The 144,179-nt window shown below is 37.4% G+C and overlaps 3 protein-coding genes across 12 annotated transcripts in view; 2 read left to right on the top strand and 1 right to left on the bottom strand.

Annotated features, from left to right (window-relative positions):
- LOC122138434 overlaps positions 1-967 on the top strand; it is a 4,065-nt gene extending 3,098 nt beyond the window's left edge. The window contains exon 6 of the mRNA XM_042730753.1: positions 1-967. This exon is cut by the window's left edge and continues 1,347 nt beyond it. The gene's annotated coding sequence lies outside the window, so the exon portion shown is untranslated.
- Positions 968-8,122: 7,155 nt separating this feature from the next.
- On the bottom strand, positions 8,123-83,362 carry myo1b (myosin IB). Of its 9 annotated transcripts, none has more exons than XM_042730754.1 (33): positions 83,118-83,362; positions 72,615-72,755; positions 66,936-67,051; positions 43,908-44,002; positions 42,089-42,193; positions 39,945-39,991; positions 37,492-37,555; positions 31,408-31,506; positions 30,654-30,757; positions 27,472-27,619; positions 26,048-26,166; positions 25,481-25,567; positions 25,023-25,088; positions 24,573-24,578; positions 22,837-22,941; positions 21,419-21,481; positions 21,004-21,204; positions 20,267-20,493; positions 19,920-20,120; positions 18,731-18,824; positions 16,790-16,939; positions 16,616-16,684; positions 16,458-16,544; positions 16,141-16,227; positions 14,911-14,997; positions 13,350-13,436; positions 12,206-12,280; positions 11,580-11,714; positions 11,356-11,462; positions 11,131-11,263; positions 10,438-10,590; positions 10,231-10,361; positions 8,123-10,154 (listed from the first exon to the last, which is right to left on the bottom strand). In XM_042730754.1, the coding sequence occupies exons 2-33, from the start codon at positions 72,738-72,740 to the stop codon at positions 10,025-10,027; spliced, it is 3,504 nt and encodes a 1,167-aa protein (XP_042586688.1). In that variant the 5' UTR covers positions 72,741-72,755; positions 83,118-83,362; the 3' UTR covers positions 8,123-10,024. The 9 variants fall into 9 exon arrangements, with proteins under 9 accessions (XP_042586688.1, XP_042586689.1, XP_042586690.1 ...); XM_042730755.1 differs by lacking the exon at positions 83,118-83,362 and adding an exon at positions 82,466-82,596; XM_042730756.1 differs by lacking the exon at positions 24,573-24,578 and having other exon boundaries at positions 83,118-83,361.
- Positions 83,363-108,293: 24,931 nt separating this feature from the next.
- LOC109073371 (uncharacterized protein C3orf38-like) lies at positions 108,294-113,396 on the top strand. 2 transcript variants are annotated; one of them, XM_042730765.1, is made up of 5 exons: positions 108,294-108,554; positions 108,689-108,713; positions 110,423-110,573; positions 112,553-113,006; positions 113,051-113,396. In XM_042730765.1, the coding sequence occupies exons 1-5, from the start codon at positions 108,428-108,430 to the stop codon at positions 113,101-113,103; spliced, it is 810 nt and encodes a 269-aa protein (XP_042586699.1). In that variant the 5' UTR covers positions 108,294-108,427; the 3' UTR covers positions 113,104-113,396. The 2 variants fall into 2 exon arrangements, with proteins under 2 accessions (XP_042586699.1, XP_018945084.1); XM_019089539.2 differs by having other exon boundaries at positions 108,296-108,554; positions 112,553-113,395.
- Positions 113,397-144,179: the final 30,783 nt, after the last annotated feature.

The following is a 144,179-nucleotide window of genomic DNA, read 5'->3' on the forward strand; positions in this document are numbered from 1 at the left end:
CAAGATGTTAAGAAATATGGGATTGATGAAATACTGAAACCCTTAATAAGGGACTTGAAAATATTAGAAACTGTTGGGATTGCTGTTCCATTTGCTGAACAACTTGTATGTGGCACACTTGCTCTCATTACTGGTGATAACTTAGGTATGCATAGCATTCTTGGGTTCTTGGAATCATTTAGTGCAAATTATTTCTGTCGATTTTGCTTAATTGATAAATCTTCAGCTCAGTCAGTTTTCTCAGAGGATGACCCAAGTTTGACTTTAAGATCACCAGTACTAAATGATCAGCATTATGCCAGTTTGGTAGATGATCCAACACTAACCTCTTCTTTTGGCATCAAGAGGAAAAGCATGCTCAATACTTTGCAGTATTTCAATACTGGGGAAAACTATGCTGTCGATATCATGCATGATATTTTGGAAGGGGTTGGTCAATATGAGATAAAACTACTTTTTGAATATCTGATTGAACATTTCATCTCTAAAGAAAGCTTGTTGAACAGGACGTATGCTTTTAATTATAGCTATGTGGAAACTAAAAACAAGCCCACAAATATTAATCTTGACTGCGGAGGACATGGAATAGGCTTAAATGCATCGCAAACACTGTGTTTAGTCACTAACATACCTTTGATATTTGGTGACCTGGTACCAGATGATGATTTGCACTGGCGCTTGTTGCTCTTGTTGTTGAACATCATAAATATTGTGTTCTCTTACTCAATCACTGAGGGGATGACAGTTTATTTAAATCACCTTATTATTGAACATCATAAACTCTTTAAAGAACTGTTCCCATTAAAAAACTTGCTTCCAAAACATAATTTTATGGTCCACTACCCAAGGTGCATTAGAAAGATCGGACCACTCATTCATATCTGGACCATGAGATTTGAAGCGAAACACAAGTTTTTTAAAGATTCTGTGAAGAACTTCAAAAATTTGACAGTTTTGCTTGCAAATAAACACCAGTTTGCAGTAGCATATCACTGGGAATGCTTGTCTTTAAAGACAGTTGAGTCTGGTCCAGTCAAAATGTGTTCACTTGAGACGCTTGAATTTTCAGAAAATATAACTGAATCTCTCCATGTTGATTCACAAGCCACTGTCAATCTCACAAAGTGGGTAAGATGTTGTGGTGTTGAGTATCGTGTTGGACTCTTTGTTTGCACGGGAACTGATGAAAACATGCCAGTTTTCAGCAAAATATCCTCAATCGTTTTACACAATGGTAAAGTGATTTTTGTTTTGATTGAGCATGAAACATTTTTCCATGATCACTTCCATGCTTTTCAAGTGAGTGAAAACCTACCAAGGAAGGTACTGGTTATAGAAAGGGAAAGATTAAGACATTTCAAATCTTTTGATGCCCAAATGTCATATGGGTGTGATTCACAATTTTATGTTGTATCAGAGAGTTGTATTATCTGATTTCTTATTTAAATGAGTTCACTATGAAGTTGTTCCTTGTTACTTCATCTGATGTATAAGTGTCTACCTCAGGTTACACAATCCTGCACTACTTTTTTTTTTATATATATATAATCCTGCTGGCTTGATTTTATATAATGCAGTGATGTGTTGACAATGTTTTATAAAATTTTACTAAGCAGTTTTATTTGGCACTCTGTTAGATGCCTACATGTATTAAATGTAAACATTTTGCTGTTAGATTTTACAGTATTTTAGGACTGTTAATTTCAAGTTAATTTCAAAGTGTGTCCATGCATGGAATTTCTAAAGCTAATGTATGGATTTGCTTAAATAAAAGCAGTTAGTGAGGAGAATGGCATTCAGTGTAGTTATTTTCACATAAAACATTAAATATTAACTCTAAGAAGTGTAAAATTGAATGTTTTTAAGTGTTGATTTTAACACTGGTAAAGGAGTTCATATTTAACTCAATTTCAGAGTTACAGTTACTCACTGTAGGATTAGTATTTTTACTCCAGAAAGTGTTAAATTTTAACTCTAAAAAAGTGTTAAAAATTAAACTCCAAGAGCAGAGTTATTTTAACACTGTGCTGGAGTCTATTTGATGGTCACACATGTACACTCAGATTGAGTTGATTTTAACTACCAGGGAGTTTATTCCAAAGACCAGAATTTGCTGTGCATATGACTCTGATTCATTCTTGCATGTTGTTACTGATTGTTGCATTTTATAGAGCACTGAAACTGCATGTGCAATGTTGTTAAATAAACAGTTGAAATGTGGCTTTGAAGGGTTTTGTTTTACCTTTTTTTAATTCTCAACATTCAACAGTTAAACATTTTACAACAGTGTTTAAAACACTTATTACAGTGTTGTTATTTAACTCTAATAGTGTTAAATGTCAACACCATAATAGTGTTGGCAATATTAACTACTTATTGCAGTGTTGTTATTTATCTCCAATAGTGTTACAATTTAACACCGTATTGGTGTTGAAAGTGTCAACACTTTTGAAAGTGTTACTTTAACACTTGTCTGGTGGTATCCATATATACACTGGCAAAGTGGTAAATTTAACTCTATTGGTGTTAAATTTCTAATTTCAAATTTGTAGTGCGGGGTTAGTTTTTGTGGTTTGAATTTTTCCACACATGCTACCATAACAAAATTTACAGTATTTATTAATTACCATATCAACACTATATAGAAAAAAATGTGTGCCAAAATTCAAAAATCTATTAAAGATATCGCTGAACACCATAGTAAAATTCTGGCTTAAGTAAATCTTTCATCTCAGTTTTTATTATTCATTTAAAATGAGACTAATCTGCTATTATTTTAATCCCCAATCTGTTATTTATCAGTTTAGATCATTTTTTAGTGCTTTGATAACTAGCAGAAGACTATAAAAAATGAAAACAAACAGATGCGCTTTGTGCCGTCTCGTCTTTAACCGGAGTACAAAAATGAACCGAAACTCAGTGAAAACATGCTTCACAGACATAATAAATAAATCTATAGAAAGCTTTAAATGTCTACTTGACGAAATAAAACAAATAAAAAACAAAAACTCTTTCATTATAATCATAATCCGAAAGGATGCACTTCTCTCTTAAGGCGCGTCTAATGAGATGGCGAGTCAGGATCAGCAACTTCATCCTTGCGAGACAGACTCAGAAAACACTAGTTTATTAGTAAATAATTCAAATATCTCCTTGCTATTTCCCCCTGACACATTTATGGTAATTACTTTTGCCGGTGCTTTGCGGCAAGCTTGAGCCTATTGCATGTATTTGAATGGAGAACTGTTCAGCTGCTCTTCTGCTGCGGGACAATAAACACAGTCGAGCCGCTCTTGACAGTCGCGGAAGCACGGTCTCGTGTTGTTTCCACCAGCGCGGCAATTTTGATTTTCCTCACAAATTGATGGATGTCTAAAATATCAAAGTAAGGAGAAGCCTAAAACAGGCAGGAGGCCCAGCCTGCGTCTGAACTATGACGTGAAAATTACCCCGAAGCCCGGCTCGAGGGGCATAAAAAAGTCAGGGGCCCGTCGGACTCGAGCTGAAATGTAGAGCTCTAGTGTCTGTTGTTGAACCATAGGGAGACTTTCAGAGTCGCGGAGACTTTTATTTTTCTTCTCGAATGGCTGGTCGCACTCTAGAGCCCTGTAAATGATTTGCATGAGTTTACACTCTGTGCTTTTGAGCGTGACCTAAAACATGGCGGAATCTAACGCGGCGTGATGTAGATTCCCATTCTCTATTGAGCGTTGCATTTTTCCCCAATCAAAACTATACGATTCATTTCACTGTTTATATGTGTATGCGTGTGTGGGTGTCCATTTTGCTGATATTCTAGAGTCAACCCTTGATTGCTGCACACTTTTTTTTGCCTACAAAATGCTTATTAGCAGCATAAACAAAAAAAACATCTACAGAAAAAAAAAAAAAAATAAAAAAAAAAAAAAAAAAAAAATGGTGTATATATATATATATATATATATATATATATATATATATATATATATATATATATATATATATATATATTTCCCATTAATTTCCTACGTGAAGAAGTCAAGTGTGACTATTTTTTTTAACCCTTTAACATATCCGTATTATGTCCATGAGTTTTTGGGTTCATATTGCTAATGTGACAAGTCACCAAGTGTCACCTCATTCCGATAAAGCTAAGATTTTTTGAATTGCTTCCTTGAAACATTATTGTACTATTAAAAGCTTGCCATATTATGTAGAGTATTATGAGAGAGAGATGGACTGAGTGAGTGTGATTAACGTACCTGCATCTGATACAGCATTCATTCTTCAGATCAGCCTCTTATTAACAATAAAACATTAGTTTGAATGTACGCTGAGGAAAGCGTTATCTTGTTTTATTGTACCGCTAATATCCTTTCATCTGTGGTGATTTCACCGCTCATTGCATTTGTTCCCTGTGTCAGTCTGCCGTTGAAACTAAAAATAACTTCCGTTTGTGTTTATTTTTCAGTATAAAAGTCTTTACCGCTGACTCACTCATAAAAACAGTCTCTTGTCTCCATCTAATGGCGGAATAATGAAACTTACGCCTGTTTCACACAAGTGGCAACCTCCCGCTCTCGCTCTCTGAAGCCAACACGGAAGTGACTAAAACTGTAATTCATCGACTGGCCGCTAGAGGCTGGCTGCAGAAGGGAGTCAGTCCCATAGACTCCCCATGTTAAAATGCCCAACTTCACAGCAGAAAAAAAAAACGTTTACAGCCTGGTTCAAAAAATGGTTTTGGTCTACATAGCTAATTTTGCCCTTCATGATAATTGTACAGCATCACAGCAGCGGCTCTAAAGCTACATATTTCTTTAGAAAGACAACTATAAATTTGTTTTTAGAGGTTGGTCAGTTATAAACTTGAATGTTTTGAAGTCTTTAAAGCTTAACATGGGGATTGGCGAGTAAATGGTAAACAACAAAAACTGCTCCTATCATGTCGTTTCAATCATACTCAAATATAGAAAATGCTGTATAAAAAAGTTATTTTTTTGCTTTTATATATATATATATATATATATATATATATATATATATATATATATATATACTATATATAATAGCCTACATACTTCTACCCATAGGCCCTAACCCAGATATGCAGTATTAACCAAGTTATAGCTCAGTGTGTGTCCATAATCTCCATGTCCATTTCTTATAGAAGCTGTCAATATGCTTTATGTAAATTACTTGTGATTAAGCTCCGTTTTTGTAACTGATTGGGAGAAATGTGAATTATTAGTTGGATTTTAACTAATCGTTAGGCTAAAAATGTTAAAATAGCCTATATTTATGTAGAGCTGAAAAAAAAAAAAAAAAAAGTAGGCGTTTCCTGCTAATCGTAATTTCAATCTTAATATTTTCTTAGAAGCTGTCAATATGTTTTGTACGATTGTTTTGTGTCTGTGTTCGTCTTGTGTCCTTGTTTATAATTTGTGCCTTGTCCATTTTTGTAATTGAAGACCTGGAGCAATAATTATTCATTCTATTTTAGCTAATTGTTAATTGAGAATTGTTTTAATCAATATTGGTTCATAGAGATTTATTTTAAAAATGAAAAGGTGTGTTTCTAATCGAGGTGAACACGCTGAGCGTTCATAATATTTTTATTTGGCCGAATGTTGAAGATGTCAGTATGTTTCATGTGCATTTATTGTGTCTATAGCTCCGTTTCTGTAACTGTGGAACTCAAAATAAATAAAAGGCGTTCTCGTCAATCGTAAGTGAACAAGTGTGCAATATTTACAGAATACAATGTTTACAGAAGCTGTCAATAATGAATGAATAATGAATTTCTTATGTATATTATTCCATTGTAACTTAAGATCCTGAGAAAGATGAATGTTTAAATGTCTTTTAAGTTATAAATTGCTTTAAAAATTACAAACAAGTTAAAATGGGTAATACATAAGTTTGATTCTTCATTTTCTTAACTGACATACTCCAATTTGTGTTAAAACACACTAGACATGATTATTCTGTGCATTTTTATCACGTTTTGTTTGAAATCATGTTTATTTTGTCCATCAAAAGTGTGCTGTTTACTTTAATTGAGCATCAGCAGTGCAGCAAAAACAGACCTGGTGCTGAAACCCCGCTTCACGGCTGCTCACGCGACGCTCCTGCTGCCGGTGTGAATGCACTAACACGCAGCTTGCAGTGTGAAACCTCCGTAAAATCACCATTTCTCAATGCTAAACGCTATTATTAAATACTACTATTTATATAAAATAATAATTATATAAACTATTATTTATTGAATAATAATAGGCCTACTTAATAAACAACAACAACAACAACAGCCATCATAAAAGTTACTAGGCAATTCAGTCAAAAGTACAAAGGCAGTGCTGTGATATACAGCATTGAATTTACAGAACTTCTCTGGAACAAATAATAGATAAATGAGACCAAAGACTGCCAGATTCGAGGACCAGAAATAACTGTTGGATAAATATATAAGATTTAGATCATAAATATAAGATCATCTTTGGAGTGGAAATGGATTCCAGTACACACAGAGACTGTCACCTGAATGTTTATTTATTAAAAAAAAAACCGATATCCTAGGTGATAAGAAAGTAGTCCAAATACCTGTGAATCAAATTCATTCAAAACAGAAGGTTCTTGTTGACATCTTAAAGCTGATAATCAGGGCTGTTGCTGGGAAGGAGTTAATGACATTTATTGGGGCCCCCAGTTGCCCCACGGTAATTTCAGCAGGTTTTCAGAGGCAATATAAAATCATGAATAATTTTTCCAATGCCCAGCGAATGATGCCATGTTTATAGAAGATATACTAAAAGCCCAAACAAAAGATTCACTTTTTATCTGCATTATGGTGTTGCAGCATCTACAACTTAGACACAAGAGGGCGCCAAAGGCCAGTGCAGCTCACATTGATGTTTTTTCATTCACAAACATTACAGTTGAAGCTTCTCTCATTTATTTGTTCAATGCTGAATAAAAACAACAGAACACAGGTGAGCTTAGTCATGTAAATAGTGCAATTACTCTATATCAGCTGTTATTTCAGGTGTAGTCACGGCCATCAACAACATGTGAAAAAATACTATGGGTGGACTTTGGGAGTTGGTAATATTGGGGGCTACTCTTACAAAAAAATATATATTTGGTAAATACTAGAATTAAACAATACCACTGCAGGTTTATTGCATATTGCAATTGTGCACAGCACAATTCAAACACAGGATTTTTAGGGGCTGGGTTGACAAGCTCTTCTGGGTGTGTCTATGGGATGGCCTGTTGCAGGGGGTTGGGCCACCACTGTGTTCCCAGACTGCACAATGGTGGGAACTTTGGGAGGGTAGCTCTGCAGTTGGGTGCTATTTTTAAACACTACATCCACAATCTGTCAAGGCCTACTCCACAGAGACCTGCCACCAGCAGTCTCCTCAAACCACGGAATTCAACCCGGGACAACTCTCCAGATGTGATGGAAAACATCTGGTCTGAGCTGCACATAAGCAAGGGAATCTCTCTCTTTTGCAGTTATTTGTACTTTTATGCTAAAAGATGTGTTTACAGAAACTAAATTTCCTTGTGTTTTAACATCTTATATTGGTTGATAACGAGGTTGTCAACTGGTTAAATGGTTGAACATTTATACTGTTCTTCACCCAAGTTTAAAGTTCAGTCCCAGAGAGAAAGGATCCAGTAAACCAGTAAATTTGGCAAATATGCGTGTCCGACAGGGTCATGTGCCAACTGCATATATACAGTATATTGAGCTAACTTTACTTAATAACTAATTAACTTTCCATTTAAATTTAAACTTAAGTAAAAGGGTAAAAAAAAAAAAAAAAAAAAAAAAAAAAAAACCTTTGCCTAATCCAGGCATACTGCATGGCTACTTTGGTGCATTCATGTGTCTTATTTACTTAGTAACACAGATTATATATTAGGAATTTACAATCAACACAATTTATATTTTACACAATATATCATTTATATTTTATAAAAAATAAGCTAATTGTATGAGCAGCTGTTCACACTGAGAAATGCGAAACGTTTAATACTCATTTACAAACAAAAACATTTTAAACATTCTACATTGATTCACTCATCTTTGTCAGATCAACAAAAATCAACAAATCAAATCAACAAACCACACTGATTATCCAAAGTCATTTATTTATTGCTTTAATTTAATAAAAATGATTACTTGTCATTTATTACACTTAGTATTTAATGAAACATTTCCATGTTTTCATGTCTTTCAGAACAGGTTACACTTAGGCACACAACAACGCATACAATTATTTACCTCTCTTTCAATTCAAACTCCTGACATGGAAGAGGAAAAGAACCAAGAGCTAAATGCATGAAAGACGGACACTATGCAGAATTCTAGATAATAAAGTAATTCAGCTTCCACAAACGTCCTGTACTGAAGATGATGATAATCCACTCCCCTAAACTTGAGTTATGCTTTTACTGTAAAATTACAAAAACATATCAAAAAGCATCATGGAACTAAAGCAGAAGCAGATAAGTTATTTTGGCGGGCCTTGTCTTCAGAAGTTCAGGAGTACAAAATGTCCACTTAAACAACGCGAGAAAATACCACATTAAATACGACTGAAAAAAAAGTATCATCCACGATCTTGGTAAACAACATTTACTTAAGCATGGTGTATTGTTTGCCTTGCGTCCAATGAATGCATGACTGTTTGAACTCTTAAAAAAAAAAAAAACCCTGCATTTATTATTAGCAGATGTGAGCGAGCCAAAAATAAATGTAGCCCACATTCCAGTGGCAAAAAGGCATATACATTTTGCCAAGATACAGCTATAGGACAACAAATATCACCTACTATTATTAGCCTCCTTCCATACAAGGTCCACACAAATTCTACAGCTCATATACATGCAGCTTTAAGTAAAAGGACTGACTGAAGCGGACTCGGCAAACATCGTACCAGCGTTCAGGTTGTTAGCGTCAGTTTTTCTTCTGTGAGGCCTTCTGAAACAAGTGCTCACCAGTTGTCTTGACTACTGGTCTAAGTCAATCCAGATGTGAGAAGATCTTTATAGCATTGGAGAATCCATCATAAATGCAGGGCCATGATTGGAATTTGGGCCCCATGAATTCAAACGATGCCCTGCATGAATATATATGAATGATGCAGGCTTATCGCATTTCAGTGACATGCTAAAACTGGGGAAGTGGTTTTTATATGATAACACCCTGATTTAATGTATGCAATGAATTAAGCAAGCATTTATAAACATAATACATGTGAAAAAGCAGGATTTAAAATGATATTGTTTGGCATTTATCATGAAACTGAAAAGAATCATTATTATTTGGCTTATAAATAAGAAAGTGTCTGCACTATAACGTATACAAGATAATGTCTTTCTCCTGGGGAGGAACATCTAAATGGCACAAGGTTTTGGATCGCAAAATGCTTTATCATTTGGCAAAAGTCAGATGAGTATTTTTTTTTTCTTTTTTCAATAAATGACCATTCTGCACTAGAAACACAAGATGACAATAGAACAGAAAAATAAACACAAACCAACCAACCAGTCTTTCCTGACCATCACCCCTAGTGAAAAAGTGCAATCTTAAATTTTGTAGCTTTTCAGCATCCTTCTAGGAGCTCAACAATACCCTTCAGCATCTCTATTTACAAAGTTTCTCTCAGCAAAAGGCTCATGCAAACACAATGTTTCAGAGACATGGCTATTGCTTAGCAGAGCGTGAAGTGAGATTCACCAAGTGAAACTTCGGCCATTGCTAGCCTCAAAGCATTTCACTGTAATCATAACGGTTATTATTTCAATTAAAGACTAGTTCTTAACAGTCCCACAAATTGGGAAGAGAGAATGATGGACTTCCACCCCACTGTTAAAAGCAGGGAAGCGGTAAAATCTTTAGGTGCCTGCTGATTTGACTATTTAGAATCAGAAATGACAGGATCAACATAATTGCACGATCATTACGGGATTGGGGGAGAGTGAAGAATCTCAGAGATGACACCCCTCAGTGGGCCGAGCTGATCGCTCCTTACGGTGACGGAACAGACACTTCCAGAAGACGGTTGTTTTTACGTTTGCAGGCGACTCCGTTGCCGTTCTTTGGTGTACCCGGGATGAATTTTACACACACTTTGTCCTGCTTGAACTGCACTAAGAACCTGAAAGGGAGAGAGTAAGTTAAGCCACAAGAGTGTTACTGAGGAAACAAGATACACAGAAATGTTGGACACTTACTCATCTGAAATATCGATATTGATCTGGTTTCTTTCAGCTGAAGCAGCACCAATGCGATGAAGTTTGGTGATGATCTCAATCAGTCGATCACTGCTCAGCAGGAAGTCACCTTTGGCTGCAGATGTAGAACCCTAAAGAGAGATCCCGGTTAATAGTGGTCCTGACTCACATGGTGCCCTACATGAGATGAGTTACTGAATGTCATACCTCTTTGAGCTTGAGGGCGAAAAAGCCATCGCTCTGTGTGCTCACAGAAACACTGCTGAGGTCCAGCAGGGGAACGCTGGCCTTCACCTGGCCCGTCTTCTGATCCGCCAGAACCAAGCTCTTCTTGGTCAGGAGGAAAATTCTTGGAGCTCCCTAAAAAATGAAGAAGTTGTCTTTAAAGGTGAAAGATGAAAGGACCGAAATTGACCTTACAATGCAAACATAGACATATTTTGCCTTTGGAAAAACATTCAAAATTCGCAAGTTCATGCCGTCTACTGCAGAGTCTGATCCTGAACTTGTATTTGTCATGATTACTCAGATCCAAATTAAATGTACCATAACAGCCATTTAACTATAACTAGAAAAACAAAAACCTTGTTATGTGTACTGCATTGGGCTAACATGTCATAGCACTTGCATTTTATTACTCTTTTGTTGGTTTTAATTGCTTCGATTGTGCTCATTTGTAAGTCGTTTTGGATTAAAGCACCTGCTAAATGACTAGATGTAAATGTTATGTAATACATTTTTGGGAATTTGTCAAAAAAAAAAGAGGTTTGTATGTTACAGAGAGTTCAGTATGACTGATGGTCAAAATGACGGACAACAACATCATACCAGCAGCTTGGAATGTCCGTCACTAATCTGTCATTCTGTAAATTCTACTGGAACACAGCTAATTGTCCTTACCTTGCCATTGGCACGGTTGATTTTACTGACCACATCTGCAAGCAGAACTTTATCCTCTACCAAGCTGTTGAGCTTCTGGTACTTTGGGTTTTTGGTTATTTCCACATAGTCTCCTTTGAAAGGCTGCCCCACACTGTAAAGCAGAGGATGTGTGTTATAGCAATAAAAAATTGTATATAGTAAACGTACAAAACGGAAGTTAGGTGAACTGTTTTTCGCCCCTACCTGCTAGGATACAAGGCTTTCTTATCTTTGAAGAGTTCACTAGCTGCAAGCTTCTCCTCGTAGGTAGCCTTCTTCTCTTCTGTGAACTGGCTGCGGTATTTCTTACACTAATTGAAGGACACCATAAGGATAGATTCATTTAAAACCAGACATGACAAAGGTCTTAACAGTTAATTTTAGATATATATATATATTTATATACAGATGTGTCTAAAGACACAAACCCTCCACAGATGGAAAATCCTCCTGAGCTCTTGATGCATCCCATCCAGGAAACCGTAGGGGCGAGCTGGCCAGCTCTTGTCAACTGGTGACATCGAAGGCATCGTCTTCTTCAAGCCCATGAAGTACTTCTGCATCTGTACACAAAAACTCACATTAGTCCCTTATGAGAGCATTTTCTTTCTTCTCGGGAGAATGATGAAAGGCAGAGAACATGTCAGAAATCATTTCCTAGTGGTAGCGCCAACTGCTTGGTTTCTTATTGCACTAATCAATGTGTTGTTGGGATACATGAAGTGAACTAGATGTAAAAGACATGACTTCATTTACACTTGTTGTACACATGGACATAGCAGTGTGTCACTAACTTGGTATAATAGGTTGTGGCCAAGCATATTTGAAATGAAAGTGAAAAAGTGAAGCTGGATCTTTGGCTTTACAAAGCATGTAATAAACAAGCCATGCTCTCCATCAAATGGACTTGCCAGAAACTGCAAAGACCAGATGCTGCACAGCTTGTGGTGATTTACATGGTAAACAGTGTCCTACCAACAAGGTAGACTACTTTTCTGGATGAGTAGGTGATTAACAAAAATTAGTAGGCAAATCAGCTACTTAAGTGACTTACAATTCTCTGAATGGTGAAGTCATAGATCTTCTTGCCAGCATTAGCTCTGAAGAACTTCCTATATTCCCGACGGACCTGTGAAAAAGTGGGTTTCATTTGTCACTTTTTGTATTGAAAGAGTTTTGTGATGACAGCAGGAATGGGACAGGACACTGTCAGGACAGATACTTAACACCTAAAGAGCAGCGCACTGGAAAGCAAAGACAAAATAGAACTGATGCTGTGATCAAAACAATGAGAGATCCACAGTCATACAGCACATAGTTATCTTTACAGAACCTGTGAAGGCAGAAGTCACCCCTAAGACCCCTACATGAAAAAACAGTAATGACAGAAAAAACATGTATAAAACAAAAACAACAGTGGAGACAACACAACAAAGACCTTTAATGTCTGTAAAAGCCAACAGAATGTTAGAAGCAGCATGCAGACAGGACAGGCACACAGAAACAGACAGAAAACATGGCTGTACTAGGGTTGGCCTACTAGGGCAAAGTTTTAGTCATTAATAAATTCATGCACTGCTGCACTGTAATTCAGATGTCATCTCAAGGCAGACTTTTTTCATAAAGCCTGGCTTATCCTGTAGCTCATTTTGCAAGTGGCAGCTCACTTAATTCACGTCATAATGGTCTATATATATATAAAACTGTATTGACCAATCAGCATCAATGATCAATCCATTTCATAAATTTAAAGAATGGTCCCATACACATGTGCAAAAACACCCACTGTCCTTAACAACCCCTGACAAACACAGACGTATCATCAGGCAGGCTGCACAGTGTCATGCTAACAGCTATTCTGCCCAGTGCCAGTTTTTAGGAATACAGAAGGAAACGCATCTGACTCCAATCTATCCAGAGGAAGCTTTTCTAAAGCACTGGATTATGAGAACAGATTTGATTCTGCATTATGGAGACACATCCAGTATCTAAAGCATTACTTTAACCCTCGCTTATGACAACACTAACGTGCATCACTGCCTTGGATGCTAATGGACCTGTGGAACTGAACTCTGGGGTTAGATTATATTGTTAGTTCATAGCAGAGAAGCTGGTTACGCGACAGATAGACTGGTTATGTGGACGCTTCCTACTCATTTCCAAAAGACTCAAACGCCTGGAAAATGGTTGGAAGATACCTTTAGTCCCAACCAGTAGGCCCAAATGACAGCGACAGCGTGTTTACGCCTGGCTTCCTCCTTCAAGAGTTTCAGCTCTCTACGTGCCTGTGAAAGAGGGAGGAAGAAGGGGATGAATGCAGAAAGAAGAGTAATGTTTGTAAAAAGCGGAGCGAGATGGAGCAGCATAACACCAGGGCCACAGATAGGCACACATCACACACCATTATGGACATTGTTGAGGTTTTCCTGTGGAGAGCACATTTCTTTTCATGGGGTTAACAAAACATGAGCGAGAAGAAGGGAAAAAGAACAATAAAAAGAAAGTAAGAGTACATCTGCTCTCTTAAATACATACACCACACAAACACACAATAAAACAAGCCACATCAACCTCAACAAGGCAAAGGCCACTCAGATGGGGTGGGAGGAAACAGCAGTGCAGTGCAATCCCAACATGCAAAGAGAAGTTCACATGGGCTTGTGGATGGAATGAGAAGACTTCTCTCATCTATAGGATAAAATCTACATCAGGGATACTCAATGTCCAGCCCACAGGCCAAATCCAGCCTGCCATGAGGTTACTCAGGCAATCAAAATGCTCTCGTTATAATAAACCAAGACGGCAACAGGCAAGTGCATTGATTATTAAGCACTGTAGTGTTTTAATGTCACAGCATTTGTTTTGCAATTCATCAAACCATATTTCCTTTTTTACTAATCAGGATAATTTTCACCACTAACTGGTCCATCATGACACTGGCAGAAACATACAAGGCTCGTCCAAGACTATCTGTAGCTTTTGGTTGCACATTTTAAAACTTTTTTATTTACTGATTCTTAATTACCTTGCTTTTCTACAAAAAAAACACCCAAAAACATACAATTAATTACAACTAAAATAAATGTAAAAATAGTTTTAGTCTACAATACTTTGTAAATGATAAAACTTTAAATGTATTTTTTTTTACAGAGTAACTTTGAAAGTCTAAAATATAAAAGTAAAAAAAAACAAAAAAAAAACAAAAAAAACATGCATTTATTTTAAATCTTAATCTTACAGTTTTCTGTAAAACTAACAAAAACCTTGCTACAATAATTTGCATATCCCTGATTTATGCCCTTACTGAATATTGTAAGATATGACCAAACACATGGGGTCCAGACTCACTCCTAGAGAGTGCTTAATCAAATGGGGCACTTGGTATGGACAGAGGTCGTGCCGGCTGTGATGCCAGCCTGCTGTGTGGGAATCAGCCTGCAGGGTGCCTGTCAGGATGAGCTTTAATCCATCGGCAATCAGAGGAAAGAGGCTTAAAAGACCACATTCAGTTCTGGCCCCAATGCAACACATGCCGACCCTGCTCTCCCGGTTCCCATCCTCTGCCATCCCATTCATCTTATTTTTACAATCGCCTACAATGCAAGTATGATTCATGCTGTGGGACTCTGAATGTGTCAGCATGCACAACAGATGGGATGAGCTCAGGGAACATGGGTCATGATCCACCTCAGGTATATATGGAGGTGTGAGATGCGTTAAATGGAGGATGGGATGCCACACAGACGTAGTGGTGAATACCTTAGTTCCTTGCCAGCAGGCCCAAATGACAGACACGGCCTGTTTACTGCGAGCTTCATGCTTTAAGCGCCGCAGCTCCCTCCGAGCCTGTTCAGTGTGGCATTTTTTTTTTTTTAGGAAAATGAAGAGGATGGTGGAAAGGTATTAAGAACAGACGTTAAAGACAAGACAAGAGTGTTGTAAATCAGGACATTTTCAGAGAAACAATAACTTGTTAAAAGTACTATTCTTGTTAAAATAACTTGTCATTTGTGCTTATCAGCCCTATTAATGTAACATTCAAATGACTAAACTGACCTTCGTCAGGTCTTGTCCTGTAAACAGTTATATAAGCATATAGGCCATGTTTCAATTGTGACACTGAGAATAACCACATAGCCAGCCAGGACAGACATTGGTCACTTTTTAAAAACAAATGGCTTGCTGCCTGCGAGATAATAGTTGGTAGGTGCATTTAACAGAGTTGAGAATGCAGTTCAATTAATGGTGGTGGGCTCTAAATATACCTATTTCCACTTTAATTTCAAATTTTATTTTTATTATGCTGTTACAAGTGGACATTTTTGTGGTACTCTCTCACATAATTTAAATCTGTTGTGATGGTTGTTTATTCTCCCACTGTCTTTCCATGTTTTGTTTTGGCCCTTGTGTCATTTTGTTGGACTTTTTAAATTTTGTTAAGTGACTCAGGTGCACAAATTCCTCAAACTTTTGTTATAAATCACAATTAGGGTGTGGCCAATACCATTCAAATTCAAAACTAATCAGCTCTGACTGAACCTGAGGTTATAAACAGTTAATATAAAATCAAAGATTATGAATGTCATGAAGGTTAAAAAAAGTGCAGTAGAAGTCAGTATAGTATTGAAACTTTAAAACATGAAAGCAGAAACATATCACAGATCTAAAATGCACACAAAAAAAGCATTTCAATATTGTTAAGGGTTATGAAGTAGAAATCGAAATGGGTTAGTTTTAAGAACATAAGATTCAGACATGCACTGAAATTCATACACTTTTTCATATTTAGGTACAGATGTTTCACCACCTGTCACCACTACGTCAGCAAAAGAACAGTATGTTAGTATTTCCCGATTATTTCTCTGATATAATCGCTACCTATCTACAAGGTGATAAAACAGTTAGTCAAAAGCAAACAAAAGGGATGTCATTCACAGCCTGGGTGAGGCGGGATGGGAGATGACTACGATTGGCAGACTCGTTAAATACCTTAGTTCCAAGCCAAGCTGCCCAAATGACAGACACGGCATGTTTATTCCGTGCCTCCTCCTTAAGACGCCGCAGTTCCCAGCGAGCCTGCGGATGTAAGCCGAGGAGGGCCACGTGGAAGCAGAGACAGGATGGCAAAGGTTAAAGTCAGAAATATGTCAAGAAGAGAGCGACTGAAAAGAGTAAGTCACAAAGGCAGAAGTGAAATTAGGATTTAAGGAGAACAACAAAGCAAAAGCAGTGGAGAAGCTCCAGCATTGAAAATCTAACCACACAATTCGCCACTTCCTTTTTCAAGAAGGAACTGTGTTCAGTACCTGAGTTCCATGCCAGTAGGCAGAAATAGTTGTGACGGCCTCTTCGCACCGCTTCTTGTGTTTCAGCTCACGCAGAAGCTTCCGGGCCTGTGAAAAGGACAGTGAGGAAAGCCCTTTGTTTGCTAAAGAAAATGACATGCAGTGCACCTGAAACCTACCTTCCATCCTCGGATGTATGACTGAACCACTAAGGCAGAGGACCTGATGTTCTGGTACTTCTTTTGTTGCTACAAATCAAAAACAACCAGCAATTTTGAGTTTTAAAAAAGTTCTGCCTCTGATCCCAGAAACAATGAATGTTTTCTGTGGCAGGTGTAGTGAATGGTGCTCACCGCAAATCTCCGGTACCAGGCGGCCACCACCACCTGGCTCTTCTTCAACAGGAGAAAGTGAGTGCGGCACTTCCAACCACGGTAGATCTTCTGGATGAGTGTTGCCAGATCCTCTAGGCACTGCCTCCTCTTCTCTTCCAAAAAGAAGAGCTGAAGAAAAAAAAAATCAGTATCAACAACAAAACTGATATAAACCACCCATATCCACATCTCCATTCAGTTTCAAACACAGCATATGCATTAATGTATAAAACTTCCTTTATTGCGGATGCATCTCAGCACCACACTGATACGTCATGGTGAAACATAAAAAAAAGGTTTCCGTCTTCTCTTTCCATACTTTCAGCTGTTGGCATTGTGCTGATGGCTACGCCATTACTTTAGCAGCTGATGCAGATAAACACTGTATGAATGAACGGATCAGATTTCATCACTTGCAAAATGATAGTGCAGACAGTCAGTCGCAGATTTGAACAAGATCGGATTTGAAAAACAAATCAGATTTGTGTGCAGTGTGAGCAAGAAAGATCCATGATCAAATTCCCAAGGATAAGACCGTGAGAGCCACAAATTTGATATAGAGAGCTTTTGTGAGACCACATGATGTCCTTTTTATATGCCACAGGATTCTGATGATGATCTCCAAGACCAGCAAAATAAATTCCAGACATAGTGGGACCAGCATCCTCTGGTATTAAGTAGCTGTTGACAGTGACTTCCAAATTGGTCTGAACAAAATTTATATAGTTATAGAGCTATAGTTTACTCCTTTCCCAACTTCCACACACAAGACCTATCTTGAGTTTTCAGCAGAGAAAGGTGCTTGGCTCTTACCCTTTAAATGCAGCTGGGTTTCTTGAACCAGGTATTGCTAATATCAGAGGCCAACAGCAACAACTCAAAACATAAAACTAAACTAGTTCCCTTACATTGCAATCAATAAACTGGTCTAAATAGGTTCGACAAATGGTTAAAATAAGTTCTCAAATGCAGGAGTAAAGTTGCGGTCACATCACTGTAAGTTGCAAAATTTTGCAGCAAAAAAGGTCCATTGGCAATAGTGTAGTGACATATGAAGCACAGCTGGCACAAAAGCCACTTTGAAATCAAGCAGCTTTTTGCTGGACAACATGGTGAATTAGTGTGAACAGCTTGAACACAAGAAAAATCTGTGTGAGGAGCTTTTCATTGTCAGGATTGTACGGATTACTGTTGAAATGACTGGATTATGCCTGCAAAATTTCACTGAGCAACGATAAATGTGCCCGGACCCTTAGACTCGTATCCAAAGATTGTGATGTGCTGTTCGTCTGTGGCCAGGTTATGTAGAAACAATGTCTATTTACATCATTGAGTTTGTAGATCCCTTGTCCAAGCACCAGCTCTGGCACCAACAACATTTTGGTGGAAAAGAGGTGAAATGACTAGACTACATTAAGGCTGGGCAGAAGTCGTCCACTGTCTTTGAACAAACATCTGGAGATGGTAGATTATGCAGGAGGAATTGACAAGGATAAGATAAATGCTCCACAGTGTTAGATTGGTGACGGACGCCCAGGCTTCAATACAGGGGTTTCATGGGCTCCTCTGGAATTTCTCAGTTGGAGTCTCGTTTCCCATGCAAACTGACAAACAGTGGAGGGGGGGATAAGTGAAACCATGTGTGTGACTGCATGTTTGCATTTCTTTCTTTCATGAGGGCGACTGCTACTAATTATAAAAGAGAAGCCTGAAGGAACATGACTTCCTGCTTGAAAAGCCTTACAAAACCGTTAAGTGACCATACGTAATACTTGCATTGGCCTTTGATTCCTCATATCAAACTTACAAATCCAAGCCATCCGCCATGCTGGAACTGGAAAGGAGCCCAGGAGAGAGCAGTCTTCTGTATAACTGCATCAAGATCCCTCTCAATGATCTTTAGGGCAGTAACTCACTCACCGTTCTTGGGTTCCTGATGAAGATCTTTGAACGTCCATAGGCAAACTCCTCAGCAGGAACCTGCAGATTTTTCAGGAGAACCTCGACCCCCTCCCTGATAAGAAAACAGGCCATAAGTTGTCAGTGAACCATGCAATTTACAATGTTTTTTTTTTTTGTTTTTTTGGTAGGTCCAAAAGTCTGAGACCACTTGTGAAAATGGTTCTAAACAACAACTTGAGTATAAAAAATAAAAACAATTCACCTGATCTTTTGAAAAAGAGGAATTATTTTAAAAAGAGAAACACTTGAGCTGACAAGGGCACCAAAGGTTTTCATTTTTAATATGCTTTTGGAAGATGCTTTTATGCAAAGCAACTTCTAGTTATATATTTTTCTAATATGCTCATTCTCTGGGAATTGAACCCACAACCTTGGCATTGTTAGTGCCACACTCTGACAGATCTAAACATGATCAAGACTGCAAATAGTGCAGAATATTTATTTATATTACCAGGTTAAAAAAAATATATATATTTTCAGTGCAGTTTCAGACTGTGGACTGAATACACCCACATCACTGAACAGACAGCAACAAAATAAGTCAGAGAGGAGACAATAAAATAAAGTGAAGGTGCACTGTATGACTTTGCAAAGAAACATGCACCATGTGAGTGATAACAAACAGTGTCTGAGTGATCTGAATGAAAAGTAAAACATAGTCTAACCACTGTCGGCATAGAGACGATAACAACATTCCAATGCAAGATAACATGATAAGATGAGCAACTCCAAATCTCCATGAACACTAAAGATTCTCCTAAAACTATAACTATTCTCCAAACTATTTAGTGAAATGACTCCAGAAGTGACATAGTTATGGGGCCCAATTCTGTCTTGGCATGTTTGCCATCAGATAGATATAATTTAAAAAAAGGCCTGTTTTCTGTAGCCAAACTGTGTTAAAGAAACCGTTAAACCTAAAAGGAACAAAGGCAGATTTAAGACAAGAAACAGCATGTTTAAATATCTACGAATGAGTATGAAAAAGGTCATGCAGGTGGAGGTACAGTCACTTAAAGAATTGCTTAATCTCAAATGTGATGACAGTATAATGACATCAGCTGAACAACATGTTCAGAAAAACAGTGAAGCCTGAAGAAGAGTTCTTTAAAACAACACAAAAACACAAGATCACTGGTGATCTAACCTGGCTGGGCCCTTCCAGTGGGGCCAGGTCTGCTTGCAGAGCATCTTGTAGCGCTCCAGACAGGGCTCATAGGCCTGGCGGAAAGCATAACCAGCCCTTCTTACGCGTACATTCTCCATCAGACCCAAATAGCGCACCTGGTGACACACTAGTGAGTCTGTGAAAATGTGGGCTGCTTTCTTGTCATTGGGTTTGATGCACCTGAAAAATAAGTTTGGTAAAGTGAAAATATTGTATGTTTCTAAATAAAGTAGACATGTTTATCTATTTTAAGCTTGATGTAATAAATAAATAAATAAATGGTAATGTCATAATGAGGTCAGTGTCAGAAGGTTTGTGATTGTTACCTGATGTAGTTGGGGTTCTTGGTCAGCAGGTTCTTCATGAGCGTTCCCACCGAGGCTCTGAACTGGAATCCAGCTGTGAGGGGCCGCTTGAGGTTCACTTTAGCTGGGTTTCCCTCAGGAAAGAGAATCTTTATCAGGCTGTGATTGGCTTTGTACATGGCCTGGGATAAATCTCTGTAGAGGAGGTCATTGTTTTTGTCCACGAATCCCTCCACCCGATACAGCACCTGTGTATACAGAATATTACATTCAATAACTCTTCTTTACACACTTCTCTGAAAACACACAATTTGGGTTGGAAAGCATTTATACAAGTAAATCTCTCCGATTAGTGTAAGCTGGATCCTTCTGGCTTCTCTCATCATCATTATTATTATAATAATTTTTTTGTAATTTTGAACAGCTGTGACTCGGTTTACAGACTAAGAAAACTCAGCAAATTTTGCATTTACAAAGGGCATGTGGCCTATTATGTTATTGCCATTTTTTGCAGCAAACGAGATTTGGATGCAATGTAAAAAAAAAAAAAAAAAAAAAAAAAAAAAATATCAATGTTGCATGTGGATTATTCTTTAAAGAACTGAGATCATCTCCACAATTAAGCAGAAGAACACAAATGTAATTCATATACAACACTGTATCTAAACGTATTGCGACCACGTGATGCACAGTTTACATGGCAGTGTATCTAAAACTAAAAATGTTGATGGGATGTTAAAAATGCTTTATGGTCTCACCTTGCCAGCGTAGTGCTGGATGCGGAAGCAGTTGTGTGGTAGGCTGTGGTCTGTGAGAAACTTGGAGTTTTTGCTCTGTCTGCTCTCAAAATGCTGGTGTTCAGCACAAACGGTGTTCAACTTGTCCAGGAAAGTCTCATCTGTCACTGTGCCTGGCCTCAAACACTCCTCATCCAACATGGCCAAAATCCCATTCTTGTTCTGAAAACAAGAATTTTAGTAATCAGATCAAACACAACATATTAAAAACCTGAAATTGTAGATTTGTGGGTATTAAACCATATCTGTGAGCTTTGAGGTGATCGCTATGCTTGTCTCATCCTTTAAGCTGAACTTCTAGTAGATATCCCAGTTTAATTCTTATAGTAAATATTAATACCACTATGTTTAAAACTGCTGTCAGAAACACACTCACATTTTCAATGAGGTCACATATGATGGCGTTGTTGAAATACTCAATGTTGGTCCATTCAATACCCTGTAGACAAAAACAGAGGCACATCACAGATTTGTTGTTTACTTTCCACCATTTTTCTCTTTCTAAAGAAGGATATTCCAAGAACACTGTCTTAAGACTAATCTTGTAGATTCAACAGACAAACCTGAGTGGTTTAGGAAAGATGCAGACAAGCTTTACTATACTTGAACAGGTACACAACAGATATCCAATAACGAATAGGAGTAGTCCTGTCACGATTGTTACATAACTGGCTGAGTGCAATGAATTAGGATCACTAAAGATACCAGAATGCAAGTGAACCCAAGGTTATTAAAGCAATACACTGCAATAACAACAACAATATTAACATTGACAAAAACAATGTGAATGAATGACTTTGAATTAAATGCAGTTAATTGTATGACAATTCCCAACCAAACTGCCACACACAACAATAATTTCTATAAATGTATACAGTTCAGTAATGCAGTTGGCTGGATGTCCATGTTGTGACCATTTCATGACCATTTCTATGATATTTAGGGTCTGGAGTGCAGACCAGTTTACGGCCCATTAGAGAAAGATGGAACCCACTGGATTTAAACAACAAATCAGAGCCAATCACGTCAATGAATGTAACAAGCTGGAAAATAGCTGTGGGCTAATTGGACTGTGTGAAAGCTCCTCAAACTAGGAGGTGGATGTACGCAGGAGGAGGGGTCAAAAATGGGGAATGTGGAATGCGGATTGGGGCAGACTGGTCCCTAGACCCCTGCGTCCCTCCTCGGTCTTCAGAGCAGCGGTATTTTCCCATGCACTCTACTGGAGTGAAGCCAGAGAGTGGAATATCACAGTGCAGGGGTCACGGCAGCGTCAGGGCACATACTCAGAGCTCTGAAAGCAAACAGAGCTCCAAGCTCTTCAGGGACAATTGTGTTTACACTGACTGGAGTGAGGGATCGTTTCCGTCCCCACAATCACAGAGCGAAAGGGAAAGGATTGATAGAAGGAAGCAAATAGAAGACAAAGGCTGTTTGGAACAAAACACTAGCTTACTACATACGCCATACTGCACAATAAACTCTGTATATTAAATTTATTTTTAAAAAAAGCAAGTGGATGGATGTATCCGAAACTAGGAATGCTGCCTTTGCACTGGTGACTGTTCATGATATATTCCACAATCCTATGTGTGCAGGATTGTGGTTGACAGAAGTCAAATAATTCATAAATGACCATTATTTTTTATTTTAATTCCATTTTTAGAAAGACATTTCTTTATCATTTATAAAAAAAAGTTCTACAGCAGTAAACGTGATGTTATGTTTCCTGTCCGAAAGCACTTTCCTTCCAAGGTAACTTCATTCAAAATGAATGTACTGGCTGTTGCTTACCTCACGGATATACTCCTCCTGCTCTTCGCGGAGAGTAAGCTCGATGAAGATTTGCTGGAGCTTCTCATTGCAGTAGTTGATAATGAATTGTTCAAAACTGTTGTCCTGCAGGAACAAAGAGATTAATGAGAATCCACAGACCAAATGATAACCGTGATAATTAAAATGTACACTGCAAACTAAAACAGCACTGCAAACAGGCGCACTAATATGGCAACCGTCACTCAACATTATTTACTAAACACCTTTCTCTAGGTAACTCTACAAGCTGGATATATTGGAAATGTTGGTGACTTTGGGGAGGAATGTCAAAAAAAAATCTACTTCAGTAAATATTTGATGTTTTCCCTAATATAACACCATCTCTAAACTAAGTCGTCCCACTGAAGCTCTGCAACAATATATGCTCTTATTTCAGCATGTTTCACATTGGTTTGCTGCCAAAATGGCACTCCGCAATTCGTGATGCAGTTGTTGATTGCTACCCATCTTTCATTCTTAACTGCTGTTTGATGGATGTATGTTTCTGGTGAAAACTGTTGGTGTGACATCCACAACCAAAACAGAATTGTTTAAAATAGTCTTGTGAGGCACCGCCTTAAAGAATTCAGAGCAAATCACTTGTAGTACACATGTAAAACAGCCCTGAACAAAGTCTGCTCTTACAAAACCGGTCTTTATAGCTAAGATTAAATGAAGGCGTAACATGGTACAATATACATCAAGGCTGCATAATCTTATCTGCATCTCATAATGGAGGTGAAGTCTTTAACCTCTTCACCCACAGTAAATGTTTTCAGGTTTACAAACGCAGGGTTAGAAAACTAATCATTTCCCTTTCTTATGCTAAACCCAAATCAACTCCATTGTTGAATTAAAGCAAGAGTAATACTCAATGTTATGCTTATTGGCTTATGATAACAGTTAGGATTGTACTATTTAGCCATGACACTGGGGTTCAGGAATTATTCAATCCTCTTCTTTTTTTAATCTTTATAGCAATCCTACTGCATGACAGTCTCTGCAACTAAAGCCACTGCAATCATCAGTTCCAATGGGCCTGGCTTGAGGAAAAGCCCAAAATCACTTCCAAAAGCCAGCATATGGCATCCTGAAAAGCACCAGCTCACTGTTTTACTTGGCACTGGCAGTTTTATTCTGGCAGCCTTTGCTGAGAGGCCACACTGACATGTCAGCCTGGAGCTGCAGTGTTCTAGAATGAGAGGTAACCCTGTTCAAAGAATAACCTCAACATCTCTTACATTTTCTGAAGCCCCAAAAGCTCAAAAATCACTGCAGAGCTCTGGCTTGTTTCAGTGAAGCTTAAAGTAATACTTCACCCAAAAATTAAAATTGAGTCATGCTAAATCACCCTCAAGCTCCAAAAAACACTATAAAAGAATCATACAAATAGTCTGTATTACTCATGCAATATATTCAAAGTCTTCTGAAGCCATATGATATGGGTTTGGAACAACTTGAGGGTGATAAATAATGACAGAATTGCCCTTTCTGGGTAACTGTTCCTTTAAGGTCTTCCAAGTTTAGGATGAATGGAGCTAATTCTGTAACATCAAGCGTACAGGCTATACTAATACTACTAGGAAAGACTTCAGGGTTTTGCTCTAGCAGTGGCTTATGCTGCGGAGATAAAACGAGCAGAATTAAGACTAGGATTAAGTGCTAAAATCGGAGCATGCACACTGCCTTGGGATTTCCTCCTCAGGTCTACTTACTCCATTCTGTCGTCACGGCCACAACAACATAAACAACAATCAGGAGAGAGTGATACAGTCAGACAGCAGAACACATGCAATGGACAAATGTAAACCAAAATGGTTAAAAGGTGAATTAGTAGGCCTGATAAGTAGTTCTTTGCATTACGGTAAACACTTGTGGGATTTAGTATGACAACCATGATAAAGTCAGCAATATAAAGCATGCAGGTGCAATTCTTTACACAAACATACAAAAAATTCCAAAAGTATTGCATAGTTAATTAAGTAAACCTACCTTCACATGCACTGTGCATCACCAACATCCAAAAACTGTTTATTGTATGGGTGTGTTCACTCTGGAAACCTGCCTTTGCACGCACTGTGCACGCATCTGATATAGATCAACAGGTGGTGATGACATGAATTTGATGAGAAATCGTTTTCAAAATTCCAGACCAAATCGCTCACCTCAAAGATTTCAAAACCATAAATATCCAGGACTCCCATTACTTTCTTGCGTGATTTGGTTTGAGCCTGATCAAAAAAGAAGAATGTGAGTTACAAGGCAAAAACCAACTCGCTCTAAACACAAAAATGTGAAATGGTGCTAGAGTGGTTATAAGCATGTCTTGAGTAGTTTCACAGCATATGATTCAAGCTTATTTACTGTTGTAAGGCAAATTTTCACAGACAAAATCCAGGCAACATTCAATTTTTTTTGAATTTCGCATCAGGGTGAAAGATTTCACCGTACATATTTTGCATCACAAATTTGATGCATTTGAAAATGAATTATGTGTGAGTTGTATTTCATACTTTGCTACACTATTGGCAATAGTCCTTTTTTCTCATAAAAGTGCAAAATTTGTGTTACTGTGACTTTACAGCAAACAACAAAGATTCAGTGAAAATCCAGAGAGACATACCTTGATGCTTTCATTGATTCGGTTCACCAGCCAGCTGAACAGTCGGCTGTAGAGGTTTTTGGCAAGAGCATCACGAGCATAATAGGCCTAAAATAGAAGAAGTCTCAAATTACAATCAATGTCCTGAACATCTGAATTACACATTATCTATACAAGCAAAAATATATTGATTAATCTCTAGTTCCAACTTCCTCCATGTCTCATGGCTGTAACAAAAATATACCACATGCAAAGACAAAATTGTTTTTCGAACTCATCATGTGGCCTGGATCCAAAAGCTCTGAGGCCTGTCATCTATCAAGAGTTAGTGGTTAAACTCTTAACAACATGATGCTACGTCAAGGACACATCATAATGTGCTAACTGGACCCCTCGCTCAGATGTTAGTATTGTAGTGATCAAGTCTTCAGGTTCACATGCATTCCAGCTGCAGACTGAGATTTGGCCTGCAGTATATTTCTATTACTAATTATTATTTTGGCTTGACAACATACTGTTATTGTACAAAGTAACAATAAATGGTTAAATGGAGTTTATCCTGTGAACAAGGAGGGTGTGTGAGCTGACCTGAGCCACGTTGAGTGTGGTGGACACCTTCTCCATCTTGGCCTCCACGGTACGGAAGCTGAACGCTCTTTCTAGCACAGACTGCTCGATGCCCAGCAGCTCACACATCTCTTTCAGGTCTGGGACAGGAAATGCAAAACAAACCCAGGCAGATCAGATTAAAGAATTATTTATGGATAGACTAGACAGTGCGTTATGTAATTTAAACAAATTTGCCAATTGCCAAAGATAAACATAAACCCTCCGACTCTTATGTTGAGAGAAAAAAAATAAATTAAAAAAAATAACTCCATAAAACATCTTTAGTGTCTTTGAAATTAAAACCAACAATCATTCTGATCAAAGGCCTGTCTCTCAGAATCTAGAGGTCAAGGATAAGACTGATGCATGTTAAGCCCCTTTCAAGGAGTTTACGCTGAAGAGTATTTTAAAAGTGCTTCTTCTTTAGGGGTTTTGAGAGGATCTGGACTTCAGGTATTCAACCCCCTCATCCCACAGCAGCTCAATCGGTCTCATTTCAGCCCATAGCTATGAGGTCAAAAGGGCAGAGGAAAGCACATTATTGCTAATGGGTTAAAGCACAGCAGGCAAACCAGACGCTGTAGTATATATATAAATGGAGGTGTTGACATGGACTGTGATGTTTAGTCTGGGCCGGCCACTGCCCTGGCTATAGGAAACCACAAGAACAGGCAGTGATGAGTAACACTCATTTGCATTACATTTAGGTAGTTGACATATAACCTTTTTTTTGCATTAAAATTTTAGGTTGAACTTTTGGTTTCCCATGAAAATGATTTGGAGCCGTTTCAGGCCTGTAAATGTTTTTGCATTATTCTGAATGCCTTTTTTGTTCATTAAACTGTGGTAAACTTAAAGGAGATATAGTTTAAATAATTTTAGATTATTTCTAGCACATAACAGAACACATGTGTCACTTCTTATAATATTATATCCTTTACCGGATAGTCAAGAAGGCATTTATCTGGCTTTGCAAAAACATACACATTTTTTTTTTGTCATTATCTTATGCATTCACGGTACAGGATGCAAGGGTTATCTGGGTAAGTACCAGTGTGGTGTTGATTGACTGTGTACAACCAACTGCAAGCTAATCCTGTAAATGACTCTTGACATATCAATAGATGGCAGTAGTGACCAACCTGGTGAGCAGATGAAGGCACTGTTATATACAAGACCACAGTACCTACTATTTCACAATTCACATTAATTTGGTTTTCAGTGCTTGCAAATGTTTATGTCACTGTATCATTAATACTGTGACACTGTAACATTAATTGTGATGTCTGATCATTCACACTTAAAAGTTTCTTGGGCAGTGTACTTTCCTTTATAAACCAAAAGTTTAAAAAACTAATGTAAGGTTTGCATCAGCAATGTTTTTGAAAGAGCCTAGCACTCACCGTTCTTGTCCTTGATTCGACTCTCATCGAAGCCATTGCAACGAGACTCTGGTTTGAACTCGAGGTTTCCCAGTTTGAGAACAGCAGCCACCAGCTCCAGTACTGACTGAACCTCATCCTCCATGAAGCCCACAATTTGCATGGCATTCTGGGAAAACAGAAGAGAAAATACATTTAGTCAATAGTGGTCTGCTGATGGACATTTAACATGGCAGTACATATGGTGGTGTCTGTAAAGTGACTGACTGGCCCATAACCACACCACTAATGGACAGCCTGAGGGGTGTTGAACAGAAATTTCCATCACACCACAGTCTGACAAAGAGAAAAGATTAAGGATTGCAGCTGGTTTTAAGAATAATTTGCATTCAACAGCTTTAAAAATCAAGGAAATAAATAAGTAATTATTTTTTTTTTTTTTTTTTTGTGGACATGGTCTCATGATTTCAATTCAATCATACATATGGGAAATGCTCTTCACTCAAAACATATATTTTATTTGTTTATTTATATATTTAGATATTGGAGTAAAATACTGTATGACCTGAGATTCACCTTAAATGGATAGTTGACCCAAAAATGGAAAATCTTTCATCATTTACTCACCCCCATGTTGCTGCAAACCCATATGAATTTCTGTTCTGTTGAACACAAAGATATTTTGAAGAATGTTGGTAACCAAACAGTTGCTGGAATCCATCGAGTTCCATAGTACTTTGTTTCTGTACTATTAGTCAAGTCAATGGCTACCAGCGACTGCTTGGTTATCAACCTTGTTTTCAAAATAACTTATTTTGTGTTCAACAGCTGTACAAGTTTGGAACAGCTTTAGGGTAAGCAAATGATGACAATTTAGATTTTTGTATGAACTATTAATTTAATATTGTTAATTAATGGGTGTACAGGGAAATAAGTAACAGATTTTTACATTTTTACAGTAGATTAAGCCAACAGAATCATCAGCAGCTTATGATTTATCATGTTCCGTGTGCTTCCACAATAGCTTGTGTTCATATTTGTTCATATGAAGCCATAAATTACGTTCAAAATGTCATGGAATTGCTGATAATAAACGTGCAAGCGGTACACTGGCAAAGTCAATGGCCTAAAGGCCAGAGATAACAGTGAGTGAGCTGTAAAGGGCTGAAATGTGAGAGCTAAAAGTGAATGACAAACCAATAACTTACTTTATATATGAATAAATGGTAACACAATTTAATCCTTCCAGAGTGTAAACACACACACACATATATATATATATATATATATATATATATATATATATATATATATATATACATATATATACCATATATATATATATACATATATATATATATATATACATACATATATATATATATACATATATATATATACATATATATATATATATATATATATATATATATATATATATATATATATATATATATATTATATATATATATATATATATATATATATATATATATATAGAATAATAATAATAATAATAATAATAATAATAATAATAATAAAATATATATATTTTATTATTATTTTTTTTCTTCATGTTAACAAGACAAGCATTTCGTGTCTGTAATAACGTTTTGCTGAGTTTTGTATATTATTTACAGCCTAGCATAAATAGCAATCATCCTCACTCGTGGAAGTGTTTACTGTCTCCTACACACAGAGCCTTATTTATGCTTAACCTTATAAACTACAAATGTCTACACTGCAAAAAAGGCATGTTTCTAATTAATTAGATTGGACTCCCCCAGGCAAGGGGTTAACAGACAGAGCTAGAGGCCCAGCACATGGTGAGTTTGGGTGTTCTGATGTCAGCACGGAGCTTGGCTTAGGCCTATTGTTCATCAGAACTGCACTGTATTGTCTGATGCGGTGCTGAATTCTGATCAGTTTAATGTGGGCTGTATTGTTTGCTTGGACACAGACATTCTGCACTCATTTCCAGAAGACAAGCAAAGAACAGGGCTCCACAATGAGGATGACCCAAAGGCCCGGGCCCAAACAAAATAAGGTTTTGGGCTAGTTGATGGAAAAGTCACTTGTCTTAACAGGCCAGAAAATAAAAAAAGGCAGCAACACTGTCAAAAATGTAACATTCAAGCACATTATGCATTGCTTTCTGTGTTTTACCAGTGCAAATGCACTACTTTTCAAGTTTGGGGTCAGTGAAATTGCATTAAATTGATCAAAAGTGACGGTAAATACATTTTTAATATTACAAAATCACAACTATTGCAACTGTTTTCAAAATTGATGATAATAAATGTTTCTGAGCTCAAATCAGCATATTAGAATGATTTCTGTAGGATTATGTGACTCTGAATGACGCTCTACATCACATGAATAAATTACATTTCAAATTGTAATATTTTTTCACAATATTACGGTTTTCTGTTTTACTGTATGTTTGATCAAATAAATGCAGCTTTGGTTGAGCATACGAGACTTCTTTCAAAAATATTTAAGAATCTTACCAACTCTTAATCATTTAATTTTGAGTAGTTTGGCCTTCAATACATTCCAGATGCATCTAAATGGCAGTCACCTTGTTTATTTTACAACAGTAACCAACTAACAACTACCCTTTATTTTATCCCTTACATAATTTACAGCTATTACTGTAATATAAGTCAGAAGCAAAATATGTTTCAAAAAATATATAATATTGTAATTTTTTTTGTCTCCAGGCAAGTGAGGCAAGAGTCCAAAGCAAGCAAAACTACTGGCTCAACAAAGCCTTCAGAAATCAATCCTTACTGTTAAACTTTGCAACGACTATCCATCCTCCGCACAACCCGTTTTCACAATGACAATAAGTGTGCATGAGAAAAACAGAAGCACTGATTCTATTTACACAAGTCAGCTGTGAGCAGGTGGAATTCCCCCTTAAATCAACTTCCCTGTCTTCAAGTAGAGGCTTGAATGAAGCTGAAATTACATAATGACAAAAGACAAATTGTTTTGTTCAGATCAAACTTCACCTCAGTGGGTAAAGGGTGATCTTATCCAGTTAAGCAGGGAGATAAGGTCTTTTGCTAACTTCTCATCATACAGGGTGCCATGGATCTGAGCTAATCCCAAGACAGTCTGAAGCAATGACACATGCTATAATGTGTCAGGAACCAGCTGCTGTATGTAGTGTATGGCAGGCCTGAAAGAAAACGTACTCTAACTGTTCTGAAACAGGCAGCATCGTCCAGTCCATTGACTGTTGCCGAATCCAGGCTAAGGTAGTTGTATTTGCTGAAGTCTCGGTCCAGCTTCAGTTTTTCTGAAAGAAAAACACAATTAGAGCATTAAAGGCAATTCACTTGTCAACCATTTTTGATGCAAGTTCCCCAATTTGTTTTTCTATGAGTGGTCACTCTTTGTACTTTCCCTTTATGCCATGGGTGTCCCATCCTACTCCTGGTGGGCCAGCATCCTGCAGAGTTTAGCTCCAACACACTCGCCTGGAAGTTTCTGTTGAGTCTGAAGACCTTGATTAGCTGGTTCAGGTGTGTTTAATTAGGGTTGGAACTAAACTTTACAGGACGTTGGTCCTCCCCGGGAGCAGGATGGGACAACTCTGCTTTATACTCTCCTTAGTTTCGATGAATCGGCCATGCAATAGGACCCAGTTGCTATCCGATTAGGTTACATCTATGTGGTATTCTGTTCAGCTCTCCTCTTGGAAACCTGGAATCGAAGCCTCTTTCTGTGTTCTCTTTCATTAAAAATGTCAAACAACAACTATGGTCTAACTAACAGTATGCAAATAAACCACAAATGAACTTTAAATTCTGTTCCCAGAGTCTTCAACTCAGGTATGTTTCAGTGCAATCCAGCAATCTTTTCCAAACTGTGTTCTGAAAGCCACTGAATGGACTGTGCATTGGGAATGCACATGAAATCATACAGACTCTGTAAGTGGTCTCTTACTGAGTGTGTCATCTGATGCTCCAGAAAGCAGCTGGTAGAAGATGTGGAAATTCCTCTCGCCCCTGGGCTGCTTTACCACACGGGATTTCTCCAAGAGATCTGCGAAAGGAAAATATCAAAGCACAAAACATTTCATGAGCACACACGGCTGACTCAGCTTAAAAAGGGAGCAACAGAAGGGTTTCTGAGGTAAAAATTCCACTCATTTTAGAGAGAAAGTTGAGATAATGTTTAAACTTAAAAGACAGGCCTAACATGAGCTACAAGGCTGTCATACACAGTTTGTTTTCAACTTTATAAATAAATAAATGTTAATTGTGGAATTCCCAGTGAAGAGATAAACACAGACAAAACTGTCTATAGACAATTCTCTACTGATCCTACACTGAACAGCCATTTCAGAGAAAAACAATGGTGTTTTCCTGTTTATATCAGAGTGAATATTTAGGAATCCATGGTGAAGTTTTCATTGTTCATTGTATTCAGATTGAGACAGGAAGTCTCACAGGAGATATTCATCTATGGGGAGAGAAACATGTCATACCACCCACGCTCCATCCAGATGTGTGCCCATTAGAAAACAGCAGCATCGGCCCAAAGCCTTGATTACCATATCATCAACAACATTTATTAGCTTGATATGAGATAAAACATCAAGCATTGTTTATATGAGCAACAAAATTTATGGAGCAGTATTATCTATGTCAAAAAAGGTTTTCTTGGTGCTTTAATTCAGTTCAAACTCACTGAGAGTTGCATTAAAAAAATGCATAGATGATTTTGCTGGTAACATAAAAATAAGCATACATTGTAATTACTGTGACAACCTTAATATGCATCTCATTTGTCTATATTTACACACAAACCCGAATCCAGAAAAGTACAAATTGTGAATAAAAACAGAATGCAATGATGTGGAAGTTTCAAATTTCAATATTTTATTAAGAATACAACATAGATGACACATCTAATGTTTAAACTGAGAAAATGTATAATTTTAAGGGAAAAATAAGTTTATTTTAAATTTCATGGCATCAACATCTCAAAAAAGTTGGAACAAGGCCATGTTTACCACTGTGTGGCATCCCCTCTTCTTTTTATAACAGTCTGCAAACGTCTGGGGACTGAGGAGACAAGTTGATCAAGTTTAGGAATAGGAATGTTGTCCCATTCTTGTCTAATACAGGCTTCTAGTTGCTCAACTGTCTTAGGTCTTCTTTGTCGCATCTTCCTCTTTATGATGCGCCAAATGTTTTCTATGGGTGAAAGATCTGGACTGCAGGCTGGCCATTTCAGTACCCGGATCCTTCTTCTACGCAGCCATGATGTTGTTATTGATGCAGTATGTGGTCTGGCATTGTCATGCTGGAAAATTCAAGGTCTTCCCTGAAAGAGACAACGTCTGGATGGGAGCATATGTTGTTCTAGAACTTGGATATACCTTTAAGCATTGATGGTGCCTTTCCAGATGTGTAAGCTGCCCATGCCACACGCACTCATGCAACCCCATACCATCAGAGATGAGATTCCGAACTGAGCGCTGATAACAACTTGGGTTGTCCTTGTCCTCTTTAGTCCGGATGACATGGCGTCCCAGTTTTCCAAAAAGAACTTCAAATTTTGATTCGTCTGACCACAGAACAGTTTTCCACTTTGCCACAGTCCATTTTAAATGAGCCTTGGCCCAGAGAAAACACCTGCGCTTCTGGATCATGTTTAGATATGGCTTCTTTTTTAACCTATAGTTTTAGCCGGCAACGGCAAATGGCACGGTGGATTGTGTTCACCGACAATGTTTTCTGGAAGTATTCCTGAGCCCATGTTGTGATTTCCATTACAGTAGCATTCCTGTATGTGATGCAATGTCGTCTAAGGGCCTGAAGATCACGGGCATCCAGTATGGTCTTCCGGCCTTGACCCTTACGCACAGAGATTGTTCCAGATTCTCTAAATCTTGATGATATTACGCACTGTAGATGATGATAACTTCAAAACTCTTTGCAATTTTTCTCTGAGAAACTCCTTTCTGATATTGCTCCACTATTTTTCACCGCAGCATTGGGGGAATTGGTGATCCTCTGCCCATCTTGACTTCTGAGAGACACTGCCACTCTGAAAGGCACTTTTTATACCCAATCATGTTGCCAATTGTCCTAATAAGTTGCAAAATGGTCCTCCAGCTGTTCCTTATATGTAAATTTAACTTTTCTGGCCAATTATTGCTACCTGTCCCAACTGTTTTTGGAATGTGTAGCTCTCATGAAATCCAAAATGAGCCAATACATTCCATTACAAATAAAAATTACTAAATTTCAAAATTAGATATGAAATCCAAAAACTATTGAGAATAAAATATACCCCAAACAGATTTGTAAATTATTCCATTCCTTTTTTACTCACAATATGTACATTGTCCCAACTTTTTTGGAATCGGATTTGTGTATATACACACACACACACACACTTATATAACATACATACATACACAAACACACACACATACTGTATATGGTAGTGCATGCATAGAAGTAAATGTTGCTGTTTATTAGTGTGTATTGGTATATTGGCTCATATAAATTAAAATGATTCAACAGTCAACCTTTTAGCATAAATGCATGATGTATTTAAAATATATAATCAAAAGTCTACTGCTATAGTATGAGGCCCTAAAAGACAAATTATCATCAAATAACTCAATTTAACTTCTGTATCGGAGGAAAATAAAATGTCCATGTGACTTTTTTTGGTTCATTTATAAAAGCAAGATTGCAATGAGCAGTTGTCACTTCCTGTTTTATCTGATGCCTGTCACAGCAGTGGCTTAGTGGCTGTGGGCCACAAGCTCATTAATAGTTTATAGCCCTATTAAAGATCCCCTGTTGTGGAATCTACCTCAACAATAATCAAACACTAAGAAGTATCCTTCGTCTCTCTTCTCCCCAATCCTCTTATTTAACTTCCAGAGATAAATCATGCTGTCTGGTGTAAGAGTAGCGTCTGAGGAATGCAGGAAAACTTCAGTCCTGAGGGGACTCCACTCTGACCTTCCACCTTCTGTACACTCGCAGACCTTTGTTATTGCTTTAACACAACTCCAGTAATAGCCAGTGACTTCTGTCTTCCACTCAAAAATTAGAAGCTTTCTGCATTGCTTTGAATTGACTAACTCAAAAAACTGAGCTGCCTTCTAAGTGGCCATTCACGCAGGATGAATTCTTGTATATAAACGTAGTGCAAGATAATTGAACAGAATGTGCCATTATAGGGGATTTTCTCCCATACATTGTTGCAAATATAAACACTAAGTAAGTTTGATATTGAAATACCGAATTAATGATATTAAAATAAGTATTCTCCATCTGGTCTATTGTTTAGTCCACTGTTTTCAATCCAACCTCACTTTGTGACAAAACTGTTCTGAACCCTATAATGCCATCATGTTTGATTCGCAAATTTGCTAAAAACTGAAGACTGTTTGTTCAAATCATCTAAACGGTTTCTAGTGGGGAAAATGATGCTGTATCAGATGACTCTAAGATTGTTTCTTACTTTGGAGGAAAGCCCTCAGGCTTCAAAGCAGTCTGTAGCATCCTGTTATAGCCTGTCTATGGACATGCAACTTAGCTGTTTTGAAGCACTCACAATAGATTCTATTGTGCAGACTACATGAAGCTGTAACAGTTTAAACTAGACTGATTTTAGACAGCAGAGGCCAACTGCCCCAGCTGTGCGCAAGTTTAACTTAGCCTAGTTTTGATGTAAAGGGGAAGTAAGTTACAACTTTTGCACTACTAAATATTTGTGTGTTGTATAACTAAACTTAAATCGCAACTCTACTTATTGACAAAATATTTACAGTTATTTCAACCAGGAGTAACAGCAGATTGACTGAATTGCATCCTGAATAGCTCCTCTTTACCTGACAGACTTCAATACTTTAGACATACATGAAACTGCTGAGGACATTATGTGAATAGATCACTTTGTTAGCAGCTTTAACACAAATTCGACCTAAACAATGCACCTCGGTGTATATCGGTCAGCCTTGTGCATGTCAAACATAACTCGTAACAAATAAAAGTCCATTTTTTGGTGTCAGTATTTACTGACTGGTCCTTTACTTATAAATATACTTTTTTACTCTTTATTATTGTCTAAAGGATTGAAGTCAAGACAAGAGCTTATTGATGCAATTCAGTCAATCTGCTGTTTTATTCAAACTGTTACCCCTGATCGGAGGTTTCTGTAAATATTTAGTTAATATGAAGTTTATTAATTCAAATGAATATTTATACCATTAGTTATGTGAGGCAAAATAAGTTAGTCTGCTATAGTGTCATTAAGGGTAAATGTCATATTATGCAACTATGCATAGCTACGTTCTGTCTTAAGAACAAATTAAGTACAGAGTTACTACTACTTTGTGTTCCAGAACTTACGAACGGCTGGTGCAACTCTACCCAGACTTCAGTAAAAAAACTGTGGGGGAATTGTTTTAACTGTGGGACTGTTAAAAGCTCTTCTAATCACAGTAACATTTTGCTCCCACTTCCTGTGTCTTCTGCTGTATATGTTTGTGGAGTCAAAATAAGAGATAACTGAAAAACAGGTGAAGGTCTTGCTGTCCTCAAGTAAAGTCACTGTGTTCATATACCCGAGCAGAGATGTTTCTATATCTGAGCTGAAGGGGTAACTGTCGAGAAGTTATTCTGCGCTGATCCAAATATCAAAAAAGTCATTATGTTGTCAATTAGATCTAGTGACTCCCCTGCATGTGATGGAATGCTGTAGATAAATCACATCAGCATCATTAAGAGTGGTAGACTGATCGATTCTCACGTGGACAGTGGCACACGATCTGATCGACTAGTTACTCAAACTGCTGTACTATATAGGTTACAAACTCTCCTCAAATCAATGAGCAAATGGACAAACTGTGTTAACTGCTAGAGAAAGCTGCTGTGGGATTAATTATCTCTCAATTATCACTCCATTCCAAATGGTAGCACTTTCGTTTCCATTTATAGATTTTAAGGTCACTTGTCATAGTGGCATAATCACATTTTTGACCAGATAAATGTCTATACAGTTTAGAAATTGCCTGCTATTTTAGTAATTATTTAACAGGTTAGCTGACATGTAAAAAATGCACTCTAGATATCGTCAACATTGTCAATATCATTATTCGATGTTGAAATTTATAGTAATGTATTAGAGATTGTGCATATTTTAAAATCACCATTCCTCATCGTTTCAACTACCGATTAATTCAACACTATACATGAACCAAATGCACGAGGAAACATTTAGCTAAATGGACCACTGGCTTCAACAGTCAAGAGCATGTGTGCCAAGCCAACTAGACTGCTGGTCTGGCTTTAAAATTTGCAGAGAGACAGGCTCAGGGGCATATTACAGGAACCATTGCTATGGTGCTACAAAATAAGCACATGCTCTGGATGGTTTGTGTGTGTATAAATGCAGCAAACCCAAAACCCTCTCTGAGAGCACACAGCTGGGAGCAAGAGTAAAGACACAGCCACTTATATAAAATTCTTAGTTGCCCAAAATGAAGCTTCTATCATCACTTATTCTCCCTTGCATGTTGCCTTTGCACTCACATGACTTTTTCTTCAGATAACACAAAAGGAGAATTTCTAAAGAATGTTCTAAAGAATGCAGTTCTTATCCATAAATAGAAACCGTGATCCATTTTTTTTCTTCTTTACTTTCACTCTTGATCAATTTAAGTTATACTTGAATAATAGTATTCAAAAAAATTACTGACCTCAATTTTTTAACAGTATAGTGTATAAAACAAGTCATTTAGACTACTTTTATAATGGTTGTTTTGTACATTTGGGAGGATGACAGTCACATCACAATGTTATTGTATGGAACAAAAGCTGCATGAACTTTTTTTTATAAAATGCTTCTAAAATGTATTTTAGACATAATTAAACAGCATATGGGCTTGGAACGACATGAGAGTGAACGACAGATTTGGGGTGGACTATTACTTTATTTCTACTTGGGCACTATTACAGGGATACTTCTTGGTTTCCACCTTGTAATTATACTCACAATTACTGATGACTCCACCAAGGGGGTCTCCTTTGAAGTCAAACTCGATATCCATGTACTTCCCCTATAGAAAGAAAAGAAATTGTTAGCACATCCCATAAAAAGTGCATGGGTGTGTTAGTTGATGATATGGCTCTTTATTATTGTTTAACATGGCCTTCCTGTGCAGTCAAAATAAGATATAACTAAGAAGCTAAGGTCTAAGTAGCAATGGTGACATTGCATCAAGGCCTTTGGTACTAATAGCAGGCTTGCTGCGGAGAACCACGTGGCTCTTTTGTGGTTCTTGATGGTAGGAAAAGATGCATGACAACGAGGGCAGCGATCACTGCAAATAGGGATGAAATCTGAGCCTTCCGTGAGGCAAATGGGGGAAGAAGAAAAAATAAAATCCCTCAATTCTCCAAGCACAGGCCTGTTCATAACACACACTGCCAATCATACATAGATTTGCAATGGAGTAATGGACTACTGTGGGAGAAGAGGCTTTTTTTTTACTGCTGTAATGGTAAAATAAACTTTTTTGTCTTTCTGTCCCTGCACACTATTTGGGAAAGGAACAGTAAGCCCAGTGTCTCTGGAGCCAGTTAATTTTTTCCCTCTATTTATATCCAACAGCTCTTCAAAAAGGAAACTGCCTCAGAGGCTGCTGAATAAACTCTTAGAACTCCTACAACACAGGAAGTAACGGCTGAAAATTACTTTGAGAAAAGTCGTAACAGTATAGCAGTTGAAAACTATATGATAAAATGGTGTTTTAGATACAAAACATTATTATGAAATTCCAAATCTCAAGGTGTTAACATGCCATCAACTTAGAAATCAGAGATGGTTCCGTTACAAACCCTGTCAAGCTGGCTTGCTGTCTTCTGCCTACAAAGGTTGCATCCTAACCAAGGTGCTGACTACTGTAAAATGCTCTGCACAGTCCATTATGGTTTATGCCACATAAATTAATAGTATTCACAGTTGATTTCAATACAGCTTGTTATTAGCATGCAGCTATGCAAATAATTTGATACTTTACCTACCCAGGTAATTAAATACTTTAAATGACACCCTTGTGAAAAATTAAAACACATAGTTGATACTCAATGTGTACTAGTAGTTTAATTCATATCTTAAAAGTGTATTTAAAAAAAAAAAAAACACACTGTACTTGCGGTTAATATAACATTAATGAAAAAGTCATTTAATTATACTTTTTATTTTAAGGTGTCCTTGTTACACATTACATAAACTTACTATTATAATAACAATAAATTATGCATAACTACATGCAAGTAACCCTAATCCAAACACTAATCCTAACCATATAAGTACATGTAGTTAATTATTACTCAGTATTTAAAAGTATAATTACATTGTAACAGGGAGACCTTGAAATAAGGTGTGTAACCAATCTTTTCTTGTGCTTTAAAGTATACTTACTTGATGCATTGACTAACATATAATTTAATGTGCAATTACAAATATATTTAAATACACGACATACAAGTTTTAATAGAAATGCCTTTCCAGTCATAGCAATACACTTTATCAATATTTTAAATATTTCTGTAATAAGTGCTGCCTCAAAATGCTACCTATATAGGCTAGGTCACAGAAATAAATGGCTCCTGGCTAAAGATTGTTATGTAACACACTGATGGTCTCATGTGGGTGATGCAAGAGCTAGTAAGAGTGCTCAACAAACTCAATTCTGACCCACAAGTTACTAAAATTTAGATCTGCTAAGTTTCCTGAGGATAAACGTCAACAACAACATTGACTCAGCGCTGTTCTGTTTTTCCTGTTATGTAAACTGAACAGCACCTCCGTTGAACCTCTGAAATCACACGCTGGACAATGCTGTGTGGTCTGACCTCTGTAAGTACACACTCTATAGCTCAGTATGTTTACTTTGTGTGGTCAGGCTGTGACGGACAGCTGGAAGAGGGCCAGACTGTCAAAGAGCAGCGGCATTAAACACATTTGCATAAACAGATATATTTAACTGTGCTAATCTCTGTGCCGAATGGCATTGTGGGAGTCTGTCCTCATGGACAACAGAGAAAAAAGAACCGACTCAAAGGCATCTGGATGTGGTTGCCAGAGAGGTTACACAGAGTTCTGTTTGAATCTTGCTATATGCACAAAGACCAATCACTCTAGTGTTGCTGTGTCAGAATAGGGCCAGATGTGCTCAGGGCCGGTCCGGAAGCAGCAGAACACAAAGCAAACCAGGAATGTTGCAGTATAATTTTTGCAAAATCAAACACCCAAGAAAAGCATTGCATCACTTTAGGGGTGGGTTGACAAAGTAATAGAATCATTTGCCTGTGTTCACATTACGGATCAAAAGTCCATGTTGATCTAATCTAAAGCAAACACACTCTAGAGGGAGGAGCAGCAACAAAACACTTGCAAAATATTCTGTCTGGAAAACAAAAAACAAAAAGAGAGATACTCACAAATCGAGACGAGTTGTCATTCCTCACGGTTTTGGCGTTCCCAAAAGCTGCAGTGGAAAAACATGTTGTAAGTTAGTCAAGCCAGATTCATTCAGCACTACATTTCTACTTTGACTGATGTCATCTTGTGGAAAAACTATCCTGAATCCTCTCAGGTACCTTTCATCATATTCATGGAGCATAAGATACTTAGATGGCCTAAAATTATAAATAAAAACAATTCCACATGTCCTTCAATAATGCATACATTTTAAACATTAATGAGTATCTTAGTTAACTCTAATGGACACTTAATGGAATTTACATTTATAGATTTGGCAGATAAATTTATCCTAAGCAGTTTATTTCGCATTCAAGCTTTACATTTCATCAGCTGAACCCATGACCTTGGCATTGCAAGTTTTTTTTATTGTTGTTTTAAATTTGATGATTAGAGCTTACAATTCATGAAAGTCAAAAATCCAGTATCTCAAAATATTAGAATATTTCCTAAGATCAATAAAAAATAAAAAAAAGGATTTGCAAAAGGATCAGCATCAGTGAGGGTGTGGCATGAAGCGATCAGACTGTGGCTCTGCTGAGGCACTATTGAGCCTTCAGCTCGTCTGTATTGTTGGATCAACTGTTTCTCATCTTTCTCTTGAAAATATCCCGTAGATTCTATATGGGGTTCAGGTCAGGCATGTTGGCTGGCCAATCAAGCACAGTTACAGAAGTGGCTTGGTAGCCCTTTACTTGAAGACGTCTGAGCGTGTAACTCTTGATACACTGACTCCAGCTTCAGTCCACTCCTTGTGAAGCTCTCCCAAGTGTTTGAATCAGCTTTGCTTGACAGTATTCTCAAGTTTGCGGTCATCCCTGTGGCTTGTGCACCTTTTCCAACCCAATTTCTTCCTTTCAGTCAACTTTGCATTTAATATGCTTTGATACAGCACTCTGTGAACAGCCAGCCCTTTCAGTAATGACCTTCTATGACTTACCCTCTTTGTGGAGGGTGTCAATGATCATCTTCTGGACCACTGCCAAGTCAGCAGTCTTTCCCATTATTGTTGTTTTCAAAATTAAAAAATGTTTACTTTACATATAATGAATCTAGAATAAATGAAAGTTTCACTTTTTGAAATAAGTTTAGAATAGTATAGTCTATAGTCTTTTTAGGATTTGTTAAATTTCATGATTTTTTTTTTTTTAAGGGGAATTTTCATGATTTTCTTCAGGAATGTTTTCAATGATCATTTTAGATCCCATTTTGTTCTCCAGCGAAACACTCTTTGTTTCGATTTTTTTTTTTTTTTTTTGGAACAAGGTTCTACTGAAATTACCATTAACCATACTTAAAAATAAAGGTTTTATAATGGGGTTTTCACAGTGATGCCATAGAAGTACTGATTTTGGTGCCCCAAAAGAAACTTTCAGTGAAGAGTGGTTAAAAGAACCATATATCTTTTTTACGAGTGATGATTAAAATATATAAAGAACCTTTTTCCATTATAAAGAACCTTCTGTGCAATGACAAGTTTGTAAAAGGTTCTTCATGGAACCAAAAACTACAATAAAGAATCTTTATTATTCATTATTACAACATTAAAAATAACAAATGTTCAAATTTTCCTTCTGAACACAATCTCCCACCAGCTGCATATATACAGTCTATGGTAGAGAAACATGCAGCAGGAAATGTGCAGGACCCCCAGTGTGGGGCTCATTACTTCCAGCAGCTAAACTCTCACAGATGTGGGACTTCACTCTGCTCCGAGTCCTGCTGCCAAGAAGCACTGGGCATTCCTAATCCATCTCCATCTCATCGCTTATGGGCATTTCCTGTTCATGGCCCCAAATAAAAACACAGCTGTCTGATTGCCAACAGGGACCAAGATGCTTTTTTGCCCTTTAGTTGAAAGTGGGGCAAGATTATGGGAACAATCATATGATGTAGGTCTTGAATCATCTGCTCCCAAACTTGCCTTCAAGAATGTGAAATGATCTGCCACCCAATTTTCTAATAATTGACCCCCGATACATTCAAGCACACTCTTTGTCATATCAGTTTTAAGGCAAGACAAGGAACCTGAATGTCTTTAAAGGTGTGAAATGACATATAGACAAGGTAATTGGTGCAAAAACAGAAGATGTGGAAGACTCACCCTCAAGCACGGGATTGGACTGAAGCAGCTGCTCCTTCACTTTGTTCACCTCCTGGCCCTTCCCACACACTGCCGCCACATATGACATCACAAACTTACTAGCCTCTGAAAAACAGACCACAGAAGAATGAGGTCAGGGGTCTTCTTCTAGACGAGACCTCACTCCAAAAATCCCCTTTACATCAACTCTAACCATACTCTAGGGAGCAAACGCCTTTCCTACCTCACATGAGAACCCAAACTCCCTCATTCTTTCAAAGCTGACTATGAGATCAGCTGTTTAAAGAGCTGATACTATTAATTATGGAGAGATGACAGAACAACTAAAATATAGGCAAAAGCCTGTGCATCAATGTCCAGTTTCGCAAATATATATATTTTTCTTATTTTAAATCATTTAGTAAATAAATAAATAATAAGTGGAATAGTGTAGAAGCCTGCCCTAATTATGTTAAACTAGTGATTATCATTATTATTTTTATTACGGTTCAAACTCGGTTTTAGTTTTTACATGGAATGATTTTAATCTACTTGGCACTAACGGCTGTGTAAGATTTATCTTGTTCGATGCTTAATGACTTTCCCATGTCTGGACCTGAGAGCAGTGGCTTGTGCACAGAAGTGCAGATATGAAATGTTTTCTAAAGGGAAAGACGCCCACTTATGTTTTAGAGATTTATGGCTATTTTTGGATTCTGCTCAATTCACAGGACTTAAAGTATGAAACATTTTGATCAAACTTAATACATGAAGGGATGGCAGAGCGATAATCAAGCAGATAGAAAATAATGCTATAACCCCTCATTTCATATAGCTTTTAGCATAGGGCTTGAACACTGAATAAGAGCACAATTTCATTAATATGCGAGCAAGGGTAGATTTTCTATACTGCAGAAGAGCATTTTGAAATTAACACAGTGACCTTGACTAAAAGTCAATGATTTTCATCGGCCCTTGCTCTGTAGTCTGCAGTATGTGGATTACCACAATCCCCATTTATCTCATTGCGTTGACTGTTGGATGTTCTGGATTTGAACGGTTGGCACAGTAAGATGCCCATTTTAAACCAAGAGGAGTCCAGTTTTGTACTGCCAAATGGCTGTGGTTAAACTTCAGCATTCGTAAAGTAATAAAACAGCTTCTTCCAAAAGAACATAATAGAGCTGAGCTCACATGAACAAACTTAAACAAATTTTCAGTCAGAAAATCAGACAATATTATACCTGCTTGTTAGATGAACACTTGCAATTCAAAAACTAAAATAAAAATTGTGTTTATATTTCCTCATTTTAAAATCTGTAGGTCATTCATTGTTTGATCATCTCTACTTGGTCTAAAGCAAATGTTTCTTCTGTAAAGACTGATAGGCAGGCACAACTTAATTACTCAACGTTTCTAAATAATTAGCAATTTGCTATTAAAACACAAAGGAAAGGGTCTCAAAAGGGAGAATATTAAATACTATCCATATGTAAACTCTGGATGGGAGCCGAATGAAAACACTGAATACAGTAATGATTGGCTCATAAATTATCAGAAACACAGCACCTGCTCCCCATTTGTAAATTTTGATCCGAGTCCCAACAGCAGACGAACAGTTTGACACATGAAGAATCTAAATGCATTTTTGAAAAAGCTCCAACACAGATGGACAGCACACTTCAAAGAGGTATGTTAGTCTGCAAAACTAATTTAATCTAAATCATTACTTTAGATTGTAGATTAATCTAACTTAAATATATCAAAGTTGAAGCATCACTAATGTTAATTAGTTACTGATTAGCTTGACTCGTGTTTAAGTATTTTTAAGTGGTCTTACCCGTTTTTCCTGCCCCGCTCTCTCCAGTGATGAGAATGCACTGGTCTTTATCTTGATCCCGCAGGGACCGGTAGGCCTCATCTGCCAGAGCATAACTGAGAAGAGAGAGAGAATATTCAGGTTTTAAAGGTTTAACAAAGCAAAGCTTTTATTTGCAATTAGGCATCTGTCATCACTGTTCTACTGAATCTGTATAAGCAATTTACTTCAGCCATCTAGACCTTAATAAAAAACTCATGCTAAATTGAGAGCATTTAGTTATATACTCTGATAAGAGGATAGGCAATGCATGGTTTAGATTTGGGAATCATCAGAGATGGTCACAGTATGATGTATCAGTAAATTCTCTGCAAAACTAGGAATATATATATATATATATATACTCCACTGGTATTGCTCAAGGACCCAGATTTTTTTTTTTTTTTTTTTTTTTTTTTTTGTAATTGGACACAAGGTGGGGACCCAGCACAGTCCCAAACTTGCTATTCAAACATAAGTAAATAATGTTCTTACAATTAAACTTTGAGGGGTATTAATACTGATATCACTTCTAATTCACATGCACATTAGAATAGACTTTTAAAAAGGTTCGGTTTAACTATGCATGAGTATATAGTTAGTTGGATTTTATTATGTGCCTGTACCATTGTTTTTCCCTACAGTGCTGAACTTTCATAACAAACCTAGGTTCCATTTTCAGTCACAACCCACCAGCACATAGTCAGTTGAATTCTTCTTTTTCAGCAAATTCATTTTTTATTGATGGAGGCATCAGTTGTCGACAGAAGAAATTACTCCATGTTAACAGTCTATACTGGGGACCATTACATTTATGTTTTTATTCTTGGTAGAAAACAAACAGGATATAACTTTTGAATTAAAAGAGTCCATAATTAGCATCATTCTCCATAAATTCCAGGACAGTAAACCAAAGAAAAGTGGGTCATATGGTGCTATAACCCAGTGGGCATTGTAACAATGATGTAATTGTAAATGATTCATTTGAGAGAGAGAAAAAAAAAAAATAGAAACAAAAAAACAATACAAAAAGAAGAGCAGCAGTCTCAGTTCATGTTTGTAGGGCAGATTGTAGGCTGTGTCAGTAAATGTTGCTGTACTGACTGACATTATTCCAGGGTGAGTGATCAGCTCTAAATAAATTGGACTACACACTGCCTAAAAACAGTGCTAATATCAACCCATTTTATTCCACCTCCCAGTTTCCTCACAGTCTGTACTTTTCTACAATCATTACTGAGGAATTTTCCAAAACCACCACTAATAATAGGTCTGATTGTGAGGGAAATGTTGCATGTAGTTCCCCTCCTCTAAGACGTGTAAAAGTCTGGATTCATCAGGTTCACGGCAAGCTAGTGATACACATGCATATGGCAAAACAAAAGTTCCAGAACAATGATAAGCAGATCCAAGGTTGAATGGAATTGCTGTAATACTTTATTGATATGCATGTTCTTAATGACCATGACAAAAGCCATCTCTGATGTGACATGCATACATTTGGATACTTCAGCTCTAAAATGGGTCAAAGGCATGCCAGGACTTTTTCAGCTTACAGACATGGGTAAATAGCACAAATAAAATATTCCGACACTATGGCTCCAAACTCTTGCAAGCTGCCTACGTAGAAAGCATTTTAAGGCATTGTAGGCTGTTCCAAAAGTGTGTAGATGATTATGTTGCAGTCTAAAATGCTGCCTTTTGGTTAAATCCTAAAGGTGTGGTCACATTGGCAAAACTGGGAAGGAAAGTCCATTGTCCATTATCAGCAGTATAGCGATGTATGAAGTATCGGTTACTTTAATACCACTTCCAAACATAGCAGTTTTACATTGGTCAATGCAACGCATTTTAAAAGTTTAACAAACTTGAACTGGATCTGATAACAAACTACATCCATTTTGGCAAACCTTTCTACTCGCAAAATTCCAGATCACGAGGCTCCCTATTGAGATGACTGCATTTCACCTGCGCAAATTTGGTGTACAAGCGTAAAAGTGACCGCACCTTATAGCGGAATGGAATGTGTCCTTTGCCGAAGGTAATTCCAGAATGCACTACAACAAACTCAATAAAAATATATATATATATCCATTTAATAAGGTGGAAAAACAATTAAATAGCAGTAAAAGGTTAAAAATAGTTCTATCAATTATTATACACAAGTTTTTTGTATGCTTGGAGAACTGCATTGTTAGCTAATTGTAAAACGTTAATGCTAAACTCTTGTGAGTTTCCTCTGAGGTTTGTATAAATAAGGATATTTGTATGGCACACAAAGCTGCCTATGTAGAGTGTTTCAAATCAGTAACATATAAAGTAAAAAGGTTTTTACTCAACTGCAACAACCAGCTGTATCAGACGAACTCCTATTGGTAGCTGCCACACATCACTTCTAATTTGCAAAAACTGTGTACAGGACTCTTAATAGCTGCTTTCACTCCAAATAAATATTATACTCTCATTGAAAATGAATAACTTCAGTCAACGGTCTTTTTGCAAATTGCTGTTCAAAGCAGCTCACTAGGTTGGGAACAGAGCCTTTACTTTAATATTATGAAGATAGTACACTAACCCAAAAGTATTACTATTAACACTCCAAACAAAATCTTGAATGGAACAGACTGACGCGCCACAAATTGTACTGAGAACGAAACCCAAAAAATATAGAGTCCATCTGATGGAGACTTGGTCTCTGGGTGGAGGCCTGGGAGAGACTTGTGAGGAAAAAAAAAGAAGAGTAGGAGAGCCAGAGAGGGTATGTGGCATTACATCAACACAGAAACGTGCACGGCCTAGATAGCAGATGTTTGAGCTTTGTGAGGTGGCAAAACCGACATGACCCCAACAAAAGAGAGGCATAATACAAACCCTGACAGAGGGCCATGAAAGGGGTCCCATTGAAGGAAATTTGCCAAAGTGGCAAATCTAGACCATTGTGATCCTTCAGGCAGGCCCAGCGTGCATTGCAAAACCATTTTTTTTTGTACTGGCGAAGGGTCCACAAGAAAATTAATAGCTTAAATCTGAATATGAATGGACCCACAAGCAGAGAAACAAAACAAAACAAAAAAAGACACAAGAACTCTCTCAATGACAAAAGGGAGGAGACGCGTGTGTGGTATTTGTCCCGATCCAACTTTGAGCTAAAACTGAGCTTTGGTTTGCAGTAAAAGGCCAGGGAATCATTAGATGTTCGTCTTCAAGCCCCGCCTGTAGCCACACCATGTGCAGAGAGAGAGGAAATTAAGAGTAAAGTGAGAACATCTGCTCTGTGCAATCGTCACAAGGTTAGGACAGAGGGGTCAGTTCATCAAGTCTTCTCTACAAGAGACTTGGTGAGATGTAGTAACAAAGGACCAGTGGGAACATCAAAGTAAGTAGTCCATGAGCTGTTGGCCTGAAGACCCACATCTGACCAGGAGCTTCTTGATGAATGGAGGAGGGATGTCCTTTAGCACATGGCCTCCAGGAGATTGAACCATAATTTCAGCTTGCTTTAAGGCCGCGGTAAGGCCCAAAGCCTCAACATAAGGCACATGGCAGAAAATAGTATGTTGCTACCACCGATAGTCCTGCTTAAAAGGGAAAACTAATCACAAGGACAGGAACACCCAAAATATAACCGACATCAATGCTGTTAAATGTACAGAGCTGGAGGCAGGACAAACTACACAGGAGCCAAATAATGAATCATGCCTCAGCAGGCTGGACAGCTCGCTACACAAGGATAGGATATCCGTATGTGTTTCTGAATGAGCCACAGTGGAAGTAATGTTTTCCTGCTTGTGGTGGAGTGATCATGGACTCCGCTGGAACAAACAATGGGCCACGGAAGCTCCGGAGAAGGAAGGCTGAAAAATGCAAGTGCATTCAACCAGGTGGCCACAAACACCTCAGCTTCTTCTTGCACAATGCTCTTGTTTCATAGACTTTGGTGTGTCTGGTTTTACATGTACAAGGAGAAGCTATTGCACAGCCTGAAGGAGTAAACAGCCACCAGATGTGATGCTTTTCCATATGGAAGCTGTGAAATAAGAATGTGATTCTTAAAAGTTCAGTATAAGCACTTTTGCCAGTAAACCTTTTCCAACCAAACCTGAATTCAAAACAGTCAGAAATATTAGGAGTTTGACCAGAGGACATTTACTGTCCATTAAAACCTTTACTTTTACTATAAAATTAACTTAAAAAGACATCTTGCAAAAATCTATTTTTTCAGGAGATTTTCATAGCTTATATATATATAAAACTTCAATCAAATTCTGAATTTTTAAATATTCACTGTCCATTAAATATCTTTTCAAATTAAATTTATGAAAGTTTTTTTAGAAAAAAAACCCTCATGATTTATATATATATAAAAAAACATTTTATCTTTCATTTGCTGAGTGTTCTAACAAGAGTTCTTGCACATGTTGTTTCTTACAATTGTTTAAACAATAGAGTGTGAGAGGCCTATAGTTGGGATCCCCCTTCCATTGGCCCCTTCACACCCACAGAAAGGAAGAACACGGGAGTGAGTCGGTCTGTTTTTAGTCACCCAAAACCGGATGACTTTACTGCTTCCCTCTGTCTGCACTGACTCAGCTTTCCTGACGTCTGTGCTCTGTATGTTCTGTCACGTGTCCCACATCTGTCCTTTGAGGAGACCTATGGAGACTTCCATTAAGGCCCCACTCCAAAATCTAGCAAGCTATCCGTGGAAAGCATTTTAAAGGAACATATATACCTTCTTTCGGGAAAGAGTAGCCAGTGTTACATGCATCCTTCGGGTAGATGGAAAATCCAGAATGAATTGTGACGAGCTGAGTGGAAAATAAACACTGCATCCAAATATGCCTACTTTCCTACTGTATGGTAGGGGAAAAAAATTATATGTAAAAAGAGTAGCATGTCTGAAATATTTATCAAGTATTCATAAAACGGTAGGTGAAAAGTACCAGGAAGATGTATTCCTTTCACAGAGAATCTGAAGTATGCATCTAATGGAAACTATTATCCAATGAGGCCACAGGAGAGAAGTGGTGAATGACAGCAACAGAGCATCTGATGTCTCAAGTCACATGACATTGACAATGACAAATGTAATAAACATATTTATTTATTCAGTTTGATTTTAGATTTAGAAAATCCATCCAAGATGGCAGACAGAGCAAGAGAAATGCTGATTACAATATATTTACAATAGTTCATTCAATACCAAAATGTATCAAGTAAAAAAAAAAAAAAAAAAAAAAATACTCTTAGTACACTGAAGTCATACTGGAATTAAAGAAGTGACAGACTTTTTTCCGTATTGTGATGTGTGTGACATTTTGATTAAATGTTACGGTCATATGTACAATTGAATTATTCAAAGATCTATAACATGCATTTATAAAATAGGCTGGATGGATTTTTATTTTATTCCAACTCTGAATTTTAGCTTAACAACATGCTAACAGCTAAAGGTATTGAAATCAAATGCATGTTTAGTTTCCTGTGCAGTTCAAGTATAATGGATTTTTTTCCCCACCAATGCTTTCAAAATAAAGTAAATAAGTAGAATTGATATTTATTTTATTTGTCTGCAGACTTCTGTGAATTTTCTTTAGAGCTCACAATATGTTCTGGGATTGCCTTCTCCTTAAACACACACATGATTCTGCCGTGGACTTTGGCCAATGCTAGTTATTTTATATATATTTTGGAATAGCCTATTATGATACCTTAATATGCTGTCTAGGCTGTTATAAGAAAGCTTTTGGTGATACACAGGAAAACGGATGAACTAAAATGTACTCCATTCAAACCAACAGTGTTTTAGAGGTCTAGCACAAACCTTCATGTGTTTGGTGTCCTGATGCCCCACAGAGAGCACATCCTCTCTCATTCATTCACCCTCACTCCTCAGGGAGAACTTATGGCTTTCCAATATTCAAAGTTAACCACAACCACAGACTGGTGGTACAAAGAAAGAATAGATGAACATGCCACATAAAAACACTTCACTTGACATGTCTCAACAGGGGGACCTGACCCAAGTGTGACCCTCAATAGATGAAGAGCTGTCGGGGAGGAAAGCAGTCTCCACGAGATGACAAACCATGCCATCATGGCTCAATTTAGCTGTGGCCAAGGGGAGGCTGTTCTACACGAGCCAAATCTTGTTTATCCAACTCCGTAGCAGGAAATGAGGGAGAGGGATTGTGAACATGCTGGGAGAGGGGTCACCTTCAGATTCTGGGAGCCAAAATAAATACAATTATGGGGTGCAATATGGTGATTATATAATGGTCATAACTTAACACAGTATAGCATGGCTGACTACCTCAAAGTTTGCTTGCTTCTACAAACTTCATAGAATGTCTCATAGGAATAAATGAGACATTTCTGTAAACAGTACGATTTAATTAAATGTTCTCAAAGTTGACATTATTCTTGAGAAAGCCAAGGTTTATTTGAAGAAATTATATTATTAAGAAGTTATATTACACAAACAAAATGTGAATAAAGCAAATGCTTTTCACAGTGTAATGACAGACGGCAACAGTTAGTAATGAAAAACTGAACAGTAATGTTTTAGAGAAAGGTTAAAGGGGTCACATGATGCGATTTCAAGTTTTCCTTTCTCTTTGGAGTGTTACAAGCTCTTGGTGCATAAAGAAGATCTGTAAAGTCACAAAGACTAAAGTCTCAAACCCAAAGAGATATTCTATATAAAAGTTAAGACTGGTCCACGCCCTCCTAAAACGGTTCATTCTAACACGCCCCCACATGTCTACGTCACGATGTGGGAAGATTTGCATAATGCCGCCCAAATGTTCACGCAAAGAAAGAAGGCGTAACCTTTTATTCTCGCTGTTGCCGCTGGCTCCATGTCATGGAGACGCTGTTTCGTTGTGAAAATGAAAATACTTTGTTTGGCCTTCCAAAAGAGGACACAACTAGAAATCAGTGGTTGAGTTGTATTTTCAACACTGTTCCAGAACAGTTCAACCCAAATTTTCCAATGCCAGCGGTTCTGACTCACAGACTGTAAGTACGTTTACATATGTAAAGGATTTGCTACTGATGATTCAAACGTGAGTTTCGAGCAGTGTAGAGTAGCGGTTCTCTATTCTAGTCCTCGTGCCCCCCTGCTCTGCACATTTTGTATGTCTCTCTTATCGCTTCAGAAATTTGTTTATTTGAACGCAAGTGCCCTGCGAAGTGGACATCACAGTATATTCCACCATGATTCCAGTTCGAAACTAACGTATATGTTCCATTAAAAGTGCATTGAAGTGTGCGAGACATGAATTTAAATTGTTGTGCAGCGCAAATCCGTGAATGAATGTTCTGAAGTGAAGTAAACTTCAACAGATTTCCCCTGCTCAGGGAGTAGGGAGCAATGAACACTGTGTAGGGACCATGTCAATGGGAACACAGTTCATGCATGGAGCTCACTTCTAATGAGCTGATTATCTGAATCAGGTGTGTGTTAACAGAGATGGACATGCAAAATATGCAGAGCTGAAGGGGGAAGGACTGGAATTGAAAACCGCTGGTGTAGAGTAGCACTTGTTTGTCGTTTCTCTGATCAAAAATGCAGACATGGTTTTATGTTTACGCGATGCGATGCAACGCAATGCAATGCATAAAAACACAGTATAAGTCATTATAATCCCCATAGGATGCAACAAATGCCTCGTTTGTAATGGGTTTTATTGTTTTTGTCTGGTTGTGCCGACATTCTGACTGGGACATGCACCACAGTATGGCAAGGGGCATAACATTTCCGTCACATGCTTGTGGCATTCGGCCAATCACAAAGCACTGGATAGCTGGCCAATCAGAGCCTCACTTTTCAGACCGATGAGCTTTGCAAAAAACAACGCGTTTCAGAAAGGCGGGGCAAAGAGGAGAAACAATAATGTACAGTGTGTGGAAAATAATGTGTTTTTTGAACCTTAAACCGCATAAACACATTTCATTACACCAAATACACAAAATAAAGTTCTTTACAGCAACATCATATGACCCTGGCTGAGGTCTCTCACTGGTCTGATTGCTTCTATTGTTCTCATTTGTTAGTGGCTTTGGATAAAAGCGTCTGCTAAATGATTAAATGTAATGTAAATGACCCCTTTAATTAACTAATTACAAGAGGTAGCAATAAAACACATGGCTAGATAGATTTTCAAATGCAAGACTTTGTCTGATTCCTTGAGTGAAAAAATCAAGGTCAAGTGTTTAAGTAAGTTGTGAAGTCACTGCTGAAACCCTGAGAAACCAAGGAAAGTCAAAGCAGGAATGGAAACAATGAGAAAAGCAAACACTGGCTGAGGTCAAGTTCATGACATACCATAGTTTTCGACATGTGACTATTACAAATCATAAATCCACACAGGTCCACACTACTTCAATATTTGGAAAGCAGTTAAACAATCATACTCAGCCTTCATGGATATGTTGTGGTGAACAGACACAATTACTACATGACTGTCTGGATTCTGGAATACTTCAGTCTGATTAGTCATAATTCTGCTGTAGTTTTTTATTTATAATTTTTAAAATCGAAAGAGTGGATATCTGTTGCTAAGAAAACTTCTCACAGTTAAATTCCTATGCGTTTTGTTTAAATACTGGACAGGGTTCCCAAAAGAACTAAGCTTTAAATTAATTAAACATTTTCTGCATTTCCAAATTATATTTAGAGTTAAAAGGTTTTCCACATTAAAAATAGACAATAGCAAATCTAATATAATGTCGACTAATGTTTAACTATATTAACTGACCTAACTGACAAACAAAGGACGTGTAAATGTTGTTATGTGCATTCAGAGCCAAATCTATTGATGACGGAGAAGAGGTGATTTAGTTATTACACAACCTGAGCCAAAACAAGCCCTCATGCAACTCTCATGCAATCCCGTAGAAGGGACTTTCCAGTATGGGAAGTGAGCATTTCCCCCACTATATCCCAATTTTTTATATATATATTTTTTTTGGACTTACACAGCCTTGAAATGTAGGCAGTAAATACTGTAGGGATAGAGGCAGTTTGCTTTGTGTTTCACTGGCAAAGGATGAGGGTGGGTGGCCACATTTACATGAGAAGAGAAGCTTCGCTCTCTACCAAAGAGCATGTCTTCCAACGCAAAGTCCAGAGTTCACCTCTCTCTGTGCTAAAAGCCACTGCTGATAACAAATAACCAGGATGACACACTCACTTAAATGTCCATGTGAATGTTCAAAGCTGTTTGCCGACACTTGTTATACAATATTACCTGTAACCATGTGTGGGATGAGCAACATGATGAACTTGAGTCATTTGCAGCTTACAAAACTGTGCTGAATTGATTGCAAAGAAAATTATTTAAAATACATACAAAGAGACTTTTATGTCCTTTTCAAATGCTGCTTATCAGACTGTAAAATGTGACCTTAGTGAGGTCTTGGGCAAAAGCAAAGGCAGATTGTAAGACAACTTATGCACAGTCTTAGGACTGTTTGTGATTGATTGGTCGATCAATAATGTCGTCATGTTCTGACATTCTCACTGACACAACAAACTTAAATGGTACCGCACAAACCCAAGCAATTTTAAATTTCAGAGTGTAGGGACAAAGTAATGGGTTTTTTCTGTAAAACCCTAGATCGTAAAGGGATTCTGGGAAAGCAAACAACTGTAGTGGCTCTGTAAACAGCAAAGTTAGCTTAACATTTCCTTATTGCCTACATCTGTACTGCAGCAGCTGAAGAGACTAAATGTGGTACTGTAGGTTTTCCACGTGTTGTCATGCAGCCGTTCTCATAAAATGAAATATTATCCATATTATATATATATATATATATATATATCTCATCGTGAATGCACATATGCAACTAATGTCTGTTATATGGTCTAAAAACCAGATACCAAACCCCTCTTGCCAGCAATTAACCTTTTCTGATACACCATGTTTTTGAGTGCCATCTTTAGGTTTACTCTTATTTAAGTTTACTCTTATAAGTGCTCCAATAATTACATCTTTGCAAGGCTGTATTTGAAAAGAAAAAAAAAAACAATCCAAAATGTAATGTGTGGCTCAAACTGTTAAGATCAGACTGAAATAATCAGATCTTGTTGAAAATAAACTTCAGTTGCTCATCTAACATTGGGACACTTCAAAAGAATCTGCAGAGTTGTAGGTGCTACACAAAGCCAAAAACAGCACAAGGCTTTGTGAACTTTCTAAACTTGCAACTCTTATTAGATCTACTCAGTTCATCTTTATACGACCCCTTTAACCAGCAGTTTCAGCAAGTTTGTGCCAGTCTGGAGTTTAGGCATAGGCGTGATGAGAGAAGCAGACATCTGGCCCACACCCTGAATGAAACCGGCCTCCTGCTTCCCAAATGTGTGTGAGATGTGGCAGTGAGAGACAAAGTCAAATAAAGAAAAGTCTCCCACACACAGACCACTTAACAAATTTACTCTTCTGCAAAGAGATGCTGAGATGATGATCTGCTATTGGTAAAGATGATACATCAGTCCTGTAATCTGTACATCTCTTTCTCTGCCTATGAAGATAGTTATGCAAAGAGACACACCCTACTCTACAGTAGTAAAGGCTAATGTTATAGTACACAGATGATCAACACAACATAAAAATACGCAAATTACATATACACCCGGCCTGGCCTACAAGTAGGAGTAAAAGAGCCTGGATAATATCAGCTTGAATGCCTGTTTTCAACCTTAATGAAGGCCAAACCGCCTTAACCAAAAGGTGCCACACATGTTACAACCCAAACATGATTCATTCTCAAGAAAACAGAAAAGTCCTCTAAAATGGACTTCAAAACACTAGAAGGTTGGACAGTTCACCCAAAGATGAATACTGCTTCACCATTTATTCACCCCCATGTTGTTCCAACCCTGTACTTCAGGCACAATATTTTAAGCAAAATGTTTAAGTGATATTTTTGGGAGCACTGTCTATTTACAGGGTCATGCATTTAGCATTTAATGTTTGATTTGGGACTTTTATTCACTGAAATTGAAAACTGGTTAATGCAAATCTGAAATAATGTCAAACTGGGACCTATAAGGGGTGACATCCTCCAAGTCGTAATCTATTAACTCATGATAACCAGTCGGTTCCTCTAATAAATATTTACAGAAATCTAAAAAACAAAAGCTTCTGTGATGAGACTGATGGCTGAGTGCCCTGCATGGATGAATAGAGTAAATCTGTCCGGATCTAAAAATCCCCAGGTGTTTGGAGCTTAATTCAGTCGGGCTGAAGCACATGTACCCAAACACAAGCCAACAGCAGTATACATGACTCAGCAAGAGAAAACCATGAGAGGGAGAGGTGAACATTGCTGACTGACCTCCAGGCCTTTTGATTGTCTGCTCAGCATCCTTCAGCAGGACTCAAATGCTTTCACTCAGGTCCTTTGTTGAGTGTAAATGCATAATCCACTGGTCATGGACATGAATTTTATTGTTGTTTTCATAAGGATCACTCAAAACATGCTTTGCAAAAAAAAAAAAAAAAAAAACACACACACTTTAAAGGAGACCTATTATGCAAAAATATTTTTTTTAAGGTGTAAAAAAAAAAAATGTACAAATAAAAAACAAGTTTTGTGTTTTGGGATGCACCAATGAACATAGGAGTCTTCATAGACTCCCTCCACCTGAGCTGCTGAGGACACTGTAGTTAAATTAAATTTTCAATGGAAATATCCCGGGAAATATTAAAAACATTCTGTAAAGTCCCTATATGTGTAGGGATCAATACCAGCGGTTTGTGCGCAAACATCATCTCCAGACAAAGTATGTATCACACGTTGCCTTTCTGAAAGAGCTTCTTGGCACTCTGTAAGGCTAATGTTGCTAAAGCTATTATCTCTGCCTGTTTTCACTGGTGCTGCCTTCACGTGCTACCAGAATGACTGCAAATAGGAATGTGGTTATTTATGAAGAATGTAGTTAAAAATTGCATATGAAATCAATGTGAAGTTGACCGCTTGAATACGTCAAGCTCATAATCACAAATCGGACTTATAAAGTTTGTGATGGCTCGCAATGGCACCATGAGACCAGCTGTCGCTATTTTTATTGTACCGAGCTCCACCCGTCTGTGTAATTTATAAATGCGTATTTATTATGCTCAATACAATCAGATGACTGACTTTTAACCAGAGTACATTTTCTGCAAGGATAACAGGCTTGTACTAATAGTGGAATATTTATTTGCATGCCTGAGCTTGAACTCTTGAAGCTCCGCCCTCTTCTGAAAGGGGGCTGGGAGTACTAGCTCATTTGCATTTAAAGGGATATACACAAATGGCGCGTTTTGGCTCATACCCTAAAAGTGCCAACTTTATCAAGCTATAAAAAATGATCTGTGGGGTATTTTGAGCTACAACTTCACATATACACTCTGGGAACATTAGAGACTTATTTTACATATTTTAAAAAGGGACAAAATAGGCATTTTCCAAACCGCTGGGATGCTGGAGTCCATTTCACACAAAAAAAGTACAAAACTGTGACTGCTACCCTTTCCAAAAGGTACTAATAGGTACTTTTAAAGTACTAATAAAATACTAATAAGTACCTTTAAGGTAAAAATATGTACCATTTAGGGGCATATAAAGTACGAAGATGTACCTTTTATATCTTTTGTACCTTATGGTACCACCCCAGCATCAGCTTTGTCCCTTTTTTTTGGTTTGTTTTTCTGAGAGTGCAGCATCTTTGGGTCATAAACAGGGAAACACCCTAGATGCATTAGTAGTCCACTGCATGGCTTCCAACAGTCAAGTCCAAAAAAAAAAAAATTGAATCTCTATGAGCTTTTTTACGTGCCAGGCTGCACTATCAGCAGGGTACATTCTCTCTGCAAACAATGACCTGGTGCTGCTCAATAGCGGAGTGCTAAGAGGTCCCATTACATCACTACACACAATGTAATACAATCTACCCCCTGAGACGCAGGAGCTCAATCTGGGCATGACACACTGACCGAAGTCCCCATCTGCAACACCATCCAAGACCCCCATCTTCCAAAACGGTCATGAGGATAAGCACCTGCCACCAACTTTGTCATGCAGATTACTAAAAAGACCTTCAAAGCCACACGTGGACACTAATTGGCTTACATGATGTTTAATGTCAGTGTTTACTGTGATGAATGCTGGCTACTGTCCAAGGCAAGGCAACATTATGGCTCTGTCCTAAATCCAGCCTAATTTAAGTGAACCCTCTACCCCCTTTTTCCATGAAGAATTTGAGGAAAAACTGTAACTGGAATTCAACGGAATGGATTTAAACATTTTAAAATGTGTTCTGCAGATGTAGATTCAACTCGTATGTAAGTGATTTGTAACACACTACATAGGCAACAACACAAACAGTGCTCCTCATACAAAGCAGGCCACAATTAAATAATAGCACACAAATATTAGGTGAAGTAGCTACTCAATACCCTAAATACTACTGTAGATTTGGAACAGAGCACATAAATATTGCTATAATGCCTACCATTGTGTTCCTCTCTAATCAAACACAATTAGTGCTAATAGCCTGGAACACAGCTGCAAACTCTCACTACAGCTTCTTTGGGATGAGCAGTATTGGGTAGCAGGTGCGAGCAGGCCCACAGCACACAGAAGACCCCAGAGGAAAGAAAGGGGCCATCTAGTCACTACATATGTGCAACGAGAGTGTTTCAAAGATGTCTAGAGAGACAATGGTTGTCCAAAGCATTTGGCAAAGCTCATCCATTTAATAAAGACAGTGTGTGCTGTGGTTAATGCTCAGGTAATGAATCATCAAGCCTGCTGCTGGTTTTTTTGTGTCTAAACGTCTGCTCATTAAAGGAATAGTTCATCCATAAAGGAAAATAGTGTCAATGTTTACTGACCTTCATGTTGTTCCAAATGCTGTTTAGTTCTTATCAAAAGGAGAAACTGAATGAACCTTTATGATGTAGCTCTGTCATATGAAAACAGTTAAAGACCAAAACTGTCAATCTTCAAAATTAAAAATATAAATAAATACATAAATGCATAATCCATAGTAATAGTCATATATGCAGTATATTCCAAGCCATACAATAGCTTTATGCGTGACTTTTTTTTTAAGTTCTCATTCACTGATGATTTTTCTTTCCTCCACAGAAGATCTGCAGCCTTTAAAAGCTCTTTAGATTATAAAAAACAAAAAAACAAACAAACAACAAAAGAAACATTTATTTTGAAGCTATTGACATCAGAAGGCTTGGAACACATCTTAAGTTGTTTTGAGCTATTGTACTTTCTTAGTGTAATTACTATGAACTAATTTTGAAAAAGAGCTTTGTGACAGTACATCAAAAAACTGGTTTGGAATGACACTGGGCAGAGAAAACAGTATTTTAATTATCAGGTGAACTTTTCCATGAAAGATTTTGACTACACAAAAATGATCATTACTGAAATTGAAACATGTATACAAACAGATTATACTGATTTGTGAAAATAATTAGTTGGTTACAGTAGGCTCATGGTCTTCTAGTGATTCTTGTTGGCTCACAGTTTCTTAACTGCTTAATCTCAAATAGTTACCTTGAAAATCTATCTATCTATCTATCTATCTATCTATATATATATACACTCATACACACACATATATTGCTTTTCTTGGCCTCCCTGTAAACCATATAGTACAGTATGTGCTTCTGAGAACACTTTCAGGCCTGAACTATTAACAGTTGTGTTTAGAAAAGCTAAAAGCACAATGTGTTTAACACATGGGATCACGTTCTTGCATGAACCTCAGACAGAGATGTCATAAGGACTATTAAAGAGACCGCTCACCCTCAAAAAAAAAAAAAAAAAAAAAAAAATACCATGCACACACAGACAACCTCATTCACAGTCTGACTCCAGTGAAGCACTCTTACCACACACAGATGGCCACTAAGCCAAAGACAGCAGAGCAGTGTGAAACGCAGTCTGTTTGGAAGGGAGAGGTGACACCAAGGCTCTTGAACCACATGCGGCTGCCAGAATGAGGCATTTCACACTCATCCTGGGTCATTAACTAAAACAACCTCAACACCAAAGTTCAAGCTTGCATTCCAGCGGTCAGAGAAGATCCAATGCAGAGCATTTGCAAACATCATATCTAATACAATTTCAGCCTTCTGAAGACATGCACTAATTATCTCCACATATACGTATTTGTTTTGATGACACTTCTGTGAACATTTTTGAACGACGACAAATGAATCTTATTTTGAACAAAGTAGGCCTAGTCTAGTCAAAACTAGTCTAAGTGAATTACTACATTAATGATATATTCACAATGTTGCTTAAATTTTGTATTCAACAAAATACTCTCAAATTTAAAATTCACAATACAGAAAACTCATAACCCAACCCAAATCTGAAGTGAATTAACAAACTAATATCTTACCATTCTGAGTTCTGCTCCATTCTTCTCTCTGAGATGTCAGATTGTCTTGATAACAGACCACTTGTGAGGGCACATAGCTCTTTTTAGGATATAGTTGTAACCAGCAGTGAGTGTTTTTAAACCCCACCATTTGCAGTGATTAGTGATCATAGTGGTCTCAGCCACTTTATCGTCTCCATGGCTTTGACCATATCTGAAGCTCAGCTGCCAGTTGCAGCAAACTCTTAATGTTAAGAAAACTCAGTTATAACACCTTTACAATTGATTGTTTAACTTAAGAGATTTGGACTCAGGCCTCTTAAAAGCAGGTGGGCATATGACAGCAGAACACTTTTAAACATCAGAAACCAGTTTTCTCACCTGTTTTACGACATTTTACCCAACGATCAAAGTTGGCCACCTGAGATTCTCCGCACGACGAATGAGAACAATGGTCATGAGAGGGCTCCTCCGAGGCAACGAAACAGAAAACACAGAGGGAAATGCGCTGGGGTTCACAACAGACTGAGGACCAGAGCGCACAGTCCACCTTTACCCAGTATCCTGCTAGCCAACGTCCAGTCGCTTGAGAACAAGATGGATGATCTCAGAGCCAGGATAAGATTCCATTGGGACATAAGGGACTGCAACATAATCTGCTTATCAGAAACAAGGCTGAACCCCTCGGTACCGGACGAAGCTGTAACACCGCCGGCAAAACCAGAGGTAGCGGGGTCTGTTTCATGGTCAACAACAAATGGTGTGACCCCAGGAACATCACCACTCTGTCGCATTCCTGTTCACCTCATCTAGAGCATCTGACAATCATGTGCCGCCTGTTCTATTTGCCTCGTGAGTTTACAGTGGTCATCGCCGCGGCTGTTGACATTCCACCTCAAGCGGACACGGAGATGGCCCTGTCTAAGCTTCACGATGTGCTTAGTGTCTGCTTAACCAACCACCCGGACGCTGCCATCATTGTGAGTGGGGACTTTAATAAAGCCAGTCTTAAACATGTAATGCCAAACTTTTACCTTTAAAGCTAGCTCGCTACCAGGTTTTGGTAAATCTGACCATACTGCCATCTTCCTCATACCGGAATACAAACAAAAGCTTGTGCAGGCAGCTCCAGAGAGGCGGGTGGTGAAACGCTGGTCCGCCCAATCAGAAGCAGCACTACAGGACCCGCTCAATGATGTAGACTGGGACATGTTTAGGTCTAGTTCCACTGACGTCAGTGAGTTTGCGGATGTATCTATCAGCTTTGTCGGCACTCTGGTTGAGGAGTTAACACAAACTATAACAATAAAAACTTTCTCGAACCAGAAACCATGGGTCGATAAATCAATCCGGGCACCAGTGAATGTGCGCACGGCCGCATATAATGTGGGGCTCGTGTCGGGAAACATGAGCGGATACAAAACTGCATGTTACACGCTCCGACGCGCTGTGAGAACCGCTCATCAGAGTCTCATTTCCAACTCAATGACTCCAGGCGCATGTGGCAGAGACTGAGAACTATCAGTTCTTTTAAAAGTAAACCTTCCATTGCAGTGAGTGCTGACTCTTCACTAGCCAACGAGCTGAACACCTTTTATGCACGTCAGTGACGCGTGCGTAATCACTGTATCGGACTGTAACGAAGTTTGTCGAGCTCTGAAGCGTGTGAACATCAGGAAAGCGGCTGGCCCAGACGGAATTTCCGACCGTGTATTGAGATCATGCGCCGATCAGCTGGCTGGACTGTTTACGTCCATCTTTAACGAGTCCCTTGCTCAGTCAGTCGTCCCTACATGCTTTAAAAAAATCTATCATCTTTCCTGTACCAAAAAGAAACAATCCATCTTGCCTAAATGATTATCGACCAGTGGCACTATCATCACTAATTATGAAGGTTTTTGAAAAGCTTATCAAGAACACCATCTGCTCCTCTATCCCTAACAACACTGACCCACTCCAGTTCGCCCTAATAGGTCTACTGAGGATGCTGTCTCCCGTCTCCTGCATGCCACTCACACCCAGACCGACAACAATAAAGGGAATTATGTAAGGCTGCTGTTCATAGATTATAGCTCAGCCTTTAACACTATAGTCCCCCACAATCTGGTCTCCAAGCTCAGAAACCTCTGTGTAGCATCTCTGCACATCATCTGTGTAGTAGTCTAATATATTGTGTATTTTTCATTATTTGTATTTAATCATCTTCTAGTTTTTCTTATTATTTTTTCGTATATCTCATTTGTATTTAATTTTCTCTTATTTTTTTTGCACAGTCTAAAAAGAGTATGCCAGACCTACATTTCACTGCTTGTTGTATGCCATATAACTTGTACGTGACAAATGAAATCTTGAATCATATGAGCTCTAAATGCCTTAGGAACATCTGCACACTCTAGACCAGGGCTATTCAATTAGTTTCATTTGAGGGCCTGATTATCGAATTGAAAATTTGAAGGGGGCCAAGGGGGTTGGGGCCATCCCAATCTCTTTATGGGTAGTCTATAAAATAATTAATTAAAATTAAATGCATATTCAGCAGTAAAATGAATTTATATTACCAACAGCAATGTCTATGAAAGGTTAACATTTGTGTTGTCTGTCAATAATAATAAAAAAAGAAACAACTAATCAATCACAATTAAAAACTCATTTAAGGCAGTGTTTACAAAATTACTTGCCAAAACAGTGCATTTTGACATAATTGTGTGTGTTTTTGTCATTTGAAGTGCTACTGGCACGCTTGTTAAAAGTGGCTAGCCAGCATATAGTACGTTCAGCCGAACGTGCAGACTTTCAAACTATACTGCATTTGATAATCAACTTCATCCAGTCTGCGCTATTTCTCGCCAAACATTATGACCGATAACACAAACTAACTTAATTAGTGCAAACACAATTCAAGGCATGTGCACGATCTGCACTCTTCTCGTGGGTCGGATGAAAATGATTGGAGGGCCACATTCAGCCCACTGGCCTCCAATTGAATAGCCCTGCTCTAGACTCTTCCTGTCTTTAATGGAAACCAAAAACACACTGTAGTATTACATGAGTCAAAAACAGCAATAATAATGTAGTCTTAATGAAGGGGAGTCATTGCATGGCTCCATCGAAGTGGTGTACATTATAATTGTTGTTTTTTGCCTTTATTTAACCAGGAGAGAACCTCACTGAGATTAAAAATCTCTTTTACAGGAGTGTTCTGGCCAAGATATGCAGCCCAGTTATATATATACACATATGACAAACAACAATACGTCACAACAGTAAGATATCAATAAAATACAGCACTACAACAGTCTGATGGTGCAGCATATTCAAAAGCAGTTTTACCTAGATTAGTTCGAGCTGAAGGTACATAAAGATTATGATAAGACTGGGAACGCAATGAATAGTTACCAACTACTTTTTGTTGATTCAAACAACAGAAATGGCAAAAAACCCATAATTGCTTTGTAAATCAATAAGTACCAATGCATTTTCCTTCGAACAGCAAGTGAAGACCAGGCAACTCTTTAAATGTACAGTGATGTGTAGAAATTTTACAATCCGTAATAAATCTTAAGGCACCGTGATACACAGCTTCCAAGGAGGCAAGAAGATAAGAAGAGAAATGCTGATATACTACATCCTCGTAGTCAAGAATCTGTAAAAAAAAGTTCCAGACACAAGCTTCTTCCTTGCGTTAAATGAAAAGCAAGACTTATTTCTATCAATTATGATGCCCAGGTACTATACTCTGACACTAATACGATCAGTTTCCCTTGCAGAGTTTGGAGAACAACAGAACTATCTAAAGAATTTCTAGAATTTGATAACCACATAAATTTTGTTTTCTCAACATTTAAGACCAACTTTAAAGTAAAAAACCTTGCTTGAAAAATATTAAATGCTGATTGTAAATCACCCAGAGCTTGGTGTTGTGTAAGAGCAGAACAATAGATGACAGTGTCGTCTGCATAAAAGTGGAACCTTGCTTTTTCAATATTTACTTCTAGACAATTTATATATATAGTAAATAATAATGGCCCCAATACAGATCCTTGGGGAAATCCCGTACCCACAAGCTCATCAACAAATTGAATAACTCCCACTAAAAAACAATTAAACCATCCCTTTAAATAAGCATTAAACCATGAGACTACATCGTCTGATAGACCAACACTTCTAAGGCTGGTGACACACTGGCTGCGTGGCGTGAGCGTGGCATTTCTGTTGCGTGTCAGTTGCGTGGTGGCTGCGCCGCGTTTTCTGTGTCTTTACACACCAGAACCATGCCTGACGCGGTGCTGGCGCGCTGCTGCTGCTGTAGGTGACATAGAGGGAGGCCGCCAACAGACCAGGCTCTTGTCTTCATGACAACAATTTCAACTTTTTTCACACACCTACACCTTCCAAAATATAAATATAAAGCCTACTGATAAAAGGACACCGTCAACAGTATTGACGTCAAAATAGACTATGTTTGACAGGTGCAATATTTGAAAATTATTTATTTATATCTGAATTTATGTCAACCTATAGACTTTCAAACATCAAAATGTCATTAATTAATATGTATTTGTGTACAAAATGACAAACATATTTTTTTCAAAATCTCATGGTCCACTGTATCAAAAGGTTTAGTTAAATCAATAAAAAGACATGCACAGTGGTGTTTTTCATCTAGGAACCCCACAAGGTAATTTGAGACTTTTAAAACAGCCGTAATGGTGCTGTGTTTTTTACGAAATCCTGATTGGTGGATAGTCAAAAGTTTATAAGTGTGTAAATACTGTGTCAATTGTTCACTGATAAAACTTTCCAAAAGTTTCGACAAACTTATTTATTTATGATTTATGGATAGTTTGAAAATCTTAAATCGGAAACACGGATGACTGTTTAGCAGAATAAACAGACTTTGGCTACTTTAACTACTGCTCTACTAAAAGTATCTTAACACCATACAAATGCCAACCAGAATGACATGATATCAGTTTTTATGCATTTGTAGGTTTGGACATCCAGAAACAGAATGGAACCACCAAACAGACTTGTACTCTGTGTAAGTCTGGTTTAAGCTTGGCGACACTAGTGGAGGAGAAAGTACACACTTAACGTTGAATATAAGATCTTTGGTGTCTAAGCAATTGTTATTTTTTTAGACCTCAATGTGGACTAGTGGATCAGCTTCAAGGTATGTCATGATCTTGCGTTCCTTTCATTTCATTAGGTTTCTCAGATGACAGAATGACCCTTCAAGCTGCCAATTCTGCACTTGCCCTTGGAAAAGGTCATTCCCTTTGACCACTTTGAACTCTATGAAAGCCTGTGATAACTTTGAGCTGTTAGTGCAATTGGCTTGCTTGTGCAGGTTTAGATGAAGAATTTACTTAACCCTGTAGATGAGAAGAACAATCATATCACACATGGTCTCAATGTAGAGCAGGCACACTCAAAACTGCCATTATAAACCCCAAAGTTGACAAGCATCTGTTAAAATCGATAAGGGTGGCATGACCTTGCCATGGACAGGAAAAGATGATTAGGAAAGGACAACTTCCAAACCCTGTCATAGTCTCATCTTACTAAAAGATCTACCACACAAAAGCCTAAGCAGATGGCCTGACTTGGAGATTGAGATCAAATTATGTCTTTTACAAAGTCTATAAGGAGGACCTAATTAAAAGAGACCTTAATCCAAGACTCTCATTAAAGATGAGAATAAGTTTTATGCCTAAATATACACTATGCAAGGGTGACTAGTCCTGCTTTAGGAGGGCCAATGTCCTATTAAATTTAGCTCCAACTCCAAGTTTCTAGAGCTGCATCTCAAATAGCCCCTTTTCATCATTTACTATTCCATCAATACTCTACTAATAATGTGCACCAAATGAAAACCAGTGAGCAAATTCACACATTGAGTCCACCAGAAGTGCTGTGAAACACCACTAGCTAGATGCGGAAATTCATTCAGTGCAGCAATCACAGTATATGGGTATAGTGGCTAGCCATTGAGTGTACATCAGTTAAACTATTGACACACATAATGAGATTGAATGAGTTCCCTCGATAATGTCCACTACAATATCAGACACCACTACAAATGCCTGTCACCTAAAATAGTGCATTATATAAATGTATAGGGAGTGATTTCATACACAGCCTAGTATTCCAGAAGACTATGATTAGTTGCATCTGGTATATTTTACTAGGATTAGTGTAAAACTATGCAGGACGGTTGCCCACCAGGAGCAGGATTGAACACCCCTTGATGTGCTTGATGTGCCCCGAAATACGTCTGTAAGATTACAACTCAAATTTATGATGCAACCAAGGACACATTGCATTCCAAGCATTGTTGCAAAAGTTTTCCATCTTCAGTTTTCCATCTAATGAGGAAAGATGGCTGATTTCAAATTGCATTGGAGGTCCTGCATCAGGTGAGTGACTGTAACTGAGATCAGTGAGAATGCTAATACATATATATCTTCAAGTAATTACCTTTATACACATTTAAGCCTATACGGTTATATGAGACTAGGCTCTTAAAATATTTCTGAAAATTATAAAACAAGCACAGACTTGACCAAAACTTACCCAAAAGCTTGACAACAGTTTGAGCACAGATGCTCTGGGCCATTTTGCTGATGACTGCTCTGTTTACTGAGGTGATGAGGTGATGATCATAAATACTATTTAACAGTTTGTGCTGTTAACAGGACCAAATACGGCCCATTGTCCCAGGACGCCGAAATGTACAAGCCCCAGAGGCCAGTACACCCAGAGCCATCTAAGTGGTCTGCTTCCCAGGCATGACAAGAAAAGCAGCTGCCCTGGAATGAGCTCAGAGCCTGGCTTCAGATCAGAGGAGCATAGACCCTGACAGTGTTACATAGACTAAATCATATGAATATGGATGGGTCCAAGACTGAAGGAGAACTGGATCCCAGATCAAATATTCACTTAAAGCAGATCAAATGAACAGGATAGGCCCAGAAGCAAAGAAGAGATCAATTTAGAAACATGAGGAGAACAAACTATGAACCCACAGGCGAAAGTATCAAAAGGATACTTTGGGGGAAAAATACAGCTGTACACAGCTGTTTATTTAAACTTCTCCTTTTCCAGGGGAGAGTGTGTAGAATGAATGGGAAAAGTTATTGGTACAGCCATCCCATTCTCAGTGGCTCTTTTTTTTAGAGCTAGGTTTTAAGAGTTAGATCAGGCCATAGTGTTTTTTTTTTTTTTTCAGTGGGTAAGTATGCGTCTGCCGATCACACAAAGCAGACTGCTTTGTTTTGATTTGGCAGTCTGGTCAGGCGGCTGGTATCCCTCTAAAGAGACAGATGGTCATTATCTGGAGCAGGACAGTGAGCCGCCCCTCCCCCCTGTAAGGGTTGGACATCACGTGTCAGGGGTCCAGTGAATAAAGCACACCGTGTTTATGCACACCTACTCTGCAAACATGACACCACTGGGGGACCTTCACTTTATTATTGATTTAAAAAGCTGCAAGGCTTTTTGCATGCAATTTCTTTCAGTTTGTGCTCTGCTGACCAGGAAGCCTAGGGAAAAACTAGACAGTGACTTTGTTGTATAGTGCTTTCAAACAAGCTTTTTAGACTCACATGTGTGGACTGAGCTCATAGAAGTTCCTGTTGCGATATTCCTCCACCTTTTCTGCTGTGTAGATGGGAAGGGACTTGTAGGGGTTCATGGAGATCACCACACTACCAATGTATGTCTGTGGAGGAGAGTTAAAGATACAATAAACCACTGATCAAACAAACAACATCAAAATAAATACATAAATAAAAATAAAACATAAGAACAGATTTGTAAAAACATGAGATAAGAAGAGACAACAAAACCAGTCATACGTTGGAAATCAAATTTAGAGAAAAATCTATGAATAGTTGATATTTTTCTGAAATATTATTAATCTTCATCGCTCAAAATTTGAAGGAATATTAGCTGTTGATATACAGCTGTTTTACTAACATGTTTGACAAAATTACCAAAGCATCTCAACAAAAACCTTCATTTTGTGGAAAACAGTGATCAAAATTAGAGAACAGTAACCACTGTTGCATGATAAGAGATTACAACTAAAATTTTGGAGGGTTACAGCTGCCAAAAATTAGTAGGAAGTGTAGAGGCCCTAGCTTTAAATGACTTCACACATCTGCAGCCACAGGACATCACTAGTCTCTCAGTCTGGTGTGATCTTGGTCCACTAAACTCGCTTTCATAAGGGCCTTTCGCACCGCTTTAGTTCCAGAACTAAATGTACAGTACTAAAGTACTGGGATGATTTTGCTGGAACTGTTTCCCAGTACCATTTAAAGGGTTGCATTCGCACCGACAGTGTGAACTAGGTCGTGACGTAAGCCGGTCGACAGCGATGTCATTTGTGCGCGGCTTTCAACAATGTTAACAAATGAAGAACAACGTTAACAACAGGAGGATAAAGGACGCTGTGATCGGAGCTGTGCTTTTGTTGCGTCTCGCGGGTTTCACTATAATGGACATGGAATGTCGACGTTTATGTAAAGCTATTGAAAGAACGGAAAGGAGTACTAAGAATCTCCAACGACAACTGGCAGTGCTACATTTGTTACAAGTGCCTGCACTTCAGTGTCCGTATATTTAATCGCTGTTCATCATACTTGCAAAATAAGTTGGCAATGTTTACAGTATGTTACACGGCGTTTTAAATCATGGTGGGTGAGGGCGTTTTCGAACGTGTTTGGTTTGGTCTACTTACGTCACGGGCAGTACCAGTTGTGCTGGTTAGACCCTGCTCAGGAGTAGGAGCTAATTTGTTTCTTGAAAAAGGCAGTCCGGTGCTAAAAATGCCCAAAAGTTGGTAGTTCCACAATTAGTTTGGGTACTATGATAAGGTTCCTGTGGTGCGAAAGGCCCAATAGAGACTTTCAGTTGGGTTTAGATCAGGACTCTGGCCCACCATTCCATTATTTTCAGCCTCAAGCAACTGCTTTACCCGTTTTGCAGTGTGACAAGGGCATTGTCTTGCTTGAAACTTGCAGGCTTATTGGGAGATGCTTGTATGGAAGGAACTGTATATTGCTAAAGGGGGAACTGATAAACATTTGCATTCACGTCTCTGCCATTTAGTTGTATAAGTGCCCCAAATTCTGCTGTAGAAAACACCCCCCAAACCATGGCACTTCCTCCTCACCTTTCACTGACTTCTGTACACACTTGGGCTTCAGTCTTTCCCAAGCTTGATGCTGAACAAGGTTTCCCATTTCACCCAAATAAATTAAACTTCCTCTCATCACTAAAGTGAACTTTGGACCAGTTCTCCTCTCTCCACACAACCTGGAACAGATTTGGAATGGCCAGCTTCTTTTGTAATGGCTGAAAGGGTCATCCCTTTGGCCTTTATCTGGACCACCTCATGTTAAATGGTTTCAGTAACCCACCATCTTGCAAACGCAGTTAAACTCGTATGACTTGGCTCGGCTCAGAACAGCTCGGCTAGGTTTGCATTTCCACTGCAGTTCAGTACTGCTTTAGAGTGGGCAGGATTATTCACGTCATTATAGTTGTGCCGCCTCTACTGCCGCGACTCCTGAAAAACTTTTTCATTCCGCGTCGCCCCATCAAGCTCTCACTGGATCAGCTCCTCTGCTATCAACGAGAGGAATGTCTGTACTTCCTCAACAGACAACGAAACAGCCACTTTTTGGTTGTTAAAAAAGGTCCACTCATTTAAAACTGTTGCATTCGATCCTTTGCTGGCTGTGCTGATTTAAATCTAGCGGTTATTTTGTGTTTGTGTCACAAGTTCAGTGATGCAGGTAGCGACGATTCTATCCGGCCAATCTGTGATCAGCAGAGTTTACACTTCCTGTTTTGGTAATGGTATGGTTCACTTGGAACCTCAACTGAGGTGGCACTAAAAAAAAAAGTAACAGGTGCTGTACCCAGTAGAAACCGCCCCCAAAAGTGAACCGTACCGAGCTGACTGTGCCGTACCATGCAATGGAAAAGCACCATTAGAGGAACGTTGCCATTTAAATAGGTTTTGTCATAAAATTAAGAAAATTTTCCCCAGGTGCCAAAGTAATACCAATAACTTGGAAGTATCTCTAAGTGTTCTCAAATTATGATTAGAGTTCTTTTTCAAAGTTCTCATTTAAGTTTTATATATATATATATATATATATATATATATATATATATATATATATATATATATATATATTTATATATATACTGTGCTTCAGAATACAATTAATTCATGAAATCTGCTTAAAGCGGTCTTTCTACTTTAGGATAACTTCAAACAGGACTAAGCAATGACCATGACATTTAACAAATTGTAGGTAGTTCTCTAATTTTGATCTTCAATGTATGTTCAGTCTACAGCAGTGATTTCCAATCCTAGTCATTGAGAAACCCAAAACTGCACATTTTAGATGTATCCCTAAACGCACAAAAACACCTGATTCAACTCATCATCTTATTAATAAAGACTCCAAGACCTCAGATGTGTGTGTCAGATAAGAGAAACATCAAAAACAAGCTGTGTTGGGGGTTCTCCAGGACCAGGATTGGGCACCTCTAGTCTGCAGTATTTGTGTTACTGAGCATACAAACTTATTGTGGCACCCAAGTGTTGTCACTGCAGACTGTATATGCATCATCAAGCCAGTCATAATGAAAATAATGGCGTGTTCCTATAATGAAAATTATGGTAAATGTAAAATTTCACTTGTACTGGTAACGTGACATTCCTAAAGGACACTGCACTGTATTCAAACTCCCCTGCTGTGAGGCACAGACATCAAGCACATTCTCTGCCTCATTCTGTTAGGAACAGTGGCAGCAGCCGTGTAGGGGAGTAGAGCTACAATATGCATCCGTCTGCATGATCCAGATGGGAATTCAAGGGTATTGTTCAGACAGTCAGGGGGCCCGCAAGCAACCGAACAAGAGAACACAAACAAAAATGTTTGGAATCCCAGAAAGCATCAACAACACAGGGTGGTCAAAAGTGGCCAGCGAGGGCAACGGTGTCTAAAGTAGTCTATGTCAGATGATTCAAACAAACATCCTGACTCATTTATTCCAGCTTCTCTTGTTTTTCAAATCTTTTTCATTCTTTCTGCCACCAATTTTCAACCTATGAAGTTAAAAGCAAATCTATCACAATGTCTCTGGGACCTCAGAACAATGATTAATTCTTGCAGCCGTCTTCTACCTTTCATTACAGTGAGTGTTGCACAAGGCTTGCAGCCGGAGGATCAGGCCTCTCCCATGGCAACACAGCCTACAACCTATTGTCAAGTGTCCACAGGAGGCATAATGAATCCCTTAGACGTAGAGAACAAATGTAAATGAACACATGAAATTCTTCTTTCATACAATCAGAACAGAATGTGTATTTCTTCATTCTATTAAGAATATATTAGAATTCTCTCATAATCCCAGATGAATTTAAATACTGTTCACAATGGTGACATCTGGGGCACTAGAGAGATGTGACGGCTATGGGTGCATTAGAGCAGGACAAGGCCTGTGTAAATAATTCAATTGGCCCTTAAATGCATCTAAATGAGACCTGGTGGACATACATTTTGGAAAAATGAGCAACTGTGGATCAATAAAGAGCATCACTAAAAGAGTGAGCTACACAATCACATCTGTTCCTTACTAATAGATGTGCATACACACATACACGCATATAAACATTTGTTCTTTCTTGCAGCCAATAATACTGAGCAAAGTTTAAAGATAAATACAAGGACATTTGTTTCATAATTCTACAGCTCTTATTGCTTGCTGTATCTGAAAATGTAACCCATTATAACTGCTTTTGACGGGGCATTGATTAGATAAGGCAGAACATTCTCTATGATATTCATCGTAAAGTTGGGGAAATGTAAGCGATATGATGGACTGTGATGTAAGCTTCTTGGCATTTAAATAGACGATACTGAGGGTGGAGACATTCCTAGAATATTCTCCATAAAGCCCTTTTAAAATATAAGTTTAAACGGATAATTCAGAAGTATTTTCCCATTTTCATGTCATTTCATACTTATTTTGTTCTACTGAACACAAAAGGAGAGGTCTACTTTGGCAGAAAACATACGAGTAAATAATGACAGACTTAATTTATGGTTGCTGTGAACTTACTAAAAAGAAAATTAAGTGACCAGTTTGCACAAAGTGCAAAGAACATAAATATACTTCGGTCTACATAATTTTGCTCTTGTCAGACTCAGCACTCTCCTGTGTAATTTGGGGATTTGCATTAAATACAAGGCTAGAGGTTGCATTACAAACTTGCAGCTACTGGACACTGAGGGCTGTGGGTAGTTACACTCTTAATTACAGAGTAAACACACAACCTGTTTGAGACCAACTACATGATTTTAGTCTTTTATAACTGGTCAGATTACAGCTCTGCAAAATATAAATAAACATCTTTAAGGGAACATTTTTATGGTGCCACACAAAATGTAAATCAGCCATTTGAAGGGGTCATTAACCTTAATATTTCCTGATACTGAATGCAAATTCTCATTAAGCATGGCAACTAATGCAACAATTTATTTGTTTCATTCAATTTATTGGTCCACACATACAGTAAGTAAATCTGAACATGAGAGTTTTCTTCCAATTTCAGCATGAAAAAAATAAACTGTTTGATTAATGAAAATGAAGCATTTTTAAATACTAAAGGTGCTGTCTATCTATTTGCTAAATTTAACTAGCAAAAAAAGTCATTGTCAATAGTGTAGCAATGTATGAAGCACAGTGGTGAAAGCTTTCACCCTCACTAGAAATTCTAGATGGCTGGACTTCCTTGCATAACTTTACTGTACCGCTGTATATGACCATATCTTAAGTGTCAAGTAATTTCTGCAGTGGTAATGTCATTAAATTGTTTTCCCCCCTAAAGAAAAGTAGAAAATCCTCAATTCTCCTATATATCTTTTCACTTTTGCATATTATGATTCATTAAACAACTATTTACACATTGAATGAACCTATTTTGTATGTTGGTTTGGTGTTTGGTATGCAACCGCTTTCTAAACTGAGCCCAAATGAATGGGAAAGACATGAGAGCAGGGACAGAACAATGAGAGAGCTATGATTTAAACTGTGTTCATCTCTACACTCCTATTTATCTGTGAAGAGGGAACACACTCAGACTAAACTTAGACACTCGATGTGATGTGACTGTCTGGAGCAGTGAAAGCCTAAAATGAGACAGCGACCAAGAAAAGTAACATGATGTTCTCAGCATTAGTTTAAGCATTACTTACATAGATCTCGTTGTGCTCGAATCGCTTCCTTAGATTCTCAATGAAGGTGTCTTCTGACAGGGGCTCAATGAGGACCATATCGCCCACCCCTATCATATTATCAAGAAGTGATGTCTTCACCTCCATTTTGGACAACACCACCTATGGAGAAAGCAAGACAATTACATATCAGATCAAGAGTTCTGTAGGCCTTGACTTAGACATGTATCTAGGTCAGTGGGGTTAATGTGTGTGTGTGTGTGTTTATTAATTCATACAGAATACATTAAAAATGTCGCTAATTCATACTGACATTGGTTTGAATACAATTCTTCGATGATTAACATGTTTTCAATTTCTGAATTTCAATTAATTTTGATATTTCTGTGGAGCAGGATTATTAATGTTAACTAAAACAAACAAATAAATAAATCATTCCATGAAATAAAGAAAAATAAATAAATAAACATTTCAACTTAAAACATTTCTCATTTTTGTTAAAGAGTTAGTTCACCCAAAAATGAAAATTAGCTGTGAGACACTTTTTATTAAGGATGTGTGCTTTTTATTTCACTTCTTTTGGACTGAAGCACTGCAACACCCGCTGAGTGCCATTAAACAGCCTGAAAGATCAAAGACGATTTTTAATATAACTAATATTTTAATATAAGAAATTCATATATACCTAAGATGACTTGAGGGCGAGTAATTTATGGGCTAATTTAATTTTTTGGGTAAACTAACCCTAAAATAACTAAAACTTAAAAACGATATAAAAACTCACACACAAAAAACTAAAACTTTAAAATGAAATTTATATAAAAACAAAAACATAAATATTCTAAATATTAGCAAACACTAAATAAATTAGTCTAAAATAAGGACTTTATAAATTTTATTGTTACCAATTTCTAAAAGCAAACCATTAAGCCAATCAAATGTTATTTGGGGCAAAAAAAACAACAAAACAAAAACAAAACTTTTGTCTGACATCAATTGCAAGCCTTATTTACTCATGTCACAAGCTTATTCTTGGTTTCACCACATTAAAAAAAAAAAAAAAAAAAAACACACACACACAAAACACAAACATTGATTAAAACATGATATTTCTAATCATTTGGTACATGCTTTATCAATTGAGTTTTTAAATGACTTTCTCCACTATTTTTGAACTCCCTTCTTGGTCACTGACCCATCTATCCCAGAATTCTGTGCACTGACCATCTACAGTGCATTAATGCTGATGTCTGTTCATATGAAACCTTATCATCAGCTTCTTACACTTCTAACCTTAAAAAAAACTCAAATAAATTCTGAAGTATTTGCAAAGCAGCACTTGACTGGACCGGCATGTTCAGTTCTGTTCAGGACACTACGGACACAAGATATTCCACTGGGAATTATGTAACGAAAAACCCTTGTCCCAGCTGATGACCCATAGATACTCCCAAGAGGTTTATGGAGTGGAGGCATCAAAATGTAGCTACTTTCTCACTAAACAAAGTGGACAGCAGAAATAAACTATGTAAATGTTTACTTCAAGCAAACCCATCACTGAATTGTGATTTCACAGTTAACAGCTAAACAGTTCAACTGCAAGGGGCAGCGATTTTTCCCTTCTCTGGTCACTAATTCAGGTGCCAATTGCATTCAGGGCCTTCATATGAGGCTCTACTGAGCCCATAAACCCCCTATGCACTGTTCAAACAAACAGGCACCGGCAAAGTGTAGTGCTCAGCAAAAAGCTCTTCCAATAACACCCCATGCTTTCACTCCCAGCTCACTCGGAGTAAAGAATCAAAGCACCCAGCATCGCCAGTTGTAGTCAAAATACAAACATGGGCAAAGAAGCAAGTCTTAAATAAGGGGCAGACAGTATAACACAATGTGGTTATACTGTCAAAAAAAAAAAAAAAAAAAAAAAAAGTTGAATGTAAATGAAGGATTAAGAGGTGAAAGCTAATGGCAGATTGGACTGATAAGGTTGCCAGGATGTGTGTCTGCCTCAAGTCTCCTACGAGTGCCTCAGATTGCTGCTGTGCAGTTTGATAATCCCAATCTTTCTTATCAACAATTTAGGGCAGGGCTAGTCATCAACTTTAAGACTTTGCAGCCTTGATGTCAGAAATTAAAGAGCACAATAAATTTAAATTGGACTTGCATGGCTTTTTATCCACTAGTGTACTCCTAAAGAAAACTTTAATTTATCAAATATACATATTTAAAATGTACAACAGACCAAAAATATGGAGTCATAATCTTGCACAAAAAGGATATTTAACCAATTAACCCTTAATGCATATCTCGGGTCCTTAGTGACCCGGGACATCATTCTCTACCCTCTCCCTCCTTCATTTTTTAAAGTTAAACATCAACTTTCTAAGTATTCCTCAATCTATTCATTATAAACAATATAATAGTACAATAAAATAGTAAAATATAAAATAATGCCCATTTTCTGGTAAATTTATGAAAAGTGTATTGGGTTGCTAGAGACTCAAGGTATATAAATGTGCAAGTTTTTTTTTTTTGCGCAACTATATTTACATATCTGATGACTCAATACATGCAATGCATCTTTTTTCCCTCAAGTTTGATACACAGTGATGATGTGACGTTTCACTGATAATTACAGCAGGCATACAACAAACGAATATCATCAACGAAAATTGAACTGGTTTGAATGGCTTTACTGCAGAGCAATTACTATACGCAATGAAATATAAATGTCACTGCCATTTGATGCTGGGTGTGGTGAATAAGCTGCCAGTGGTCAAAATATTGAATATGAAGTCATTGAAACTATAGTTTTGAGAATAAAATCTTCTGCTCATATCGAACCCTTTTAAGTTTCAAAAGGTAACAAAATATGCTTTATTTTATTCTTCTGTAATTGTTCTTAAAATATCAAGAGTGTTTTTTTTGCTATTGCAGCAGTTAGTGATCCATCCGTGCTGGATTTTTAGTTCCGGGTCGCTAAAAGACATGAATACGTAAGAAAGATTGGCGAAACATTAATGCATTTAAGGGTTAAATACCCTCTCCAGATTGAGAATGTCCCTCCCATATTACCAGTTGCCAGCAATTACCAATATAAAGTATCAAAATATAGCTCACAGCTGAACTACTAACCATTTAAAAAGGGATAAGTACTTTGAAACATGGCACCTATACTTCCATTAAGGGGCAGTATTATAATAAAGTCAGTTAAGTATAAAATAGTGTGGAGTTCAAAAATAATGAATAATTGAAATATTCAGAATCTAAAATTAATTTATAAATTACAAAAATCCAAAGGTAACTGTAAACAATGCTAGTCTTTCTTTCTTGGATTGTTTTATTCATGTTCAGGAGTTTTAAATAATACACACACACACACATACATATATATATACACATACAACACACACACACACACACACATATATATACACATACAAAAACAAAATTAAAAACACACCTCAGAGAGAGATGAATCTGACATATCTGTAAACTACATAAACCTCTAACTAAATACTTTTCCTAAAAGTCTATTCTTCGTGTAATGTCATCAAATATTTAGGGGACTATAAAATCATTTTTTATTTTACATATTTTATTCTATCCATTTTATTTTTTTCTTTATGACTTAATACAAATTTACTAACAAAAATGATGGTATAAAATGCTAACAATGTATTTAATATTGTAAAATGCAATCAAATGATCAAATGCAAAATTAACAATTCCTTTTATTTTTGTAAAACAAAAACAGTACATGTGGGTTACTGTTAAAATTAAACCACTGAAAAATTGGACTGAAATAATGTGAGGTATGTATATACTACAGATCATACTTTGCTACCACATTTATGATTAATTTCTACACTCTAAACACTTAATACATCGTCAAAGAGGCACATTCACTTAATATTTCATTTTGCCTGTGATACATTTACCTCTTTGATCCTGCCTGCTAATAAATCACAGTTATCCAAAGCCAATTGCTAAGAACTGAACAATGAAGTTCTTTATAAACCTCCTTTTTCTGTTTTGCATTATCTTTGCTTTCGAGTAATAGTGGGGAAAAACCACTTCTCTCTATGTCTACCTCAATTTGTGTCTTGGCAACAGCTGTAACCTGACAGCCGGGGATATGATCAGTGACCTGTGAAACGGGACAGAGGAGAAGACCACAGACTAAAGGTCAGACAAGACATGACGAAAGCCTGGATGCATCCAGTGGTTCCAAAGTAAAGAGAATAATTCCAGGGCTCGCTCCCCCGCTGCATAGCAACTCCTGGCAAAATCTACTAGTCTAACTGAATAGCAGCTGCTCTGGAAGGACAAAATTATTAGCCAATAAACATTCTCCAGTGTTTTAATCTGATCAGGTTTGTGTTCTCTTTAATTCATGATTACCAGACTTACAGGTAAAGATTTGGTTTCACGTAGACAGACTTTTTTCAAGTTTTTTTTTTTTGCATGGTGTTCTGCATGTGATGTTTGCTGAACAGTTGTTAAGGGAGATCTAGATATTTTGTTGCACGCTTGCCACATGGCACAAATGGACAGTTTATATTGTGGACTTTATACAGGAAGACCAGAATACAGGTCAAGAAACCAGGTAATAAACAGGCAACACCAAATATGTGGCAAATAAATAAGCAAGTGATGGGGTTGTATGTCTTTGAACATAACATTTCAATAACACATTTTCTAGCAGGAGAAAAAAAAACAAACAAAAAAAAACAAACACACACCAGAATGTGAATCCCAGCAAAAGTGGAAACTGGTGTTCTATTAGTATTTCCAAAAGCTCAGTGAGATCCTCAGCAACTATAACTGCACGTGAATGTGTGCTGGTAGCCTCGTAGCCCAGATTCCCCCACTGACATAACTACATCTGAAACAGCACTGGAGCACGCAGACCATATATTAAATCAATATCAATCTACAGATCAAGAGAGGAAGGATTATTTTTCCTGACAAGGACAGAACATCATGTGGATTTTTTTTTAAAGCGTCACCACATTTTGAAAAAACTATTGAAAAGCTATTTTCATAGTTTGAGACAAAGCATGGTATTTAATCCAAAAAGCAAGGATTTTGGTTAAGACAAATTTGACCATGTTTATGATAATTCTGAATATGCACAATTAATAAAAAATACATAAATCACACCTGTAAAACAGACTGGATTCCAGATGGAAGAAAAGAAAAAAAAAAGTTTGATGAATCAAATGCTCAGATTTCAGCTTTTTAAATTTCCATGCAGAATTACTAAATGTAACTGTATTTGCCATGATATTTCTGCTATGAGCGAGCATACTCCTGATTATGACAATATTAATTGTTAACGTAGATCTTGTCTCGTGATCTAGCTTGTCTAATTTAAATTTCATTAGCAAAAACCTGTTAATGTTAAGTTTGATTCATTTCTGTGAATCAGTTCAAACTGGCTGTTTTAATAAGTCAATTAAAAACTCTAATTCATTGATTTTTTTATGTTACATTTCAAAAATGTTGTACGTGTGTGTAAGTATTGTGTGCTTATGAAAAAAAAAAAAAATGAATTATTCTTCGTCTTGTTCATGTAGGTAGTGGTACTATAAGCATCCAAACAGGTCAAGTATTTATTATTTTAAATTACATTTAGAAAGAAAGAAAGACAAAAAGAAAAATCTAGGCTACAATGGCTATTTGTTTGAATGATTGTTCTACTTACTTTTTAAGCAAATACATAAACATTAAGATATGTATACTATTGAACATCATCAAGACTATGAAAAATATTTTTAGCTATACTGCCCCACCCTGCAACAAAATACTTCCTATTTTCACTATTGCAAAGGAATCACTGCTTTAAACAAGCGGGTCAAGCAATGTTTCCATATACAGTGCATCAGAGCAGACATGCTTTCCTGCTCATAATTGGATGCAGTTGATGTGCATTAGCAAATAAAGGCATCATTGTTGAAGCCAGATTTCAGTTTCACCGCACCGGGTTCCCAAATACTCTCCACAAATCCATCAGATTAAGCCGCGTAGTATTTTTAGTTACACGACTGCCCTAAAAATGAAGCCATCATGTGCAGCATCAGCATTAGTATTTCTCAGGACTGACCGGCTGTCACCTTTCAAAACTGGCCGGCACCCAAAACTCTACATCTGCCCTACATTTCTAAGTGCAATGCCAATAATATATCATTTAAAATTCCTGGATGTGAGCCACGTGTGATTTTCCACTCACAGACAAGGTAGAGCAGAAAGTCCCTCTTTTCAGCGTTCCTCCCGAAACACCCAGCGAGACATACACTAAAACAACTCCGATCAAACAGACCCTCCAGTTACATTTTATAACACATATTTAAGGACAATTCAGCTCAGTTTCAAAACCCATGCCCTTACTCAAGCTAAAAAAAATCTGCAAATGCAGAACTAAAACGTTAACCTCACAGTTAGTGATGCCAGTGGAACAAGTTAACAACATAATAGGGTTTAATCGAGTACAGACCGCTGAATAAAGAGCCAGACACATGGCTGGTGATGGCAACTACAGACGAGCTCCAAATCAAGCGATGGGGCAAAGCCATTGTGGCTATTTGGGAGTACATGCAAGCATGCTCATTGCTCACTGACCCGAAACACTGCTATGTGAGCCTGCACCATTTCCAGGGTAAACCCTCGGATTGACTTTCCACAATCCCACGGGAGCCAGGCTTGGCAGACTAGAACGCATCTCTGAATCCCATCGCTGGGATCTTTATCATTTAAAATAATTATAACAGTAATAAAACAAAAATTTGTGTGACAGGATCATTGCTGGTTCATAACTCCAAGTGTCTCGCCTCAACGACTAACATACTATGAACTTCTGCTAAGCCAGCGTTAAAGCTCATATACGTCCAAAATAAGCCTATGAAGATAAAGAGCTTTCAAAGACATGTCAGGATAGAATGAGACAGATTGTGGTGCTCAGAAAGATGGCTATACATACAACACTCTCTTGCATACATACACACACATCTTCCAGTATTCTCCTATGAGGCATGTCTGGGACAGTGACATCATCTCAAGTCTGTTGCTTTTATCCTAACTTCTTATTCATGAGAAGCTGCTGGACACTCATCAATATTATTGTGTTATGGTTGAACTTTACCTTTCAAGTGCCAATGACACCAACCCATGTAAAAAAAAAAATAAATAAATAATAATAATAATAATAAAATAAAAAAAGGAGAAGATACTTTGTGCATGCAAGGCAATGTTTTCTCTACTGTTAACTGCTTTTCATCATCCAATAAGACAGTGGTTCTCTACTCCAGCCCCATTGTTCTGCACATTTTGCATGTCTTCCTTATTTAATGAACCTGATTCAGATCATAATCTCTTTAGGTGAGAAATAGCATACAAAATGTCCAGAGCAGTGGCTCATCAGAAAAAGAGTTGCGAACCAATGCTCTAAGATAACCTTACCCCATTTTTTTTGTAGTATGCTGTCATTGTCATGTGACCTACAGCGTTAGTTGCATGGCTTCACTGCCATTCACCCATGGCCTCATTGGAGAGTAAATTGTCCATTGGATGTGCACTTCAAACACTCAGTGGAAACAGTAGGTCATCCGGATACTTTTTGCTACCATGTTGTGTGAAATCTGTGAATTCGGAAATGCGCAACTACTGTTTTTCACCTACAACATAAGTTTCCTCAAGGAAGGACATTTCAAAAAACTCTTCAATAAAGAGCTCTAAGCTATTAATTGAACCAACCAGCTCTGCCATGAATTACAACATAAGATTCAAAGCATTAAGTAACTGAAAATTGTGTATAAGACAAGACAAAACATACAAGATTTGTACTCAGTTTCTTTTACGAGGGAATGAGCTACTCATCTTGTGAAGCACTGCGAATGATGTGATTGAATCTAAAACAAAGGTAGCCTATAGCCTATATTAATTAAAAATCCTTCATTACAATTACACAATAGCATATTTGACTGTAAAATTTGAAGAGTGCGGGGAGACTGACTCGTAATAGTAATTAGATTTGGAAATTGTGCAATGTCGTTATTTTATTTACACTGTGGCAAGATATAGTAGGCATAAGGACTTTACGCTTATCTGTGAAGAGTTCTCAACGACCAAACATTCATCATCCCTATCGGTAAAACTAAACACAGAGACCTTGATAAAAAGCGGCATTGCTTTAGAGAAAGTGACTCTACTGAATGAAGCCTGCGAGACCCAACCCCCCTCGAAAAGTCAACAATTCTCTTCAGCCTCTCACATCTGTTGATTGTGGTTTGCAAAGCACCTTTCCAGAGAAGAGCGCTGTACTTGTAGGCGTTTAGTGGGTGGACTAACACATAAGCTCCAAGTGAGGTGAGCAAGGTGCAAAGAAAGTGCATTACATACAGTACTTGTCATTTCTGCAAAGTGTACTGCTAGAAAAAAAGAAAAGAAAGCTAGACTTTGTGAACTCCTTGTTTCATGACAACAGATAAATCGGATTTTGAGAAATAGTTGCTGCACGTTCACTTCTCGATGTTAAGGGAACTATACACAAAGTTGTAGAAGACTGTCAGCCAGCACATAAAGCCCACGGTTTCCAGTTACACTGATTAAAAGCATCACACCAAATCCAATATTAGCAATTTTTGGCACAGACTGTTGGCCGTGAGTGGTTTCCATAGACCATAAACTCAGTTCACTGAGAGTGTACGTTCCACAGGCAGCAATACAAGGCTCTGACATGACAGGAGACCATTTAATTTTACACTAACGAATATGTTTTTTACTTTTTGTGTGCTTAACATGAAGAAAAATAAATGGCACCCTCCTCAATTGATTATCTATCCCATCGATCCTTAAAATAGCACTAACAATTGCTCCAATAAGGAAGTTTCCACAGTACTAGGCTACTTATTAATCAATCAAACCAATACATTTATTTTAGTGTCCTAGTAAAAACCATGTGAGATGAAAGGGAACATGATCACAACTATTAGGCGTTTCAAGTCCATAGGGTTTTAACATTTCAGGAACCATATTTTCAATGTTTAGCAAGAGGAGAAAATAAAGAAAGCAATGCAAGTGCCACAATGATTTTCTCAGTGTTCAGGGCTTTGCTATGGAGTTTCTAAAACGTTTATCATCATTTTAGCATGTTGCTAGAGGCAGGCGTTACCAAACTGCAGAGTTTAGCTTTAACCCTAATCAAACACACCTGAACAAGCTAATCAAGGTCTTACAAGGGTTACTTGAAACTTAACACAAGTTATGTAATCGGATTAATTTTTCAAGTAGCTTATCAAATAATGCATCACTTTTAAAATTGCAATAAAATATCGGAGTTACTTTTTTAAGCAAGTAACACAAGTTACTTTGTTTTCCCATTTATACTGCCACCTCTCCTGTCCTTGTGTTGAGAGAGCTTGGAAGTTAGTGAGGTGCCTCTGACTGGCACTCCCTTCAGACTGAGGCTTATTAATTTCACTTTCAGTGTTAAAGGGCCTTTACAGCTGTAAAGCAAAAGTAACATAGTAACGTAAAGACAAAAGTAACAATACATTAAAAGTAAATAAGTAATACAATTCTAAAGTGTTCAAAGTGGTTGCATGCCGATCAGCCCACCCACAAATGTAAATCTATAGGATTCTAATGCCAATTTTAGCAATCACTAAGAAAAATGAATAGTAAAATCTGATCACTTAGAAAAGCAACAGGACACCCTTCCCAACAATGATTTGAGGTATCATGTATCACTCATGTCTGTAGCCCAAACTGAGAGGAAAGAGTTACGTGTCCAAGTTTAACAGGTTTAGGATTTTAACAATACTTAAACCCAACATCAGACGAGCAAGAGTGATGTTTGCCTTAGCACTTACCGCTAACAAGTGAGGGACAATGAGCAAAAAAAAAAAAAAAAAAAAAAGTGGCGTAAGGACACTGGGTTCAGCTCAAACTCGGCAGGCTTCAGGCTTCTTTGTCTCTGCCACTTAACTTTAAGACTATTAAGACGTTCAGCACCCCGTGTGTGTGTGTGTGTGTGTGTGTGTGTGTGTGTGTGTTGCCATCTTCACCATTCATGCAAATGCACTCTTTATTCTTCTTATCATTAAAGTCTAAGGTTAATGCGCACGTTGCTTAGCAATTGAACCAAACATGAAACGTTTTATTAATCGAGGCTCACATGCATTTTTTCCTTCATTGCCTTCTTGGGATGGGCTACTTCTTTAGCCGGTTTGCACTCTAAATAAAACTTCAATCCTGTTTGCTTGTGCATTAATGCGACTGCGAGTTTGTTTGTTTAACTTTAGAGCCACACATCCTTTGTGCAACAATAAGTGCAAAACAAAAATGTTCAGAAGGTCCCGTTTAGATTAAAATGAAAACAATTACACTCGGCGTATCTTTCGGATTATTTCACAAAATGAATGAATGTGCAGCGAATAGACGTTCAGCGCTTATTGGCAACCCAAAAGAATTTCACCCAGAAAGAAAAAAGCAACTTTTTAAATGAATGAAAACGCAACTTGCCTCAGTTCTTGAGTAAAATGTCCCTTTTAATCCACTCTTGAAGGCAAATATCCTGCTCTAGATAAACTGGAAGAGGTGATTCTCGTGTCCCGTTCCAAGAGGTTTGTCTGTGTGTGTCCCGTGAGCAGTGTAGGGACGCAGAGAGACTGACTGAGACTACTGCTCAATGAGTGCTGACTGGAGTCCCACTGTGATAATCACCTTATCCCAGAAAAACGCCCATCTTATCCAACCCATTGAACTTAACTGCCCCGACTATCAGTAACATCAGTATAAAACTAATTGCTATATACTGCCATCATGCGCCGTCTTGATGAAATTGCATCAACATTGATTCAGGAGTTTAGCAAGTTACAAGTTTAAATACAGAAACTTACAACCATCGACATCACTACACCTTGGATTCAAATTCTTTACATTAATCTGGATTTTGAAACAAAATATCTAGAAAAGGACAACAACTGACTAAGGACCCAACAGACCCTGCACCAGAAACCAAAAGCCATCAAAAGAGCCAAAAGGAATATCTGTCACAGAGGACTATTTGTTACAAGGGACCAAAGTAAATGCCTTTTCTAAAATCTTTCACCAAGTATTCAACAAACTATTTTTCAAAGAAGAAAAATAAGTTTCATTCATCAAAACAGACAACAGTGTTACAGAATATATCAAGGCCTACCTTGTTGCCTGACCACGGGACCTACTTTTCAGAAGTGAAATAGGAAGGTGTAAATGTGACGGGCCAAAACAATAGCAAAGGAAATTCATACCCAACCCCCCAAACAGGTGCTAATGGCACATAACTCCAGGCCAAATGAGGAAGACATAACAACCATTGATGTTAACATATACAAAACAACAGGTGAAGAGCATCCATGGGCACTTTGAACAGAACTTCTCCAAAATCAAAGAAAGAGCACAACAGGACCCCAAAAACAATAAGCAACTCCCCACCCCAGAGGAACCAGACAGAACCCCAGCTCCACACGAGCAGGTAGAAGAGAAAGACCCTCCCAGCTCAGAACAAACCAAAGACCCCTATCCACACTGTTATTGTACTGACATGAGGGAGAAATTCACAGCACTTGAAATTGAACCGGTGCAGCTCAGAGAGATGACCATCTCTTTCCTCGCTGCCCAAAGCCCAGACCAGTCCAGCAACAGCACCTCAGTCAAAGAAAAAGACAAAGACGACCTCAGGAGAGAACTGTCCTCACTACAGGCTGAAGTGAAGCAGCCACAGCAAGAGAGGGACAAGCTAAAGGTCCAACAGGCAACACTGGATTCCCAGCTCACACAGCAGACACAGAGCCAATGGGCCCTGATTACAACCCTGAGGGAGGACATGAGAGAACTGAAAGAGGAGAAAGACACCCATTGCAAAGACCTCACACCCACAGAGGACACCCCCACACTGACCACAACTCCCAGAAGCCCAGCCAAAACCTTCCTTCCTCACCAAACCCTCTACCCAGCTGACAGCCAGCCTCAGAATCAGACACTTCTTCAACACCAAATAAACACAAACAAAAACCAAAAAAAGCTCTTCCCCAAATGCATAGTGGCCAAACTCTGGCGCCCTCAAAGTGCTGGACCTACACAAAAACACGCGCCCTCAAAGTGCTGGACGTGGACAAACTTGGGACACCAAGCCACATAATAATTCACACTGGCACAAACGACCTGAGAACACAACAGGAAAGAGTGGCGACAGCATTACAGGGGGTGGCTGAAAAAGCCACAACCACCTTTCCAAGTGCAAAAATCTCCATCTCCACACTGCTGCCACCCAGATACATTTCAGCGAGTGAATGCAAACCTCTCCAGAGCCTGTGCACTCCAACCTCGCATACACCTGGCACATCACCCCTCCCTGGACCTCACATGCCTCTACGACCACGTCCACCTCTACAGAGCAACTGTTCCTGCCTTTGCAAAGACATTAAAAGATGTTGCACTAAACCGTAGCATCCACACCACTCCCAGAAGCAGCAGAGCTACGCAGAACCCAACCAGACCGGGAAACAACCGTACAGCACCAGAAGCAGGCCAAAGACCCCCCGCAAAAACAAAGCATCCTCGTCCAGCACCTGATCAAAGCCTGCGATCAACTCTCTACCCCATCCACAGTCAACAGACCAGAGCACAGCCTCTCCTGCCTACACCCCTCACCCAGCACATGCATCAGAGCCCTGGCAACCTCAGCTGTGCCCAGAAAGTGAGCAGAAACCCCACACCATCAGCACCCACACAAGTCCCAACAACTGAGCTAAAAGACATTCACCAGATGCTCAACCTGATCAGCACACACATACACTGTAAAACATACACTTAAATTCAACTCAAAAAAATTAAGGCAACATTTTCCAACTACTTTTTGTAAGTTTAGTGAACTTCTTGGTATTTTGAGTTGGTAAAAATCAGTATTATGTATTTTACGGTATGCTAAAAAATCAAGTAGAGTCTACAAGATTAAGCAAAACATTTGAGTTTAACCATTCAATCCACTTGAAATAATTAGTTAAAATCATACTTAGTTAAAATAAGTAACATTTAAAATAAAAAAATAAACTTTTTGATTTTAATTCATTTACGCTCATTAATTTAGAAAAATTATTTCTTCAATCCACTTGAAATAATTAGTTAGCATTTCCATAACTTTAATAAATAAGGAAAGAGAGGTATTTGTTTCCAATTCCAACGTTTATTACAAAGAATTGGGTGAACTAATTTTCTGTAATCAACTTTAATGTTAATGTAACAATAATGGTAATGTAAACATTTTAACATGACAAATTACAGAAACTTCTGACCTCATCTTTAAGTGCAGAATGGAACACCTTCAAAGTGCAATCTGTGTACTATTAACACTGACATTAAAATACAGTGACTCTTGACCTGAGCAATTTACATAAAAGGACTGACTTTAGTGCACAGTACAGTACCTTTTCATATGTATTAAAACATAAACTAATACAAGAACCCGTTTTAAGTACAATCTGTGCCATATTCTACTAAAACATTTGACAATGAAATAAAATAAAGGGCCTCTGACCTCAGCATTTGACATAACAGAACTGAATCAAGGGCTCAAGTGCCCAGCAGCTGGAGGCTTATCCAGGAACTGAAAAAGTCTGTGCTTGACTACCACATTTTTTTCAGTTAAACTGCCCACCGAGCAAGAGTGGTGAAGCAAAGAAAACATAAAAAAAAAAAAAAAAAAAACATAATCTTAAATATATCCTTACAAGGACATTAAAATAAAACACAGGGAAGCCGGATCACGGCATCTGACACGAAATAACTGACTTCAGCTTCAATCCGTAAGTGCACAGTACATCTTAGTATGAATTAAAACATTTTACCATAAACTGGTTTATATAACAGAACTTCTGAACTGCAGCCAATTAACAAATAAACATTCAGTACAATCTTCTGAAAAGCTCTCTGAAAAACACAATGAGATTGCCATTTATGAGTGCGAGGCTGGCATTTGACCAACTAACTCAGAAGTTTGTTTTTTAGTGTCATGAATCGGGAGGAAGGTTTTGGGCGCAGTGTGTCAAGTCCCACAAAAAGTCTTTGGAACACCTCAAATGTTTTGCAGAGTTGTGGTGGATACTGCAGGTTCAGAGCATATGTCATCCCCAGAAGCAGGCAACATGCCCTGGCCAGATTTCCAAGATCAGTAAGCACTGGGATTCCCTCAATGATGATGCCCACTGCATCTGGTTCACGGCAGACATATATCTGCATTATGCTCATTTTCAAGTCCCTCGTGGACACTGATCTGTTTTTCCCTGTATGAGACATAAACAGAACAATAAGTGGCAACAGAGAACGATCTTCAAAAGCCTTTAATAAAATCACACATAAAAAGTTCACAAAAGGTTTTAAGTTTGGTCGAGCCAGCTCTTGCACAGAAAGCCTAGCCTGTTGAACTGGCTTCATAGTACAACTTTCAGTACAGTCTCATTTGACACAACAAACCTGCTAGACAACATCACATACACAAGTCACCTCCAAGGCCTAAATCCTTAAAGGGCAGAGGGGTTCAGCTGGTAACACATAGGTGTGGTTAAGTAAAAGTATCTGAAAATGCCACTCTTACAGTTATATCATCAGATGATTATGACTCCTGCATTAATGTAAAACAAGGATTTTACTTCTGTGAAGCTGCAGTTGAAAAATATGACAGTATTTTTTAAATCAAGTCTACTAGTCACTGGAAGACAAAAAGGTTGATGTTGGACACTGGTTCCTGCACATACATTTGGGTGTTTGTAGGTGTGTTTTTGAACTTTTGACAGAGCCAGACTAGCCAATTCCACCCAAATATAGTAAATGTTCCATGTCCCCAACTCCAGCTCCGTACTAAACTCAGACAGACATAAGATTGATATCTGAGGAATAAGTGCCCCCCCCCCCCCCCCCCCCCCCCCCCCCCCCCCCCCCCCCCACCCCCCCCCCCCCCCCCCCCAAAAAAAAAAAAAAATCAAACTATGCTTTTTAAACAATACTTACATAGTAGTCAGAGATGAGCTCTTGCCCACTCTCTCCCATGTATTCAACGAGGCATCTCAGAGTCACGTCTCTCTTCTTCACCACAGAGGTACTTGGATCCTATAGTTGGTAAGTGAATAATGAAAAACTGAATCTTGCAGGCAATATAACTACAAATATACAATGCCATTATCAGTGTGGGTCTGTACTACTACCTATTCAACAGAGCTCAATTTACTATATATATATTTAAACAAACTTATTAATTAGGATTCACCCAATTAGGCAAGACAAGAGAAAGTACTTATTGTATTAATATGCCCCTGCAACATTGTTACACTTTTGCCTCACCTGTATCAGTTCCATTAACAAGTTCTTGATGCGTTGACCAACCGCTCCACCCTTCGCACTAAACAGGTCAAGAAGTTTTGGAGTGTACTTGTCGAGCTGGGACATAAACACTGATTCTAGTGGAACTGCAGCACACCTTCGGAATTCTTCATTTATCTGTAATACATCAATTGTTTGACTGTTATTTGGAACACTCAAGATGTGTAAAGAATTGGCAACCTTTCATTTTTATGCAATCCAATACTCCATAAAATATGTTAGGTGGGTCTTCAGTATGTGTTCAGCAAAAAGTGCGTCTAGCATCACATAAACAACTTTGTTCAATATTATTTGCCTTTTTAAAAAAATGAGTGAGCAGCATGTCAGTAATAAATCATTTACCTGGGATGGTTCAAAGAGGGCAGGCCATCTTTCTTTAAATTTTGCCACATCTGGGGACTGGACAACCACTTCCATTCTTCTCCAGCTATATGTCCTGGCCATCATGTCATTTATGCTTTTGACGTCCCTTTTCTTGCTGGCTTCTATAAGGTCAAGCCTCACATTCTCAAGGCTGCTGTCTGTTTCACCAGAAGGGTGCTGAGGCAGGTAATTTACTTCTGCCCTCTTTGGTTTCTTGATGTTTTTAGCAGGTTTTCTGTCATCTCCCATCTTGTATTTCATTGAGTTTATCAGGAGTTCAGGGCTTCCCAATGCTTTACGTTTGGTACGATAGTTTCCACATTTGTATTTCAGGCTTTGTTGCCACCCATAAATTCCATTAAAAGAGCCAGGTCCTGCAGACCTCTGGGCATCATTGGGGTACGCTGTGTAGCAAAACATGGCCTCTGCCAGGCGCTCCAAGATATCCGCTTTGACACTGGGTGATGTCAGTAGGGTGCCATCTCTTAAATAAATCTCATTACCTTGACTCAAAGCCAGCTCAGTGCTGTGTGAGAAAGTTGGAATGGGAAATACAGCAGGCCATGGCTTTTGCCTTTCAGAGGGTGAAGGAGACAGAATCACAGTATCATCTGAGCCGTCAGAGTGTGTCACAGACTCGGATAAAGAGTACACACTGGAGGTATCAGGGGTGCTTTCCTGGGGAACAAGGGTCAGTGTTATGTTTAGCGGTACATACACTACTTTCAGTGTGTCTTTATCTTTGAGTTCCTTTGTGGTCGTTAGGGTGAAAAAGTCATCAAACTCTTCATCTTTGTACTGAAAACTGATTTCTGTGGTGATGGCAAATTGTTCTTTGATGGCTGCAACCAATTCATCCACAGTTGAGGGTATGCCACTCTTGAGTGTAAGTTTTTTGACCTCGTGATCAATGAGGACCCGGAATCTGACTGTTGGTTCCATGTCTAGAAAGACATAAGAAACAAATATGTTATACAAAGTCATACTCAACACTGGAGACAGATGTAGCGCTTTAATGTCACCATGAGCTTTCCTGCAACAATATAGGCTGACAGGGGACAAACATCACTAAGGTTTTGTTGTTCAACAAGAGTTATCTCACAATAAAACACAATATTATATCCACTATAACAATAAAAAAAACACTTCATGAGTGTTTTCACAATAAAATGCACCCTTTCCCCAAAAAGGGCAATTTGAACAATCTCTGCAAAATCAGGAAGACCAGCAGTACAACCATAGGCCACAATCATGTCTTTTGAGTACCTTGTTCCCTGATAGGTGACTGTGTCAGCCAGCTGAACTTGGGACTGAGAAGGAGATATACGCCTGATTGACTCCTGAACATTTACATGTAGGACATCCACTGGAACTGATGTTACTCTTACAACACTAAGAGCTGGCAAGGGTGTTGTGGAATGCAGGTTGTGGCTTATCATAAGCTGGTGCTTCGTAGCCAGGGACTGGAGAATGTTCTTGAAGTTGCCAGTATGCCTTACAATCCGTTTAAACTGGCTGTGCTTTGCTTCGAACCGCATCGTCCAGAAAGCTATCACTGGTCCAAAAGCTTTTATCAATGCCGGATAGTGCTCTACAAAGTGGTGCTTCGGGATTAAATCTTCATTAGGGAACACTTCATGGAATCTGTGTCGGTGTTCAGAAATTTTGGAGTCAAGATATGCAATGCTTTCCTCATTATGGACTGGACCCACAACAAGCTCAGTTATAAATACAAAAGAAAAAACCAGAATCCATCATTCAAAATTCAAAGGTATTCTGTGTCCAATAATGAATGGCAGCAGTCGTATGAGGGCCCAATTTTCATGTGCGTTTCCTCCAATCTTCTTTTTTGAGGAAAAGGTTGTAGGCAATGGCTGAGGACAATCAGTTTTGTCAGCCCATTTATACGGAAATTGTGTGATGGCACTGTTAAGTTCACTGAAAGTGAAATATTTCTTTGAGATAAAAACACTGAAGCACAGACCCAATTCCAAGGGAACGATGCCTTCAAAAGTGTTGTGCAATATATCGGGTGGATAGCCAGTCACACAGTGGAAATAGCTCAGATTTTCAGTAAGTGGGCAAGCATTTTTTACACCGTAACAGTGTGTCAAAGCAGGATTTTCTTTAACAGTCAATAAATGAGTGGCATGATTCTCTTTGGTCCGAGCAGGAAATGCACCTGACCTCACCTCCTTTCTTTGAAATTCTGATCGCTCTCCAAGGCAAAATCTACAAATGAATGGTCCACCAAAATTTTCCACAAGTCCACAAATTGAATGTGCCCAGAAGATTATCAGCGACTACAGAAAACACAGAGCCTTTAACATGGTTGTCCAACACTGGAAAATGTAGACACCGTCCACGCTCCAAGATAGCAATGTCTTTTAACAAAGGTGCAAGCACTTCAGCGTAGCCAAATCTTTTGATGTCAACTGCTTTGCATAAAAGGGCCAAGTATATGGAGTTAAGAGTTGAGTGTGGAATGTTGCCAAACACCCAGTATACAGCTGTAATTTTATGCTTTTTTCTTGAAGTTCCCAGTGGATTGCAAATTTCAAAGTCATCAATGTACAGTACAAGTGTAATTCTTAGTTCTTCAGAATAAAAAGGATTCTCTTTATAGACTGTACCATCACAATATGATCCATATTGAATATTTGACAACTGGTCCTGTTCTTTACTCAGAACTTTTTCTCTAAGACTGTCTTTACCTAAAATCTGAACTAAGGACTGGAGAATTGGGATATACTGGAAACTTCTCTTTTCATTTGGTTCAAGGATGTATTCAACGGGCTCAACAACTGCAAATTTTTCTTTATAATACTGTCGCCTCCTAAATGATGATGAAAGAGGACCACCAGCACTAAGTGCTGTGCTTAGTGGATTTGATTTGCACAATTCTTCCACTAGAGATGTTACAAACGTGTCAGCAATAGAACAATTATTTTTCTTTAAGTGTGAAACAACAATATCTCTTATTGCAGTTATGGATGCAGAACTTGCTATGAAGTGAAGATCATCTACCAGTTCATCAATGCACCGAATTGAAACATTATGAACACTTTCTAATTTCAAAAGGAGGGATGCTATGTACTCTACAACCACATTGCTTCCATCATCCTCTTCATAGTGAGCATGTGAGCGAGAGACTTGATAATTGGAATCATTGTGATCATCATCCTCTTCAGAGGCTTCAAAAACAAGTGACTCCTCCTGTTCAGTTAACTGCCTTTCACAAATAATGCCTGGTTTGAAATCTTGTGAAGCATGTGGCGTATGCTTCCTGTGTTTGTGTGTCGCGAAAGTCCCATACACATTTGTTTGGTGATCGCACCCTGCAAAAACACACTTTACAGTCTCATTATTCTTCAGATGATGACCAATGTGTTCAAAAAACTCCTTTTCGCTAGGGAATCCAGATTTTTTCATAATAGGCAGGTAAAAGAAAAGAGTTACTTGAGGTGAGTTAAGTGAGTCAACTGCTGGATGTTGTCGTGATAAGTGACAGCGGAAGCTACTCCAATTTTTAAAAGAGCATGGGCAGTCCATATGTATACAAGGCAAGGCATGGCTATGTCCAAAGGTCCCATGATGCAGTCTATAATGTTTTAGAATATCAGTCTTTGCTGGTACAACAGCACTGCATAATTTACAAGGCCATCCCATCTGTCATTAAAAATTAGAAAGGGATGATAATTTAGTTATTTTTTTCTTTTTTCCCCGACTCTCAATAACTGACTTTTGGTTACCTTAATTCCCCTAAATGACAGATAACAACAAACCTCTGAAACATTTACCTAAATTCCACCTACTAAAGAGCTTACCTACTCACATGAACTCCTCCTCCCAGTTGATTTGATGGTCTTCTAAAGAAGCAACACAAATGAAAGTAGAGTTTATTTATGAAAATATCAGGATCATTGATGTTATTGCACTGCAAAAGAAATATTTAATCTTTTAAATATTAAAAGATTAATATTTAATTATTAATCTCAATTATTAATTATTAATCTTGGCTCAATTTTTTTGTGATTTTAATATGCAAATGACAATTTGCTGTTGGTGTATTAGCCTAAAACAACACGCTCGCCAGATTGTTTATCTAAATAGCCCTATGTTGTTAGAAATGCATCCCATGCAACAAGAGATTAACACGGTTGCCAAATTGCTTTATGTTACACTTACTCTCACATCAGCTATTGTGTAAACAGTAGGGTTGGGTACCGTTCACATTTTAATCGGTATCGGTACCTGCAATTCGGTACCGGTACCCAACGGTACCTTTTTTCGGTACTTAAGAGATACATCAATAACTGTAAAGAAACTGTAAGTTATTTATAGAAGTGTTATTGACATTATGCCAGAGCTGCCCTGGTCTGCCATTGTCTGATGTTTGTTCACTGTAATATTTACCAGTAAATATAGGCTATAGCTACTTAATTAATTGAATTCATAAAAACAACCATATTTTTATTTTTCTATTTTTAATTCAATTTCTATAAAAAGATTTCCCACAAATTCTTTGTTGTGCATTTTCTGGTAATCAAATGAAGATAATATGAATTTATACTTGAAACTTTTTTGTCAAACAAAGCTGCATAACTGAGCTTTATACTGTTAAAATTAAAACATGGAAGAAAATTTTTGATATATTACTTAAAAAATAAAGTGTTGATAGTTTATAATTATTACATTAGTGTTAGTATTATTATTACATTGAGACGTCTCTAAACTCTACTGTACAATAATGACATATTTCTCAAGTTAAACCGAAATTTTATTTTGATGGGTTGCCGTGTATACCATCTCTGTTTCTGTGTGTGTATGACATAACGGTAGTTTTTCTCAAATGAAACGGTAAAATGCTGATGAAGTGACTTAACTCTCAGAGCTGCTCTGGAGATGACGGACATGCGTTTATGTCCTCGTATGAGACGGAAACACGCGATTGTCACGCGAAATGTGGTACCGATTGATTTAATGTGAACCGGTACTATGAAAGAACTTCTTACCCACATCATGAATGACTACCTAAATCCTTGTTTATACTTTTGCCTGGCACAGCAACACTAAACTTCTTACCCACATCATGAATGACTGCCTAAAGCCTTGTTTATACTTTCGCCTGGCACCGCAGTGCGAGCCTCCGCTGACTGCGCGCGCATATCTCCAAACGGACGAGCCATTTACTTCAGACTGAAAACCAGATCATAACACTGATTTAGAGGCGCAAAGTGGTTGCCTGTGTGATGATGAGATGTACTAATATCCGTCTGCTCGGGCAGATTCGGCTCCAAGTCGTGCATCTTTGGATTGTAACGTAGATGTTTTTGCCGCGCAACCCCACCCCCCACCAAAAAAAAAAAAAAAAAAAAAAAAATCCCGGTTGTACGCGATTCACGTAACGTCAAATGACCCAATTAACCAAGAAAACGGCTATTGTCGCCGAAAAGCGAGAAGTTTGCAGGTCTGACTACAAACCTAGCAGTTAACGTAACTTTTAATGTTAATGTCAAGACTTTCGATAAGGCCTCATGCGGCGCCTGCAAAACTGACAAACAACGTTACTGTCTGAAACCAGGCGAAGCTTTTACATTTTATAGTTCAATAAATGCGTGCTCATTCGGCTAAAACCTAACTTTATGCAATGTAAATAGTTACTTACATCGGTTGCACGTTGTAAAAGACCCTCAAAAACTCCACAGAAATCCGAAACTGGTCCGGTACAGGTGACAACGGACAACGATCTCGTTGTTCTGCTGCAGCATGTGGGCGCGTGGGCGGGTCGTGACGTTTTACTTTGGATATAAACACTTAAATAGAGTTTTGTAGAAGCAATTTATTGTGAAGGTCAGTAAAATAATTTTTTTGATAGGTAATAATAAGTTACAAAAACATTCACACTTTTTACTTATGTAAAACTTAAATTAAATCAAAAAGAAAAGGGAATCAATTTATTGGAATAAATATACTTTTTAAAATAAATTCCTACAGACAACACCCTTGAAGGACAGTTATTGTTGTAATGTCCTAGGACAAAACCTGCCAACAAAGGTAACATCCCATGGATAACAAAGCATTTATCATATCATGTTGGAATATTCAAGGCCCGAAGTCATCTGCTTTCGGACTAAAAAGCAAAAACACAGATTTTACCACAGAAATAAAAAACCCAGACATAATCATCCTGCAGGAGACATGGAGCAGAGGAGATGGAACCACTAGTTGCCCTACAGGCTACAGAGAAGTCATCATCCCATCCACCAAACTGCCTGGAGTGGCTCAAGGAAGAGACTCAGGAGGAATGCTTATCTGGTATAAGTCCAGTTTAGCCCACTCTATTATTTAAAACAAGCCAATTTTATACATGGATAGAAATGAACAGGGCTGTCACCTCAACAGAGAAGAACATCTTCATGTGTGCAACTTACATCCCCCCAAAAGAGTCTCCCTACTTCAAAAAAGACAGTTTCCCCACCTTAGAAGGAGAGATCAACTACTTCCAGTCAGAGGGAAGCATGATCTGTGGAAACTTAAATGCCAGGACAGGTGAAGAACTGGACACACTTCACTCCCAGGGAGACAAACACATACCAGGAGGTGACATCCTTTCATTACCAACACACACCCCAAGACTCAACCATGATAAAACAATAAACAAAAATGGAACACACCTTCTACAGCTGTGTCGTAGTCTGGGTGCATATTTACTCATTTAGCAGATGCTTTTTCTGGGAACATTGGAACACACTAAACCAATCGTACCATCAAGAGTTACCCATCCAGAATGGAGATGTGTGGATAAACCACTTCTCTAACCTTCCATTTCCATTTACTCATTTAGCAGATGCTTTTATCCAAAGCGACTTAGAAATGAGGACAATGGAAGCAATCAAAATCAACAAAAGAGCAATGATATATAAGTGCTATAACAAGTCTCAGTTAACTTAACACAGTACACATAGCAAGGGCTTTTAGTTAATATAATAAAAAAAAGAAAACAGATAGAATAGAAAAAGAATAGCGCAAGCTAGTGTTAGAGGTCTTTTTTGCTTTTGTTAATTGTATAATAAATGAAAAGAAAACAGATATAAAACAAAAAAACAATAAACCTTTTTCTTTTTTTTAAGAAAACAAGCAGCAAATTAATAGAGTGCAGAGTGCCTTGTAGGTAAAGGGGTTGCAGAGCCTGTGGTGGTTTTGTAGGCAAACATCAATGTTCCTGTGGCTCAGTGGTAGAGCATTGCGTTAGCAGCGCAAAAGGTTGTGGGTTTGATTTCCAGGGAACACATGTTAGGTAAAAAATGTTAGCCTGAACTCACAGAAACTTCCCTTGTATAAAATTCTTATCCACCAAAAAATGCCTTGAATTTTATGCGCACATTGATAAATAGAGGTGTGACGTTTTTTCTTTTCAGCTCATTAAAAATGAATCTTGCTGCTGCATTCTGGATTAATTGTAAAGGTTTGATAGAACTGGCTGGAAGGCCTGCCAAGAGAGCATTGCAATAGTCCAGCCTGGACAGAACAAGAGCTTGAACATGTGAAGCACGTGAAAGAAAGGGCCTGATCTTCTTGATGTTGAATAAAGCAAATCTGCAGGACCGGGCAGTTAAAGTCAGCTGATCATCATAGGGCTGGGTGATAAATCGATTTTATCGATTAACTCGAATGTGTAGTGTACATCGATTTGTTTGAATGAAAATCGGTTTTCTTCCCGCCGGCGCTCCACTCAGGGCTCCCGTAGTTCAGAATGGGCTTAAGCATTTGATACAAGCTGTGTGTTTAGGTTTTTGTGGGGGGGAGGGGGTTACATTTGTAACACTTGTCCACGGTTCCTCTGACGCTGCTTCTGAATCTCTCTCCGGCCGGTGAGGTTTACTGTTAGTGATCCTTTTAAAAAATGTTGTTATGTCCATAATGTTCATTTCAGCCGGTTAGCCAGTGAGCTCGCTACGACGCCGGTGAAATTAAAAAGCCTGCCAGCCCCTGATGACAACGACGAAGAAGAAGATTTATATTCTTCTTCGTTAGTTTTTATTGGCAGTTGGCATACAAGCTGAGTGATGCGCGATGCATTACCGTTCGCCACCACGCACGGTAATAGAGCTTTTTTGCCGCCCCAGTCTGAAAGATTGAGAGGAAATTAAACAAAGAGTTATTTTAAAAAAAGATTCGGGGCTTTTGACAAAACATTCGGGGCTTAAGCCCAATTAGCCACCCCCCGCTCCGCCCATGGTATGAAGCTCCGCAACATTTTTCGCTGTATGGACGTGCGCTCCACTCAGTCGCTCAGCCGCACCAAGCAAGCGCCCCGTTAATATTCCGCTCACCTTCGCCATAAACCAATTCCCGCTCAGATCCCGCTCCGACATAAAATGTCTCTAGCAGGCCTAATGTTTACTGTTTGTACCGAAATTCTTGGATAATTGTCTAAAATTATGCATGCAGATAAATGGCAATTTTTCAAAACGAAATTCTTACATTCTTCTTAATTTTATTAATTGTATTAGGCTAATTAAAATGTATGTAATATATTAATCTAACCTTAGTAAACATAGCCTACCTAAAATTCAAAAACTGAAGAAGTGTATTTGATTTTCATGAAATTAGCTGCCGTTGTTATTCTTGTTATCTAACGGTGTAGACACAGTTAGACACTGTCTGCTCTATTTACAACAAGATGGAGATATAGACTAGAAAATATATTTACACTTGCTCTGTCCTACGTCCATGACACTGACTCACTGCGGAGTTGGCAGTTTTAATCTTAACAGCTCTTAACACCGAATGTGCACATGGATAGTTAGACGCATGATGGGCTAGTATAATCTTTCCAGCATTAAGGTGTTTTTTTTTTTTTTTTTTTTTTTTAAATCATCTTGTCTCAGTTACAAATTTGACTGGTAAATGATAAAGAATGATAGCCCCTTTTGTATCGCATTGCATTGCATATCAGGGATGACAGATTGATAAAAAGACATGCTTTTTGTGACTAGATTTAGCTTTTGATACTTTGCGGTAAAAGTGGCTCTCTGATTGACTCTGCCCTATCAGTGCAGCTGCCATGAAAAAAAATAAATAAATAGTAAAGACCTTTGACAGTCTTACAGACTGTATCCAGTATGATAAGAATGTTATGTTACATTTTATTTTATGTAACGTTTTCACGGTTTACAATGGCAGGACCTGCCATCTTATCTTTTTGGCTTGTTGTTTCTGATTGCAATTTAACCTGAAGGGGGAATCCAGATCAAATCCCAGAAGGTAAAATCAAAACAAAATAAAGTTAAAACTTGTTTTGAACAATTTCTTTGTCATCTGAATATTGATTTTAAGTAGGGGGAAAATAAATCGTAAATCGGATTTTTTGTTAAAAAATCGGGGATTTTTTTTTTTAGGCCATATCGCCCAACCCTAGGTCTGAGAAAGTCAGCTGATCATCAATCATAATTTCAAGGTTTCTGCCTGTTTTTGAAGGACTTATGGTAGATGTGCCTAACTGGATGGTGAAATTGTGATGAAAGGACGGGTTTGCTGGAACCACAAGCAGTTCTGTCTTGGCAAGGTTGAGTTGAAGGTGACAGTCCTTCATCCAGCAAGAAATGTCTGTTAGACAAGCTGAGATGCGAGCAGCTATCGTCGGATCATCAGAATGAAATGAGAGGTAGAGTTGAGTGTCATCAGCATATAGCAGTGGTATGAAAACTCAACTGTAACCTTTTCAGCAATAAAGACAAAAACCCTGAACAAAACTCACTATACAATAGACTATGTGTTCTAGAGTCAACCATTAAAGAGTACCAGAACACCCTAGATTATCCCGTTACACTAGCTGAACTGTGTGATAAAATACAAACACTTAAATCCCAAAAATCATGTGACATTGATGGCATTCTGAATGAAATGAATAAATGCACAGAACAAAAATGTATTTCCTCCATTCTTAAACTGTTTAATATCATCCTTAGTGCAGGTGTATTTCCCAGCACCTGGAACCAAGGCCTCATCACCCCAATTCATAAAAGCAGAGACAAATTCGACCCTGATAACTATCGCGGAATATGTATAAACAGCAACTTAGGTAAACTCTTCTGTAACATCCTAAACAGCAGACTCCTTCATTACCTTACTGACAGAAATGTCCTGAGTAAATGTCAAATCGGCTTCTAACCAAAATACCACACATCAGACCATATATACACTCTACATACCCTAATTGACAAAGAAAGCAAACAAAATAAAAGAAAAAACTTTTCATGCTTTGTTGACTTCAGAAAAGCTTTTGACTCCATCTGGCATGAGGGGCTTTTACTTCAATTAATCCAATGCTGCATCGGCAAATTGGCAACAAACACACCGATTTCCTCCCCCAGATTTGTGGCGTGAGACAGGGCTGTAGCTTAAGCCCTACACTATTCAATATCTACATCAATGAACTAGCAAGAGCCCTAGAACAGTCCCCAGCACCTGGTCTTACCCTACTAGACACTGAAGTTAAATGTCTTCTATTTGCGGATGATCTAGTGCTGCTGTCACCCACAAAAGAGGGTCTACAGCAGCACCTGGAGCTCCATGCACACTTTCTGTCAGACATGGCCTTGTCAGTTAACCTTAAAAAGACTAAAATTATGATATTCCAAAAAAGGGCCAGTCACAAAAACCAACATCACAGTTTCAAATGAAACAACATACCCTTAGAACACGCTAAAAATTACACATACCTCAGAATAAACATCAGTAACATAGGAAACTTTAACAAGGCTGTGAACGACCTGAGAGACAAGGCACGAAGAGCTTTTTACGCAATCAAGAAAAATATAAAACTTGACATGCCAACTGGAATCTGGCTAAAAATAATCCAATCTGTGAGGTCAGGGGTCCACTCACAAACCAAGACTTCACCAAATGGGACAAACACCCAATAGAGACTCTGCAGGCAGGATTCTGTAAAAATATTCTTCATGGGGATGAATACGAAAATGAAGGACTAAAAAACGAACTTCGTTTGGAGTATATCAGGGCCTTAAGGGTGGGTTTCTTAAGTAGTGAGGTTATACGAGCCTGAATAAATGCTGAAGGAAAAACACCAGTGTGAAGGGATGTGTTAATAAGGTGAGTGAGTGAAGGTACAACTCCAGGAGAAATGGATTGAAGGAGATGAGATGGAATAGGATCAAGCGGACAACGGCGGCACTTAAACTGACAGTTATCGAAAAGAGCCCATGGACATGTTATTGCTGACAGGATAACACATTCGGTAAGGGAAACACACAAAAAAATATGATCTGTTAGAAACTTTATCAAAAACAGTAGCATTTAACACTAGTACTCAGATCTGTAGGACAAGTAGGTTATATAATAAAATAAAAAATAGTCGTTACATTTTCACAAATCATGCTAAAAATGCATCAAATAATGAGGATACAGGACAACCACCTCATCCATAAGAACACTAGACAAAGTTATCATAGACCAATGATTGGGAGTTTTTGCAGGGTGGGATGTCTGAGGAAGCGATGATGAAACCATAGCAGATAGCCGGTAGGTTGAGAGTGTTACGTCCTCAGTCGCTCAGCCGCACCAAGCAAGCGCCCCGTTAATATTCCGCTCACCTTCGCCATAAACCAATTCCCGCTCAGATCCCGCTCCGACATAAAACTGTCTCTAGCAGGCCTAATGTTTACTGTTTGTACCGAAATTCTTGGATAATTGTCTAAAATTATGCATGCAGATAAATGGCAATTTTTCAAAACGAAATTCTTACATTCTTCTTAATTTTATTAATTGTATTAGGCTAATTAAAATGTATGTAATATATTAATCTAACCTTAGTAAACATAGCCTACCTAAAATTCAAAAACTGAAGAAGTGTATTTGATTTTCATGAAATTAGCTGCCGTTGTTATTCTTGTTATCTAACGGTGTAGACACAGTTAGACACTGTCTGCTCTATTTACAACAAGATGGAGATATAGACTAGAAAATATATTTACACTTGCTCTGTCCAACGTCCATGACACTGACTCACTGCGGAGTTGGCAGTTTTAATCTTAACAGCTCTTAACACCGAGTGTGCACATGGATGGTTAGATGCATGATGGGCTAGTACTAATCTTTCCAGCATTAAGGTGTTTTTTTTTTTTTTTTTTTTTTTTTTAAATCATCTTGTCTCAGTTACAAATTTGACTGGTAAATGATAAAGAATGATAGCCCCTTTTGTATCGCATTGCATTGCATATCAGGGATGACAGATTGATAAAAAGACATGCTTTTTGTTACTAGATTTAGCTTTTGATACTTTGCGGTAAAAGTGGCTCTCTGATTGACTCTGCCCTATCAGTGCAGCTCCCATGAAAAAAAATAAATAAATAGTAAAGACCTTTGACAGTCTTACAGACTGTATCCAGTATGATAAGAATGTTATGTTACATTTTATTTTATGTAACGTTTTCACGGTTTACAATGGCAGGACCTGCCATCTTATCTTTTTGGCTTGTTGTTTCTGATTGCAATTTAACCTGAAGGGGGAATCCAGATCAAATCCCAGAAGGTAAAATCAAAACAAAATAAAGTTAAAACTTGTTTTGAACAATTTCTTTGTCATCTGAATATTGATTTTAAGTAGGGGGAAAAAAATCGAATTAATGTACGAATGCTGTGGGAACTTCTGAAACCCCTTTCCAAGGTTTGGATACAATACACTGCATAAATGGGTCTGAGAAAATCAGCTGATCATCAATCATAATTTCAAGGTTTCTGCCTGTTTTTGAAGGACTTATGGTAGATATGCCTAACTGGATGGTGAATGGATTGTGATGAAACGATGGGTTTGATGGAACCACAAGCAGTTCTGTCTTGGCAAGGTTGAGTTAAAGTTCATTGTCCTTCATCCAGCAAGAAATGTCTGTTAGACAAGGTGAGATGCGAGCAGCTATCGTCGGATCAGCAGGATGGAATGAGAGGTAGAGTGGAGTGTCATCAGCATATAGCAGTGGTATGAAAACTCAACTGTAACCTTTTCAGCAATAAAGACAAAAACCCTGAACAAAACTCACTATACAATAGACTATGTGTTCTAGAGTCAGCCATTAAACAGTACCAGAACACCCTAGATTATCCTGTTACACTAGCTGAACTGTGTGATAATATACAAACACTTAAATCCCAAAAAGCATGTAGTATCGATGGCATTCTAAATGAAATAAATAAATGCACAGACCAAAAATTCAAACTGGCCATTCTTAAACTGTTTAATATCATCCTTAGTGCAGGTGTATTTCCCAACACCTGGAACCAAGGCCTCATCACCCCAATTCATAAAAGCGGAGACAAATTCGACCCAAATAACTATCGCGGAGTTTGTGTAAACAGCAACTTAGGTAAACTCTTCTGTAACATCCTAAACACCAGACTCCTTCATTACCTTACTGACAGAAATGTCCTGAGTAAATGTCAATCGGCTTCCAACCAACATACCACACATCAGACCATATATACACTCTACATACCCTGACTGACAAAGAAACCAAACAAAATAAAAGAAAAATCTTTTCATGCTTTGTTGACTTCAGAAAAGCTTTTGACTCCATCTGGCATGAGGGGCTTTTACTTCAATTAATCCAATGCTGCATCGGCAAATTGGCAACAAACACACCGATTTCCTCCCCCAGATTTGTGGCGTGAGACAGGGCTGTAGCTTAAGCCCTACACTATTCAATATCTACATCAATGAACTAGCAAGAGCCCTAGAACAGTCCCCAGCACCTGGTCTTACAATACTAGACACTGAAGCTAAATGTCTTCTGTTTTCGGATGATCTAGTGCTGCTGTCACCCACAAAAGAGGGTCTACAGCAGCACCTGGACCTCCATGCACACTTTTCTGTCAGACATGGCCTTGTCAGTTAACCTTAAAAAGACTAAAATTATGATATTCCAAAAAAGGGCCAGTCACAAAAACCAACATCACAGTTTCAAATGAAACAACATACCCTTAGAACACGCTAAAAATTACACATACCTCAGAATAAACATCAGTAACATAGGAAACTTTAACAAGGCTGTGAACGACCTGAGAGACAAGGCACGAAGAGCTTTTTTACGCAATCAAGAAAAATATAAAACTTGACATGCCAACTGTTATCTGGCTAAAAATAATCCAATCTGTGAGGTCAGGGGTCCACTCACAAACCAAGACTTCACCAAATGGGACAAACACCCCAATAGAGACTCTGCAGGAAGGATTCTGTAAAAATATTCTTCATGGGGATGAATACGAAAATGAAGGACTAAAAAACGAACTTCGTTTGGAGTATATCAGGGCCTTAAGGGTGGGTTTCTTAAGTAGTGAGGTTATACGAGCCTGAATAAATGCTGAAGGAAAAACACCAGTGTGAAGGGATGTGTTAATAAGGTGAGTGAGTGAAGGTACAACTCCAGGAGAAATGGATTGAAGGAGATGAGATGGAATAGGATCAAGCGGACAACGGCGGCACTTAAACTGACAGTTATCGAAAAGAGCCCATGGACATGTTATTGCGGACAGGATAACACATTCGGTAAGGGAAACACACAAAAAAATATGATCTGTTAGAAACTTTATCAAAAACAGTAGCATTTAACACTAGTACTCAGATCTGTAGGACAAGTAGGTCATAGAATGAAATACACAAACACTAACCATAAAGAAGTCTATGCTATTTTATTCAGTAGTCATTACATTTTCACAAAGTCATGCCAAAAACATCAATAAGAGCACTGGAAAAAGTTATCATAGACCAATGATTGGGAGTTTTTGCAGGGTGGGATGTCTGAGGAAGCGATGATGAAACCATAGCAGATAGCCGGTAGGTTGAGAGTGAGCATAGCTCAGTCGCTCAGCCGCACCAAGCAAGCGCCCCGTTAATATTCCGCTCACCTTTGCCATAAACCAATTCCCGCTCAGATCCCGCTCCGACATAAAATGTCTCTAGCAGGCCTAATGTTTACTGTTTGTACCGACATTCTTGGATAATTGTCTAAAATTATGCATGCAGATAAATGGCAATTTTTCAAAACGAAATTCTTACATTCTTCTTAATTGTATTAATTTTATTAGGCTAATTAAAATGTATTAATATATTAATCTAACCTTAGTAAACATAGCCTACCTAAAAATCAAAAACTGAAGAAGTGTATTTGATTTTCATGAAATTAGCTGCCGTTGTTATTCTTGTTATCTAACGGTGTAGACACAGTTAGACACTGTCTGCTCTATTTACAACAAGATGGAGATATAGACTAGAAAATATATTTACACTTGCTCTGTCCTACGTCCATGACACTGACTCACTGCGGAGTTGGCAGTTTTAATCTTAACAGCTCTTAACACCGAGTGTGCACATGGATGGTTAGATGCATGATGGGCTAGTATAATCTTTCCAGCATTAAGGTGTTTTTTTTTTTTTTTTTTTTTTAATCATCTTGTCTCAGTTACAAATTTGACTGGTAAATGATAAAGAATGATAGCCCCTTTTGTATCGCATTGCATTGCATATCAGGGATGACAGATTGATAAAAAGACATTCTTTTTGTGACTAGATTTAGCTTTTGATACTTTGCGGTAAAAGTGGCTCTCTGATTGACTCTGCCCTATCAGTGCAGCTGCCATGAAAAAAAATAAATAAATAGTAAAGACCTTTGACAGTCTTACAGACTGTATCCAGTATGATAAGAATGTTATGTTACATTTTATTTTATGTAACGTTTTCACGGTTTACAATGGCAGGACCTGCCATCTTATCTTTTTGGCTTGTTGTTTCTGATTGCAATTTAACCTGAAGGGGGAATCCAGATCAAATCCCAGAAGGTAAAATCAAAAACAAAATAAAGTTAAAACTTGTTTTGAACAATTTCTTTGTCATCTGAATATTGATTTTAAGTAGGGGGAAAAAAAAATCGATTTAAATCGTAAATCAGATTTTTTGTTAAAAAATCAGGGATTTTTTTTTTAGGCCATATCGCCCAACCCTAGGTCTGAGAAAGTCAGCTGATCATCAATCATAATTTCAAGGTTTCTGCCTGTTTTTGAAGGACTTATGGTAGATGTGCCTGATGGTGAAATTGTGATGAAAGGACGGGTTTGCTGGAACCACAAGCAGTTCTGTCTTGGCAAGGTTGAGTTGAAGGTGACAGTCCTTCATCCAGCAAGAAATGTCTGTAAGACAAGCTGAGATGCGAGCAGCTTTCGTCAGATCATCAGAAAAAGTGAGAGGTAGAGTTGAGTGTCATCAGCATATAGCAGTGGTATGAAAACTCAACTGTAACCTTTTCAGCAATAAAGACAAAAACCCTGAACAAAACTCACTATACAATAGACTATGTGTTCTAGAGTCAGCCATTAAACAGTACCAGAACACCCTAGATTATCCTGTTACACTAGCTGAACTGTGTGATAATATACAAACACTTAAATCCCAAAAAGCATGTAGTATCGATGGCATTCTAAATGAAATAAATAAATGCACAGACCAAAAATTCAAACTGGCCATTCTTAAACTGTTTAATATCATCCTTAGTGCAGGTGTATTTCCCAGCACATGGAACCAAGGCCTCATCACCCCAATTCATAAAAGCAGAGACAAATTAAACCCTAATAACTACCGCAGAATATGTGTAAACAGCAACTTAGGTAAACTCTTCTGTAACATCCTAAACAGCAGACTCCTTCATTACCTTACTGACAGAAATGTCCTGAGTAAATGTCAAATCGGCTTCCAACCAAAATACCACACATCAGACCATATATACACTCTACATACCCTAACTGACAAAGAAACCAAACAAAATAAAAGAAAAATATTTTCATGCTTTGTTGACTTCAGAAACGCTTTTGACTCCATCAGGCATGAGGGGCTTTTACTTCAATTAATCCAATGCTGCATCGGCAAATTGGCAACAAACACACCGATTTCCTCCCCCAGATTTGTGGCGTGAGACAGGGCTGTAGCTTAAGCCCTACACTATTCAATATCTACATCAATGAACTAGCAAGAGCCCTAGAACAGTCCCCAGCACCTGGTCTTACCCCACTAGACACTGAAGTTAAACGTCTTCTGTTTGCGGATGATCTAGTGCTGCTCTCACCCACAAAAGAGGGTCTACAGCAGCACCTGGAGCTCCATGCACACTTTCTGTCAGACATGGCCTTGTCAGTTAACCTTAAAAAGACTAAAATTATGATATTCCAAAAAAGGGCCAGTCACAAAAACCAACATCACAGTTTCAAATGAAACAACATACCCTTAGAACACGCTAAAAATTACACATACCTCAGAATAAACATCAGTAACATAGGAAACTTTAACAAGGCTGTGAACGACCTGAGAGACAAGGCACGAAGAGCTTTTTACGCAATCAAGAAAAATATAAAAACTTGACATGCCAACTGGAATCTGGCTAAAAACAATACAACATAATAAGTCATGTACCCACTAACAAACAAAAAAAAAACCAAATCAAACAAAAAACAAAAAAATAAAAAACAGGCAGGATTCTGTAAAAATATTCTTCATGGGGATGAATACGAAAATGAAGGACTAAAAAACGAACTTCGTTTGGAGTATATCAGGGCCTTAAGGGTGGGTTTCTTAAGTACTGAGGTTATACGAGCCTGTATAAATGCTGAAAAACACCAGTGTGAAGGGATGTGTTAATAAGGTGAGTGAGTGAAGGTACAACTCCAGGAGAAATGGATTGAAGGAGATGAGATGGAATAGGATCAAGCGGACAACGGCGGCACTTAAAAAACTGACAGTTATCGAAAAGAGCCCATGGACATGTTATTGCTGACAGGATAACACATTCGGTAAGGGAAACACACAAAAAAATATGATCTGTTAGAAACTTTATCAAAAACAGTAGCATTTAACACTAGTACTCAGATCTGTAGGACAAGTAGATTATAGAATGAAATAAAACACTAGCCATGAAGAAGTCTATGCTATTTTATTCAGTAGTCATTACATTTTCACAAAGTCATGCTAAAAACATCCATAAGAACACTAGACAAAGTTATCATAGACCAATGATTGGGAGTTTTTGCAGGGTGGGATGTCTGAGGAAGCGATGATGAAACCATAGCAGATAGCCGGTAGGTTGAGAGTGAGCATAGGTTACGTCTAAAGATGACATGTGGAGCGGTATGTGCTGTGTCAGGAAGCATGTTGAGGTTAGGAGTGAGGAGGAAGTGATCCCAGGTGTGCCGTGAAGTATTTTGACATTAACCTGATTTGTGCTTTGTTTAAGTTAGCAGAAGTGGAGAAATGGAAATGTGCATGGGCTCGCCACTCCCACATATACATATACATAGGTGGCAATTAAATGTCTTCAGTAAGGATGAAAAATCCATCAGCACTGTAAGTACGCTGTGCCCTCTCTGTTTCCCCACTCAGCCAGTTTTTAATTTCACTCATCCCATACCAACATGATCTATCTCTGTTTAAAGGATACTCCACCCCAAAATGAAAATTTGCCATCAGACGTGTGTTATATGAAGCGACGGGAGCACTTTTTGTTAGTGAAGAAAACAAAATAAGCTGCGCATGAAAACAAATTCATAATTCCTTTGGCAACAGTGATATGGAGAGCGTACACTTCTGAGGTTTTAGACTTTGTTTGACAAAAATTATTGAATAAAGTCATTATTTTTGGAGAAGACACAGAGGAGACCGTTGACAAAGTTTATCTAAAGTCATATTTTTGTTGAAGTAAAAAAGTGTTCCCGTTGCTTCATATAACCCTGATTGCACGTCTGATGGCAGATGAAGTATTCTGACGACGACTTTCATACCTTTCCTGGACCTTGACGCTGTTATTTATTTGGCAGTCTATGGGACAGTCACATGCCTCCCTGTTTTCATCCAAAATATCGTAAATTGTGTTCCGAAGACGAACGAAGCTTTTACGGATTTGGAACGACATGGGGGTAAGTGATTAATGACAAAATTTTCAATTTGGGGTGGAACATCCCTTTAACCATCATAACAACTGCATTTCTTCTAGGATGGTTATTCCAAACCCTTCCACTGGAGGTCACTCTGCAAATTCTTGTAAATCAAGGCAGCTTAGCTTGTCAGAAGGTGAGATCTTCATTTCAGCAAAAGTTGAGGTCTAACAAAACAGAATAAAGAAAAAGAGCGGATTGAATATATAATATATTCTGTATAATATTAACATGTACAGTTAAACTCAAAGTCAAAAACTACAAGATTTTTTGCATAGTCTAACAGTATTCAGATAGGAATTACTGCATAAATTGAATAAGGTTGAAGTAAATATTTTCTATATTTTCAGAATAAAAATGTTAATTTTAAAGCCATGACACTATTTATGCAATTATAAATTGCAGTGTAAATAGATTGATAAATGGTAAAGTTGCATTTTGTTGATACTGATTTTTTTACAGCTGCATAGTGTTAAATAAGATCTCTCTCTCTCTCTCTCTCTCTCTCTCTCTCTCTCTATAAATAAATAATTATGAAAGGGATACCTTTTTTATTTATTTGAACTCCTGTCCACCAAAATGTACACACACACACACACACACACACACACACACACACACACACACACACACACACACACACACACACACACACACACACACACACAGCAGTGATAACTAGTTTTATAATAAAAAAGTATAGTGTAGTAAAAATGTAATTTATTCATTTGGATAGCGAATATTTGTGGCACAGGTGGAAGGTTTAATTTTTTTTATCATTATTATTAGTATTATTTATTCAATAAAATACCGGATAGTAAGAGTCAATGATCCTGTAACTGGATCTTGATCTCGTCCTGAGTCCCGACGTTTTTGGTTGCATTTGTATGGAATTACATACATTTGTGAATAATGTCGCCTTGAACTTTTATTTTGTCGGGATGGTTGGTGCACCACCTTCCTCTGGACTGTGGGGGCGCTGTGGTGCGTCACAACAATGGCAGCAGCTGCTTGTTCTACTTTCACACAGCGCGCAAGATGTGTAGCTTGACAGAAGTTGTGCAGGTATGTCAAAGTTGTCAATGAAAGAGCAAAGTGGCGGTCGAAAACTGTTAAGATTATTACCCCTGGACGACTTGTTCGCCCTTAAAGACACAGTAACGAATCGACTGATCGCTGTGGAGAGCACGCGAGATAAAACACCCCACTATTATGACAGCAACAACAATTAGTTACTACTCTTCATCATCACAGGTTATATTAAATAACCTTTTCTCAGCAACAAAATATTCAGTCATTCTGTCAGAGTCTTATTTCCTGACCAACAGAGGCCATCGAGGCCATCATAACTTACTCACAAGCAGGGCCGTCGCAAGCTCCAACGCCGCTCTAGGCAGAGCACGATCGTGCCCCCCCTTACCTCACACTCACAATTAGGTATCCTTAAGATGCATGTAAACAATATTTTCTTTATCTATAAAAATTACACTAAGACACCATCTTTAGCCAGAGCAGACTTTCTCTCGCTTCACAAAAAAGTTTACAACAAAAGCAAAACGTTGCGTCCTTGCTAATAGAATAAACCAGCCATGGTCTGTCAAGTTTCTCCCCGTTAGCTAATGTGCGACTGTAATGAGTCTCTGAAAATCTCCTGTTCCAACTGTCTTTTGGGAAAATTTCGGCCCGAGCCCGACAAGTACATTTTGATTGACAGCTTTTTAAAAGCCCGAACCCGTTTACAGCCCGATATTATTCAAATGTGCGCGCACACACACAGCTCTCTTTTTCCTTGTGTCAACAATGAATCATTTATACATGTTTTAACATAATTTATTCAAAACTAACGTAGACTAGACCACTTGGAAGTTGGAATAAAGACAATAAATAAGTCCTCTGTAACATCGTAACATCTCAGCACTCTAAATATAGGCATAGGCTCATTTAGCCTATAAATAGACCAACGCACCAATAAAAACAGTCTTTTTAACAAAAATAAGTTAAGATAAATTTAAATTAAGATGGGTATTTGGCAATAACGAAGTTAAGATAAAGATCCGACAGATTTGCTTCGCCAGCAGCTGACTTTAATAAAAGAATAATGCCAATATTAGCGTAAATACTCTGTCCACATTATGCATTTAAGACTCAATGAATAATTAGTTATCATTTGAAAAACCTTTACTCACAAAGATTAGGCTAAGCCATGTTTTTGTGGAGGAAAATTATTGAATCCACTGTAGAGGTCTTCAGCGCGTTCCTGCGCTCACTGATGGTGCGTCATTATTCATTCATTCTTCTCATTATAAACATGGTCAGAATTTTTCCACCACCTCAGACTTTGCTTTAGTTGCTGGTGCAACCAAAACATAATCGCCAGAGGCAAGCCTCTGTTACACCTACTCAGCATCCATTTTCGCGCTAATCGAAACGCATCACATGCCCGCTCGTTTACCTTGCAAACCGGAGCGCAAGCCCGAGCCCGGCCCGAGCCCGCATAAGATGATATAAATTAAGCCCGAACCCGGCAAAGATCTTCAGCTCTAGTCTGCCTCCTCCAGGACATTACTACCAACGTCCACACCTTCGCTGTCATTAGCATGGTCGCTGCTGATTTTTACTATGCTGTCCTCTTGACTTCCAGAGGCGATGAATTTCAAAAAGGAGCCCTCTTTGTTTTCTCCAGTGCTTGCTCTTTTTTAAAAGCCGTCGTCTTTGTACTCATGACCAGATAATTTTATTCGTTTTGACATATTTGAATATACATTAACGTATTTTGCACGCATATCGATGCCGCTCTAAGTGTGGTGGGGGCAGGGCGCAGCGGGGCCTTGCAGCCGGGCGGAATTTTTATTCTAAATTTAAAGTTAATTTAAATTTTACTAATGGAGTGGGAAAAAAATGCTGTTGATATAAAGTGCGATAATTGTAACCTAATGTAAAACAAACAAATAATAATAAAAAAAAAATCTCTCTCTCTCTCGCCTTCTCTCTCTCTTGCCGCCCTGGCTGAGCTGCCGCCCTAGGCGGCTGCCTAGTTCGCCTATAGGCACGCGCCGGCCCTGCTCACAAGATGCTGAGGAGCTCCTCAAGAGAAAGAAGGTACACCGGGACGTTATTTTCAAGTATCTTGCCACTGAAGGAGTTGCAATGCCCCCAAACAGTGATAAACAGCAGCTCATCAGGAGAACCACTGAGCACTGGTCATCTGGAGAGGTAGGTATCGAGAGCCAATCTCTAAACACAGTGTCAAAAACATGTTTGGGTGCTACTGTGCACCGCAGTCAGAAAAAAATGACAAATTAAGCCTATTTTAAGGAGCACAGGATTTGTTTTTCATATTATTTCTATGGCAGTTAAGCACATTTCTCCCCTATCTCACATTGCTAATGTACACATGTAATAGAGCGCCACTAAAGCTGGGCTTCAGTCGAGGTTTATGGGAGTAAGTTAAATCATTAATTTCTTTTCTTAATCATATTTCTATTTTAAATTGCATTTATATATTTTTCAGCATCCCACCCGTCATGTACACTGCCTGACTCTCTAAACTACTGATTTCAATGAGGCAAAGATCTATAAACATGTCATTTTTGCTTCTTTCCAGAAGCTGTGATTCAGCGCATCACATGAGCGTAGATCTTGAATCTGATCATATATTAAACACACTGTATTTTACCCCACCTGGATGCCCAGCTTATCTGTCTGTGGATTGCATGAGCTGTTAAATAGGCAGGACTTTGCAACTAAATGAAACCAAGTTATATATATATATAGTACAGGTCAAAAGTTTGGAAACATTACTATTTTTAATGTTTTTGAAAGAAGTCTCTTCTGCTCATCAAGCCTGCATTTATTTGATCAAAAATACAGAAAAAAAAAATGTAATATTGTGAAATATTATTACAACTTAAAATAATAGTCTTACTATTTGAATATACTTTAAAAAAAATAATTTATTTTCCTGTGATGCAAAGCTGAATTTTCAGCATCATTACTCCAGCCTTCAGTGTCACAGGTAACATCCAGTCTATCACATGATCATTTAGAAATCATTCTAATATTCTGATTTATTATGAGTGTTGGAAACAGTTCTGCTGTCTAATATATTTGATGAATAAAAGGTTAAAAAGAACTGCATTTATTCAAAATAAAAATAAAAATTCTAATAATATATATTCTAATAATATATTTTCTTTACTATCACTTTTTATCAATTTAACACATCCTTGCTGAATAAAAGTATTGATTTTATTTAAAAAAAGAAAGAAAAAAAAATTACTGACCCCAAATTACTGAGCAGTAGTGTATATTGTTATTACAAAATTTATATTTTAAAAACAAGTAGTTATTTTTATTTTTTTTTACTTTTTATTCATCAAAGTATCCTAAAAAAAGTATCACATGTTCTGAAAAAAATTAAGCGCAGCAGAACTGTTTCCCAACTTTGATAATGAATCATCAAATTAGAATGATTTCTAAAGGATCATGTGATAATGATCCTAAAAATTAGCTTTGCATCACAGAAATAAATGATAATTTAAAGTATAATAAATTTAAAACAATTATTTTTAATTGTAATAATATATCACAATTATTACTTTTTTCTCTGTATTTTTGATCAAATAAATGCAGGCTTGATGAGCAGAAGAAACTTCTTTCAAAAACATTAAAAATAGTAAAGGTTTCCAAACTTTTGACCTGTACTAGTATATATATATATATATATATATATATATATATGAATATATATATATATATATATATATGATTGACAGAACTTGTTATTTGAAAAGATTGCTGTATAAGGTGTGTTCCAAATGCTTGGAAAGAGGCACAGGGTATTAAAAGTACACTAGCCTTCAAAATGTTTATAAAAGAAGTCTTATGCTCACCAAGGCTTGAAAATTAAATTAAAATATTCTGTATAAACAGTAATAATGTGAAATATTATTAAAGGTGGAAATAACAGTTTTCTATTTTAATATTATTACTCCGGTTTCACATGATCCTAAAGAAATCATTCTGTTATGCTCATATCTAATATTCTATTTCTTTTTACCTTGCTGAATACAGGTAACAATTTCATTCTTTAAAAACTGAACATTGAAGAAACATATGAGCCGTACACTGAGTGTCACTTATAGAGTTAAGGATTTGTGGGTTGATTTTGACCTGGTGGATATTTCTAACAGATCTCAAAGCGTGAGAAGAACACAGTGGTTTCAGAAGATGTTGGAGATGGTCTGGCAGATCTTCCAGCTTTGGGAAAACAGTTTTGCCAGTGGTTCTTCACTCTCCTGAACGCTCAAAACCCCACTCAAGGGCAGCCGGCTCAAGAGTGGGGTCCTCAGCACTTCTGGCCGGATGCGAGACTTCGGCTTCTCTCATGCGCTGGAGAGCGGTGTGTCGATGAGTTCAACGGGGCAGAGCTGGTCAGTCAGCGGCTTCACGCTTTTGCAGGACAAGAGCATCTGCTGTTCTGCCCGAACTTGGAGGGTCAAGGGTTAAAGTGTATATCTTCAGCTCATGGACTGGTGTTAGTGGCCGTAGCCGGGACCATCCACCGTGACAATGCCTGCCTTGGGGTTTTTGAGAACGTGTTCGGCCTCATTCGCTCACCGATGGACAATAACCGCTGGAAACTAAAGTCTGTGAATATGAAAGTGGAAGCACAAAGTGCCATCACAGACAGACAGGTACCAGTTATTACCTACGACTCAAAGGAGTTACTGAGTCTTTGTGACTGAGAGTCAGAGATCCACACGAGGTTTGTCTGGACATGTTTTGACTCGGCAGTGAAGAGATGCAGTGATGTGACGCTTGACACAGAGGCTTTGAAGCTTGTATCAAAAAAAACGAAACATCTCACAATGAAGCACTGTACGGAGCTTGATTCGGTTTGACAAAACCATGTAATCTGTGACGTCCGAAGCTTCATTTTCGCACACAACCACGTGACTGGTTCGTATTCTGATACAAATAACGCGAACCACTTGCGCAGTTAGGGTTAGTGTCACTCACTAAAAGAAAAGAATAAATCATAATACAAATAAACATTTGTGTGTGTAGTTTTGTGCATGTTCATTGTGTATTAATCCCTGGTTCACAGACACTTTAACTGACCGTTCTATGATAATCCTCGTTTATTTTGATCATAGCCTATATATGCCTACAGCCTTGCCTGTTTTTTTCTACAAATTTATTCACAGACTCGTGTATTCATATTGTGTAATACCATAACTGACATGAAGATTTATTTATAAAGACTTCATCTTTTCTTTGCTTCGCTTTATACAGGGTTGCATAGCACAAACTAATTTATTATCTGAAACAGTCCAAAAATGGCTGGACTATTTAGGGTCGTGTGGGACGTAAAGGCAGCCTTTTCCACCTTTTGATCACAAGATGTCGCTAGTGTGCGTCGTCTTGAAAAGCTTCGAGTTATGAATCTTTTTAAGATACAGTTGAGGGGAAAGCTTCATTTTTCCATCACTAAAGAGACGCACTGTCTTAACACGGATGATGAACTATTCCGTGTAAACAACTTAATAGTATCTTAGATATTCATCTATAAGATTATCACATTAAATACATAAATTTTTGACTTGAAAGACAGAAAGTTTCCAGTCAGTTTAAACTTTAAACCCTAGCAAAATATTTATTTAAAATGTATTTTATTGATTTATTATCCCTATTATTATTATTCCTGTTTTAAATAGAAAATCTAAATTAATGTTTATTTATATGGATTGAACAACTTAAAGTTATAAAAAAAAAAAAAAATAATAAAAAATAATAAAAATAATAACTAAAAAGATTTTTAATTCGTCCTTCAGGTTACTTCAAAAAAAAAAAAAAAAAAAATAATAATAAAAAATAATAATAATAATAAATAAATAATACAAATTTAGGCATTTTAGTTCATATGTGTGAAACCACATTACCACTTTAAGATTGCAGTTCTACCTTTATTTTTGTTTACAAAAATCTAATTGGAAATCTAAATTTTTTAAGTCCCCATGTCCTCTACAGCGGCATAACATATGAATAAAAAATTTCGAAAAATTATAATAATTTCAATAAATATATATATATATATATATATTCCTATTTCCTATTTTTTTTTCTTATACTCTAAAAAAATTAATAACATATCAAAATACTAAATTCTCAAACCTGTTTTTTTCATGGTAGTCAATATATATATAAAATATGATTATTATTATTATAATTTTACTTTTGGGATTTTGGGTTGGCTAGAATTCAAACTCTGGAAAATTAAAGTCATCTTCAGCTCCATAATATTTTACGATTTTCCTTAAAATACCTAAAATCTGTTTATTCCTTCTGTTTATTTATAAGTACTTTTATCAATACTTGGATCATTTCACAGTAAAATATCTGTTAACATCTCTGTGCCTCATGACTTTATGTATTTATTTATTTTTTTATTCTTATTTTACTTCATTGTTTTATTTTGTCTTATTTCGTTCAAACACAGTGACATTGGTAACACTTTACAATAAGATTCCAGTTGTTAATACATTAGTTAACATGAACTAACGATGTAAATACTTCTAAAAGCATTTATTAATCTTAGTAAATGGTAACTTCATTTACTATACATTATTAAAATCAAAAAATATTTTTAATTTTATTTAATGAACCTGAACTCACAATGATTTTTATTAACTGTTAGTTTATTAACCAGTGTCAACTAATTGAAGTTTACTGTAAAGTACTACCGACATTTTTAGGGATCTTGGGAAGAACTTCTAAGCTTTTTTCATTATTATTATTTATTTTTTCATTGCTGTGGTGAAGTTACCTCCAAATTATGTCCACATAACATTTTCTCTCTCTCTCTCTCTCTCTCTCTCTCTCTCTCTCTCTCTCTCTCTCAGCAGCGGTGTCACATTCCCTCATTCCCATAATTATGGTTCATGATCATCAGCTCTGTAGCTTTATTGCGGAAGGAATGTTTTACAGTATTCACGCCTTACGGGAATAAAGTACCTTTTGTGGCTCTTGAGAGGCCAGAGTTGAGATCTTTGACTCATCAGTCTCTAATTGGGCAGCAGATGAAGCAGCACTTCTCTCTGGAGGACTAAGCAGCGAGTGTGAGCCGGGCTGGGAGACTGGGAGGGGTGTTTAGTACCACAGCAGTGTGTGGTTTCAGTGGGGAATGTTATATGTGGGAAATTATTCTTGGCGTTCGCTTCAAAGACCGACGCTTCGATAATATCTTTTCTCAAGCAGTTTTTTAATGCCACAGAGTGCCATAGTTGTGGCAAAAGACGCCACCACAACCATTGATCTTTTTCCTGTTCACCTCCCCGAAAGAAAAATAACAAGCTCCTCGCCTTCTGTCTTTATAGCCGTGGCCTCTTTCTTTTTAATAAGTGGTTTGGCCGAGCTCACAGTCATGACGTCCAGGTTCAAAAATACAGTTCACTGGCGTCTGCGGATCATTGCGCCTTCAGATTGTCTTTAATGGCGACGTGTGTTTCTCATAAAGCCCATGTTAACGTCTTGATGGTAAATCTCTCAGATATGTTTTGGAGGGGTGAACAATGAACTTTTTTAATTGGCTAGTCTATTTTTTAGGTTGTTACTTTTGAATTCTTGCTTTAAAGGTTAGAAAATAGCACATGCGTCTTTAATGTGTTCACTTGTTTGTGGCCAAATTCAATCTTGAATGGCTGTGCTATGATTAAAACGCTTTTCATCTACATGAACCAAAAAATAATCTGAGTTTTGCTGCATAGAAACCAATTTAATCTTGAACTGTTAGCTTTTTTTTTTAATTGATGTGACATTTTATATAATCTATAACAGCTTGCTGGACTTTTCTGGCCCCTAATGCGCATTTGTCCAAAAATAAATCAATGAAATGTCCACATGGGGGCACAATTGACCCATTATTTGTGTCAAAGTCAAAAGGCAAAGCAATTGTTTTAGAAAATCAATTTGTTTTATGCAACCCCAGTGTTTTATAGAGCTGTTCATGTACCAAAGTGTAAATTTTTAACTTTATTACTGATTGCTTGGCTTTAAATCAATTTCTTCCTGAGTGTATTGCAAATACCTTAATTATTGCTTTTGGAAACTGTGATGAAGTGTATTAAAAGTGAACGTTATTTATTGATCTGATGTGATGTGACAATGTCCTTAGTAGAACAAAAAGAAAGGGAAAAAACTCCTTGAACCAAGTAATCCATCTATTAAACTTTGACAGCCCAGACAAATCAATTGCTTAATTAAATGAGTTATTGTCTGAAGTCTGAAAGACCCTCATCCATAAGAATTAGAGATTCAAAGCAAACAGACGGTACGCTGTAGTGCATCGGTGTACTGTGCCGTGTTTATACATGTGGGAAGGACAGAAACTAAAGACGTGATCACCATTTCTCACCTGACCTCGGTTCACCCTGTAACATGTGAGCTCGCTCGTGGAATGTTGCCCTCTACAGCAGCAGTGATCAAAACAAACTCCCTCGTGTGAAGAACAGGCTGACTGATGTACATGTGAATGAGTCTATTTTCCTTCTGCCATCACTGACCATTTAAGAATCCCTTTTTCAGTTTCAAAGATTTCTTTTTATTGTTTTCCAAAAAAGAAAGAAAAAAAAAAAATCAAAGGGTTGTTCTTTCAAAATTAAATTTTCTCAGATGCTTTAAACAAACGGGAAAATATAGGACCTCAACCTTTTTCAGTTTGTAGTTCATTTGAGGAGGTAATATCAAATGTCCTATATGTTTTTTTTTTAACAGTTGTTTATGTTATATTATATTAAAATATAATAAAACATTAATTTAACAACATTTAGATTTGTGGGGTTAAAATTTATAGCAATAAGATGACTTTTTTCAGTAATTTTATTGATAAACTATATTTAAAATTTATCTTAAACTGCATATAATTTCCCCATAAATTGAGCTCTCTCTCTCTCTCTCTCTCCTCTCTCTCTCTTATTTCTTCTCTCTCTATATATATATATAATATATAAATGAGAAAAAACCATAAATCTTCACACTTGGACAACAATATAGAATGGTTAAGTTTATCAAATGTAGTGAACTCTAAAACTCATAGAAAATAATGAAACTAGAATGAGATTTAATTTTCTTGTCATGCTTTAGAAAGGTTCCCATTAATATTTCTTAGATGTCAGGGTTTTAAATGTTTAAATTGAACATTTTCTATAATAGAGGGGAATTATGCAATAGCAGGGTTGTATAAAAAATGTAGAACCGTAATTCTAAAAATCAAAACATAATTTTTTGGGGAAAAATCGTCAGTAATAATTCAAACTAACACTACAATAAGGTTCCATCTGTTAACATTAATTAACATAATCTAACAATGATAGATTCTTGTGAAGCATTTTATTAATTTCAGTTCATTGATTTCAACATTAAAATCCAAAGTTGTATCTGTTTATATTATTTAATGGACCTGTGCTAACATGAACAAAAAAAAAACTACTTTTATTAATGTTAACAAAGATTAATAAATACTGTAATAAATGTATTGCTCATTGTTAGTTAATATTAGTTAATGCATAAATTAATGTTAACTAATGGACCTCACTGTAAGTGTTACCATTAAAATGAAGTTAAATAATACAATTAACATAATATAAATTCAACAGATTATAATGATATTGTTGTATAGATGTTGGAAGGTGGTTATAAAAATTTATATTTTAAAAACTATTTTATACTATTTTTATATATTTTTTATATATTATCTTTAAATAAAGTATATTATCATTTTATGTTATTTAAAATTTTGTAACATAAATGTTTCCTAACATATAATTTCCTAACAAATACAAGTATCCATTACAAAAAAAAATAAAATAAAAAATACGGGCACATTGGATTTGTGCCTCAATATTTCTTTAAAGCACTAAACACTGTAGTATATTAATGGAGCGAGCTGTAGATTAACACTTCATCTCACTGTGGAGCTTTTCCAGAGAGCTCTCTGCAGCATTCATATTCTGCTGTAAGCACATTGTGTATTCCACATAAACAATGAATGAGTGCAATGCAGTGCACAGAACTGTTCAAGTAAAAATGTTGACACACCAATTGAGTTTAACATGAATAAAAAGAATCCATGACCTTTACATTCCTCTTAAACGCTTACAGCACAGCAAATCAGTCCTCTCACAGCTGAAGGTGCTCTGTCAGAATGTCCTTTTTGAAGAGAATTTGTGGACAAACTCCTCGCGGCTCTGGAATATGCGGACGGGGAGCAAGCAGCGGGTGTTAAAGAGGCTTGAGAGCGTGGCTGCTGATGGGGAAATGATCATGTTATCTGGGAGTGCCAGCAGACTGTCAGGTTGGCTTTGGCTGGCTGTCTGTGCTGCTGTCCTCTGGCTCTTCCAGGACATCTGCTGCGCGCTGCGGCCACGCTGCATCTCAATACTGATCTCCGGCCTGCTGGTAGCCTGTTTATATTAATTGCCCTTGCCTCCTACGCTGTTTGCCACTGATTACTCTCATTAATTTCAATTCCCCATGAACCCCCCCCCCCCCAACCACTCTCTCTATCTCTCTTTCGCTTTCTCTCCATGACATCAGCACACAGACATTTGGATGCAGTTAGTGACTGTTAATGGAGACAGCGTCCACTATGTGGCTAAAAAAATCCTGTTTTCATTAAACAAAGGCAAAGGATTTAGAAGTAACACTTTACAATGTTTTTAAATGTGTTAACATGAACATTCTTCCACAGCAGTTGTTAATTACAGTTAAAGCAACTGAATGTAGTTTTGTGTAGCTATTTTTATGACTTTGGAGCCCCCTACTGTCAAGTGAGTAGAATACAGTTACAGTAGATTGCTGATTTGTTGTTGCGATAAAGCAATCCGTCCTTTTCCCAGAATTGTGTACCCGCTCACAAAACTTGCAAAGTCCCAGAACAGAGGTTTCAGGGTGAAGTGGGCAAGAAAAAGAAGCATTTGGAGGTTATGTATTGGTCCTCAACATATTTTTGACCTTGACCAGTCAGCTTTCATAAGTTCAAACACACTCTCTCATTGATTGGTGCTTACTGTTTATTGTTTTGTGGTGATTTCAGTGGCTTAATCCTGCATCTACAGGTGGTCGTGGAGGTTAGCTTATATAACTCTCTCTGAGGTGGTCATCATTAAGTCAAAGCTCATAAAACATTGTTTAAGTCCATGTTTTATTTCTTGCTCATTGTTTTTCTTGCAGGCTTTACGCGGCCCAGCTGTGCCGGTCTCCTGCTCCGTGTTTGTCACCTCAGTCCATGGCCATTCTGGGAAAGTGAGTGTGAAGGAATGATTCATTTTACAGCAGTACCGTTACCGGCCTCATGAGGGTGACACTTCAGGGGTCAGTGCTTTTTTGGCTCTCGGCAGAGAAAAACACTCCCACCCGCTGAAGCTCCTCTTCCGATCAAAGTCCTAATCCAATTAGAGAACAGTATTTTTATGGAGGAATGAAAATGCCAAAAGTTAATTTGTCAACTGAGGTCCGTTTTACTTTTTTTCTCGGAAAAGGAAGTTTTGCTATGATGTCCTGTAGTAGTTTATTTACCCGTGGAGGTCTGTAATTCCTGGAGAATGTATCCAATGGCATTCCCATTCATCTCCATGGCAGTTTCTCAGGTGGCACATCCTGCCAGAATTATACAACCTGAGTTTCAAGCACATTTTTTTTAGACATCCACCTGAGCCATAAATTCAATGGGACTAATCACTCTGGAGTCGCAGGAAATGACATCATGACAACACTGATTGGCTGATGGCACCACTACAACAGGCCCAAAAGACAGGAAAAGGGAAAAGACAGCAGACAGGGAAAAATATATGCAATACCATTCTAAACTTTGACATCAATAAGAATAAATCATTTATTTTTTTCATCATAATTATATAAAAAATAAAAAAAAAAATATTATTATCACCACCATTCAATCAATTCTTCAAAAAAAAATACTAAAAAACAACACTATTAAAAATAACCGTTTTCTATTTTAATATATTTCCTGTGATGCAAATCTGAATTTTCAGCATCATTACAGTATTCAGTGTCACTCGATTCTTCAGAAATCATTCTGCTGCTTAGGTTCACAAGAATATTTCTTATTACTATCATTGTTAAAATGAGACTTAAAATGTAACATTGTGCTTAATATTTGTGTGTGTGTGTGTGTGTGAAAATAACTTCTTTATTTTTTTTAAATTATTTAATGAGTAGAAAGTTCAAAACAACAGTAATAGAACTTGAAATAGAATTATGTTTTTAATAATGTAAAAATCTGTACTGTCACTTTTGATCCATTTAATTATTCCTTGCTGAATAAAAGTATTAATTAATAATAATAATAATAATAATAATAATAATAATAATAATAATAAAATCTTAACTCTTCAAATGATCAACAGCAACATTTGAAATAGATTTTTTTTTTAGCAGCAATGTTTGTGAAAATAGCTTCTTTCTTTTTTTATTTTTTGATGTGAAGAAAGTTCAAAAGAACAGCAATGGAACTAGAAAAACAATAATGATTAACTATTGATCAATTTAATTCATACTTGCTGAAAAAAAGCATTATTATTAATATATAAATTTAATACATTCATTTCTTAAAAATATAAATCTTAATATAAATAATAACATAAAAGTGTAAACTATACTAATATAAATAATAATAATATAAAGTGATATAAAAGCCCCACCAAAAAAAAAAAAAAAACATGAACCTGACCAAACTTGGCCCCTTTGATATACCAAAAGGGCTTCATAGAAACTGAAACTCTGGCCACTTTTGTTGAGGTTACGCCATCATTTAGATTGTTTTGTATCGCTTCATTTATCTTTTTGTGCTGCAGGTTGCTTTGTGTTTTTGATGGAAGTAATTTTCTCATGCTTAGGTTAGTTAGTTAAATGTCCTCTGCTGCCTTTGATCATTTGAAAGGAATGCAGAGGAAAGTTATGGAAACCAAGCTCAGTTTGTTTAGCTCCAGCTGTAAGGTGCGTGTCTCAGCTTGGCCCGATAGTTTCGTTGCTGACATTCAGGAATGTCTCCATTCATCCTCATCTAGCCAGGCCCTTGGGCATCCCCCTTTTTTATTTCCCATGGTGCTGCTGTAAACCGAATTCTCAGGCCCAGAGAAGCACTGGAGAGAACTGCATCTGTCAATACATCATCATGAGAGTCAGTTGGCAGCGCACACAGCACAGATCAGCAAGTGAGTGTCAGCATGTTTGTTTTTTCCTCCTGATTCAGTCTACAGTTCACCCCAAAGCCTTCATATACTGTTATGTCACGTGCCCAAAAAACAGAAATAACTCAAGGGTAAACCCCCCCCCCCCACACACACAGATCTTATAGTTATTTTGTGGTATTGAGTTATTATCCCTGTTTAGTTTTGTTGACACAGCAGTTGTACTTCCTGAGAAGACTCAGATGAAACTGCTATAGCATCAATATTTTGTGTAGAACAAAAAAAATAAAAAAGCCATCAACTAGAACTAGAACTAGATTAGAATTCCCTTTTAAATGTAAAACCCAAATTATTAATAAAAAAGAAAGAAAAAGAAGGAAAAAAAACATTTTACATACATTTCTTACATGCTTGCAAATACATTTTTCTAGTAAGTTTTTTTTTTTTTTTTATCTCCACAAAAAAAAAAAAAAAGAGTATCATGCTTTGAGATGAGTGAAGCTAGAGCAAAAGAGTTTCTGTAAGTAATTTACTCAAAATTAACTTCCTATTCAAACTGTTTTATAAACACAATATATTGCAATCATGCTTTTGGTCTGAACATCAGACCGGCTGTGAATACTTGTGCCTGAATCACAGCCATGCTGATATTCAATGTGATATTGCTTCATTTAAACATAAAATGACAATACAGCATACAGAACTGAACAAAAGCCAGGTATACAAAGCTCAGTCTGATATCAGAGTCAGTTTTGCATCGTTACCTCAAACTAATAAAAGTAATTGTTAATTGAATAATAATAATTATTATTATTTTTTTGTTAATTGAAATAAACCTAAACTAGTATAAAATATAAATATTAGATGAAAAACTTCAATAAAAAAACTAAAAAAAAAAAAACCTAAATAAATAAAAACTGACCCTAACTAACTAAACTTGGCAACTAATTGAAATAAAATAAGTTAAAGATGAAGTACTAAAATTGCTGAAATAAAAATAAATTAAAACTAAGCATATATGTAAAAACTAAAACAAATAAAAATGACCAAAAACACAAAATTAATAAACACAAAAAATTAACAAAAACAACTAAACTACTAAAATTAAAATCAAAACTGAGACAAAGAAAAAGCTAATTCAAAAAAGAAAAAAAAAAAAACTATAAAAATAAAAATAAAGAATACTATAACAATATATAAATGATATTTAAATAACACGAATCAGATTTAGTGTTAAAGGTGTTTTTGTAATAATACTAATACTAATAATAATAAACAGACTGCAGAAGTAAAATGGCTTTATTGCTAAGTAAGGTGAGCTGCTACTGGCTGTTTTCAGTTCAGCTCATTTTTTTTTTTCTTCTCCCCCTGCCACCAAATGTCTTACTAGTTTTAGAGAAAAGACCTGTCTGCTCAGGAAATAAAGATCTGATAAAATGAAAAGGCCATTTCTCTTAAATTACAGGAAATTGCAACTTAGCTACTAAACTCCTGAATTACACTGTGCGCTTAAGAGGGAACCCAGATGAAGAAACACATGTTGCCAGACTTAATGTGTGGCAATGCACTTTTAATGGAGAAACGAGTAAATTAAGCTTCGTAAAGATGATGATTAAAGAGCAAGGCGATTAAGGAAATTAGATATTACTTTATCATAATTAAGAAAATGTTTTCAAGGTTTACACAACGACTCGCTCAAGAGTGATTTCAGATAGTTCAGAATGATTATAGGTCCTTTTAATGTCATGCAGACTGCATGATTGGAACTGAATGATAGTTCACAGGCAAATCGGTTTACATTAAGCGAATCAGATGATCGTGATTAACGCTGACTTTGGATGTTAGCTACTGTAAAAGTGAATCTGAAGACTGAAAGCACTGCATTCATCTGTGAGGGCTGTGCATCAGGGTGGATTACACTATAATCGTAGCTGTCATTTAAATGATCCTTTTTGTTATGGAACGTCTTTCCTCAGATGACGGTAATTTATCTTCATTTTTCTGTAATTCCATTTCAAATAGCTTGGAGTATTTTGTTAACTTCGTGATTCTTGAATTGTTGTCTATCAATCATGCGCTCAATCATCTTTGAGGTTTCCGGGTGTTCAAACACCATTACTGTCAATTCCAGACAGAGTTCTATCGGCTTCGTTTAGGAAGAGGTTCAGAAATAACATTGATTTTATTTCAGGAAATACTAACAAGTTGAAGTGAGCTGTCAGAAACGGTGGGCCGATCTTTCAAGGAGCTTCAAGGTGGACACCGGATGAATCTGGGACTCATCCAGGTGATGTTACTAAAATAGATAGCCTACCTTTCAAATTTACGGATGTAGCGTTTAAATTTACTGCCTTGCTTGACAATGTTATTTGTAGCTGCTTTAAATCATGGTGATATAAAGTCGACTGATGTAGGACTATAAATCTAGAGACATTAACGAAGTGAGAGTAAATACAATATTGGCTTTATGCTCGAATCAAGCCTTCAGGGCATGAGATAGCATTTAGTGAAGACACTGCAAAAAGACGTTTTAATTTGACAACAAACTAAAGACGTGACAGCTGCCTGACGTCTCCTAAGTGCTTTTAAAGAACGCAAGTGATACAAGAGATTTTCTGTAAGCGCCTCGCTCAACGTTTCCACTCCAAGAGCTCGTAATCTGAATACCAATGAGGTGAGCGGTTTAAAACGGCGGGGAAATTTTCCAATACGCCTCAGGTGATGCTTCCTTGAAGGTGGAGAATGATATCCAGACACTGATCCATTGCAGCCAGATCAGTGTTGTACAAATCGTTATTCATCCCCCAAAGAATCATATTGACTTTTTTTCTCAGCTACACTTTTCCACGTTTCTCTCCCCTGGTTATAAATCTTCATATGCCATTGGGCGGAGAAACGAAGGTTGTATCTGGTATTGTTACAAGAGTCTGATAACTCAGGCCGGCCTCGGTGTCAGTCACTGTTTGCAGTGTCATGTCGCAGCCGCTTCATTTTGCTGCGGTCAGCCGCGGGGCAGAAATTGCACGCGGGTGGGTCAGCGGTCGAGGGCGCGGATAGGCGCCGATCCCCAGATGCAAAACAGTGTTGTCATGACAATGCTGTGGGAGTCAAATCCATTACAAAGCATGATTTATTAATCTATCCTCTCTCTTAAAAACTAGGCCACTTGTATGGCCTCTTTATGTGCAGCTAAATTGTACGAACTGCACTTCCTGTTTCTTCCCCCCATCTTTGTGCTCATTACAAAGTGACCAAATTGAGTTTTAATTGCAATTTTGAGAGGGAAATGAATTAGTACTTTCTTTTTTTACCCTTGAGACCGCTCTTGTGAGGCGGTGAGTACAGTGGGGTTTATTAAAACAGCTTTGACCTTCTTTTGGGTTTTGCTGTGCTATTCTAGAAAAAAAGACAGTGTCCGGCCCCACTGGCATGAGATTGGCAGCTGTGTTCAAAATAAATCTGCACCTGACTATGCCATTTTATTTTTATTTTTTTGCCTGGCTGAGGGCAACCGTGCAAGTGGCATTATCAAAGTCTGCACGGTCTAGACTGTCGGCCACACATGGCGATGCTGGTTCCAGAAAAGGAAGGTTGCCATCTGTTTGTGTGTACTTAAATGGGGGAATAGAAATGCATATGGTGCACATGCTGGCCGCAGAGAGCTGAGAGAAAGCCTTCATGGGTAAAGGAATTCCTTTGCGACCTTGCATAGGGGCCGTGCATAACATATTCATCTACAGAGCATGGAATATATTGCGAAAAATAAATAAATAAATGCATAAATAAAAAAGGGGCTTCAAAAAAAATTCTTGGCTCGTTGCAAAAATAATGAAATATACTATTCGAAATATAATTCGGAAGTTTGTATGATTTTTTTAATGCTCAAAAGGCTGCATTTATTTAATTAAAAATACAGTACAAATGGTAATATTGTGAAATATTATTACAATAAATATTTTATGTTTGAATATATTTTAAAATGTCATTTATTCCTGTGATGCAAAGCTAAATTTTCAGCATCATTACTCCAGTCGCCAGTGTCACATGATCCTTTAGAAATCATTCTATGCATCATAATATTGTTATTATTATTATTAGTAGTAGTAGTAGTAGTAGTAGTAGTAGTAGTAGTATTAAAAACAGTTGCTTATTTTCTTTTTGAGGAAACTGTGATACAATTTAATGCATCTGTTCATAAAAACAACACTTTTTTAATAAACAAATGAACAAACAGACAGATTCTTTCTTACCCAAACTATTAAATAATAGTGTACATGTTTTTTTTTTTTTTTTTTTTTACTATTGCTCAGTGTAGTAAGCAGAATGAATTTAAAAGATGTATTTGAAAAAGAATACATTTATTTTAATTGTTTTTAATGGTAGAGTTGATACATAAATAAGCATATCTCCTTTTTAAATTTTTTCATTTTTAATTCTAACCTTGTAATACTAAGATTGCTAATTAGAAATATTACTGATAAAATGCATAATTTCTGATAAAAACAAAACTGCATACCAGATTGCAAAACAGTTCCATCCAAATCATTATTCAGCTCAATAATTTTCCCATGTACCCATGAAGGACATTTTACAGCTTGCACACTTCCAGGGCTAAATGAGCCAGATGTAATGCTAACAGACCGCTTTCTCCAGGTGCTACTGTAACTGGTTTAAACCAACAATCATTACAAGCATATTGCCTCTGCAGTGGGAAATGAAAAGAAAGAGACAGCCGGAGAGAGGCAGGTATTGGACAGTGGAGGTGTAATATGTGTTTGGGAGTGAGCTGTACACTCGGGCAGAGAGGCTAAACACTATTGGCTGTGCTGTCTGAAGGGGCATTAATCTACAGCAGGAACTGTGAAGCTCAGTGAAGTGGGAGCCTCTTAACGCCACTCTTGTCACAAGGAGAATTAGACTCTGACAACTTTCTCTGCTTGGTTAATTGAGGTGATAGATACTCTTGACATTTATCTAAGCACTGCTGAGCAGATTAAGACATATTTTGTTCTCATGCTTCCCTCATATTAGAAGAGGTCACTTGCTGGAGTCTGTTTAATACGCCTATGCAATTAATAATGCTTTAATTCTGCCCCGTATCGCAGACTGTTTTAAGTTCTCTCTTCAGAGCCAACACTGCAGAGATAACACCCGCGCTCCCTCATCGCTCTGTTTGCTTGAAATTAGTCTAATCTCTTTCAAGTTCACCCTCCGGGTGTACGCTTCTCGCTCGCTTTTCCCACCTTCGTTCTGAAAATGAACCGGCTGGAATAAATAAAAAGACTGTTTTCCACAAGGTCTCAGCTGAGGTGCTAATCTATGTGGATTTAATTATTCATGCCATATTCTCACATGATATCTTTTAGATTTTTTTTTTCTGATAGCAATCAAGATAGATGTAACCTGTTAGTAGCCTAGGTTCAGCAACATTTGTTTGAATCTGAGATGAACTTGGTGCCTTTGTTCTAAAACAAAAGAGACTCAGCTAACAAATATATGCTCTTAGAATGTTTTGCTAATGTTCCAATTGACTAATTAAATCTCTATTTCTGAATGTTCTATAAACGTTCAAAACATCCAATGTTTTTCTTGGTTATCTGTACTGCACGTTAATGGAATATTCCATTTATCATTTTTGCAAACTTGAACTAAACATTCTAAAACAAGTAATATTTTTTTTAAAAAGCGAGGCTAACATCCAACAAGATCTTTAAAAAAAAAAAAAATCAATGAACGATGTAAAAAGAATAACTGCATCCCAAATGACGCATTATACACTATATAATTATACACACTATGTACTTATGCACTATGCACTCAACCATGAAGTTTATATGGTTATTTTGTCATTAATAATCGGAATATGATAACCCCGGCTCCTTCGCGACATAATTAAATCTGCGACAGTTGAGTGTATGATGCTCCACAGTTTGTTTTTCGAATTAAGGGCATCATCCGGGTATTTTAAGTGCACACTACTCACACTATTTATACTACAAAACATCATAGAATAGTGCATAAGTACGAGATTTGGCATGCACCTGTTTTGAGAACATTATTAAAGGCCAGTTAACTTCAAATGGATGCTCTATTAACATTCATTCATAACTTTGAGAGAACCTTGACAGAACATTGGCCAACGTTCTGAGAAAGTTCCCTGTTACCTGAGGATCCGACTACGTTCGGTACCATTGACAGAGAAGGCGGTCCAAAAATGCATTGTTACAAACAGGAATGGATAAACGTATGGACATTTGGGCATAAGCGCCAAGAATAGCATTTTTCTTTTATCAAATTTTGGTGCACTTACAAGAATTTTTAATTCACTTGTTAATAAAGTTTTGCAGTATAATTATTGTTAAGAGCGTTGCTGAAGCACTACATAGACAACATGGCTAATTGTTTCCTATTGGACATTACGGTCCAATCCAGTCATGTGTGAATACTGGATTAAGCGCCCCCTGGAGGAAGAACAATTCAGTGTCTCATCGTTAACAAGCTGATTTTGTATTTTTCACATAAAGCTATTGTCGAGTTCACAAAGTGTATGCATTTGGACTGACTGACAGCCCCATTTTATTTATTTTATTCATTTGGAAATCAGCTTAGACATTGTTCTAAACATCTCCATTTGTCTGCATAAGGAGAGATAGAGATAGAGAGAGAGAGAGAGAGAGAGAGAAGATTTTTGTTTGTGTTATGCCTATTCATATGCTGATTTTGTTCAGATTTCTCTTTCTTCAGTGGAACAGATGGTTATACTGTTATATCTGTAACAGGTGGGTTCACTAGTTCTATCATTTATCAGAGTAGCTATTGGCTGCAGCCATTCTCAAGCTAATTATTATTGTAAAACACCATGTTTAGATTTAGTACTAATAAACTACTGTGCATTTGCTTTAGTTGTTCATTTTTAACTTTGGATTGAGGCTTCTCTCTATTATTATTATTACCAGTAACTGCTGTTCATTCCCGGTGTGCTTGGGTGGGTTCTTCTGTAAATTTATAATGAAATTGCATGTTATTGTGTTCTCTTGCTCTGTCTGTTTATCCCCCTGTGTTATTTGTGCACAACAATGTGTCATGTATGTCTGACAGTCATTTGTCCACATGTTCATAGCAGCCAGCCTGCATGTCATGTTCAGAGATCAAGGAATTGTTCTGGATGAAATGAAATGGGGGGAAAAAAAATCCCTCCAAGATGACACTTTAGCAAAGTCAGAGGAATAAAAATAGTACTTATTACAGAAATACAATTTTAAAAGAATATGCTTAAGTGCAAACTGAATGTTATGTTTTCAGATACTTAACTGCATGTTGAACTCCAGTGAAAATGCATTATAGTGAAAATTTACACTACATTAAATGTTATTAGCTGAACTTTAGGTCTTATTTTTAACCTACTGAAGTACTGTAGTACATCTTTACAGGCAATTTCATAATTGTGTTTATTTGAAATATGCTTAAAGTGAACTGCTGAATATACTGACAAGCATTTACAATACACTAAAATATACTGTTATTTCTATTTAAACTAGTTTATGTATTTAAATATATTTGTAATTACACATTTTAAATAATGTACTTTCAATTAAATGTAATTTTTAACAAAGTCATGGAAAGCCTTTTATTTTATCTGCAAGTACAAGTGCATAGTCAGAACAATTAAGCGCACTTCTTAAAGGAGCCATGTGTAATGTCTGGCAAAAAAATCAAGTCATACTCCACATTCCATACCAGATGGGGGCAGTATGCCCCAATAAAGTGAATTGGTCTACTCTAGAGTAACAAACGAGAAACGGCATAGTCTCTATGCTCCGCCCCTACCTTCACAACAAACCCTAGAGCCATAGCCGAAGCCTAAAGGACGTTTTGCCTCCAGAGGAACGTTGGGTGATGTCAAGTGAATTTGAAACATGACATCTTCAAGCTACTCCCCTTCACCTTTACCAGTGAATATGTTCATATTCGTTTTGTTCATATGACATTTTGAGTTGTATATACACATTATTTGAATTAAATTAATTTGACAGACAGCATTCTGTCAACATCAGACAGCTGATGTTGACCAAGCTAGCGCCAACCAACGTAACCAGAGCTGCCAACTCTCAAGCATTCACCGTGAGACACACGCAATTGACTCTTTTCACACGCTTTCAAAAACTTGACCGCTCTGAATATAGTGAGTGAGCGCGCGGGCGGCCGGGGCGCGCGCGCGCGCGCGCTCTCTCTCTCTCTCTCTCTCTCTCATTATCATCATCATCGAAGACATTTCAAGCTTCTTAGGTAATGTTACATTTTAGCATCAGCTTGGTAGAGACGGGCTTTGGTAGATAACAGGTGAAAACCGGATCGGATCTGTGGGTAAGTTATAGCTAGCTAATTATCAAACGCAGCTATGGTTAGCCATCGCTAACATTAGCACGTTTATCGAACAGCCTTCGATACATTTCTATGTTATAACTTCCCGAAAAAAAAATACGCAAACATATAAAACAATACTTCTAGCGAAATACTAACAGCATCTTACTTACCAATCCAAAAAAAATGTTGCAAGTTCGGAGTCAAAGCTCATTTCTTTCAAGTCCATCAGTTGTCTCCAGCGATGGAAAGCAGTGCTGATGTTTACTCTGGTTCGGCTCCTTTTCTTATCGGATATGATTTGTGATTCCGAGCGCGGTTGTTTCCCTGTAGCGGGTGGTGGTGGTAGGTGTCTCTTGCCAAGGGCTTCAGCCATCCTTCCACTCTCTTCCCTGAACTGAAATGAAGTAGTGGGCTGTACCTTCCAAACGATTGACATCAGGTTCCAGTACGCCCACAAGCCGTACGAGTTATTTGTGTATTGCAGGTTGGCTGGTGGTTATGTTGCCCGCATACCGCCTCCCATGGCCGAAACTGGTATTACGACACCTGTCGGGCCGTGGCTAGTAATGCTAATGCTAATTAAGGTTGATATCTCTGCAGCACTATAACTTGACATTTTTTTAATGACATCATCGCCCTTATTTCTTCTCATTCTTTTGATGCGTGTAGGTCATTTTTTGGATATTTTTACCTCAATTTTTACACATGGCACCTTTAAGTGTGTTTCTGAGGTAATGAGGTAAACCGATTTTTTTTCCCCAAAATATTAAACCAATAAAAATATTTAACAGAATATTTGTGAGTGCGGTGTATTTTTGTCTATTAATGTATCACATTATTATCTTAGCAACATGCTTATGCCAAACTGTATCAATTAGGAGCCAAAGCTCTCTTGCACTTCATGTGAGGTGTGCACACACACTACATATAGAATAATTATAGAAATTAAAGAGCTTCAAATTACTCCTTTATGAGGTTTCATTTTGAGTTAAGATGCTGCCTTCCAAGCAGGTACAAAGCCAGTGGTGACCCCTGTCTTTAGCTTTAGGTGAGGTTGAGCCATGTGGCTTCCCACTGTTACAGGCCGGTTTCTTCTAGAAGGCAGAGCTGCTTTTAGCAGGGTCATTTTAAACCTTGTGAGTCTTCACAGAAGCCCAGTTCACTTTCATCTCTGCGTGACTATCCCTTAAGACGGTGGCCTTTTGAGACCAGTGTTTCTCTCTGCTTCAGGGCTTTGCCACATTGACTTCCTCTCCTGGAGTGTGGGTTCCTTCAAACAGCCAATCTGCCATATAATCACTCATTGAGTGATCTGTTTTGTTCTGTTTAAACACTCTTATTAGAGGTTAGCAGAAGAGATGGCTGGGTCAGATTGTTAATGTTGCCTGTCCGTGTGGTTCAGCTCTGTTAAATGATATCCTGGAGTGCGGTAACTGCACAGTTATCAGAGTCTGGATCTGAGGGAAGATAATTCACTTATCAGATTGCCTGTGATGAGGGACTGTACACAGCTCATGACACACATCAAAGCAGCGCTCTGATCTTGCTCGGGCTGAAGCTGTGGAGGTAGATTTCAGTAAACAGACTGGGGTTGAAAGGATTTTAGGTCCCCATTCGGCTCTCGCCATACGACGGGTGAACTCCGGTTGCAAGCCACCTAGTGAGCAATATGGAGAAGTACTGATTTATTCATCAATAAAGCTTTAAATTCATCATGAGGTCTAAAATCTATAACGCATAATTTTCCTTTTGAGACCCAAATGAAAACTAGGACTGGCAAGCTCCAACATGACAGATATAGCTAAATAATATCATATAAGTATGAGCTATGAGCTATATTTCGAGTCTTATGTTTTTAAGTCTTTAAAAAGTTACACGATAGCTTTATTTGAGAAGCAGACTGAAATGTATTTAATCTTGACAGTCAGTCCATATTCATAATAGCTTAAATTTGATCTGTTCCTACCACAATGCTATCATATGACAATTTGGAATATTGTCGTATAGACTTCTTACAATTTTTTTTAAACTGTTTACACACATTTTCAAAACTTTGCCTCTTTTTAAAAAAAAAAAAAAAAAAAAAAAAAAAACTTTACATAAATCCTAGAACTGCACACACAAAATGCTAAATATCTCACGTCTCTTGCAAAATGAAGCACTGCATTTAAAATTTTACAAACACATCTTAAAAGCAAACATTTGTTTTACGTTGCAAACACCTATATTATTATACACATATTATTATATATATTTTTTCTATATATCATATACACACAGTTATTCAAAACCTAAAGCTCTTCTTCCATGAGCTCTTATGTACATTTCTGTATTAGACTGAAAATAATTGGCAGAGAGATTTTGAAAAATTCATGGAAACAAGAAATCGAGATTGAAACCAATTTTTTTTTTTTTTTTTTTTTTTTTTTTTTACTGTAAGCATTTTTGGTTATAAATACAGTATTACACAGTAAGAAAGAAAATAAATACATCAACCATGTATAGTTGTAAACTTGTGTATTTAGTTATTTAATTTAATTCAATGTTTTTATAGTTACAGCATGACAACTCTTGGAAAATTGTAGCATGTTTATGGATATGTCAATGCTAAAGTAGGTATTGGCAGAATAGATATGCTATGCTGCTGAATTGCTGCTGCTTTTGGTTTTTGCTGTTGTTCTAGAGCGTATAAATAATAAAGTAGCATGTATAATAACCCATAGCAGATCTATACAGGTGGAGCTGGGGAGGTGGAGGGTTTCAGAGGAACTCTTAAAGCACACTGCAAACTGCTCTATTGAATGCTAACCATCCATGTAAAATGGCTGCATATGCAACATGAACCAATCAGCTTGCGCCAAGTAGTTTAACACTGATGATACACCAGTCTGTGTTAATGTCCCATCAGCCTGTGTCATCTAGTTTCATGACAGAATTTGGCATTTATGCAGAAACTTTGTGGTGGTTATGTTTTTGTTGCTCTATAGCAAAAAATAAAATCAATTTTTTTTTATATCTGTTAATTATTTGGACAGTACTGAACTTGGTTTAGAAGAATATGTCTAATCAGTAATTAGTCATATTTAATCATCTAATTATGTTTTCCTGCAAAATCTGTGTTGGACTAATGAAATTCCTCTGTTGTCTGACTGTTTCTTTGAATTGCTGTTCAGGAAATTAGGTCAACACGATTCAGATTCTATCTCATGAATTAAAAGGAAGCGAAATCAAAAATAAATTCTGATTTTCACCCGACCCTGTGAGGGATGGAATCTTCAGCTGTAAGAAAGTGCAAATTTTGCTATTCAAACAAAATAAACAATAATTCAACATGACAGCACTGAGGTTTCTTTGAAAAAGCGAGTCTCGTCTCATCCGATCAGAGCTGAAAATTCTGTTGACTATCGTGCAGCTGTCTGAAAACGCATCTCCCTCAGCTCACTCGCAGCACCGTGTTTTTATCTTTGATGTGCAATTACCTTCCAGTTCGGTGTTTTAGTGTGATGAGTTGCTTGTCTTCCCTTTTTCCCGTACTGCCATCATTTCCCCATCATGGCCTGCAGCTGTATCATCTGCTATTGTCTCTCCCACCTGTGGGACAATTTATCGAGCAAACCAAAATCCCATATTATTATAATTAACAAGTACCTTTCTCATCTCGCCATGGCAAACGCAACGCTTGCATTCCCAAGCCAAACTCTTCTGCCGCTCGTGCATGTCAAGTCATTAATTAAGCTGTCATGCTGCACAATCGAGCTTCATTCATACCTTCCTAAATTACAGCCTTGGGAGCATGTGCAGAACTTCTGCAGGTGACCCCAGACTCTTGCTTGTTGTGTAGGGATGGCGGAGGCACATGAGAGAAATGCTTTCAAGTGTCTGCTGAAAATGGCTCCTTGCACCACCCAACAAAACTCATTATCGCCACGGTGGGGTGTGAGAATCTGCCGGATTCTCTGTGCCTTGTCAAAACCCTTTGTTTGCTGTCGCTGACAGGTGTGTCTTACACACTGTATTTTGGCAGTACCAATTTAGCCATCATTTTCCTGTTTACATTCATTTAAAATCAAGATTTTATATGAGTAAGTCAGCATATGATGTGTATCTATACATGACAATTCACCAGTGAATATTGAAATCTAAATATGTATTTCTTGAAAAAAAAAGTTATATTTTATATATATATATATATATATATAGTAGTGCTGTCAAATGATTAATCGCGATTAATCACATCCAAAATAAAAGTTTTTGTTTACATATGTATTTGTGCTGTGTATATTTATTATGTATATATAAATACACACACATACAGTATATATTTTGACAATATTTGCATGTATATACATTTATATATTTATATTCTTATATTTTATATTAAATATATACATGCATGTCGTATTTATAATAAATATACACAGAATACACACATATATTATGTAAACAATTTTTTTTTATTTTGGATGTGATAAATCGTTTGACAGCACTAAAATATATAATTTTTATTCATCATATGCTTGATCGAAAAAAAAAATAACATTTACTTAACTTTCTGTATCCTATTTCATTTCAACTTTTGCACATTTATTTAGTTCATTTCCTTCATGATGTGGTTATGGTGTGGCATTTGAGAGTAAAACATCTGGGTACATTTACTAAAGAACACTATTGTGTATTAAATCATTGCCTTTCATTTTGAAAATATGACTTGTGTGACTTACTGTTTCCACAATACATGGTTGACAACCTTGTTTGTTGTACTGGAGGGTTGTACTGGAGTTCAACTTGAGTACCAGCCCAGTTTCGGTTTATATTGATTATATGCTTTCAATGGCATGTACGTTGGCAAGACTCTCAATGATTCACACTTTTCCCATAACTCAGGACGGAGGGAATGAGCGTGTGAGAGAGAATGAGTCGAATGCTTATGAGCAGCAAGCTCCTAGACCAGACTAATGCTAATTGTGGCTGTAGCATGTTCATGTGTGACCACTGGAAATACAGTGTGGATGTATCCAGGTATCCAGGAAAAAATTTATCTTTATGCAAATGAGCAGTGATGCAATGGGAGACTACCAATAGGAGGGAGGACACTGGAGCTCATTTGATCTCCTGTGAGATGGTGAGATATTAGGGTGCGACTTCATGCTGTGCTAAATAGGCCAATTAGCATCTGACTAGTGTGAAGCAGTGCATGCCAGTTAAAAATTTTGACGGTGCTAACGCCACGTCACTATGACATATGTCATTAAATTAGTTGTCTGTGCCATTTTGCATAGTTGCTGCATGACCTCTAATGACGACACAACTTCACAACACCTTCAGTTCAGTACATTCTTTTTTGCATTTAATTCTTATGTGCCGTGTTAATTAGAAGCATTGAATCTGACAGTGTGTGTCCAGCTTTAAGTCTCCTATTTTAACTCCTCCCTGGACTGCAAGCTGCAAATCTCTCTGACTCGTTTAAATTCAGCCTTAGCAGAAGCCAAACAAACCTACAGTTTTTAAATGTAGGCGAGATGATGAAGTTCATGGTACTGTAAGTGATTTCACTGTTCAATTTGATTTGCCTCTGCCAACGTACAAAGATATATTAAAAAATATGTCACAAACACATTCCTCTCCATGGGTGAGATTCACAAAACATTCAGAATAATATAATTCTTCTTAACTGCTATTTTCGGAATAAAGTTAAGAATATTTTGTAGTTCCAGATTTTTGCGATAATTGCCACACAAATTTTGGCAACATTGAGCAGCTGAATCCAAATGAATATAGCAGTCCCCTCTATCTTGAGACAGTCTTTTTTTTTAAATAACATGGGGTATTACAGTGTAGTTTGTTTACTTATTGTGAGAATTACGGTAATCTGCAGATGGCACAAAAAAGGGCAGCCTTAAATGCAGCCTTGTCTACGACAAGTACCAATATACAAGATAGCCCCAAAATCTGTCATTTTCTTCTTAAGGAGAAAAAAAGGAAAAGAAAGATATAATTTTGTTTTCAAGAAATGCACATTCCCGTGAACTTCATAGAAATGATCTTAATACATTTCTTAACTCCCATAATGACCGAATGACATTTTATTATTTATTTTAATATATATATATATATATATTTTTTTTTTATTTTCCAGATTTTCAAAAGCTATGGCTAACATCCAACCTTTTTTTTTTACAAGCAATACATCCTATCTGTGATGTTCCAGATTTTCAAAAGCTATGGCTAATTGTGAACCTTGCAAGTAACGCTCATCCAGCCCAAGGAACACCCACTGCAACTAACAATACAGAAAAGCAGACCTCCAGCAAATAATATTTCTGTATGTTGTGAACAGACCTTAGCTGCCAACCAGTGAATGTGTGTGAGACTACTTTTCTTAAGTTTAAATATTCATTCAGTTTTTACTGTGACAATGTGTGTGGTAAGGCTTGCGCGACTACTCTATTTGACAAGTTGTTTAGAAAAGTAGTTGACTAGTCAGCGAGTCAATGTTTACCTTATGTAAATGACATGCCGTGCTGCATCAGCAGTCTGACGGCCAGCTGGAGAGTGAGTGCGTGCAGCTGAAGCTCCGGAATCTTCATTCTTTCTGCCTGTGTTGTCAAAATTGGTGAAAAACAGACACGTCCCACATGCTTAGAGTTTCTGACAGCTGATATTCAGAGGTCTCAGAGCAGTTCACAGGAATTCTGTGTTGTATGAGAACATTTCAGGTGAACTGTATCTGCTGTTTGTGGTTCACTTATAATGTTGTAAATGCAACATGCTCCAGTTTCATTTTATTTGACTGTTACATGATACTATGCAAAACAAATAGCATGGATGCAGTTTGCAGATAATAGCATAAGGTCTGGTCCACATTGCAGCTTTTTCTGGCCATCTGCTTAGACAGGAAGAGATTGTCTGATTGACACATAAATGTTTTTATTTTTCTTTAATATGCTATTTAGGGGCATGATTATCTGCAATAGATTATACCATAATAGACAGCTTGAAAAAAGAAATCATTGGAATGGTATGATATTCTTTGTGAATGCTTGTGAAAATGTGCATAGATAATTTGATTAGAGTTTCTGATCACGTTTGAGAGAAGAGATGTCAAAGTAGGAGGAGAAGAACAGCTGTGAGGAAGTCATGTCTGTGCAATTCAGAGAGCAGAGGAAGCAATCATGAGCAAAATTTTCTCTCTTCCTTCCAGTGTTGAGGAATAGCTTACAAGAGTAGTACAAACTACATTTTTCAGTAGTGTGACCAACATAGGCTTACAGGAAAACTTACCTCTACTTACATTTTTGCAGAACTCCAAAAGTGTACCTATACATACAATTCACTGCAGTTTCCAGCTGAAATGAAACCAAGAGGCAGTAAAAATCAACATTTTTTTATCCGTTTTCACACAAATTATGATTACGGGGCAGATTATCCATTATTAAAGACTTATTTCTGCACAGTTCCTTGCACAATACTACTGCGTGTTATGACCTCAAAATGTTTTGTAAACTAATACTTTCAGTATTTGAATTACATAAAAAAGCTCCATATGTGTGGCTTTTCTGACATAGTAAAATTGCTCAGTAGCTCCTCTGATACAGTATTAATCTTGCAATGCGAAGCACTTGGGTACATGTCCAGTGAAATATGAGTGATGATAAAAGAGTTCAAAGACTTGAATAAGCAAAATTGATATAGTTGCTTCAGCATTTTTGGTCCATGTTTACTTTTGTTAACACTATCACCCGGAGAAGACACACTGGGTGTAAATCATATCAGGCACAATAAAATATGCAGGGGGTAATACGACTAACTTGAGAAACCACGTCAGGTGTAGTTCATATATCTGACTGCTTGTATTTATTGAGAAGTAAAATTGAGCATCGTCAATGCACTGGGATGCATCGTGATATTGAATTGAACTGAATTGATTACATGATAGTTGTTATCGAACCGAACTGTGAGACTAGTGTAGGTTCACACCCCTAACTTAGTAAGCTACTTATTGTTAGCTGTATCTACCTACTGTTTTTAAATATTGTAGTATTTACTTATGGGTAGATTCCTCACAATGGGTTCCTTCCCATGAGATCCATAAGGCTCTGTATATAGGCAAGTGATGGACAAACTGCAGCTGTCCCAGAAGCTCCGCCATCTGTTTTAATGTTTTAATGGTTTTGTACCAGTTTCCGGCACCCAAAACATAAATTTTCCCAACACTTGCCACTGTGAAAGCTATCATGAGATAAGATGTCATCCGCAACCACTTAGGGCCAGTTGTGACATTCCAGAAAAGAACTGAGTGATCTGTTACTGCATGGCCACTCACCTGAATTTTTTTTTTATTTATTTTTGGAAATTTGGCTACACTAGATTGCTAAGTAAGTATTTGCACGCAAACTAGTGATATTTGATCCACCTCAGTGTCAAGTGCTTCCATAACTTTAAAAATTAAATAGGAGGAAACTCTCCAGTGGCTTTCAGCTGGCAGTTTGATTCAGATTTTATTATCCGCAATGGTTCTATAATAAGCAGGAACTGTCCTTTTGCATTAGCCATGCTTGGCGGCACTGCATGTTAACCCCCCCACACACACTCTTAGCTGGAGGAAATGGAAGCTCCCACTGCCAGACTTTCTTCTGGTGAGGCAGAGGTGCATGAAGTGGAGCAGCCAGACAGACTCTGTTGTGATGTCCCAGCATGCACTGGAGGGAATGTGTGCGATAGCAGCAGCACAGGATCAGGTGACCATATGGCACTTGCTATCTGAGCATCACACAGCCACTCAAGCAACTCCACACCTGCAGTAAACATACATTAACATGAGGAACGATTGCTCTTTTAGCACACTGCATTGCGGTGTTCTGAATGAAGATATTTGCTGGTTTTCAAATGCAGTGTGCTGCCAAATACAAGCAAGCAGACTTGACCTAATTTCTTAATCAGAAGCTGTCAGGGAAAGCACCAGTGATGAGGCTGCTGTTTTCAGTCTTGAAGCTTAACTGATGTCTGTTCTGTGTTTTCCTCTTTTCAAGTTATGATCGGGTCCTCAGGGAGTCTGTGCCTGGCTAATACTGTGCACATGGTACAACATTCACCAATCCAGACATCACAACAAATATTCTTATTCTCACCAAGGCTGCATATATTTAATCAAAAATACAACAAAATCAGTAATATAGTGAAATATTATTACAATTTAAAACAACTACTTTCTATTGTAATATATCTTAAAATGTAATTTATTCCTGTGATGCAAAGCTGAATTTTCAGCAACTTACTCCAGTCTTCAGTGTCACATGATTTTCTTCAGAAATCATTCTAATATGCTGATTTGCTGCTTAAGGGTCAGTGTATCTTTTGGTCATTTTATTTTTTATTTAATAATGAAGGTAGAAAAATTAGAAAACGGATCCTTTTTTTTTTGCAAAAACCAAAAAACAAGAATTTGGCTTAATTTTTGTTTTTCGTTCAGTGGTAGAAAAAGTAATAAACAGCTTGAATGTTTGATTTCTACACGTGGGCGGGAATTAATCGCCCCTTTCTGCTGATTGATTGGTCAGCCAAAGATCAAACCGTGTCGTCATCAGTTTTTCCGCAGTTCACAGAATACTAGTCCTCTGCTGCTGCAGTTATAGGGATTCTTAACCGTTTTATTGCAACTACATTTCATATTTTTCTATCATACATGTTCTATCATACATGTTTGATTTTGCTATTTAATTTATGAAACCATGAGGTCCACTTTGTTTCTGAAGTCTCCATCATTCAATAACAGCTTATTTGCAAAGCATAAATTAAATATGAGAGATTAAAAATAATAATAATAAATCTTTGTTGAAATGTGTTCGATAAAATGTTAAGATCCATCAGAGAGCATAGTCTGCAGAGTTGTAGGTGCTACACACACAGTGAAAAGCAGGGTTATTATCAGTAACTAAATTATAACCAAAAAAAATAATAATAATGTTTTAAATAAAATTAACATTAGCTGAAATAAAATATAATAAAAAACGTAATTTTAATAAAAACGTATTTATTAATTATTAGAAATCTTACAAACTTTTATACAAACAATTATTTCAGATAGTCACTAAAGCAATTTTTTCTAATTATCATTTAAAGTTAAATAAATAAAACCAAATAAACTTAATTTAATCTATAAATGCATATAAAAATAACAATTCAATTAAAAAAAACAAACAAAAAAAACATTTGGGGGTTCAGTGCCTTGCTCAAGGGTCTCACCTCAGTCATGGTATTGAAGGTGGATATTCACATCCCCAACCGACAATTCCTGCTGGACCTGAGACTCAAACCCACAACCTTCGGGTTACAAGTCCAACTCTCTAACTATTAGGCCACAACTGTCCCCAATGATACTAAAATAAATTATACTAAAATAGCACTGAGCAACACAAGGTTCCTACACTGTACACTTATACTGTTAGTTATCCTGAATAATAGTATCAGCATAATAGTCAGTCTGTTATCTTAAGGCATAATTACTCAAAAATGAATATTCTGTCAATATCATGTTACCCTGATGCTATTCTTATCCTGTATGACTTATGTTCTCCCATGAAATGCCAAAGGAGATTGTCTAAGTTATTGTTTTCATAAAATGAAAGCGAATGTGAACTGGTGCTGTCATGGTTAAAAAAAGACAAAAACAACATTCAAATATCTCACACATAGTCCAATGACAATCTATTCAAAGTCTTCTGAAGCCACTTGATAGCTTTGAGTGTGCAACATACTGAAATTTCAAATCTTGCCTGACAGCTCACCATTCACCTTCATATCATGGAAAACATCAGTGTGAACGTCCTGTTATGAATAACGCTTTCGCGTTCCAGAAGAAAGAAAGGCAGAGAAAATGACAGAATTCTCATGTTTGGGTGAACCTTCAAAGATTTGCTTCAAAGAAAGTGGGTTTTAATAGCTTGAGTGTTATTAATAGCTGAACTGAATTCATACAAGCATGAAGAAATGTCTACCTGCACAGTGGAGTAGCCCGAGGCTGATGGATAAAATCTGCAGTGTGGAGGAAATGCGGTGCTGGAAGTCAGCAACTGCAGTCAACCGGGGAAACACAAGGTCAGTGCTCCTTAAACCGAACTAAAATCTCCAACCAATAGAGATGGGGTTTCAAAATACCACAGTTTATCATGCCCTGCATCAGGATTAGGTGAAAGAAAGTTGCTAGTATTGACCCATGTGACTGATTGGCTCAGAATCATGGGTAATGGAGACCGGACGATGACATCTTATCACTCTAAACATTTGTTGCTGCCCAAAAACCCCAATATCCATAGTTCGGTGGCCTCTTTTTGACCCCATCCTCCTCCATGATGGATGTGAGACATTTTTTATCATTCCAGTGCAACGGTTTAGAATCCGCGATGCCATACGTTCCGGAGATTTAGAAGCTTTTCCTTTGGAGAGAGTGCCAAATCCACCTACAGCTGCTTTAACAGTGGATGAGTCACTCTTCAGGCCGGGTTATATCATCATAGCTCTCTCTTCATGTGACAATCCGGGCTGTGCCCTGATGATATTTCGGAGTGTCACAAATGCATCAACGTGATCCGCCTTGCTTGTTATAAATACACTGGCTTTGTTGCTTGGTGGTGCCTGGTTATGAAATACATTTTCTTTGAGAACCTCAGGCGGGGGTTTAAGCTTCTTATGACTGCGTAACACATTTGACACTTCACTGTTTGCATTGTTAACTTGATTTGGGGTTTTTCGGGTTTAAAAAAGCCAGTGGTAACCCAGCTAATGGACGTTCTGGCAAGGCTATCTCAAAGTTATGAACAGACGTTCTTCCAGCAACTTTCGTACAGAATTATCTGGTCTTTAATAAGTTGCGTCCCAAATGGCACACTACACACTATGCTTATCCTACGCACTGTGTACTCATCTGTCTAGTGTGCAAATTTTATAAGTTATTTTATCATTCGGTGTTGGAAATTGATGAAATTTCAAGCATTCCACACCAGATTTTGAGTGTGAACACACTAATCACACTATTTATACTACAGACTTAGAATAGTTCATAAGTATGCAAATTGGGATGTACCTATACACTGAAAAAAAAAGGATGATGGTTAAGGTGTAAAGGATGGGTCAGCAGTGTAATTATAAATGTAATTACAGATATAATTACATGCAGGTATTTTTAAAATATAAATACAATGTAAAAACATGTATGTACACAATAAGTGCATTGTACCAAATCATTAATTTAAATGTAAGTACATAGTAGTTAAGGCCACCTAATATAAAGTGGGACTTTTATTAAAAAAAAAAAAATTGGAATATGCCGGTATCAAATTTTCATGTTGCGATTAATTGATAATGCTTTTATCACGGTATACAGTATTGAAATTTGGTTTCAAAAAAGTGCTCATAATATAGTATAACAGGTTTAATAACTTTTTTCTTATAACAAAAATAACTGAACATTTAAATACAATAAAGCAATACAGAAAAATTTAAAAGTTTTACACAGATTAAAGTGCAAAAGAACTATAAAGACCAATAGGTATCACTTTACAATAAGACCTCATTAGATAACCTTAGTCATTTGCTACAGAAGTTTGTTAAAAAATACACATCTTAGTTCATGTGAGCTCATTAAATAACACAGTTGCAACTTTCAATTTTAACAACGTGTTATTAGATATTGGAATACATTAGATTAATGAATGTTCAAAATACTTTTTCATTGGCAGTTTATGTTAACTAATGAAGCCCTAATATAAAGTGTGACCGAACAATAAAGAATCAAAGCACTTTCAAACAATATCTAGGGCATGTTGTAGTCCAGATTAAAATGTAAAAAAAAAAGTTTGAAAATAAATAGCCTATTAAGTCTAAATATTTAAGTATTTGGCTCTGTGATGAACACCATAGCAAATCCACAAATCTGAATGGCTATTGAAATCTATTTAAATATGTTTTAGAAAGTTGCCCAGCTGCTTTATTTATGGGGTTTCCAGGCTGCATTTTCTGCAGTTTAGCGCCATCTGCTGTCAGAGAGTGAATGTGCTTTCATTCCGCATTTCTCTCAGTGTTCCCCCATGTGCTTCTCATGCTTGTTTAGCAGCATACAGCGGTGTTGTGCATTTTGACCAGTTGATGCGACAAGTATTCTCAAAATGCATCCCAAATTCTGAATAATTTGTAATATATAATTATTCACGGTATTAAGAAGTACACACGATAACAATATAATGCATATTCATTACCATGATATATCGCATTACCGAATACTGGCACATGTCTAGTGGGGATAATAGGTGCTTTTTAAATGATATTCTTATTATGAAATGGTGACCAAATAATTTTGATTTCTCAAATGTTGTAATTAAACGTAGGTCGAACATTTTTTACAGAACATTTAAAGGTAACAATCTGATAAAATCTGCAAAATGATAAAACAAAATAATATTTATTATTAAAATAAAAATAACTAAAAATAAAAGAAAATAAATTGAAACAAACATTTAAAATGATCATTCAAAAACAACGTTTTCATAAGTTTGAAATTGTTCCTTTTGCACAGGACTGTGGAACAGGGCTATATATTTCCTCTGAAGTCCTGCAGCGCTTGAGCCTCCAAGGTATTCATTTCAAACGGCATGAAATGACCATTTTTAAATCCTGAAGGTCAGGCTTGGCTGAGGCAGGCACATCAGTTTTAAAACAGCGTGCATTTGACTCCAAACTACCTCAGCTGCACTGCATTATTGAATGATCCATGCATTATTTAGAGCCTTTCATATCAAACAAATATTTTGCAACATGCACCAACAAATGGGAGGGGTAAACGCAGACCTGTAGAGAAGAGCTGCAGGATAGAAGACAGCGGCTAATAGCCCTGTGCTCAGGACAGCAGACCAAGTTTGTACAGTCTTTGTATCCCTCTGAGACGGGAGGACACTTTCGCCATGCTGAACATGTCTCATACGGCCCCTACCAGACACTAGACTGCACTCCCTACTAAGATGACATTACCGAGAGCATATCTATACATCATGAGGACTGAAGTGGGCCGCTCACACAGTCACGGCTGATAAAGCAGCCCTCATACTGGACCATGACTTGCACAGTGATGTTAGTCATGCCTCCCTGCTTGCCTTAAGGAGGTCTTGATGAAGATGACATAGTGAATGCACTTTCTTCAGCTGACTGCACAAGAAGGGCGGCGCTGTTTCACTGTTTTAGATCTTCCTCAAATTCT

The sequence above is a fragment of the Cyprinus carpio genome, chromosome B9 (genome assembly GCF_018340385.1).
Source record: "Cyprinus carpio isolate SPL01 chromosome B9, ASM1834038v1, whole genome shotgun sequence".
In the NCBI taxonomy this organism is placed as follows: domain Eukaryota; kingdom Metazoa; phylum Chordata; class Actinopteri; order Cypriniformes; family Cyprinidae; genus Cyprinus; species Cyprinus carpio.

Bases quoted from the DNA above. Each gene is read 5' to 3' on its own strand.
- myo1b (XM_042730754.1), bottom strand. From the start codon at position 72,740: ATGGAGGTGAAGACATCACTTCTTGATAATATGATAGGGGTGGGCGAT. The intron at 44,003-66,935 runs GTGAGTCTAAAA...CTCTCTTCTCAG, and splicing joins TATGAGCTCAGTCCACACAT to TTATGCTCTGGCAGATGAGG. The intron at 30,758-31,407 runs GTAAGAGACCAC...TTTTTCTTTCAG, and splicing joins AGCATCAGATGACACACTCA to AAAAACTGAAGCTGGACCGA.
- LOC109073371 (XM_019089539.2), top strand. From the start codon at position 108,428: ATGTCAAAGTTGTCAATGAAAGAGCAAAGTGGCGGTCGAAAACTGTTA. The intron at 108,555-108,688 runs ATAAAACACCCC...CCTGACCAACAG, and splicing joins CGCTGTGGAGAGCACGCGAG to AGGCCATCGAGGCCATCATA. The intron at 108,714-110,422 runs CTCACAAGCAGG...GCGCCGGCCCTG, and splicing joins ATCGAGGCCATCATAACTTA to CTCACAAGATGCTGAGGAGC.